Raw genomic sequence first — 144,179 nt, forward strand, 5'->3', positions numbered from 1 at the left:
CCACCACTTTTTACTATAAAAATGAAAGCGTTTGGTGTTTCTCCCCCCTTCCTTTAGCACGAATCCACTGTACAGGGGGAAATTACCTTTCTGTGCTCCCTAGAAAAATCTCCACCTAATGCAAACAGAGATGCCAGTTAAAACATGGGGGCTCCGTCTGGACGCGGGGGGAACAGGTCTGCAATCCATTAGCCGTGTCAGAGAGCTGAGAGACGACGGGTGGAAAGAGGGAAGGGTGAACCTGTATCCGAAAACAACTGCGCTGAGTCCAACAGCTCAGATTAGCCCAGAGCTAACCCAAGGTTTTTCAGCTGGGTCCAAGCCACACAGTTGCCTGCCACTGGGTCTGCAGTCTGTGCTGGCAGCAAAGGCAGCGATGCCATGCTGCGTTAGGTGTCACATAGCCTCACGTAGCCAGGCATGGGCAGGTGAGCTTTCTCCTAGAAAGCTCATTCCCAAAGAAATATAGAGCTGAACCCAAAGAAAATCTGCCCCAAGTGCTGCAGTGGGGGATTTAGGTGTGATGGAGCATGAAAAGCATCACAAAATTCACCAGCAGGCTGGGCTGAGTGCCTGGTTCACACTCACTTGAGCTTGGAAGAAACCTTTTAGGGGTTCTTCTGAACTCCCTGAAAACCAGGCAAGAAAATCTGCATGCGCAGGATTGCAACAGGTCTGTGAGAATGATCCGGGGCCTGTCCCTACGCTTGGAATAGAAGCTGTATTAATAAAATGGATAAAATGAAATACAACTCCCCCATAAGAAAACCCTTCCCTCCTTTGCTCCAGACTAGCCAGAATCAGTATTTTTTCTTTTTCCTTGCTGAAAACCCATTTTTTCAGCAAAACCTTGTTGAAAGGCTTTGTTCCAGGGAACAGTTAATTCCTAGGCCCGTCCCTGGGAGGAGTGGAAGATTTGGGGTGCAGGGCACCTATTTCTGCCACAAAACTGCAGAATTCCTCCGAGTCTGTGTCAGGAAGCTGGTTGGAAGCACTCGGCTTGGCTGCTCTCCATTAGCCCTTCCCTAATACATGACTTCACCCTCTTGTTTTCTCCTCTTCTTTCCTGTCCTGCTTCTCATCTCCTGCTTTTTGGATTTGGTGATCGGTCAGCTTTGGGGCCAGCTCTGCTGCATGGCTCCAGCACGGCACGGCACGGCATGGGGCAGCATGGCTGGGTGGGAGTGCACCAAGCCCTCGAATTCGGTACAGCCCGGATGGCAGGACGCCAGCCAGATGTTGCTACCGGGACGCAGGAACCCGTGTGACTTGGCGGGCCCTAAATGAATCATGCAGCACGTACGTTATCCATATAAAAGAATAGCTGAATGCCAATGCCATGCACTGACATAAAACAGACAGCCCCTGTGTATTAATTGGAATTCAAGCTCATAAACATATTGCCTCTGCATGGCACAGCTAACCCAATTCCCTTTGTATCCCTACTCCTGCAAATAACTAAAGTTGACTTAAAAAAGAGCTGTCAGGCCCACAATGAGCAGCACACAGGCTGTGGAGACCACTGCTGCCTGCTCCACGCAGCAGCTCCGTGCCGAGCCAGCATGTTCCCCCCTTGGCCCATCCAGCCCCAATGTTTCTGCACTGCAGTGGGTTGGGAGGGGAGCAGCGGGTTCATGTGTGGGCTGAGCAGGGCTGAAGTCTGCCCCGTGCAGCCTTCTCATCTAGGATGGTGACTGCAACTGCCAAAACTTGGTCACAAAGCATCCATCTGGATGGGGCTTGGGAACCTTGAGCTATGCTCCTCAAGCATGGTGTAGGACGTAGCAGGGTAGGTCCTACTCGATGGGTCCATGAACAAGGGCTTAATTCCTATTAATGTCTGGCCCACAGTGGTTCAAGGCAGCTTTGCCATGGCAAGGGGTGAAGAGGGAACAAGGCTGGACTTGTGGTAAGCTCCTTGGTCTTTTGAATACGCTCATGCTGCCCCCAAGGCCAAGCATGTCTGCCAAGGGAATGTCTCAGTTTGCTCCAGAGCAAAGACAAAGTCCCCACTTCGAGCCAGGAGTGAGCCCAACCAGGACTGCACCTTTCAGGGCCATGCCCACCCTGCAAAGCCCCTCGAGAAAGCATGAGGGAGGCAGGTGGACACATCAATGAACCTGGCTTCTTCTTAGCCATTGGAGGAGATATGGCCAAGTTTTGTTTCTTCCCTGAGTCCTTCTGCTCTCCCCATTTTAGCCATCCTCCCCCTCCATCCTGTGCCTGCAGAGCACTGCTGCCAATTCTGTTTTACTGTCCCCAGAGACTGCTCTGCACCAATTCTGCAGCCATCACGGACGGAGACGCTAATTAAATTGTTCGAAAATCCAATAAAAATGCTTTATGAGAGTCTGTCATTGGCAAAGGTTTAGGGAAGAAAATTAGGCTCCTCCAAAAGCAAAAAAAAAGTCCTTCCTCATTAGACCCTTGATGTCTTTCATTGTAAATGGTTTATGGGTGCTCCAAATTGCAACTGGTCCAGTGGGACCAGTTTGCCAGTGTGGGGCTGATGGAGAGGGCAGGGGACTTTTCTGGCGAGTGCTCGAGTGCTTTCCCCTCTCCCTGCTCTGAATGACAACACTGTCTCAGGCACAAGCTGGGATGAACAAACCAGACCAGTTTATAGATTTTCTCATTCCCCAGCCAGCGCCAGAGAGTATCAGTAATGCAACCAATTAAGTGGATTAAAAGATTTTTTTTTTTTTTTTTTTTTTTTTTATGACAGCAACACTGCCAGGTCCTGTGGCTGTGATCAAGGTCCCATGCTGTCCTTGTCCCAGACAACCCAGGGATTGATTCATAAAGGGGATTATTGCTCCGCACCACTCCCCCAGCTCTCAGCAATGTATGTGGCACAGCAAGAGGCCAAGGTCTCCCGTAGGTGTTCACAACCACAGAGCTGCTATGTTCTACCTCATTTTCTACCTTCTGTGCCCCAAAGGACGCGCAACTATTTACACAAAGTGGAAGAGTGCTTCTGACGACGTCCATCACCATTGCATGCTCAGGCTCTGGACCTTGGCATTTGCTAAAAATGCTTACAAATGAAATTACCTATTGCTTGGCTGGCTTGGGAGGGGGGATTTCTGGGCCACGCTGGGAAGATTTAAGAAAAACAAATATCACGAGGCTTATGATGTAAATACTACAAGCAGGCCAAATGCTCTGTAATTTCTCTTAATTATGCAAATAGGAAAGAGAAGAAACTGTCAGGGAGCACATTTTCCACCCAGAAAAGGGACCACTTGTGCAGAAGCATCTGCGAGCACGAAACCCGTTTGCAGTGTGGAGGCAAAAAGCATCAATCCATAACTATGAGGCACCGCTACACCCGGTGGAGGTTTCCGCCCCATGGTTCGCCACTCATGCCGACGAAATGATGTCCAGCTCACATGGGGCCGGCAGCAGAGCACCAAGCAGGGGTCTCCCCACGCTGCCCCAGCCCTGGCCACTCACCCAGGGCATCAGTCACCCCATCCAGATAGAAGATGGGAGCCTGACTGCGGGGAGAGAAAGAGACTCTCTGGGAAGACGCACTTCACCTAAAAGGGGTTTCAGCTTGCTCTCTGTGGGAATTTGGACGTGGGGTCACCCCTTTGAATCTTCTGGGAAAAGCTGCTGAAATCAGGCTGACTGCTGAAGCCCTTTTGTTCAGCGAATCTCCTGCTAGGAAGGACTCATTTTATTTCAAAGACTCAGCAATTTGGATTGGTTTAACCTTTTCTAGGTTTCCTTTGCACAATAGCACAGATGAGCTCTAAAGCCTCTTCAAGAGCACAGGTTGAAGCAGGAGATTGGGGGGGAGGGAGAAGAAACCACATAAAGTCAAAGGAGATGATGCTGTCATTTCCAGACGTGATTTGCTTGCCAAACCCCTCTGATACCTTCTGCTCAGGCAGAGAAGAAATGGCTTTTCTGTGAGAAGCAGATCCTGAACAGAGGCAACTGCAATGGGCTCTGCCAGCACTCATGGGGCCATGGTAGCTCAATGGGGCCACCCAAAGCCACGCCATATGAGAGCTGTGGACTGAGCAACGCTGGAGATGGGAGAACAGGGAACAGGAGACCACCAAACCCCACTTGGGTGTAAGAAGGAAAAAAACCCAAACCCCAGCCCTCCATCAGATGGGGTGGCACGGCATCCCCTGTGGTGTTCCACCACCCCATTGACATCTCCACGTCCCCTGTTACAGATGCAATTCTCAGCCTGTGGCGGGGCTGAGGCCCGTCTTTGTCTCAGGGCCATGCGGGTGCACCTGCCACCGGGTTCAGTGCCTTCCCCCGAGGAGCTGAACCGCACTCCAGCCCCCCTGGGGGTGTGTGTGATGCTTTTCATGCTCCATCACACCTAAATCCCCCACTGCAGTACTTGGGGCAGATTTTCTTTGGGTTCAGCTCTATATTTCTTTGGGAATGAGCTTTCTAGGAGAAAGCTCACACACCCAGGGGGAAATACCCCAAATAGCAGGGGAGCAGCTATTTCTTAGCAGAGCATGGCAGCGTTTCTTTGATGTTAAAACAACAAAGGTGGGTGCACAGAAAGAAATGTAATCTAAATGCCGGCGAACAGCAGGCTGCATTTCAAAAGCAACATCAATAGCTTTGAAAATCAATTTCTCCCAAGGAAGCAAACTGCTCCTCCTGGGCTCCTCCAGCGCCCCGAGTCCTGCTCCCCCACTTTCAAAGTTTCTGGAGCCAGGCCTCTCCTAAAGGCAATCTTTGGGAAGCTGTTTCTCCCCAGGCTGGATGCAGCCCCCTCTCCCTGGCTCCCTGCAGTGGGGCTGGGAGCAGGGTGAGCAGTGCGAGAGGCTTGGGCTGCTCCTGCCTGTGAGCTGGTCTGATGCCTGCTTAGCAAAGGCAGGAGAAAGTGCAAGAATTATTCTCAGATCACATCACCCTCGTGGCCCCAAGGTGCATGGGGAAACCTGTTAAAAGCAATTATTTACAGAGCAGTTGGCGAGTGTGCTCCTAATGTGGATGTAAGCAGGATTCTTTGCAGAGGAAAAGAAGGGGACCAAGGCCTGGGGAGGGAGGAGGGAGGAGACCCCCGGCACCCCCCAGGACTGGGGAGGGGGCGTGGGTCGGCACACGACCACTGCCTCCACTGCATGGTGTTAAAGCCCAGCTCTCCCGAGCATCGCAGCAGGATTATTTCATTTTCTGGATTCCCATAATCAGGAAAGCCACAGCTTTTGTCTTTGCATGTTTTTTAACAAAAGCTACAATTCTGCATTCTCAGGACTCCCGGAGCTGGGGCTTAGGAACAAGCAGTGAATGCTTTTACTACCTAAACATTTGTTAGCGCTTGCTCACATCACATCCTTCAGATTCATGTTAACAGAATTGTTTATTTTGGAACAGTTCCTTGAAAGAAGAAAAAAAAAAAAAAGAGTTGTTTTTGTGTCAATGTTTTCTAAGCAAAATATTTTGAGTATTTTGATTTGTTTTATTTGCAATACTCATTTGTGCGATCTTTTAAAATCAGACACAATTAAAAAAAGTAGCCAGATCTCGCAGTTGTTTCTTCCAATCATGAAATGCTTCAGTTTTACTTCTTCATCTGCTAAACATAAAACACGAAAATAATCTGCCCCTACCTCCATTGCATGTTTTCTTTTAAAAATTGCCAGCAAGCTTAAAAAAGCTGGCTGGAGCTGCCCAGCTCGGCCCCAGGGACCTCCCCTTGCACAGCTCCCCCCACCCAGCACCCACACCTTTGTGGCAACACTTAGCCAGGTTTATGATCACCCAATTGCATTATGTTTTAGTGGTTTATTATTTTGATTTTCATGCAGAGCAGCCTGTTCCAGCTCCTCATAACAAAGACAATTATGCTAACTTTATTGGATTTGCATTCAGGGCTGATTTGTCAGAATTGTATATCGGTTCTGGGATATGGAAGGGGAGGAAGAAATGGTGCATTTGTTTTTCATGAGTATAGAAAAAAAAAAAAGGTATAAAATTCATCTCTGTTTCACAGTCTCTTCCAGTCAAGTCCCTTCTCAGTGCACAGACCCCCTGACACTGCTTGTAACCCTCAAACCCCGCTGCAGTGCAAACACTCGTGCCTAGCTGTGGCAGCCAGTGACTACACACAATGAAAATGGAATATGAAAGGCTGCAAATAATTGTCAGTGTTTTTGTCCTGCCAGCTCTTGAGAAGTAGTCAAGCTGCACAGCTGAATACTCGCAGCCCTTCTGACGCTGTGCAGCACGTTAGACAAGAGGAGCTGGCCTTCACATCAAAGCTGAGTGCTGCGGCGGTGTTGTGCTGTTGTCACAGCTCGGTGTAGACACTGAAAAGGAGAGGTTATGCCATGCAGGGATACTGCCAAGATCAAACCCTGACAAAGTTGATTTCTATTTATTGTTTCCAATGCAATCATGGGTAGCAGCCCCCATCAGGATCACAGCACCTTTGGGCAAGGGGCTGTACAGAAACAGGACCACGGCTGTTTCGAACAACTTGACACTTGAGTCAAGAAAACAGCTCAGGCTGTTTCCTTCCTTCTACAAAGAAGATGCAACATATAAAAGATTCAAGACTTTGTGCACATTACATGGTAAAGAGCGGGTGTGAACATGGCAAAGCCACCTCTAAGTACTCACTCACAAATAAGTAACGTGGGCAGTGAGGAAGGCTGGTCCAGGATTTCATACCCACCTATACTCTACCTGGGCTCCCACTGCTGCACTGAAATTCTGTGCCAGAGCTGCTAAACCTCAGCCAGGCACTGCAAACCCATAACCACCCTTCCTCCCGGAGCAGACAGGCTGGTAGCTCACAGTCCTGGAGAGCACACCGGGACTGCTCTTGTCCTCTTGAAAAGGGCTTGAGGGTGCTTTTGCATTGTCTGCCAGAAAGGCTCATCCTTAGAGGTGAGTGATGCTGAAGCCATAAAAAATGCCAATTGGCAGGGAGATGGGAAAGACTTATCCAAAGAGAAAGGCGGGGGGAAAGGGAAGGAATGATGGGAGAGAACAGTGAACAGCTCCAGTAAGTTTTTAAAAAAAACCCACCAGCCAATCTCCAGCTGAGTTGGCCTTCTACAACCCAACCACGGTCCACCATCTGCACAAAGCACTTCTTGAAACACAATTAATATAATGCGTCATCTTGCAATATCCCACCTCCATCTACCAAGGAAGACCACAGTTCTTTGACGAATGCAGGTATTTCCTAATCAATTTTCTGACTTTCACACAAATCCCATTTTGCTTTATTTTAATTTTTACACTCCCAAGGCCCCTATATTCTGTTTGCACATAACCTTGCTGTGCATTTGCCGATGTCATCCCGACAGTCTCCATAGCAACCCAGCCCATCAGAAGGCACGACGCTCCCGAGGTCACGTCAGCAAAGTGGGAACGGTCGCCTGCTAAAGAGGGATGCAGCCGGATCCATCCCCTTTATTAAAATGCTGCAAATGGCCATGTATGTTTATGACCATGCTTCTCCTCTGGTTTCTCACGTTCATGAAGCTGAGATTAAAATGTTTAGCTCTACCTCGGCAGCAAAGCAGCATGCACATTTTGGTTTTCACACCTCTCTGAAGACACCCGAAGGGAAGTGAGGGTGGATGCATATGGCTCCCACACTTGTGCAAACAGTGCTGCCAGACTGCAGTGCTGGTGCTGGGGGGATGGCACATGGGGGACAGCAATGCAGGTCCTTTCTCAGGCTCCCTGCCGCATGATCTGCAAAAAGTCTTTGCAGGCTTTTCAAAGGCACATGCATGCTCAGTTTTTGCAGAAACTTGGTGGGAACTGGGTGTTTGCCTCCTTCTCTTCCAGCATACTGTACATATCAAAGAAATAAGCAGTTTTAAAAGAAATATGCCACTGGGTTTTCTTTTTTTTTTTCCTCCTCCTTTACAAGACAGATCTCTTCCACCTGCACTTCGTCCAGATGTTGTGTGCATGACTAAGAAGGAATGTTTTAATTGTCTCCTTGTTATGGGCTCCGTATTTAAAATCACCGTGTTAATTTATTCTGCCTTTTGGAGCTTCTTGATGTCTACTAGTAATTGCAAAACATCAATATTTTTTCAGACTGTCCCATGTTTCTTACTCCAATTTCAAGCAAGTGTTGTTGGAGGGTATCTTTTTTCATGACTGTTAGGGGGAAAAGCTCACGCCTATAAAAAATGCTGAAGCCTGCAGCAAGAGAAACAATCCACAAAGCCAAATAATGCATGCCAGAACCTGGAAAACTTTCTCCTTGAGCTTCCCTATGTGTTCCTGACATCATGAATCATTGCAGAGGGCCCAGTTTGCCAGCACAGCACCCCTGCAGCATGGGACGGATGTCACACACTCAGCCAAGGCGCATTACCTGTGCCCCGATGCCCTGCCACGCTGTTCTGCGAGCCCCGTGCTGCTTCTCCCCATGCCACATGCGGGAGCCGGGCTGAGTCACGACTGTTGTCAAACCCAGACATCCTTCCTAGTGCAACAAATCCTGCAGAGCAATCAGGATTTGCCGCTTGTGCTTTGTAAGTGTGACCTACCGCGCGTGTGCCGAGACAGCCGACAACGCAGCCGGCTGCTTCACCAGAACCTGCAAGAGCAAAGGACGGCTGGGAAGAGAGAAGTGTGCGAGCTCTCACAATAAGCCCTCATACTGTGCATCATAATCAGTCATAAAAACCAGCTATAACCCTTCCCGGTTAGACAGTCGTAACTAATCTGGGCTCTTCCTCTTCCCTCTGCAGGAGCTATTCTTCATGGGGCCTTTTTCAGCTCAGTCCCGAAATAAGGCATGTTCTAGCTGCTTCCAGATGAGGATAATTTTTTCCACCATTTGAACTGTCACAGCAAAGCTGAACATAGATGAATTGATCCCTTCAGAGATCACTGGGCCTCTTTTAAGAAGCTTATGTATGCCCTGTGTACTTTCTGCACTTGGTGAAACACCCAGATTGACTCATTTTGCAGTACTTGGACCACAGGTAACATGAAGACACCACTGAAACCCAGAGGAACTCTAATACTGAGAGATTTCCCACAGAAGATTTACATCCTGCTGGCATCTGAATTTTTAGATATTTCCATTATTGCCGAAGCCAGGCAGTGAAATACCACAATTCAGGTGCCAAGCACATATAAGATAAGCTTAAAAAATGTGATTTTTTAAAAAAATACCAGACTGGGTTCCTCTTGTTTGCTTTCTGGTGCCAGAGCATCCAGACTGCCCGTGGACAAGACCTTCTCCAGAACCACAGGCAGCCAAAGCGTTCCTGTGCTTAGCTCAGTACATGAAACCTCGAGCTTCATGGCTGGGCGTGCAATGAAGCATGCTTACCCGAGCACAGCTTATGAAACCCCCTGAACAAAGCCAGACAAGGAGGAGGAGCTGCAGAGACTACAGCGCTAATATGCTTTGCCAGAGCAAGTCAACAGAGCAACTCTAGGATATGAAGCCAGTGTCCATACATTTGTTCCCATCCCACAGCCAAAACACTTAGCGGAGTGCATGACTCTTCCTAGTTCATGCTCTTGAACTAGTTCCCTTTCCAGCTGGAACACTAATGGAAAGGAGGCCTAGCAAATATGATTAAATAACAGATTGAAAATTATTTAAATGCATGCTTTAAGAATGGGTTAAGTGATACAAGTGAGTGATATGAATCATTAAAGGCAGTGGGTGGATCCTATAGTGGGAATAAGAATCGAGGCTCTGCAGCCCACAGGCGTGGGGGCTGAATGCCGTATATGTGCCCTCCTTCCCCAGAGACCCAGCCCCGTGGCACTGAGGCAAGCCTACGCCACACTCCCCTGCTGTGAATGTCGCTCTGAAAACAGACTTTGCACTCGGTGAGAGCCCCCCCCGTGCTGCAAAGGCAGTGGCTGAGCTGATAACCCATGATTATTTTATTTTGGTTCAATCAACTATCAATACCTGCAAACCAAGATGCTTTTCAGCAGGCCCAAGTGGAGCAGTCTGATTTTTGGGAAAGGACATGGTCTGCAAGGTAATCAGGTTGCTCTAAGAGGCACAGGAAAGCTTCAGTGGTAAAAAGTATCTCCCTTCTCTTTCAGTAAATATATATTTCTACGGACATGTGTTTAGTGCTGATTTGGGTGTTCTAGTTTATCCCTACATCCCCTGGTGAAAGCCAAGATGCTGCACCACACAATCCCTGCTCCAACAGCTGCTTCTTGAAGCAGGTGACACAAAACATGAGATTACACCCAAATCAAAGGACCTGTCTGAAGGAGTCTGCTGTACAGGAGACCGACAGGGTTGTGGAAAGCTCTAGGGAGGATGGATATTCCAGTGACACCTTGAAATGGGCTGGGCTCATCTTTAAAATCTCTGCAGATGCAGGAGGTTGAAGCAAGGGGGGGTGAAAACAAGTTTTCCTAGATCTCTGCAAGATTGTACACGCACTTTTATCTTTTTTGGCCTGGGGCACTGTTCCTCTTCGGTTGGTTCAATACAGTCCCTGTTTCCAGAGGCAATAGATTCAGCAGCTGAGCAAAGCAGCTGCTGGGGAATTTCTGGGTGCTCTGACTCTGGCATCTTGCTGTGAGTTTCTTCTGTAGAGCTATTTCCAGCTGCTTGCCGGCATTAATGCGAAGGAGCCAACAGTTTGGCTCCACAGTTTATTAAACTTTGCATCTTTGTGACAAGGTGTGAACCTGTGCTCTACATTAATTTTCCAAAGCTTTTACATGCCAGGGAAATTACCAGCCACTGAGCACTGAACAGTGGGGGAAAGAGCAGGCTTCGCATAAGGGATGATCATGTGGTGTTGACCAGACAGATGAGCAAGCAATGTGTGAGGAACCTCTGCGTTACAGACCCTAATGAGATCTGGGCAGGGGACTGTCACCTTGATCATCATACGAGGAGTAATTCAATACCTGCTTACCCGTTGGCTGAGCCAGGTGGGGTGCCAGAGGCTTGTCCTAGCGAGGATGTGGCCCAAGGCGTTGCTTCAACAGCTGCTCAGCGGCTCATTTATTCATCTTCCCTCCTGCTCTTCCTTCATGAGTCAGCTTGCCTTGCTGATGACAGAAGACTGATGATTGTCATGACCCGCAGGTTTGGCTCTCTCCACACAGCTTGGCATTTTGCAAGTGGGTGTTTTAGGTGTGGGACTCCCTGCTCCAGAAGCATAGCTGATTTGCAAGTGGGTGCCAGCCAGATCAAAGTCACTCTGCTATCTCACGCCGGGATGTATGGATCTGTGGGCTGTTCAGCCATCACTCAGAGCCAAACAGCCTGCCTCATCCCGCCCATCACATCCTGTGAATCAACGGCTGGCCCAGGACCCAGCCCCACCACCCCTCACCAGCACCTCTGAAAGGTTATCATCTGTGCCAGAGCCATGCCCGAGGAGAGCAGAGCAAGCCTCTGATAAAGGATGAGCAGGGGGAATATTGGAGGCTCACCAGGCAGAGGCATGAGCCGTAGGGAGGCAAGGAGAAACACGGCTTTTCAGAGCAAGCAAGGAGGTATACACAGTGCACACGCGAATAAAAGCTGCATCGGAGATGGAAAATGACGTGTGCCATTCAGGGCTGATAACAGCAATGACACACCTGCAACCTCCTCCTCTGGAGCCCAAGAGCTCACATGGCTTGGGGAGAGGGCTCTGTGTTGGATGCAGCTGGTCGGAGGTTGGTAGAGGACACGCTGCCTCCCTTGGTGTTCAAAAAGAAGGATGGCAGAGGTGGCTGGAGCTGGCCTATGTCACCCCTGGGCCGTGGGACATGCATAGTGCCAAGAGGACCAGCGGGAACAGCTGAGCGGAGCACAGATGCTCACCTTCATATTTCCAAGCTGTGGTAAATGGAAGGATTATTCTGATTTCCCGGGACTCAGAGCTGAGTTCTCTGTTGGGAAATCCAAGTCCCAGGATCAGTTCATCACTTGCATGCCCAATTTGTTGCTCTCCTCATCTCTCTGGTACAGGCCAAGTAACAGCATGGACATGCCACCGTTTTATCAGCAAAACCCAGAGCAGAGATAGCAAGACATGTCCTTTGGTGAAGGGATAACTCAGCTGTGGCTTGGAGGAGGAGGACCTCCTTAGGGTCTGTAACATGCTCTCAAGATGTAAAAACCAGGCATCATATAAACATCACGTGTTTGTGGGGTATTTTCTATTACATGGTGAGAGCTACGCGGGCTGGCTCAGCACAATCCCAAGGAATGTATCAGCCTTGAGTGACCAGGGCAGGCTGGGGAGCATGGTCTCAAGGTCCTTTCAGTCATGAAGCAGAGACCTTCCCAGCTTCATCTTGCTGCTGGCTCAGCCAAAAGAATCATGCAAGATCCCTGCCGTGCCATGGAGAGCTTTCTTCCTGACTTTTCACACACTGGATTAATTTAATTTCATTTTGGCAGTAGCAATAATAGAGCAAAAATCATTCTGACATATGTTCCACATCGAGCTGTGAGGATTTCAGTTATAATACTTACCGTAAGCCTAATTCACTGCTCAGACATTAGTAGGTGCTCAAGCCAAATCATGCATCCTAGTGACCAAGAAGGGACAAGGAAGAGGGAATGGGAAGCAGTCCATGCTGTACAGTCCTTGTGGCAACAATCTTACCTAGTCCAGTTGTCGGAGAGAGAGCTGTAGCCTCCTTCAACAGTTATTGGAGGGAGATTGGCCTCAGGACTCCTCTGTGGAGGGGCAGGACCATCTTTTGGAGCTGCCTATCTCTGATTATAGGAGCCCAGAAAACCAGGTTTGCCTGGAAGTCTAACTCTGAAGAGCCCAAACGTAGGTGAGATGGATCCATCTTCTATGTAAAGGTCAACAAGATCCTGCAGTGATTTCTCTGGGGACCTGGCATAGGACGTGCTTTATACTGACACTACACTGACTCCCTTAGTAGCATTTGTGGTGTGAGTCATGGGATATTTAGAATTATAATTTACACAGTGAGATCCAACAATACCCCTTTCCAACAAAATACCAGCACAGAGAGAGAGGAAGGGATGAGACAGGCGGCTTACTGCATCCATTCTGTTGTGCTAGTCTTCATTTACACAGTGCTTCATCTACCTCCCCTGGGTCTGAATTAATGCCCAAGTGTTGTGGTTTAACCCCAGCCAGCAACTAAGCACCACACAGCCACTCGCTCATTCCTGCCCGGTGGGATGGGGGAGAGAATCAGAAGGGTAAAACTGAGAAAACTTGTGGGTTGAGATAAAGACAGTTAATAAGTAAAGCAAAAGCCGCGCACACAAGCAAAGCAAAACAGGGAATTCATTCACTACTTCCCATGGGCAGGCAGGTGTTCTGCCATCTCCAGGAAAGCAGGGCTCCATCACGCGTAACGGTTACTTGGGAAGACAAACGCCATCACTCTGAACGTCCCCCCCTTCCTTCTTCTTCCCCCAGCTTTATATGCTGAGCATGATGTCATATGGTGTGGAATATCCCTGTGGTCAGCTGGGGTCAGCTGTCCCAGCTGTGTCCCCTCCTGACTTCTTGCGCACCCCCAGCCTACTCGCTGGTGGGGTGGTGTGAGAAGCAGAAAAGGCCTTGACTCTGTGTCAGCACTGCTCAGCAGTAACTAAAACATCCCTGTATTATCAACATTATTTTCAGCACAAATTCAAAACATGGCTCCATACCAGCTACTATGATGAAAATTAACTCTACCCCAGCCAAAACCAGCACATTCTAACAATTAAAACATCAGTGTGTTATCAGCATTATTCTCATCCTAAATCCAAAACACAGCACTATACCAGCTACTAGGAAGAAAATTAACTCTACCCCAGCCAAAACCAGCACACTGAGTCTGCAGGCCCTGGTTATGTTCTGTTTCTTTAGAGAAGTGCCTACAACTGAGCGAAAATGAAAACCACTGCTTTGGATGAAATCCTGGAAACAGGATTCCCTGATGCACCACAAAGCTGCTACGTGCCCAACAAATGACATTCCTCTGCTGTGGGCCACCACAACCTGTAAGTATCATTAAAATTCTGCAACTCATATACCATGTTGGGGACCACACTGACTCTACGACTTGTGCAAGGATTACTGCAAGCACAAGAGGACTTGGACCAGAGGAGATTAGGTTCAATGATGGCATCCATTTGGTCACACTGCTTCCGGACATTTTTTTGTGACCCAAAGGCTCTTTCGAAAGTCCACTTCTCAGGGCACCATATACCTTTCCTTGAGTCTTTGACCTCACGTTACCACATAGAGCTCATTCAGTCTGGTCTTGAGGAAACTATTTGGACTGTAACAGTTTTGCTGATGTTCTGGAATTAAAATTAATGAAATGTCAGCAGGTAACTGCTGGGGCTTCTGCCTATTTCTCTGTAACAAGGCACTTCTGCTTATCAGATGAGGGCATTTTGGAAACCTTTACAAAGAAACACTGTTCACTCTATCCTCTTCTGTTTCATTTTGCCCAGTCTCTGCTTATAGTAAGTGCTTTGGCAGCTTTCATTTCTTTGTCAGCTTAATCAGATCCACTGGGAACTAAAAAGGATTAAAGTGAGGTGAGGTGCTGAGGGTTCAGCTTCTCAGGCGGCTCCTCACAGGACCTGTGGAGAAGTCTTCTACAGCCTGATCTTCTAGACACGGGATGAATATAAATCTCAGGAGCTGCTGTTCTTTCAGTGTAACCTCTGAAACATCCTTTCTCTACAAACCGAGCTCTGAGCAGTGGAAAGGAGAGTGGAGGTTGTAGAGGAAGAAGCTAATCTGAATGTGAACGACGGGTTGGCTGTGCTTGTGGAGGATGCGGTGGATTGAGGAATACAATAGAGGAAGATAAAAAGGGCTGAAAGAGTAATTCTGGCTGTAATGAGAACCTACTTGCTAACTGTGTTCTGTACTACTACAGCAGAAGGTGACTCTGGGGTCCAGCCCCTGGAAGATTCAGTGGGAAGAGCTCTGCTGTCTTGGATAAATATTATGAAGGGGCCATGTTGGCATTGCTGTTTGTACAAAAACCTGGATGGCTCAGGAGCAGTGAGATCTTGTTTGTGGACAGCTATCCCAGCTGGCTGCTTTCAGTAAACACCTCTTGGGACATAGCAGGAAGATGGGATCATGTGAAGGATGGCCAGGTTTCAGAGAGGTCCTGCTTCCCGTAATACCAAAGGCTCAGAGATAAACCTGGGAACAATTACTTTACAAACTCTAGAGGTTTGGTCTCTCACAGGCCTCTTGGTTTTATCAGCAAAGATCTCTCTCCTCCAACTCTGGCCACTTGCTCCTGGCTAATGGTGCACAGCGTGTATAGGAACAGATGTGCTAGAAGGAGACAGAGGCTAAAAATAAAGATAATGAAAGCAGTATGTCGCATCCATACTACTGGCTGATAATGAAAGAGTGTGCAGTACTGCTCTCTTGCCTGCAAGGTGGCATGGATCCAGCGGATGTGAGAAATGCTTGGAGGCCTTCCTGGTGGGATACACCCAAACCGCGACAGGAACCTGCGCTTCCCCCACAACAGTCACACAAAGACCCGTTCTCTCCAGACCTGCTCCATCACCAAAAGCAGCTTGAAGGCAAACTGGTCAAATAAGATGGATTCAAGCACCAGCTGTCTGCAAGAGGCTTCCTGCTTCACCACACGACTGCTGTCAACATGGGCCAGCGCTTGGCCAAGAGCAACATCTGGATGAGGTTGATTCAAGCAAAAGTTTCTTGGCAGAGAGAAATGCTTGAAAGAGCCTACAGTCACATTTGAGCTCTTCAACCACAGCCTTTCAGGAACATGAGGTGCCATGACCAGCCTCTTGGTTTTTGCACCAACTCCCTACAGAAAAGCAAATTAGACAAGGTCTTGCCCCTTATTTTGAAGGTAATCCATAGATAGACTTGGGCTATCTAGGACACATACAGCCCACCATGAGGGCTGTGTGGACAGCCTTGCTTGTGGCACCATGGGGGGCTCTGCAGGTAGATGAAAGCCTGCCTGTGCCACAAAACAGAATCCAGGAAAAGAGCCTCTCCAGGAAGGCCAGTTCCAAGTGTGAAGAACGTTTCCTCAGCATGTTTTTTCTAACATGAACACAAACCTGTGCAGACACTAGCTATGAATAAATAAATAGAAAACAAGCCAGCAATCCCCCCCCCCCCCCCCCCCCCGCAACTCCCCTGCATTCACTTCTCCTGGGGAACTGGATGAAAAAACAAACCACACAAAGCAGACACTAGTTGAATTGCTCAAGGCATTACCAGAAGGTGTTCAGATAGCAAGGTGTTGGGAACACACAGAGACAATTGGATAATGAAACGTACTAGCAAAATAATGAATTCTACCAGCATTCAAAATCCACTGGGTAAATCACTTGCTGGAAACAGCCTGCCTTGCCCAAAGCTCTTGGGGAAATGAAATATGAGCTCACAGTTGGTTGTTATGTGCCCAGCTCCAGCTAGAAGGTCAACATGCAGCTGCATGGTCTCTCCCTCCTTCAGTCCCGCAGGAAGTTTTGAGCAAGAGCAAAAGCTTAGGGGCGGAAGAGTAGGAGGACAACAACGGAAAGAAAAGGACAGTGCGACAAAGATGACCTCTTCCTTTCTTTCCTTGCAGATCACCATCCCTCCATGTTTCCATCCATGAAGGTGGGAAGTGCATTTTGCCAGCCACCTCCAAAGAAATGCCTTGGAGCACAGGCTCATTGGGCATGTGCTCTGAGGCTGCCCAAAGGAGCGAGCGCTGTGGGAGGGATCCCTGTGCCCATCGCTTCCTCCTCAGCTCCCTTCCACCACCTCTGCTGCCAGAGGGGTGATTCAACCCCGTGGCACAATGCTCTTGGCCGAAAGCAAGCTGCCAGTTACTACAGAAGACTCTCTGCTATTAAGGTCACATAACACTCCTCCGTTTGTCCACAGCCTGCCAAACTGTAATGACTCATGAAAAAATTGTCCATGCCTACTGCCTGCTTTGGGCTCAAATTTGTTGCTGATAACATTAACAAAAGTGGTGACACCGCATTTTCAAGGGATGCCAGGAAAACGTTGCCTGTTTTGGAAGAACATGAGGCTTTTGTGCTCTATACTTGAAAATCAACAGAAATTTAGTTCTCTGTGATGAAATTTGCTGTTATCACACAATCCAATCCAGATTGGATTAAAATACATGTATTTTTTTATTGCTGCTTTCACACAGTGGTGTTTGTGAGAGATGCCTCCATTTTTGGTCCTTCCACAAGCAATGAGTGTGTGCATGAACCGTGGTAGACCTCTGCAGCCCTAGAGGCCACGGTATCCCCATGAGACACAGACACAGGGGAAGCAACCCAGTTAACTCCTGTTAAAGGGAAAAGTACTGGGAGCCAGCCAGCAGATCCTGAGCTTAGCTGTCACAGTGCACCTCAGTCAGAAAAGCTCAAATCCTTGCCACAGGAGGGTAGGAAGTAGCAGTCCCCAAAATGTATATGAAAAGTAAGTGAAAGGCTAAATTTCATTCCTAGAGATGGGTAGAACAGACTACAACTGCCCCTTGTGACACAGCAAAGTCAGTCCCTTGGCCACACCACCACCTAAAACCCACAGTACTGGGTGCTAGAAATGGACTATTCAACTATATCCAACCGTGTTCCTTCAGCACTTCAAGCTGCTGGTGTAGAGGGTACTGGACTCTCCATGTTGGAGTTTTAGCAGGAGAGTTCTGCTGTTGCTGTGTTTTCAGCAATGGGTTCAAACTTACTGACATGAAAATAGTTGCACAGAATAGGATATGATTTCTCTTCCTCTCCTCCCTTCTTCACCTTTCCCATACTACTTGTCTTTCCCAGGTACATGGACTGGAGGAGATCAGCCTGGTTCTCAAGAAAGGCCCTGCCTGCCCACAACATGGCAAGTGACTGTGCAAGACTTTAAGTTCCATGAGACCACAGACCATCTACCAAGAAGCACTTGTTGAGACCCTACAGCAAACCTGACCCCCAGAATGACAAAGCCACCATCCTAACCATGCAGGGAGGGAGCAGGGAAGGTCACAGGTACTGCAGACATCTTGAGGTCCTCTCAATCTAGGAAATACATTCAAAAAAGAAAGCAAACTTCTCAAAGTGGTGATTGACAAGAAAGCTTTAATCATCTCTCCTGTGCTTACCAAAGACGCTGTGCAATGCATTAAATGACCGTGCTTCTTCTTCCAGCCTGCTTTTCCCAACAAAAACAAAATCTAATGTCAAAGACCATGAAAAAAGATCAAAACCTCCCTATTCAAGTCCTTGAACAGCCACTCTTGACCGGCACCTCCTCCACCACCCCTGAGAAGGAAAGGTGTTGAGTCCTAGTCAGAGCCAACAGCATCGGTGGATCTGTTACAGCTACATTCTCTGTATGCTTAATATACCAATATTAATAAGGTCCCTTCTCCAGCTCCCAGAAGCCTTCTTCATGCCTCGCTGACTTGTATCAGAGAGTGAGAGCTTCACCAAGAACAGCTGCACTAAGTTTGACAGAGCTGGTTTGGCAAATGCCCTTTTCCTTTGCCTGCTAACAACATGTCCCCCCTGGTGAATGCAGCATGCTCCATTTCAGTCCTTTTCCATCCCCATCACTAATGAAGCTGATGGAAAGCAAGGAGTAATTGTGTTTGCAGGTGACAGGGTTGGAAGTGCATTGCTGGGAAACACGTACTTGGCAAGAAGTCCAGGTTCGGAGGTGAGGGAGGGCAGCCAATTGCGAAATCCCTGGCAAAAATGTCTGTGTCAAAGCAATGTTGCTCTGCTCAGCCCAGCTGCTGCAGAAAATACAGGAGTGTGCTTACAGGAGAGCAGCGTAGTCAGAAAGGGCTGCACAGTGCTAGAGAACCTGCCTCTGGGGCATGGCAAAACCTCTTGTGATGGCTTTGTTTTCATCATGTTCCCAGGTTTGTCCATGGCTGCTGGAGCTGCACTGCAAAAGATGCTTGCCTTGTGCTTGTGTAAAATGGGGGCGACCACAGCCTGTCTAGAGATTTGGGGGATGGTCTTAAGAAGTCTGTTCTCTGCCAGGAAGATGGATGGGTGGTGGTGCCTGAGACAGACTATTGCTGAGAGAAACACGTGGATTCCAGCTCTGAACTCCAACCCGTAAAACGGAGATGTATGTTGGTGTTCAACCAAGTCTGGTGTAATGATAAATAAGAGCTCCCAAATTCTGCTCTGGGGTACTGCAATGCTGCAAATGTACCACCTTTATCATGTGATTGAGCCGGGAGTTTCGTCCCCAGTTTTTATTTCTGGAATATGCTCTTTTCACACAAATACATTACTGGAAGGATACAAACATGTGCCTTGGGAGATGCGCAGACAGCCATCAGGGCTCTTTCCTAACTGGCACTGGGGAGTAGAGGTAGAAGGTGCTCAGAAATGTTGAAGTGCATGGAGGAAAACACATTCACATGCAAAACACCTCTAGATGAAATTCCTCCAGGGCCCAGACCACATCAGAGAGAACATAGCAGTCACTACAGGCTGGGCTCCACTTCCATGTGGGCTTCTGTCTTGGTTTTACCAACTTTTAACAGTGCATGAATGTGATGGCATTGCCTGGAGTCAGTGTGCCATTTGGGGCAGAGATTCTCATATGGGACATACAAAGATCAGCCTCTTGGCACGCAGCATGGTTGGAGGGGCACATACCATTCCTTCATTCGCTATCTCACCAAGCTTCGCTCTAAAAGTCTTTCCTGGTCATGAAGATATTGTGTGGCTGTGGATTCCCCAGTGCTATGCAGCTTTATTTTCTTAGTTGTTTCTCCCTGCTACTTCCCTCTTTGCATTTGAGTTAATGCCTGGTATTTCATCCTTGAACAGGCAGTGGGGACCGAGGCTATGTTATTTCTGCTGGCAACTCTTTCTTCCTTCCCTGCATGCCAGTTATTTATCTATCATGTCACAAGTTTGGCTGGAGTAAGGGCAGGGACGTTGCAAGCTCTTCAAGGCAGGGATATTGTCCTGTGCTTGCTGTAAAGTGCCATGCACATTTATGCTACTGTAGAAATAATAAATAATAATAGTAAGTCATCAAAGAAGTGCACCTCAGGGAGGAGTCAAATCATATACTGCAGCGAGAAGCTTTCACTTTGGGCATAACTATTACACATGAGCTGGTTATCGCAGAACAATTTCCTTCAAGGGTGTATAGCCTGAACTCTATTAAAATGGATGTTCTGATGGTGACTTATGAATTTAGAAACCAGGAGCTGCACTCTGCTTCCAGCTAAACAGGATGGAAATCTGGGGTCACTCCACTGGCCTCATTCACACAAGACGATAGCGATTCAAACAGCCAGAGCTGTGACAATCCATACTGCCAGAAGCACAAAGGACTCTTCATCTAGTTGACAGACACCATTTTGCCCTGAATCCTGCCCAAATCAGCAGAGATTTGCAAGAATATGAAGGATGGGTAGGCATCGAGTGAAAGAATAAATTTGATTAGTGAGGCAGAGGGTAAAATGCAGTGGTACAAGGTCCACTTGCCTCACACCAGATCCACACATGAGAAAAAGGGAAACAGCCACTTTCTGTCCTATTTAGTTTTTACATATGTTGCATGAGCGTACATTAATGATATTCCAGCAAGCAGACATCCTGAGGAAAAGGCACTCATTTGATCACGAGGCCTGGCTGCTAAACCTGACCTTAGAAAAATGAGGAATATTTTATTAATTGAGGTCTTCGAAATTTAAAAAAGCCTAACTTTCCAGCAAAGGGGACCTTTGAGCCTTCCATCTGCTTTTGTGAGCCTGCTGGGTGAGGTGCAGCAATTAAAAGCACTCTGAGAAGATGAGCAGTGTTTTAAACAGCTGCGGGGAGCTTGGGAAGGTGGAGTGAGAAGGTCTGTGATAAAAAAAATGGGGGAGAAAAGTGAGCGGCTCTGTTCATTAGCAGCCGGCTGCTTTCACCCACGAGACTAACACGCACACCTCGGGAAAGCAATGCTAAGAAGCAATGCACCTTGCTGGAGAAGGCAGTCTCCTCTTCTGAGCATTTGGATCCTCCTGAGGTAGCCATTTTTAGCAGTACTGAAAATTAGGTGTTGCAAGTAATGAGCCAGCAAGACACTGTTGTAGGACAGGGAAAGCCCAGCACAGTGTCCAGAGGCCGTTAAGTGCTAATTGTAATTGTTCTGATTAACTGCTTCCACAAGCAAAGTCTCTGTTGTTAACATGGCTATTCCTCCCTCTCCACGGCACCTTGCTCCCCCCTGGTTAGCAGAGCTGGCACCTCTAAAGGGGCTTGGACCCCTACAGCCCGTCATTTCAGAGGAGTTGTGGGGAGATCATAGGAGCTATGTGTCCAAAGCCCACTAGAAATCCAACTCAGAGAGTCCAGCTCCGTTAAGCTCTGCTTTATAGATCTCTTGTGGGAGACCTGAGCAAGGCTTGATCTCCAGCCAGGTGGTGCTGGAGTCTTCTAAACCTCAAGGCACCTTGCAGGACTAAAGGCACTGCTTGGTGTATTAAGAAGACTACACCTAAGCATCCTAAAGGTCTCTTTACAGTAATGAAGTTATGTTCAATGTTTGTAAGAGACAAGAGCAAGGAGGAGCACAACACATACTCCCACTATACATACTGCTGGCGATGGACTGCGTGAGCCTGGTCCGTAGGCTACAAGCCCTAAAAGCATCCTCTGGAGCACATCTCTCCCTCTTCTAGCTGTATAGATGTGTGCTGATGGGTCAGTGCTCCAGGTGCTGGTGGCTTCTGGTGAAGGGCAATGCTTGAGGCAGTCAGTTTGTCCAGGACACATAGACTGTCTCTGACTGCACCAGCTGGGGAGTCATCTCTGCCTGACCCAGTCCCCAGGCACATGGCTTCATCCTCTCCCCATGTGACCAGCCTCAGATCCACGCCAGGGAAAACAACAGTCCTGTGGAGTCCACCCTCTCCTCAGCTAGTGGAAGGATGTAGCCCTGGCTAAGTTTGCAACACACCTCTGGAAATCCCACGTAAATTCCTCCCTTGATGCTCAAGACTGGCTATTTTCAGGACTGACCACTGCCTCTAGCTACAACTGCTCTCAAAAGAGAATCGGTGCAAATGACCTGTTTGTCAGGTGGAAGGTAAGTGGTAGTGGGGTCTACATGACCTTCAGGACCTGCTTCCCCTCAAGCTTCAGGGCTCATTTCTCTTGGCAGCTCTGGGGAGGAAGGCAACGCCATGGCAAGGCAGAATGCTGGTTAGAAAAGCAAGCACGTGGTCGGGGCTGCGGGAACACTGGGCATGTTACCGGGGAGGAGGCTGGTATGAGGAGAGAACGAGGCAGGAGGCAAAATTCAGCTTTCAGTAAAGGCAAATTAACAAAGAAGCTTTTCAAGATCAATAATAAAATGAGAGGGGACAACAAGTCAGCAAAGGCCTGTTCTGGAGCCCAAGGAAGGCAGTGTAAAACCTCCCACTGACTGCAGCAGGCTTTCAGAGCCAGTCCTCACAAATTGCATCTGGAGACTTAAATGTTACCAACAAACCCATTGTAAGAAAACACAGGCATGTTGCAGCGATGTTTATTGGCACAGATAATCCATACCCCTTTCAGAAAAAAATTATAATCCTCTCTCCTCCTTTTCTTATTAGCAGTGTGCAGCCTGCCATTTTATAATCCCAAAGCTATAATGGTGCTAGCAGGGCCCCACACACGCGGCGCCTGCTGCGGCTCAGTGCCGGAGTCTTGTGCAGCCAGCGATAAGTGGATTCCCCCTCATCGCTTCTCAGACGTGTTAAAAGAAGGGGAAAAAAAAAGAAAAAAAAAAAAAAAGAAAAAAGGAGGTGAAGGGGAAAGGAAAAACACAGTGCAACAACTGAATGAAAAACATTTCATTCTTCTCAGCAGCTGGAAGCAAGGCAGATAAGTGAGCGCTGGCTCCCCTCCAGTGTCGGATTTTCCCCAAACGAGGAGTGTGTGGGATTGGAAGCAGTTTTCCAGCCTAACCTTATGCCACAGCAAAAACTGCGAGGTGGAACGATCCATTTTGAAGATGATTAATGGCAGTGCGCTCCTGGGGGGAATTCAGCTGTGTCACGGGCTGTCAGGGGCAATGGAGGGAACGGTATTTACCTTCCAACAAATCTAAGATGATTTACCTACCTTTTCTCTGTTGTTGTTGTTCATAAATGGGTGTCTGGACAGTGACAGGAATCCCAGCCAAATGCACGAAAGAAAAGCTCAGAAAACTTTACATGTCTCTGTGGGCTGGGGGGCAGGTGGGGAAGAGTGGGGAGAGTGGTGCCTCTGCAGCCCAGGGTCTGGGGTTTGCTTAAAAGCAGAGGATTCCTGCCCCCCAAAAAGTTAAGATTTGCATCAAGAGGAGAGGAGGCCGGTGTTGAAGCTGGGACTTTCTGAAGCTCAGCACTGGGAGGTACTGGTCTCACCAGGACTGGCTGAGACTGCAGAAGGCATGAGTGGCTTGGACGGAAAAGAGGCCACATAAATGGAGCCAACTCTTTCTCTCATCACACCCTGTAAAGTTCAAAATAGTTGAAGTTCTTGGTCAGGGCTGTCTCAGCCCTACCTTGTTGAGGAGATATTAAACAAAGATGAAAACAAAGAAAAAAATCCTGTTTTTTCTTTTTTTTTTTTTTTAATACTGAAGCATATGATGTCTTAGGTAGAAGAGCTCCCCAAATCTGCATTTCCCTTTCCTCTTTCCAACTATTTCCCTTCTTTGCCTCCTCTCCTAACACTTAATATAACCCTTTCCAAAGGACTGCTCCCACAGGAGTCATACCAAGGTTCGTACACCCAGCATCGAGGGTCAGTATGACCCACACACATCACCCCTTCCACCTGGGTACATCCCTGAGACGGGCATCTGCCTGTCTAAGCACTTCGGTGCCAAGGGCAGGGTCTTCTGCCCTTGAAAGGTTGAAAAGTTTCTTGCCCTGCATCCATGACACAAAACTCCCACAGAGTCCAAGAAGCCTGCCTGAGCGAAGACATTGGATGTAGTCCAGGCAGAAGCATAGATGTGAACGTCCAAAGCTCATGCAAACCTCATGGCAAAACAACCTATTAAACTCCAGCCAAAAGGAATTGCACAGTAATACCCCTGTACTACCATGACAAAGACCCTGAGGTTAGGGTTTAGCCTTGCTTTGCTCTGGGCACTGAGGGCAAGACCTGGAGGCAAATGCAAGGAGGGAATCTGAAACACTGCTGAAGAAGGGGGGCTGTGAAAAAGCAAGGAACCATTATCCACAAAACTGATAAAGCCCGGCCACTAGCTCGGTTTCTCCCCCACCTCATGCCTTGTTTTTCCATGGGCTCCTCTCCACCCAGCAATGAACTGCTCCTGCAGCAACCTTGCTGTCCACTGTGATTATTTCTGGCCCTTTCACAGTGGTTTGTAGTATTTCTCGTATCACTTTGTTGGGATTGCAATTAGAAACAATCTAGCCCTGTAATGGCCACTATCATCCCCGGGAGGGGTGTGCAAACAGCTTTTTCAGTCTCCCTCAGCTCCATGTTGCTCTGTGGCAGCTTCTACAACCAACTCTGGAGACACGCAGGCACAGATGCTTTCCCCTTTCTCAGTCTGCTGAAGGTCAGGCAACAGCGTGGAGTAGCCCAGAGGCTGGAGGTAAAATCAAAGGAGAATGATTGCTGCTCGTGGGAAAGGTGAAAGGCTGGGTCATTTTGCCAATATGTGTGGGAAGGGCAGGGGATTGATTTAAAGAGGGAAAAAGATGGAGGGAGACAAGGAAGGTCTTTTTATTCCTTTCACTAAGCTCTGTGGCTGTTTGACAAAGCCAGGCTCCAAAAATGCCGAGGATATCAACCCACAGCAGTTGGTTTTCTCTCTCAGACCTTCCTTAATGTGTATTACATGCTGCCCAATCACGCAAGAAAACTTCAGATCTTCCCCTTCACTTACTGCTCTTTCTGGGAAAAGGAAATACAGAAACACCGCTATTAGGGACAGCCTTTAAAGAGCCTTTGGACGGAGAGGATGAAGCGATGCGCTGCCTGCCCCAGGAGCTCTCTGCAGCCTGGATGCTCTGCCATGAGCCAATGTAGAGACTGGTTCCTACTGAAACTATATTTAAGGAAGGAAAATGCTGGTGCTGGAGGAAGACCAACAAGGGTCTCCAGGGCTGGCCGGCCACATGGTACCCAGGGGAAGAGACTGGGTAAGTGCTGCAGGAACGACACTGTGGGGATAACTACGGGAGAACATTTGTTGGAAGGAAAGCAGTTGCTTGGGCTTATCTGTACTGGGGTGTTTCTGTAAATGTCTACGCAAGCAAATGTTCTTGGCAAACATGAGGATATCCACAAACAGAGATAGTCTCCTGAGTCTGCAGCCTCATAAAGTTGTAGCTAACTTTAAGCATATGCTTAAACCCCAGCCGGCTTCAGCAAGAGTGCAGCACATGATTTAAATTAACCATGTGGTTAAGCACCAAGCTGAAGGAAAATCCATCCCAATCCCCTGCGTTGGGGAATAAGAGCCCCAAGGTCCATCTGAGACCCTCCACTTGGCCCTGAAAGCCTTGGATACAGCAGGAGGAGGCTTCATGCTGGTGTGCAGGACAGCTGTGGAAGACATCACTGAAGACCCCTTCTCAGAGCAGTAAGCGGTTTCTCGGGGCCACTTCAGGGTGACGGGGGGTGTTGTGGATACCTCGGGCCAGGCAGGGCCCATAGGCAGGGATTTTTTTAACTTTCTGGCTTTGGCCTGAAAATGTAGATTTGACACAGAAACTCTTGATTTCGATGTGAAGGTTTCCCAAAGCCCGGATGACAAAGATGAGGGAGAGGCAGACCAAGGAATGCTGGAGGGATAATGTGAAAACCAGACTCCAACCTGTGCTGAACCACTGCCTGAAGCATGGGAAGATGCAGTCACTTCTCTCAGCCTCGTCTACTGGGGCTCTTCTGTCTTCTCTACATGATTAAATGTGGGGGGGGACAGGGGGAGGACGATGAAGAAAGCTCCTGACCCTAGAGATGTGATGTAAGGCACTGATGTGGCCTCCTTCACATATAAGCCCTGGTTCCAAGTTAAACACATCAACTGGAGCCTCCCCATGACTTCTCTAGGCAGGGGGTTTCCCAGAGATGCTTTTCCACCTCTTGTTTTATGTAAAAGCTTTTGCAAGACCTGATAATCCAATGCGGAGGAAATGCCAAAGCCTTGTGATATTTTGCAACCCCCAAATCCTATTCCTCACCCAGTCCCCACCATGGTAACCCAGACAGATGCTCAGGAGTAGCTGAGCTGTGCCATGGGCTGCACTTATCCATGGACCACTTCTGCACCACTGTTAGGCTCCAAGCAGCTCTGTGCCCCGGAGCATCCACCCCAGGATCTTGCACAAAGTCTCTCTACTCTGATCCAAAATTAATTCAGTAGTGCACAGGATGAAACGAAACCTCTCGGTCCAGTTTGGGCCCTGAGACAGCCCAGCTTGCCATGCCCCCTGGCTTTTCGTTCTCATCACTTCCCCATCTCCTATTCGCACATTTTCCTCTCCTCTGAACCAAAGGAAGAGGTGCAGCTCGGGAAGGAAAGCTGCTACCCAGGGGACGGAGGGGTGTCACTCATTTATAATTCCAGGGGAGGTGACTTTTCAGAGGGAGGAAGAAGTGCAGAGGAGAATGAGAAATCGATGGTGGCAGCTCGATCCTTCTGCTCGTTGGCATGGCGACGCTGCAGAGGTGGGTACCCAGCCCAGAAGCAAGCACACCTTTCCAGGCTGCCTTCCAAAATCAGGGTGCAGGGGGGCTGCCCCTTGGAAACGGAGCCCTTTCATTCCCTGAGCTCTTTAACATTCCCCACGGCTGCCTCTGGAGCAGGTTATTGTCTAACGTGTCAGGTAGAAATCCCTTCCTTCCCCCCCTCTCTTTCCGCCAGTGGTTCAGCAATCTGTAGATAAAGTTAATATAATGCAGAAGCAGCCGCAGGGAGGGAGGCTGTCGTAAGCCATTACCATTGACTTTGCCAACATGATAATATTGTCCTTCATCAGCAAGAGGATTAGAAGCACGACGGACCACGTGGTGCTGTGGATTAATGCCTTCACTTTTCAAGGTCAAACACGGAGTTTAGTGGGCTGGGGCTGAGAGTTCATCGGGCTCCTTATCTGGGCACACAAAGACGGAGCACCCACTCCGGCAGCAAGCAGGGGACAGCATTTGGATAGATCTTTGATCTCTTCATCTGTGCAAGTCACAAAACTTCCGTGCTCCCCCTCTTGCAGCTCCTCCCGACTTTTAGAGCGGGTGGGAGCACTGGGTGGCACGAGGGGACAGACACAAGGGGCTGGGAAATGGGAAGCATATTTCTGAAGAGGAAAGGAAAATATCCAGACAAACAAAAGTTCCTCTTATGGTTTCAGTTAGCTTGCTGAAACTGAGCAAAACTCTTTAGGGGTTATTTGTGATTATATTTTCCAGTTTGTCTAAAAAAATAGCTTTGTTTTCAAAACACAAAGGTGAAGTGGCAGGAAGTTTTTGCTTTCTAATTGTTTGTTTAACAGCAAAACTACTGCTGCAGTGAAAATATTTACTCCAACTACTTCTGTTTGGTTGAAAAAGACAAAGTGCTTTTAAAAGGGAGAAGAAAACGAGGAAGGGTAAAAACAAGGCATGCAAGCAAGTAAATGAAGCTTTCCTGCTGAAGCTACAAAACAGCTCTTGGCACCAAGTTACTGTTGCAGGAACTTCCCATTGCTCATAGCCACATCGCATAATCCTATTCCGTCCTGTGTTCTGAAAACTTACTCGTACACAGAGAGAAAGTCTGATCCATTGGAGTAGGGACTTAAGCAGTGGGCACTGGCATCCAACAGAAAAGCATGAACGAGCTATTAAGAAAAGTTTTGTGACATTTATGAAGTTAACATAGACTTTGATGACTGCGCGCAGACTGTTCACACAGCGGTTTCCACGTCAGGTTGACAGTGGGCACGGTGCTTCTCCTAAAGCGTTAAAGGAAAATAATTTAACCTGATATATTAACCGGTAATTCTATTTTACCATCACTGCACTGAAGGATAAATGGAGCCTTGTTCCCATGCCTGGAGGACAGAATTTAGACAGACACAAATAAACACATCTCTCCCTTACCCTCTATAATGTTATTATGGGATAGAAGTAAAGATGAAGTAAAGGACAAATGAACACTTAAAAATGGAACCTGTCAACATTGTGCCTGTTGCTAATGAAGCCGTGTCTCCCATCCTCTGCCATTCCCCTTGAAGAGCTGACCAAAATGGGGTGCTGAAGCTGTGAGGATGCTAACCTTAAAATATGATTACATCTAGAAACTTTGACGTCTGTTTAAAGTTGTCTAAAGGATATTTTGCAGAATATAAGGCTGCATTTTTTCCCAAATCTGCCCCAAATTTCACCCTAAACCTTTTCCAGACTTTTTTTTTTTCCCACCATAAAGACTGTTGTATTTTGTTAGACTGACTCCAGGACTTTTTCCTGACTGAGTGGGGAAAGAAAGAACATAAGCTAGATTTATTGGCTGTCGGGTGGGATTTATATTCAAATTGCTCTTGCTACCTGTGGTAGCCACTCAATTCCCATTGCAGGCGTGCCTAAATACTGCACAGTCTTTGACGCGTTTCTGGTACAACACCCATGTGTGATGGGTGAGCGCTACAAACGCTTTCCCTGCAACATGAGACCTGAAGCACTCTGTGTGGTTTTCTTCCAAATCACCCCAGCAACTTCTGGAGCCAAAGGGCCATTTTCACACGCAGTTCTGAGGCTCACAATTCAGTTAAACTGACCTTGACTCATTAAGGACTCTTTCTTCTTTCTCCTTCTACCCACAGGCATGCAAACACCCTCAGAGGAACTCGAGTGGAGTTTAGGGACCAGGAGCACTCCAGGCATATCCAAAAGAACCTCAGGGCTGGCCAACTCCATGGTCACCTCCTGCCTATGCCTGCCTGCATCCCTCCATCTCCCTCGAAGCAATTCTCTATGCAAATGGTAGTGAAGAGGAAGAGCACCCACAATTCATGTCTCTCTCTTCTTCATGGGTAGATGCAGATTTAGTGCCTTCCTCAGACTGAGCTATGTCTTCTGCTTCCACTGAGGATGCCCAAACACCTATGTTTTTTGGAGGAAGCTGCTGGAGAAGAGAGGGACCGTAGCTCAGTCTTCTGGCTCAAGCTAGGCGAGCATAGCTACATCAGGAGAGTGTGGATCCCTAGCTTAGTTGTTGGAGTGCTCACAAGAAAAAGTTCAGACTTTGTTTCTAAACTGGATAACAAGTTTTTTACAAAACAGCCATGGCATAAAACAAAGCAACAATCCCTAGAGTAGGAATTACAGCCCAGGACCTCTCCTCTCCCAGCACCAATTCGCAGACCATCCTTCACCTCATTACCTACAGGCAGTTGCGCTCCCGTCCACAAAGGACAAAGAGTGCTCTGCAGCTGGGTCTGTCTGCACGCTAAGGCACTCACTAGCACAGAAAGCCTTTCCAGGCTCCGTATGCTTACAAGAACAAAAGTTCCTCTCTGTACATTTGTGCAAATAGAAAATATTTGCACGGACATGGTTGGATTGAATCCCGAGTTGGAATTGGCAACCGTTTGCAAATACTTTATTTACACTGCTCAGCTGAGTGTAACCATGACTCACTGAGCACTGCAACACATCTTAGCAACACCAGCAAACATTGAGAATTTACATCTTCTTTGACTCTTGACTTACACTTGGAAAGAGTGTTATTTTTACAGATTGACTTATATATGGCTGATGTATCTAACAGCAGTAGTAATAATAATGATGATGATGTCTTCATTTTATATAACTCTATCCATCCAAATATTCCCATGCACTTAACAGATCTTTTTCTATCTAGGAATCACTTCCACTACTGTATAGATAACTATTAGAGATATGAAAGATAAGTGTACAGATAAAGGAAAGGCACAATTTTCAGGTAGAAACATAGTATTTTTCAATAATGACACCTTGTTAGGCCATTTTTCCTGGGGTGGGGGGAAAAACAGCTAAAACAGCTTTTTGTAGATCTCCACTTTCCCTCTCCTCCAGGGGGACAACCCTTTTACTCTCAGTTTTACAGAAATAGAAATGACTACACTATGTTCCTTACTAATGTCCATCAGAAGCTCTTCTGAACATAATTTTGAACATCATATTGCCTGGGGAGCATTGCCTTTTTAATCTCCAATATCTTTGAGAATAACTGTCATTCCAGAGAGATATTAGGCCTTTGTAGAAATGGGTGATCCTTCCTCAGCTCTGCTTGCTGAGAAACTTTAAAAAAAAAAAAAAATCAAGCTCCTTCGTAAATCAAGATTTCTCTAAATGCTGATTACTCCAAAAACCCTCGGAAGGCAGCCTGCTGGAAGGAGAGACGATGATGTGAAGCTCAGTGACTGTAGGAGATCCCCGCTTTCTGGTGTCTACCTCCCCACCTTCTGACTCTACGAGCAGCTACAATGATCTGCTGAAACAAAACTGGATTTTGAAGCATTGTGCAAAGTTTGATCTTAAAAGTAGGGATTTGCTACTGTGGTAGTATCAGTCACATTCTCTTCAGGGAGAGAAAGCAGCTCCAGACCCGAAGAGGACACATGCAAGAAAGACTGGGTGAATCTGGTTCATGTTTTCTGTGTTATTGTTCTTTGAAGGCCCTTGAAGGCTCAAGACTCCAAAAGATACTTCTCATCTTAGGATGGTCTGTACCACACCACTGATGAAAACTGCCCAGGAGTTTCCCTGTTCTTGCTGCTAGCACAAGCAAAACGTGCAAACTCATGCTGAATCCCTGAGCATCTCAGCAGGATTTCTGTTGGCCACATCCAGGAGACAGCACAGCTCCCAGAAGAAAGAAATCACGATGCTAATAGAAGACTGGCAATGTCTTTATTTAACAGGGTTGAGCCATGGCATCAGATCAAATATGTGGGATCCAGAGACTCCACATGACTTGAGGGAGATGCATTTGGGTTTGGAGAAGAAAAGATCTGCATTGCATCTGCTAGAAGATGTCTGTCCAACCCTCAGCGGAAGCTGCAGTGGGATATCTTGTTCCAGATAACCAGCCCTGACATCTTCTCCCACTTACCCTCCCTTCGCATGGTACCTGCACTACCTGGAGCATTAGCATCTGCTCCCCAGCCAGAGAAGGGCAGCAGTAGCAGGACTGTGAGAGCAACAACAGCCTCAAAAAAATAATGAACCCATTTCTCTTTGTGGAAATTTGGAGAATGACTAAGAATAATAGCAGCTATCAGCTGGTAAGTGCAAGCAGGTGGACTAATGACTAATTCCAACACTTTTTTATTTATGGACCAAATGCAGCACTGGTATTTGCTCCCACTCAAGGGTCAGATCTGCTTTCTCGTGTCCAGCATTCAAACCAACACCCCAAGCTGTGTTTTCAAGTAAACTGAAGAGTGACCTCAGTTACTGCTGTGTGGCAGGAACATATTTCTGGTTTCTGCAGCTGCCTGGTGTGGTTTCTTGCCTAACATATTCATTAGAGATTAACTGCTACTTATAACACTGCTTGGGACCAGCCTGGCTTCTCCATTGCATCATTAGAAAGGCATGAATAAGGTTTGTCTCTTAGTTTGGTAAGGCAGAGTGCTGATGTTCAGATTTCTGCTACTACCTCCACTGTAGGGGAGCAACTTTGTTAGTGCTTTCTTCCAGGAGCAGCGATTAAGACACAGGGAGAGAAACACTTGTGGAATACATACTTTACATGGATGTATGCTCCCTTGCTGAATCTCTTCCAAGCTATATCAAGGGGAGGAGGTATTAGTCTTGCTCCCTGGGGGTCTGCCAGCTGTCAGCCCCCTTGGCAGAGTGGGAAGCAGAGCCCTGTGGTCACAGTATCTCTAGCAGAGAGGTGCTGCATGCAGTGCAGCACTTGTGGACTGTCCCTCTCAGTCTCAGCCCTGTCGGGCTGCAAGCAAATATCCCCCCATCCAGATTGCAAATGCTACATCCAGCTGCTACTGCCAAACTCCAGCAGGTCATTTAGGAATGATGCCCACCATATCCCATCAATGCTGCCTGAGCCTGCCTGCTCTTTTTACTTTTTTTTTTTTTACAGAGTGTGTGAAAATATGTATTATATGGCAAGATGTAATATACATGGGAAGACACTGGCGCATAATGCAAAGAAATGTTCCTGTATTGATTTGAATTCTCTGAGTCACACAGTGGCTCCTATAAATTCATGTGACCAAGAGAATCTGTATTTCAAAACACATATTAGAAAAAATATAATTGAAGTGGAGAGACCAAGATAAATTTGTGTTATCAGGTATAGTTACCAAAGCAGTAAATCATTGTCACAGCATAAGCTCTTATCCATATTTCCATATTAACACCAAACTTGTACTCTGTACTGGTGCTCCTGCACATAAAAGGTATCAGCACATCCTAATGCTGTCTGTTGTAGCTGGCGTCTGCCATCAGGTATCAAGAGGAGACAGCACTGTGTACCTCATCCCACTGGCACCGACAGCAGGAGTCACCCCTGCACCAGTGCTGCTCTGCGGTGCTGGGGGGCTGAAACCCCAAGCTGTTCTCGTCCCGAGGGACCCTTACAGCTCATGCATGGGAAAAATCTCCCACCCAAAGTGGAGCGAAACATCTTTGTAATGCACAGGGAAACTCATGGCCTTGGCGTGGCTGTCTCAGCCTCCCCAGGGAACAAGCAAAATAGCAGTACGTCTTTTGTTCTCTGCCCAAGTCGCCAAGCAACCCCAAAGGCTAGGCACGTAACATAAAAGCTAAGACTGCGTGATGGCTGGACTCCAGGGGGAAAAGCTGAAAGTGCTCACCTGACATCCTTAACAGCCTACCTGCCCCTGGAAATGTGCTTCTGGTGCCTCTGAGTCTTCAAGTCTCCATCTTCAGAAATACTAACACACACACACCCACCCCCAGTAATCTCTGTCACTTCATGGCTTCTCCGCGGTACCTTCCAGAGGATCCTAGCTGTTAGCAAACCCCCTGCCACTTGGCATGCCCCATCTTAAAGCACTTCTGCATTGCTCAGGTAGGCTTGCAGGACAATCCAGGCTCCTGATGTAACCAGGGCATGCCACGACTGCCCCTACCCAAATGAAGATCAAATTAAGGTCTCTGGTACTGAGAACGCTCTGGCTTGGTCTGACTATGTGGGCATATGTTAGAAATAAAAATAAACGGAGTCAATATTTGGTTCTACTTGAGATAATGGTTTGGCCATGAGTGTGCATCTTTACAGGCAAGAAATAAAACCTTGTAGAAGACTCGCTGATAAACACTCTCATTTTAGAAGACTTAAAAGACTCGCAAGAAAAGCTGGTTTAGTTACCACCTTGACTGATGCTCATTAGTACAGTGAAGCTGAGCTAAGTCTTCCCTAAAATAAGTTACCAATGAGAAATGTACTGAAGGATTTTGGTCAGTGCCTCTCATTTTTGCCTCTCATTTGCTTGTTTTTTTTGGAACAAGACAAGAACAGAGAGGATCTCAACAAAGTGAACACTGTAAAAGGAAGAAGTAATTTTGGGCAAACTGTCAACTTTTCATTCAAAACCTCAAATCTTTTTGCTGAAACCTAATGCTTTTCCGGTAAAACTCGTTGGTTTGTGACAGTGATGTTTTTTGTGCTACTGGGTCAGCACTTTTCTTGCATAATGTACAAGCAAATTACTGCTCTTTGACTGCATTCAGGTTGCCTTTGGAGGAAAAGGCTGCGGTTACAGAGACCATGCTTCCCATGCACGGCCTGTCCCTTCTGAACAGTGGAGAGGAATAGTGCAGAAGCCAGCATAAAAATCATCATAAAAAATGACAACGGCTTTTCCTACCTCTGTGTGTTGAAAATGCGACTACCTAGCCATCACTCCATTGCTAACTGTGTATCCTGGTAAATCTGAAGTGCTAATCTATTCCTAAAGCAGCCACGGCCTGAGCTGAGGCAACCCCTGTGATTAGTTTTATTCTGCCTAAACCCAAAAGAAATTGCAGTGGGGTGATCCCGCTAGATGAGTTCTTTCCATTACCTTCAGTCACCTCCATAAATTACATGTCTGCTCCAAGCTCATCATTCAGGCTCTCCCTGAAGAAGCGGCCAGAGAAAAGCACCCCAGATGACAATCTCCCATCTGCTTGGGCACGTGAGCTGGAGCCGGTCTCCAGCCAGGCACTATGCAGGCACCAGTTCATCAGCATCGCAGAATGGTACGTGAGGTCTTTAATCAATGATAAGAGTAGGAGAGTTTGAGCCTGGCATGATTTGAACGTGATTTTTAGTATTGAAAGTGGACTATTCATCTGGGGTGGTGGGGCGAGTCCTCTGGAGAAACCACAACTCCCTTTTAAGCAAAACTGCTGTGGCAGGGGACAGGATACATTGAGAACGTCTCTTTTATTTTCTGGCGGACAACAGAAACCCATCGTGACTTGCTGAAACTTCTCACATCAGAACAAACACATGCTAGGGGCTTATTTATTTTTGATGAGTTGGATGTAGTCCAGAAGCTCCATCTGTTTACCTACACCTCTCCATGCTGGATCCAACCTACCCGTTGCCCCCTTCCCTTCCCTTGGACTCTCTTAAAATTTATTCTCCTATTTCCTGCCTGAGTAGAAAAAGCAAAAAAGAAACTTGCTGATTGATTTCAGTCTCGGAAAGTCCCTGTCATCTTGTTTGATGACTTCATTGCAAAAATGAAATAGGCAAGGGAGAAGCAATGTTTTGAAAACAATTTGGAGCAAGAGGAGGAAGGTAGTAGGAGGGGAGCCATGGGAAGTTGATGGCCTTTATTCTTCAATTCCCATGTTGTGTCTGGCTTGCTGCAGGCTATAGAGAGAAAGCAAAATTGTTATGATTCTTATTAGCTTTTATTTTATAAAGCCTGAACTACACTCTGTAGGGGTTTCAAACTGGAGCTGCAAATCATACACATGCCTGCCTGCCTGCCTGGCCACCTTATCTTTACATTAATGTACTACCTGTCTGCAGGGAAGAAAATGTCTGTCTTTTTGCCAGTTGCAAGCAAGGTGGCTAGTTAGGCGACAGAATCTGTCTCAGTGCAACACAGTCCTTTATTTCTACGTTACAGAAATACATCTGACACGCATCAGGAATGACTGTTGTACGTCACTCACCAACCTCCGAGAACAAAGAGAGCAGTCCCAGCTCGGTTCCCTGCAATAACAACCAAGCTCGGATAAAATACAGTGCAAGAATGACAGCTGTAAAGGAGCCCACGCGCAACTGCTGCTCTCGCTGCTGCTCCCGCATCCTGTGGCCAAGGCACGTTGACTGGTCCTCCACAGCCCTTTCCCATACTAACGGTGAGCTCCCCGAGGTGCCAACAGCACCCCCCAAATCCTCCCAGCTCTGCTGGGTGTTTATGTACAGCAGCTTTTCTTTCTCCCAGATGAGGCTTAAGAAAAATAGGGTGTAAACAAAAGGGTCACCTACAGCACCTGGAAGATTTCATTGTTTGCACTGGCAATGTCTGTGCTGAGCCTTTTACTAAGCATTTGACTTCATAGCTGCTCCATGCACCCAGCACCTGAGCTTCAATTCTCCGAATGCTCTCTTGCAACTAAGTTATTTGGTGGATGAATAATAAAACTAACAAAATACATTATTTATTACTTGTGTTACAGCATGCTGGGAGGCAGCAAATAACATGGAGCACCATGGTGTAAGGAGCTGCATACTCCTAAGAGAACCACTGGCTCAAATGAATTTCCAGCCTAACTAGACAAGACAGACATGGGGTAGGAGAGGGAACAAAGGCCAAAGAAGAGACGTCTTTTGTTCAGCACTAATCTCCAAGCTGGCAGCAATGGTTTTCTCAAGGCAAATGAATCAGACAAAGGAATACAGGCTAGATTTGCAGTGAATGGAGATGCCTAGTTGAGGCTTAGGCAATAGCTTCTTCCCTCTCTGAAGAGCTGTCCCCAGGAGTATGACTTTTGTAATGCAACGGGCACTACACCAAGTAAAGAACACAGCCTTAGAAAAGCACTTGGACTGGTGTTTTACCTCTCTGCCATTGGCGGGATCCCGCTTAAGCCAATGATTACAGCTTCTGAAAATCTCTTCTTCCTTCCAGGTCATGCCAGAGAACTGGCACAGAGCCCAAATTCCTGCACTGCACTTGCACACAACACACAAATAGGAAAATAGTCCTTATCCTAGCCAAAACAGTGAGGAGCTCAACAGGATCCATAAATATTACAATGCTCCGCTTCCTTTTTAGAAAAGAAAAAAAGGCTCAAGAAGTCACATTTCTTAATAATCATTACCGCGCAAAAGATTTAAGGAAGATTATGCTAACTGTTTGCACAAGCATAATGCTCATTGCTCCTACTGTGTTTGTCCCAGCAAATTTCAATATGCTCCCAGACACATTCCTGGCTACCGTCTGTACCTGCTCTTGTGTTTATTTGGGAAGGATGCTGGCAAAGGAGGTAAATTATTTTTTAGAGCAGAATTCTTGGATTTTGTTGATAAACAAGGTACCAAGAAAACAGCATGGCTTAGACACCTTGTATGAATGATAAAAGAGCAGAATTTCTTTCAGTGAAGGAAATGCAGCAAGATTTCTCATAACCATGCCCATTCTGTTGGCTCATGAGAACGGCTCACAGGAGCATGACAAAAAGGAGATGTTTTGGGGGTTGTAAGAGAAGGTAAAGCACAGAGAATCAATAGCACCACATTTCTATGCAACAGCACTATAAAAGGCATCGATCTGCACGCTGGTGTTTATCAACGGTACAGAAGGCCACCTCTACACAGTGGACTGTGCCCAGCTGGGTGAGAGGAGAGGGAATACGCGCTGTGCCTCCATGGATGACCGCACCTTCATGGAAGGTAAGAGGGAGATGAGTCTTTTTGCAAAGGGGTATGATTTGCACAGGAGTACTGAAATGACATGCCCAGATGAGGCTTGGTCAGAGGGAAGCCTGTGGGATTCACGGGTTAGGAAGGCAGTCCCAAAACAGGGTCAGGATCAGGAAGCGATCAGGAGAAATGATATGTCCTTACCCAGGGGAGGCAAAGGCTGCTCAGTCTCTGAATCCCAGGTCCCAGAGCTGCTGGTTTAGATGGGAGAGCACATTTTGGGCAGTTTCTGGTTTTCTTTGGAGTCACAGTGCTGAGCATCCCGGCTGTTACCCCGAAGTGCCAGGCGCATAATTTCCTGTACCAGGAACATCGGTCCCGACATCATTACTGAGATTCACACCCAACACCAGGCAGTGAACTCGGGGTGCGGTGAGCCAGAGCATCACGAGTGCACAGGCCTGAGTCCTTTTGCCAGCCTGGCTGCTTGACAAAAGCTAACCAGTTTAAAACAGCAGCTTTACAGAGGCAGCATTAGTGAGATGAGAGGTCTGGTTACAATGTACTCATGTCAGATGCCCAGATACAGGGAAACGCATCATTAACCAAGTATGAAATACCAATACCAGACTCTGCTCTTTCAGAGTATTATCCGCCGCTGTCGCAATGGGACTAGTACTCGTATCTCTCTGTAGAATTTGCCTGGCTTATTGCTGATCTGTCTATCAAGCATCAACAAAACAACAACAATCACTCCATTGTAATCCCTCAACTCTATTTTTGCTCATACATGTAGGGAGCACAAAATCAGACTTCAGTAGATTGATGCTAATGCTTCAGTTTCAACAGCTTTGAGAGGTTCAAAGCTGCTTCGTATTTAGCTCAGACAATTTCTCTTTCTGCTCAGGATTCCCAGCTCGGAATGTCCAGTCCCAGCTGACAACACTGAGTCTCCTCTTCTTTATTAATTAAATAATTAATAAACCTCCAGACTCCCTCAAGAAATCACCCATGTGACTAGCAGGAGGCTGTTGTGTTGGCTCCATCTTGGATAGAAACTTTGGGAATAATGCACACACATACCTAGTACAGACAGCTGCAGAGGGGATTTTGCAAACCATTTCTTTCCAGAGTGAGAGATCCGTTTCCTTTTTCATTAACTGGCCCTGTGTACAGATGTTCAGCTCTGCATCTGCATGCAGGCACCCATTCCTGTTTCTAGCACTAGTACCTTTGTGCCCAAGCTTTGCTGTTTGGAAAAGGCCACAGGCGGGTGTTTACAAGTACAATACTACACACTCATAACAGGAGAACAGATTGAGAGTCCTTGGAGGATTGCACAGGATAAAAACGTACAGAATAGAAACTGGTCCAGAAAATGGGTAGACAAAAAGGATGGGTGAACTCCCAATGCCATTGCAGTCAGTGAGAATGCTGCCATCTCAGAACGTGTGGTCCAGCGGTGAGGGCCCAGAAGGCCGCCTTCGCTTCGCTTTAATGTCCAGCCACATTATTGTAATGACCTTGTGGCCTTACCAGGTATGGCTCTAGGAATGTGCTGGAGTTTTTTTAATCCACAGAATTGGATTTAAGCAGGTATACACACCAAGGTAAAGTAAGATCTAGCAAACCTTCATATGAAAGAAAAAAAAGTCCCCAGGGAAAGGCCAATTTACTTTTATTCCAAAAATCTTATGGGTAATAATGGAGGTCAGATGGGTAGTTACTTATTTGGACAATATCTTTGTACAGCACACTGGAACAACGTGGACACCTGAAACTGTGTTGAAGCGACATATTTATTTGCCATAATTTAATATCAGCTTCAAAGAGATCAGATTTTTCATGGCACTTCATATTCTGGCAGGAGAGCGGGACCGATGAGGTCTTATGCAAAGGCAATGAAAACTGTGAGAGATCTCCATAAAGCGAAGCAGTCAGCTTTAAGGTTCAGCTGGATGAACTCCTGCCGAGGATTTATGTTGTGGAATACAGAGCTACAGCCGCTTCTGAAATCATTACTGAAGTCACACAGAAAAGGAGAATGGACTTCAGCTTGCATGAGGGCAGGGTAAGAATCAAACAGGTTCATCTTTCACGGCTCGCTCTGGCCTGCTTGGTCTGGATACATCCATATTCAAAAGACACTTAGGAGAGTAAGTGTTGTTGCCTTTCAATGAGACTTTACTTTCCTATTATTCATATGCTTTAGAGAAATCCCTCTTGTGGCCTCCAGACCCCAAAAGCTACAGAATACAAGTCAGGGAAAAAAGAGCTTTCTTTAGGCCAAAAGTCAGCAGGTGAGGTCCTGTCCTTAAAACACCCATATATACCTTGCAGGTATAAAAAAGCTACAACCATGCAAAGGGAACGGCCCACATGCTGTTTGTGGAGGAAACGCTGCCACCCTTCCTCTCACTTACCTCTGTAGGGCTCCTTGTGACACCTGACCCTGCTCACTATGGGGAGGGACATGTCTCGGGACCAGCTTCTCATACAATACGTTTGGCATTTCATCACTTTCAAACCAGTGACTTGGGGGAAAGGAAAGAAAAAAAACAAACTGTTCTTATCAGAAAAATACAAATTCACAGCATTACCTAATCCACACCATTTTGTGGAACTGCATTTTATTGGTAGGCTGCAAAACACCGCTGTGTGAGGAAAGCTAAAGCTAATGAGCTCACCCTTCCCATTTTCAACCCAACAGATATATGCACACATTGGAATGAGGTGATAAATTGGGAAAAAACAGTTTGGGGTTAATAAATAAGTTTTATCAGAATAACACATTTTATTGAGCTGCAGATCTGTAAATAATGATGGAAAGGTATCCTGAAAGCCCTTATTACATAGCCACAAATCTATATGAATGTCCCAGAATGCTTAGGTTCAGCAATCAAAAAAAGGTAGCATGTCCTTGCTTGGGAAGTCAGTTACTAAACTTTACCTGTAACCAGGTCCACACTGAGCTTCCAACAAACAAAACGCCGCGCACAGAGACACAAAGGAAGCACAAAGTTCTTTTTTTGGTGAAACAAGGGAAAACATCCCTAGCTAGCATCCTGCCTCAGCAGCTCCTTGTCTGGGGCTCACGCGTGGCATAGGGGACAAACCTATGTCAAGGAGGCAATAACCCCCTCCTCCAACTTCAGGGGTGTGGAGAGATGTCGCTTTGGTTTGCTGGGTTTAGGTTTGCACTCTGATCCTGAGCAGGGTGCTTCTCCCGCACCTGTGCAGGAGCAGCATGGGGGGGTTCTGCTTCTGGTTGCACCAGATGCAAGAAGGGGCACGGAGGGGCTCTGGGGCCTGACCACGGCCACAACAGGGAAGGTGCTGGTGTACCAGACAGCCCAGAGACACTTCTAGTTAAGGCCAAAAACTACCCAGCTAGATGCTTTTTCGGCAGAGATTGCCATTTCACCAAAATTTAAATCTTCCAGCCAGACAATATTGATATGCAATGAGATTTCACAAGGGGCTGGGTGAGATGGGAATTTGCCAGAAATAGGCAGCTCTTACTTCTGCTTAAAACTTTCTTTTAATCTCACATTCAATTATCAACCATGTAACATATTTTTAGAAGCTCGCATTAGAAGAGCACTGTCACTTTTGTTCCAGCCTGACTTTAAAGTTGTTTTTATGGGAAGACTTGGAAGAGTTTGTGCCTGTTCCTGTCCCAAAACTGCGGAACAGCAGCAAGCAGAGGCCTGACTGGTATCTATAGGAAAAAAAAAAAAAAGAAATCCAGGCTGAGCCTGGTTCAAGGGATTTGAATCTGATGCAGAGAGGCTTGCACAGATGACGGAGAGGGAGAAAATGAGGCAGTAGAGGAAGATGATGTTGACAGCAACATTTTTAACAGGGTATCAGTGTTCAGGATTCAGAGATCTTCCTGCCCCTGTTGCAGTGGCAGGAAGACATAGCGGTTTGGTAGAAGTCTGCCAGAAAGACGCGGCACTAATCTTGCTTTTGGAGGGCCACGTCCTCCCAATACCCGTTGCCTCTTCTCTCCAGCCCTCCCTTCCACACAGGGGTCTCACCCAGGGGGTTTTGCGTTGCAAGAGCTGGATGGCACAAGCCCTTCGGGGGAAGCAGAGGAAGTTATTAAAGTCTCTTGTCTCCATCTCCCCTTCACAACGCACCTTTTATTACACTGGAAATATAAGCCACTCTGGTTAATGCTCAGGATTAGATTGTAAAGAAAGAAAACAAAAGGGAAGCAGTTGCCTGGGTTAGGAGAGTTTTGAGCTGCAGTTGTAATGCATCCCTGCTTCTTGCCAGGTGTTTTTTTTTGAGTTCAAGTAAAACATCAAAGTCCATTATCTTCCACACTTTCTCTTTTCTTCTCCTCCTTGCCCTCCAGCTCCTCTATTCACCGCACAGTACAAAATTAATTTGGTTTATTCCAGTACACGCAATAGCCGCCTATCTTCCTGACTCCCTGTCTGTAAGGAAACAAATTTCCTCCTTAAGCACTTTCCACTTGACCTGCTCTTTTCTCCACTGAGAAAATTGAGGTCAGGGAGCTGCTGTTGCGCAGTGGCAGCCATTTTCTGAGTGCCCTGGGTGCAACTGCGAGTGCTGCAGCCGACACGGGCTCGGGGTCCCTGCACCACTGCCGGCAGCAGCTCTGGATCTTCTGGCTGGGGCTCATGCCTGCTCCCTGCTCCCATGAGACATGGGTAGATTTAGGAAGGCAATGGCTGCATTTCCCACTTGGTCCAATTATTTTTCAAGTCTCTCCTATGCTGTTGGAGAGGTTGTATCTGGTGAACTCGATAAATAAAAATAGAAAGCTGTGGTAGGGGGTAGAGCTGCTAGAAGGTGTCAGGGCATCAGGAGCAGAGTTATTGACTCCGGCCATCCCATTAACATGCAGATGTTAGTGGACTACACTGAGCTAGAAATGCAAGAAGAGAGGGAGTTGTCTCTGCATTTCTTTCCTCCTTTTGTATTTCTGCATAGAAAAATTAGCACAGACCCGCAAGCCCACACACACCCTACCTGCCTTGTGCTGGGCATGCCTGGAGCCACATGGAGGGGATGGGGTAGCCACTTCCGGCCCCATAGGCATGGCACGGGATGAGTCCTCAGCTTCCCTACCTGCTGGATCAGTGCTGCCAGGAATTTGGTATTGACCCACATCCCAGGGTTGTTCTTCAGATATTGGCCGTGTGCTGGGTGGGGTACGAGAAGCAGAGCAGAACCTCTGAGTGTATCCCCAGCCCAGTGTCACCACAGGGGCTCTGACACGGGGACATGTGCTATGGTCAAGCTGCCTTCGGATGCCTGGATCCCCTCCACACTGCCACAAGGGCCTCAAGACTCCCAGCACAACTGATACCAACCATCACCCTCCCGAGATGCTCGAAGGAGGGAGCGCGGGGCTGCCGGGATGGCATCCTCACCTGACCCCTGCCTCCCTCCATCCCAGTGCTGCCCAACGGGGCGAGGAAGGGAGGGGAAAGGAGATCTGTGGTGTCTCCAAAGACACAGCTCTGACAGGTGGCTCTCTGTAGCTCGCCGCACAGCCAACTGACAGCAACTCCCTCAGCTCCAGCCTCAAACAGTTTGCTCCATCGGGGAACAGCCGTGTGCAGCAAAATGTCCCCTTGAGCTCCTGCAGGTTCCCTCTCTGAGGACTGATTTTGGAGGACAGGGCAGGGATTTCTCCCTGCCAGAGCAGTCCTCCTCTTCCTTCGCTCACTGCTTCCAGGTCAGGGTGAAGGCCGGGGGGGGGGCGAAGCTGGAGGTCCAGGCCACGTCTAAGGGCTGAGTGGGCAGGGGACTGCAGCTCTGGGCCATGAGAAGGAAGGTCACCCACCAATGGGTGGGAGGGACCCACACTGTGTGTGAAACCTGCCCTGCTTGCAGCTATTTCATTCCTGCAACAGGTGGGGATGAAGAGAATCCCAATTTAAATGCACAGACACAGAGGGACTCTTTGAGTCTTCAGTCTCAAGGGGAAGAGTTTGGCCTTGACAAGAAAAGCGTCCCAGTCTTTCATTTTCTTTACCCACCTCCACCAGATTCACCAGGTTTGTTCAATATCCCACAGGCACTGGCCCCTGGAGAGGCAAGCTGGTCCTGGGCAACTGTGGGAGTCCACAGTCCACCAGGATGGGCCTGACAGGCAGAACCAAGAGCTTATCTAGCAATTGTTGCTTCAGGAGCTTGTTAATCTGGATATGCAAATTCCTCCAGCACCAGCAGAGATGATGTATTAGTGCCAGCTGTGTACCTCTAATGACTGCTGGTCTATTAGCTGCATCTTCGTTCAGCACTCCTATTACTCCTTGATTATGATTTATTTATTTCATGGCAGTGCTTGGAGAACCAAAACAAGACCAAAGCCCTGTTGGGAGGCACTATGCAAACTCACTGCAGGGCAGGTCCACTCCAAGAGAGCTCCCTTTGGAAATGGGCAAGACACAGCCGTGGCTCAGGAATGGCCAATATGTCATGGCAACAGCGCAAGGCCAAATGCATGCAGCATGCTGACACACCAAAAATGTGTGTCAGCATTCCTGTGGCACTGCAGTGTTGGAACAACAGTGCTGCATACACACCTGGGAAGGGCTGTGCTGAACGAGGGAGTCCCAGCACCAGCAGCCTCTGTCCTGGTGGGAAATCCCTCTGGGACATGTCTTGCATTTGGTTGCGATGGGCTGTGCTGATCAGGGAGCAGTACTGCAAGAGACAGAGCAGCTTTAACTCTTGAATGTATTGCAGCATTTAATTTATTTAATCCCTTAACCTCACACTTTGTACCCCACAGCCAGTCCTGCCCAGGCACCACCACGGATACGCAGAGGGGAAAAACTGGAGCACAGTAATTTCAGCATAAGAGAAAAATATGTATAACCAAGGACACATCAGTTAGAAACAACCTGAAGGCAACAGACTTTTTGTCTAGTCCTCAGATGATACTGTTTCATTTTACTTTACTCATAGTCAAATAAACAGTTGTATTTCTGAGGTACCAGGCAAGTGTATTTTTCCCCAATTCCCATATTTGGTTATTGATTTCCGTGGAAAACTTCCTGCCTTGCTAGTACCTGGAGTAAGATGGAGTGAATAATTTACAAGAAATGATTTACGTGACAAATTCAGTCTTTCTCTCTGCTCCTGGAATGTGCATGAACTAATTGTGGTTTCTTTCTGTTGAAAATTATTCAACACACTGGCTGGTGATTTTAAGCATTTCTTTTTCACTGTGTGAGCTGATTTTGAGAAGATATCTGATGTCAATACTGGGTATTTACAACCAGATGATTGTGACTTGTTAGTATGGCCTTCTTTTCTCTCCTTTCACAGAAAAACAAATCCATCTAGAAGCTGCAACTAGACAAGCATCTGAAAATGTATGCCAAATAGTTCCTGTCTTAACTATAAAGAATTTGCTCAGGCCACCATATTAAAAGCCTCCCAAATCACACAAAAAGGCCATCATGCCAAAGGCTAATAAAGATCGCTAAGTAGCAATTATATTATAATTACCTATCATCTCATTTTCAAAAGCACAAGCAGTTGAAAGCCAGCAAATGAAACGATACCAGGCTTCTTACACTTCCCATATAATGAACAAACACATCGTCCATGGCAAGCTCAGAGGAACGTATCTTTCTTTATGATAAAAGAGTCTTAACCTTGACCAACACATTGCTGTTCAGTTGGTTTTCTTGTCTTCATGTCAGTTGTTCAAAAACTCAAATATTTTGTTTTCAAGCTCTTTGATTAACACAAAATATTACAAAATAAAATATTTCTTATTCAATAGATGCACACAAGGGTTTTTTTGTATTTTTTCAGATCTCTTTCTTACACAATTTAGAACAGAAAATGTCTGGCATAAATTCATGATTGCATTATTAATGTAGAAAGGCGAACATCTGAAGTTAATATATTCTGCTAATGGGTGCTATATAATACATTAAGTCAGGTTAAGCGTGCTATATAATAAAGATCTGTGGTGTGAGATATTTTGAGATTACTGATTTAAACATAATGGTTATTTTGGTCAATGGTTATAGACTTTTAATAGAATACCTATCTGAGAGCTGTCTGAAGGTGTAGAAAATCTTGATATTTTGAAGCTGTGTTCTGTACCAAAATGAAACAAGCTGTTGTAACATTAACACCTTTTTCAAAACAATTCCCCTGGCTATTTCTAAAATCTTTGCATTAAAAAAATCAAAATGTAATATGCTAGCATCTGGTTAAGCGACAAGAATTTCTTGGTCTTCATATGATGCAAGTCAAATGGTAGTTCTGAAGGTGAGTGGTCTATGGGCTGATCTTGAATATGCAAGAAAAGCATCAACTGTGCTTTAAGACTTTTTTTCTCTTTTCTCTCTACATCAACAAAATTGAACATATTTTACAATGGAGAAAGAGCTACCTCCTAGTTTCAAAACGGATGAATAAGCAGATATATTGCAAGGACTTGATAGGCAGCAGTATTGCCCTGAACACTTTGCGTTGCAGCTTCCATTTTACTTGTCACAAAAGAAGAAGATATTAGCTTAGCTCAAACTAAATGAAAAAATTAATGGGATGCTTAGAGAAACCTATTCTTCAATGCTATATTCTTTGGTGATTTACCAGAAAAAAAAATCACCCCTAAAAAAAAAATCATTCTAAGGCAGGGATGAAACCCCTGTGGGCTTTCTGAACAATTTCAGTGTTCTCCTGAACACTGTGTTTTATTCTGTGCCAAATTTCCCAGGGTGAGTTTTGAAGCCCGATAGCCCACAGCACTATTGCAGAGCCAAGCAATTAACAGAGGGAGGATGGATGTGCACAAAAAAGGATCCTCAGGTTCAGCTTTCACAGTTATTACTGACAAATGCAAGGCTCCCCTTCCTCTCCCATGCAGTAATATTGTTAGTGATGAGTGAGAGGAGCTTAGGTTTAAGCACTGCCGTCTCCATCCTCCGCTGGCATAAACTGACATAGCCCCACTGAGGTTAACAGAGTGACACAATCGCAACTGTCTGCAAAGAGAATCTCTGAAAAAAGGTATCAAAGCATTGGGCTAAGTTTAGGAGCTGTTGTTAACAAAGTGAAGCTGTGACTGTGGATTGCCCCACTGCCACAGGAACCTTCCTCTGAGTGCTGCAGGATGTGAAGTACACCATGGGGTTCATTAGCAGGATGGAGCACTAGAGAACATGTGAAAAGGGAAGAGTAATCCGGACTCTTGGCCATGTCAGATGACTGACATTGGCCCTTTCCAAATAGCAGAGATTCATTCTGCAGTAAATCTGGTTTTGAAGTGTCTTTTTTTTTTTTTTTTTTCTATATGCCATGGTCTTGCTGAGATACACAGAAGACAATACAACACATGAGACTGAACAGTAATCCATTTTTCTGGACACCTCTCAGTAGCATGAATAAACAGAGATAGAGCTATCATAAGTAGTTAAGGACCTGTATCCATGAGAAAAATACATATGAGGTGCACTTACACAGCTCCCTGAATCGGGGATTTGGCTGTAAGGCTGGATCTATCTCATCTAACTCAGGATGGGATCAGATGCATGTGGAAGTGCAGGTCTCCCATCACTGATGATAGAAGTAACTCACACAATTAGGTTAAGACAGATGCCTAACTTCTAATGAGATGAGCTGTGTTCAGCAAAATGAATGCTGCCCTTAGTGTCTAACAAATTTCTGATTATTTGAATACATTTTATGACTTACTTCACAAGCTTTACAGATGGTTGAGTAACAATTGGTAATTCATATACAAGAGACTTCTTTATATTATTTCTGATTAAATTATCCTCAAACAAACAAATGTATTGTGGCAAGGTCTTGCTGCACATCTACCAAACACCCCATCCTGCCCTGTATGTGGCTGTAATGACAATGAACCATTGCTCCAAGAGTGTCCTGCAGGCCCACGTTATGATGCTATCACCTCTTCTGGAGGAAAGCTCTTTCCAGCCTGGCGGAGACCTACGGTCCTGAGACAACTTCAGAGCCACTGGCTGGTGGGCCCAATCTGTGGGCGAGTCGAGCTAGCTGACAAATCTTGGTGCTGGCTACTTAGCCATGAGGTGCACCAACCAAAAGCTTGGCTGACTTCCCAGCAGTGTTTGCAGAGGATCATTGGCAGTCCTTGCACAGAGCTTCTGTACTTATTCAAATCACATGTCCCTTCCAGGAGATGGCAGAATATGGAGTCAGGAGCCTGGATGCTGAACATTGAACCTGACTGCTGACCCTGGGTGTGAGTCCAACATGATGTTCTCTCCAGCTAGTGCAAGTTTAGTACATTCAAAAGCCCTCCTGATTTCTGACTATGTGATTGCTGTGATCCCTGGACATGAGAAGTACTAAACTTCTCACTGTAAAGGGCAAGATCTGCGCATTTCTCAAAGATGTTTGCAACAGCTGTGACTGCCCTCCAATCTAGGTTGGGTCTTGTAAGGCAGGGGTTGCAGCTGCTGGGAAATGCCTCTGAGTCTGCTCACAGACTTTCAATGTGGTATTCACTATGATAATCACTGGCAGAATTTGTAAGCATCTGGCTCAGTGGAGAAGAGCTCTCCCAATCGCAGGATGATCATGTGGCTAGTAGCTGCTCAAGTGGCTAGTATATGTTCAAGTAATATCAGTTACTAGAGAAGGCTTGAGCTGGATCAGCTTCAGTTTTCATTTTGGCTTTGCAATCTGCAAAGTAAACTGGACCTAGTTTGGTGTTGGATTTAGAGCTGATGGAGAAAATCTTCCCTAGCTGCTAGAAAGGACTCTCAAAAACAGTAAGAGCAAAAGGAAAAAAAACTTAAGATCAAAAGCATAAACTCAAAGGAAGAAAGAAAAACTGCAATCCACAGCCAGCTCTTTGGACCATGCTGTTCAAGAGCTCAGAAAGAGCTCAGGCTAACCCCACTGACCTCAGAAGCTCAAGAAGTGACCCTGGAGAATTTGGGTCTCTTTCTCTGAGATGCCCTTTGAAGGATGTGCTGTCTTGGAGCTAGTCCCGACAGTCCATGATTGCAGACAGAGCACTCCTTCACAGACGAGCTAATCTGTCACAGTGGGGACATGTTTACGAGCAGCTGACAGCCCGCTCTGGGAGGTGATTGATACTGATTTGAATTGTTATGCAAATATACTTCTGCTAGTCTCTTTGCTACAAATTCTCTCAGGTTGCGATAGTGGCCATTTTCTCCAGGAATTTTTCTTTTTTTTAATAAGGAACAGGTGAGCTGGACTCTGTGGCCTCAAACATTCTCAAATAGAGCAAATAATGTGACAAACCCTGAGGATGGATGTTTATCAGCACCAAGCAACAGAAATGTCTCTTTTACTTTCTCTTTTCTTGCCTTGCACATTTCTTTGCAAGTATTTGTCACCCTCTGTTGATAGATACAATTTTCAAAGGTATCAGAGCAACTTAAAGGACCTAAGTCCCAACTTCAAAGTCAAATCTGGGTTTCTTACAAACATGGGTTTGTTGCAAACCACAAAAAAGCATTGATCAAAGTCAATATGAATCCCTAGAGACTCATCCTGGGGCAGAGCTGGGAGAAGGGCAATTTAAAGAAAAAGAGAAACTGGGAACAGTTAATGCCTAGAGATCAGCGAGCAGGCTGTAGGGGCTCAGATTGTCCTTGTAACTCATGGAGGAATACTTGAACAATACCAAAATGTTATGTTCTGGTGTCCTCGACAGCCACCTGACTGCACAAAGAAATGAAAAATTATTTTTGAAATTTGGGAGATATACCTGCATCCCTTTGTCACTTTTGCCTGCCCAGCATTGCTTTGGAGTAGAGAAAACCACTTTGATCCGGAATGAAGAGCATTGTTCATATCCAGGAGGAACTTTTTAATTTAAACCTAACTTTTGAGTTAGAATGGAAAACAAAATATTCAGATACCAATTAACAGACTAGGTTCGGTTTAGACCTACTTCCTAAATATTTAGCTCACTGGAAATTTTTTTTCTGTTTTTTTTTTTTTTTTCACTTCATACCCTTTATGCAAACACTTATGCTTAAGCTATCAAGCTTCCTGGTGCCCTGCAGAGATATGCCTGTGGTAAGGCGGCACGGTACAGAAGAACCAAGCGAAACCCCAAACCTAGCACTAGCTTGACCTGCTAATTTTATTAAACCAAAAGTGATCCTGAGCTACAATTCTGAAGTTTTGCTGAACATGAGGAAGAACAGTCAGTATCCTTTTAGCTACGGCCAAGAAGAAACTGACGCAAACAATGGAGCAGTTTGACTCCTGAGAGCAGCTATGACTGGCGACACCCAGAAGACTTTTCGAAGGACCCCAGAGTACTTTCTGATGACTGGAATATGCTGCTCAGAAGATGACTGTTCTTAAACCTCATTATTCTTTGGTGACCCAACACTCTGCATCCTTAGCCAAAGGTCTTCCAAAAACATGACCTCATCTCACTCTCTTTTGCCCCCATTTGCAAAAACCCCTCTCTTATTGCTAGTAATCTTCTCTGGTCTTGACCAAACAAAAACAATAGTGTCAGCAGCAGATCTCACAGCTTGTGTTGCTGGGCTCAAAGAGAGCTTGGTCAACCACCTCTTGCAATCAATTACCAGGTCTCCTTGTGGTCTTTAGATTAGGCTGAGGGCTAACAGATTAAAGAATCAGATCAGTGGGATTTCAGAAATGTGGCCTAGAGCTGTGCTTTGTCACCAAGAAAACGCCTCTGAAAAGCAAGGTAGACCTTGGACCATGATACATGGAAGCAACTAACTCTCCATAACTCTCCCTACTCGAGCTGAAGTCCCACAGTGTCAATCTGCTGCTCCCTGGGGCTCGTGCATTCATTGGCTCATCAGCCACATCTCTCCCACTGGGCCTGCTAGTTTTCAGTCGCTCTTCTCTTCAGCCTCCCGGTGACCCTTACTGTGCTGTGCAAACACATCCATGTCTTGAACTGTCTGGAAACGCAACAGCAGGCCTTTATATTTAAGGTGCATGAGCAGGGCGTTAATGAGAACCACCAGGACCCACTGTATCAGTCCTCTGCCTACAATTCCCATCGATCTGTTGCTACCTCCGCTCTTTAATCAGACACCTTGTAAGGGTGGAGAGGTACATTTACAGCCACACTCTTTCTCCTCCCAGATAATCAATGGTTATTAAGTGCATCTTTCAGGTGGGTAGACAAGGAGAGAGATAGAGATTCACATTGCTCATCAACCCAAAGAAACTTCATTTTCTATTAGGTCTGATAAACAAGCTGAAAAAAAATCATCTACCTGCTTATACCTGACAGGCATAACCAAGGAGCTCCATCTGCATATGATATGTAGTGGTAGGTTCAGAAGTGCTTATACATACATTGCTTCTGCTAGGGAGAGGCACTGCTTCATTGCTGCTGTGCATCTCTTTCCCTGCTACCCTTCCACCCAGAGATACCTATGTGCTATACTATTGCTTGCATGGGGGCACAGAGAGCATTGCCTTGAACAGAAATACCGGGCATGCAGGAGTGCTGACAGCTGCCTAAAGGGCTTTTCATTTTCCCCTTTGTGGTAAAAATGCCTGGGAGGCTGATCTGCTATTGAAGGCTCTGGAAAAGGCATTCCAGGTTGAACCCTGTGAAAAGCCAGGGCTGAGCCAAAAAAGCCCTGCAGGGAGTGAAGTCTCCCAGTATGAATCAGCTGGCAACACTGGATGTTCAGAGCTTCTCATCCTGCCCAGGAGACAAGGGAGCTGATCAAGGGCTGGATGTTAGGTGGCTTCTCTCAGAGCCCAGGGCCTGATCCTGGGAGTGGGCACCTAACAGAGAAGGCTCCCACTACTTCAGGAAACATCTGGGGCTGCTACCTGACCATCAAGTGGTTAAAACCCCTGGCCAGTCAAGGAAGGCAACACAGCCAGCTCCTTCCTCACCCCAGAGGGGGTGAGAAGGGATTTAAATCCAGGCAGTGTGCCCCAATGCTAGGCTGAGTCCAACCAGAAATAAAGTTAGTAGGCAAGCACAATAACAAGATCAGAGACTATCATTTTAACGCTGTCACAAGATAAATCAAGGTGCTGAGTTTGTAAGAAAACATTTTCCTTTCACGTCCCTATCAGGGCTCCCATAGAACAAGTACAGTTAGACAACTTGGTTCCTGATTCACTACACCCATCCAGAGGAGCATGAAACAAATATGAGCATCTTCTTAATAGGAAATTGCAAACGCTCCATTACACGCCCATATATTTCTACTGCCTTTTGACTCATAGGCAAGCCTTCAGCTCTGAAAGAAAATTTTCAGAAATATCAACAATGTCCCATAATCACTGCAGTAATAAATCATACCTTATAGCATGGGAAGTTCAGTCTGACCAAAAAATGAGATTTTATAAAATCCAGTGAATCATTCATGCTTTCTGTTTCTGTGATATAGAGGAGAGTAGCATTAGGATAATGGAAATTACAAAGAATTTCCAGGATTTGGTGGAGTAAAAGGAGATGCTCCAAATCACTGTTGTCAAAATAAAAAATGCAACAGTAAACGCACCTTGGTCATATTGCCTGAATGCAGATCCTCTGGCGGGAAACATGTCTCTCCACCTCAAAACTCTGCCATAACAAGGCAGGAGAAATAGATAGCTGACTCCAGGAGTGCTAAGTGGGGCAAAATAAAGGAGTTAGCAGCAAGGATAACTACAAAATCCAGTCATTGGCCTGTCCACATACATGGAGCAACCTGTGACCTGCAAATTCCATCCTTTGCCTCTCCCAACACTGTATATATGGGTTAATTCCCAAGTGCTGGTTTTGCAATCCAGTTATCAGTACAGAAAAAAAGACACTAAACATTGTTAGAAAATTCATCATTTATACTAGTTTCAGTTAGCTGTAATGAAGATGCAAGACCTTCCAGTTCAATTCAATCAGACACATTCACAAGCCACCTTATGATCCATTAGTTCAATCCCTCCAAATGTGATCGCAGTGTGTTTTGATTCAAATCAATTGTTTTCAGCTCTTCTCCATTGATTTCCATGGACTCACATTATTCTACCGAGACTTCAGTTAAACTCGGAGATTTGAACCAAGGCAGCGTGTCACTGTGAGCACCACACAGGAGGTGTCTGCGGGCTGAACCAGGTCTCCCCCGGACAGGGCAAGAGAGGCATGTACGTCACGGGTCTCAGCAGACCAAGGAAAGATGACAACTTCAGCTTCAAGGTTCCTTTCAAACCATCTTCACTACCCCATATCTCTATGGTCATGGCTTCAGGGGTAGCTCAGAGAGCAGAACTGCACGCAGGGACAGAGGAAGCCTTGTTCCTAAAAAATTTGTGACCTAACCAGCTGTGACAAAGAGGGAAAGGGGGAAGAGAGACACACAGAGGAGTCTTCATTTATTTATTTAAAGTCAAAATCTGTGGGAGGAATAACCAGAACTAAAGCAGAACTCTCCTCAGTCCCAGTCTACTGATATGTCTGGAAATTAGCTGATTATTGGTCTAAAGGCTATAAAGAAAATAAGGAACATCTCTAAGAAGAGGTCTGAACTGGGGACAGCCACTGCTGGGGAGGCAGAAGAAAACTGAAGGAAGCTCTAGAAGATGGGCAGTTTGTTTCCTGGTATACGAGGCTGTGCTCCCAGATGTGACAAATCTGAATGGACAAGCAGCACATGGACAGCTAGCTTATACAGGAGAAGGACCTCATCTCCCCAAAGGAGATCTCTCAAAGGAGTCTGGTTCGCTCCTCTCCTGCTGACACTTTCTACAATCTAATTGACAGGGCATATTTCCTTCTGAAAACCTCTCAAGTTGGCCTAACTCATGCAGAACTGACATCTATCCTAGCAGGATGAGGCAGCATGAGAATCTTTCCAATTCGGTGGAAGGGTTGCTGTCAAAAACCCAGCACTGCATTTTTACCAGGAAGCAAGTCTGAAATGTAAGCATGGGTCTGTAGAAAGTTTGATGCAAACCCCAGGTTGAGGCAAAAGCAAATTAGCTTACCACCTTCCTCTGCAAAGATGAAATGTTGACAACAAAGACATTTGGAATGTCAACGTCTTTTCTTAAGCTGAAGCCTGCAGTGTAGATGAAGATCCCTGAGCCAACAAGTGATACGGAGGCCAGGGTATGTCATTGTACCCTGCAGTTCAAGGAAGGGTACGTCCAGTTTACAGTCCAGTTACCACGTTGGGATTCCCAATCAATCCACCAGAATGTGTTGCTCTGGAAGCCTCAGGTTTTACAACCATCTCAGAAACCAGGCTGCAAGCACTGCAGAATATGATCTGTTCTGCTCACGGGTACCCGGGCTTCTGAGAGATGACTCACTATATATGACTGGGTGAAAAAGAACTAGCAGAGATGAGGAGAACCTGACTAGTGTGTTGCTTAATGGAGTGAGAATGAATTGGACAGCACTCCTGCTAACGTGTCAGGATTATGCTTAGCAGTGTGAATAACCTTGTTGAAGCTAAAAAATGAATAAATTCACAGCAACGCATGCAAGACCGTCTTGGATGCTCAACGCAAATCCTTAGTGCTACTATTCTGCTGCTGCCTCCAATGATGTGGGTGCAATTCTACCCTGCTCCCATTCGATTTGCAGCCCCAAAGCCGCAGAGGAATGGAGGCCTTTGTGGAGGGTATTGAGAACATTTGGGCAACTGCTTTTCCTTTCTCAATGGAGAGCATGCTGCATTCTAACTCTGCCCTCGTAAGAAAACATCAAACATAACAGTATGGAGTTACGGGATTGCATGTGCACTAAATTAAGCCTGGGAGCATGTGGCAATGGGTCTGACTCCTAAATAGCTTATCTGCTTCAACTTCAGGTTTGCCCATCAATCTCACAGCTGTTTATCAAAAACTGCAGTGAAGCAGCTACGTACGGAGTTACCTGGGGGGGGGGGGGAATCAATGTGGTTCCTTGGAACTCCACATGTGCAAACAGGTCATGGCCCGTGCAGTCCCATGACTGCACAGACACAAAGTTAAACTTAGTTATTTATTTAGTATGCAATTACAATATGTAATTACCCCCATGTATTTAGATTTTTCATGTTGGCTTTTTAAAAAATGTCTCTTTTAATAAGAAGAAAAGACAAATACATAAAACTGTTGAAATTTAAGATTTACTCTTGGTCTTTGAGCACAAATTTTTGCTCAACTCTGCATATTTTTAAATTCTTTCAGCCAGAGTCAGAAACTGTACTGTACCCTATTTGTGCTAGCATTAGAAAATATAAGCATGGAAGAAAGCTTACAAAGAATGGGAAAAGGGGAGGATCAGCATATAAATCACCATCACAGCAGACAGTAAAAGGGAAAGTGAATTACCAAAAATCAAGCTGAGTTAGTGCATGCTGGCTTGCTCAGATTCAAACCCTCCTGACCTGTGCCCACCTACACTCCCAGCTGTTAAAAACCTTCCTGTCTCCATGCTGAAAATCTTTCAGACACACAGGTGCAAGATGGTGCCCATGTGAGTTGGTGAGGCTGCACAGAGCGCAACTATAACACATCACTTGTACTGCCCTTGATGCAAGAAGCAGAGACCTACAAGCACCCGTATTACCATTACCAGCAAGTGTTCATGCAACTTCTGTGTCCTGGGGCAGAAAAGCACCTTTATGTATAAATCAGTAACAGGGCTTAAGGCACAGGAGGGCAATAAAATTAGAAAGGGTGCAGGAGGATTGAGGGTTTTTTTCTCCTTCCCCTTCCCTCCCCTGGTCTCACGTTAATGATGGAAATTTCTCACCACGCTGCTCTATCTCAGAGGGAGGGAAGGGCACCCTGCTGCAGTTTAGCATAAAATCCTCTTATCAGGAACAGGAGGCTGCTGCCTCTCTGTCCCTTGCCCAGAGGAGCTCACGCTTCCTCTGCTGTAGTGCATCCAAATGCCGAGACTTTTCAGGGAACGGTACAGCTTAAACAGGATTGATTTATGCCCCCTATACACTGTTCTCCAGTGCGTCTGTACGGTCTGAATGCATTTATATACATACTCCCTAACAAGTGCTCCGATGGACTACTTAGACCAGTGTTATTTAAAAATGACTTTTCAATGACCTATAACATGCCTGCCTTTGCTTTTGTACAACATGCAGCCGATAACAGATTTGTCAGCGAAATTGCCTTGCTATCAAAATAATAAAACCCAACTTGCAAGGTGACATTTAGGTGGAATTCAATTCAATTCTTTGTGTTTTTCTTCTTTTTGTTTTATGTATGATATCTTTTTCCCTTTGATTCTCATTCTAAGGTCAGCAGAGCGGAGGAAGTAAGTTGTTATTAAAAGGAAAAGCTTTATTTGATTTAGAGTAGACTCTGAGCTGTTAAGGAAGATTTCTGACAGGGTGACATAGGATCATTCATTTCTTAAGGTGTAGTGGCAACGTATATCTCTTAAAGGCACATGGTCAACACATTTCACTCCAGATATTCCTCCTGCTCAAAAAGGAGTCAGATTGTGGCACATAATCTCTGAATTCCCAGAAGCTTTTTGTTGAGACTCACCACTTCTTTGCTCACAACAACATAAAGCAACAGTTAGCAATTAATTATAGATGCACTCAATTCCAGACATGAGCTCACACTGTTGGCTTGGCAAACAAAGTTAATTAATAAATAATGATGATGATGATGATGAATAAAGATGGGAATAAACAAAGGGGTCTCTATAGTTGGCATGAAGTATTGATGCTTCAGGCTCTCAGACTACTTCTGCTGACACCCCCCCGCACTTCACAGGACTTCATCACTTTCTAACCACCCCACAAGCTACTGGTAGTTACAGGATTATATACAGGTGTCAGACAGAACCCAGACTGAAATTTCTCAGCTACAACATGAGAAAAGACTTTGACTCAGGATCCTTGGATCAAAGGTCTGTAAAAACTGGGCAACTGGGTCAATACCTGCCATGGTGATGACTGAGAAGTGTACCAAAACAAAGTGAAGACAGACATTTGAACCACTAGCTACCACATTCAACCAGACACTTTGATGCAATGTGGCCAGCTCCTACCTCTAAGGAAACATCTTTAGGAGAAATGCCAGAGGATTTTGATATATCTTCATACCAAGGATTTTGATGTATCTTCATTCTGGCCACCACATACAGGCTGCATCCTCCACCCCATACCTCCACTCCGTTGATGAATCAACAAGCATCTGGGACAGGACATTTCAAATACTGTCAAGTTCCAGTTTTAGAGAAAGCCCTATTTGAAATGCTCGTGACTCACTCTGAGGACATTTCAACCCACCTGTCCTCTTGCACCCTGCTCACCCTCATGTTGTGCCATCCCCAGTGATCTCTGCTTGGGGAATGGGTGCTATTCCACCTCATCGCTGCCACGTTCGCAGGACAGATGCAAGTCTTGCACTGTGAAAGACAAGGAGCAGGGAATGGGCAAAAGGTATGCCAACCAGAAGACACTGAAAAGAGGTCCTGAGACTCCCACAGTGATTTATTTTAGACCATACCACATTAACCACCAGTAAAGAAGAATCAGAGGCTGATACTGTTTATTCCTTTCTACCCTGCCTCTGGCCCTCTGCCTCCAAATCCTTGTTATATTTGTCCTAACGGAAGTATCGATCTGAACAGAAATGATTGATGAGTGAAAACACCAAGCTTAACTGAGTCCTTCTTTCCTTCAAAACAGGGCTTTCAGCAAGAACCCTGATTAAGGGGTGTTTCTTAGAAGGACAAAACCTACGTTAATGCTCATTTCATTTTCCCCATTTGTAAAGATAATCATAGAGGGGAAAAGATGTTTCCCCTTTAAAGATTAGACAACATTCAATGCATCTCCCGTGGAGACTATTGGTTTTACATTCAGCTGGAAATTTGATACTTGGGGATGCAAGCCTCAGCTTGCAAAACCAATGGCTTATGAAAGACCAGGCTTTATGCTGAAAATCATAGGGTTCAGGCAGTGGAAAACCCACCAGGAGAGAAGCTTGCAGCCGTCTGAAATGACTGCAGTTTCCTCATTTTTAATGTTTTTCACCATCACTACTGTTGTCAGTCATTGTTAAGTATTAAATTGCATAAAATACAAACTCTTGGAAACAAACATCAGTGCTTATCAGCCTATGTCAAAAGTCAATTTTTTCTTTACAGCAATTTCGCCTGGAAATTACTTCTGGTGAGATGCACTCTGCAGCTCAGCCCCACGCTCCAGAGCACAGCTCTGCAGCACCAGAGCCCTGCCAAAGGCAAAGAGACAAGATCAGTGCTTTGCTTCCCTTGTCCCACGTGCTGCCTGATCCCCAAAGCTTGCAGGCTGGCTTCGTCCTCTCTTGGGCCTATGTCCCAGTGGACAAGGAGTTTATCTGCACATACAGCGCAGCTGTATCCACTGTGGTTTTTTTTTCTTCTCTACCTGCAACTCCCAACTTGTAAGAAAGAAGAAAGCAAAGCCCGAGGAAGAGACAGCAGGCTGACTCTGATGAACATTACCTAGCCGGGAGAGAGGTCACCTTCCTGGGAGCTGAGTGGATTAATCTGGAGCAGAGGCAGCAAAAGATTGACCTGATGACATCTGCAGCCACACCGAAAGATGGGGAGACCTTTTTGGCTGCCTAGAGGCAAGGCTTTGGGGGCCAAGGCTGCTGGGCTCTGAGCAAAGGCACAAAAGACCCATGTCCTGTGGCCTTTCGAAAGAGCAATACACAGAAATATCCCATATGCAGAGCTGTCCTGAGAACTCTAGGGAAAGTGCTATAATGCTTAAACAGAAAAATATCCCGCCATGCACAGAGACCCGGTTTGAACTTTACTTTAAAAGTCTGAGGACAGGTCATATGGGAAATGTAAACGATTGAATTAGCATCTACACTAATAGGCATAGTAAAATAAGAAATCTTAGGGAATTTATACTGTTAATAAAATCTTCTGAGTGTATTCCTGACAAATAGTTTGTGAATTAACATAATAAACAACTACTGTTTGTTGATAGATTGCATCTGTGTCCAAACAGAAAGCAAAATAGTAGAGATGGGTTGAGTTGCCTACTGTCTACATAATTAAAATGAATATTACTTTATGATATCAACATCCAGCGGCTCAGACACATTAATTGTGGATGACTTGCAAAATGTTGGGTTTCAACTATCACTACTGTCTGTGTGATTCAGGACAGTTTTCATTACATGTCACAGAGCTCAGGACATTGCCTCTCTGAGCTCACCTTTCCCACACGTCTTTCTACTCTACAGTGAATACACTTGGAAAGTCTGGACCAAACTTTTCCTGTCAGCTTTGACAAAGATGGAGGTGAAGTTTTTCCAAAGTGGAAGAGAAGGTGTTAACTTTGAAATATGGCATCATCATGTGTAGCTGACCTTTATTTAAGCTCCAGAAAATGCAGTCTTAAATGCAGTGAGGTTTGAAACTCCCAATCACTTTAGTAACACTGCACACATTTGTGCTGACTGCACCTAAACTGACTACTGAAAATTCCCTGAAATACTAAGTAGCTAAAGACACAGGCACAGTCATTGTTCGGATGTCATTTTAGGAGGTGTTGAGGAAACCTCCTGCTTTCCCCGTATCCTAGAGTAAACAGCAAGGACTATCACAGACTTCAGAGGAACTCAAGATCTCTGTCCCTCTGTATCTCCATGACTTCCCACCTCTTCTTTGATTTCTACATCCATACGATCCCTCCTGAGGTCACACCTTGTTCCTCAACTTCAATGATAAAGACACAGAGACGCAAAGAGGTTAAATGTCTTGCTCAGGGTCACAGCGACCATGATGGGTTCAGCTTATTGGCCTTGCAGCCCACAAAATAAAAATGGCCCAGGTAAGTAGGTTCATGTTCTTCCGGCTATGCTGAGAGCTGCATCCAGCTATTTAAAACACTGAAGGGGTGTGTTGAAAAAGGTCCTGCTCCTGGTTTGCCTCCAGTCTGCTCATGGTGTGGCAAAGCACCTTGCTTCACTGCCTGTCAAACAGCACAGCTCTTGTAACTGAGGGCAAAAGATACCTGGCCAGCTTCAGATTACAATTCCAGACAGAAAGACATTGTATAAGGACACACATTATTAGCCCCATTTCATACCTGAGAAAACCGAGGTCACTCAGCCACTGTCGCAAAGGTTAACCTTAAATCCCGTGACCACTGACCCAAGCTGCAAACCCTACATGTGATATTTTGTAAGTACCCAAACTCCTATTTCCTGATTATGTGGATATGCAACAGCAGACTCTCCAAAAACTAAACACTTCTGATTAATATAAGATGAATACTTGTTTTCTTGGCTACTGCTGCCTTCTTCAAAGTCAAGCCACCATATAGCTGTACGTCCTTCCCACAGAAGCTGAAGTAATCCCATGTACTGGTCAACAATCTCATCCCAACAACTGTCTGCTTTCAGGGTCTTGGCTGAGTTTTTGGCAGTATAACCCAGCCATGACATTTTCAAGCTGAAGAATTTGGGGGAGTAAGCCAGGCAGTAGGTGGGGAGTAAGCCTTTTATGGTTGCTGAATACCCCCAAAACATCCACAACAACAAAAAAACCCTCACAGCAGAATTTTTTGCCCTAAGGGTTTAGGATGATAAATGGGTATATTGACCTGGCTTTGGCTCCTTGATCTGACATTGTCTTTCCATGTGACCTTGGGCAATTTACTGCCTGATATTTAAAGATCCTTAAACTCATAAAAGTGTTACTAGATGTCCAAGGTGGGGTGGAGGGGGAAGAGTCTCCAGAAGCACCTAATACACATTGATTTTAAAATCAATGCTGAGTGATGTTTTCAAAAAATTAAATGCCTTGGATCATCTGACACCCCCACCACATCTCTGGGATCCCAGCTTTCCATTTGTAAAAAACCGGGAAGCTTACCTGCTTGAACAGAAGCCAAGGCGGCAATCAGGAGCCAAGATGAACTTTCAGAATTACCTGACATTAATAAAATTGTCCCTGAATTGCAAGAGAACTGCATTGCTCCCGCAGTGCCCCACACCAGTAGACAGGAAGGGTTTGCACAGGACCAAGGTAATATTTGCAGAAACATGTTTGCACTTTCTCACCCACCATAGGAAAAGATAGTATAGCGCGCATGCTTTGCCAGCAGAGGTTGTGCCGTCTGTTATGCCAAGTCATAACTCACTGCCAATAACCTTAATTAAAAATATTAATGCTGGAAAAGTGTGTCTGAAAAGTCTGCTATTCCATTCTCCTTTCCATACAATTGCTCTGTAATTGCAATAATTTCTGTATCTTGGGGAGGATCACTCCCCAGGGCCTGCCTTCCCGTGCCTCCAAGTGCAAAACCCTTTATTATTTTACAGGCTCACTCTGCCACCAAGGTGTTACCACTTAATTAGAAAGAAGGAGAATATATATTAGGCAGAGTCCATTATGGACTGGGAATGAGACCGTGCATACGAGCTGCTCCTGAACTGCTCAACGAGAAGCTTTCTGCATGCTGTGGCTGACTGGGAGGGGAGGAGAGGATATACATCCACCTTACTGGCAAAGCTTTGACTTGGCAGGGAGGAGATGAAGCAGGACATTTCCCAGCAGCAGACTCTCTCCTCCTCCTCCAAGATACGCTGGAGCAGCAAGGAACATGAGAAGAAGCAAAGAGTAGAAAATCGTGCTCCAAAATACAGAGGCTTGGCGAAATCATGAGGAAGGATGCTCCCTCCTGCCCTGCAGGGATAGTGACCTGAACTATTCTGCATGGGAATAACTCCAATGGAGGAACACTAATGTAAACTGAGAGGAAGAAAGAAGAGTCTGACAGGCATCAGAGGTTTAACTTTCCATATGTATAAGAAACATAGAGCCATTAGCAGAGTCCTCCTTACTGCCCATTTGAGGTCAGAATCTCAACTGGGATAAACTGGGATGTTTCATGACCTTTACTTAAGTCTCTCTGAAAGTCATCTCAAAAAGCAACAACTATAGCCCAAACCTACTCCTGTTTCACATATGCGTCTTCCCCACATATGCGATGTGGGGATGTACACCCACTGATGCAACACTGTGGTAGAGAGAGATTTTTATATGCAGAAAGATTTGGGAATTTTAAACTATGGAAACACATGAAGAAGAAAAAGCAAATTAATAAGGAACTCGTTTATTTGAGGCTTTGGGATACAGCAAGAGAAGAGGTTGGACTGTGAGCTTCAGTGAGGGTCAACACTGCATGGAGGAGCAGTGAACAGAGAAAACTGAAGGAGGGCTCTATCAGGAAGCCCCATGAGCATGCAGCTGCCTCCAGCCTATGCCATCCTGCACCAGCAGTACACAGAGCCAGCGCAGTGCCGAGTCCGCAGCACAGTGCACCCAGTGCTGCCAGGGCACATGCAGGGGCTGGCATGGGACACCAGCAAAGCACATGGCCATCCAGTGCCTCCCACTGGTTACCTAGGTTGCTGCCTGGGCCTTTGCACAAATCACTTCCCTTAACGCAGCTTTTAAATTTCCTCTGACTGTGTCCCCCACCTCTGATCCATCTTTTCTCAGTGTCTCTTGCTTTCAGTATACATCAGGCAGAACAGAACACACTGCATCTTCTCCCTTGGCCATTTCACCAGCAACCACATGGCAGAGTCAAAGGGACCCAACCCAACCACACTGCTGCACTCCCTGCAGGGATCTCCCTCTTTCAATGGCAGCTCTCCATTTTGGATGCTGTCGCTCCAGCCAGCCCAGTTGTACAGGAGCCAGTGAAGCAGCCAGTATTAAAGTGCAGGTCTACAAAGCTCAATTTCCCAACAGTGGTGTGGCACTTGCAGGAGGGTGCTCCGATTCACAATAAATAAATAAGTGACTGATATCCCAAATTAATCCCCATTATTACATACCACATGCAAGCAAAACCGTTAGTGCTTGCTGGTGATGCAAGTTAATTACCACATTGTCACCAGATGTCATATGAGTCCTGTCAAGATGTGACAGGCCCCAGTATCACAGCTCCTCATTTCTGCTGGGAAGGACAGCAGAGCATTTCCACGTGGCATTACTGTCACGTCGTCCCATGATGAGCCTGTGATGAGCACCCTAGGAGCAGTTCTGATAAAGTTACTCTATTCAAAGTAACTTTTGTCTGCTTTATTACATTACCTATTCCTAAGAGAGGCTGGTAAACCTGGAATGATTAGTCTTCAATTTGCAAACATATATTCCTGTGTGCAAAGTGATTGCGGTGTATGCAGAGCATATGCCTCTATAGCTTTAGGTAAACCTTGTTTCAACTCCAAAAAGCGACATGTAGTAGGAGTGTTAAGTATGGAACATCTCATTCCTTATCTATCGTGATGTGGTGGTATAAGAGTTGTGGTGAAAACGTTTTTCCCAGTATATTTTTGATTAAATGTTTTCACCTGGGAGAAATTTTTATTCCAAAAGTTCTGATTTTTTCACAGAAATGTGAAAATGTTTGGGGGCTTTGGTGGCAGCAATCGCACAGCAAAATGTTGCCTTACATTACAACAACACCCCACCAAACCCTCAACAGAAATTAATTCCTGCACACTGGCGATGCCTTCCCTCAGGTAAATCTCCTTCCTTAAGGTGAAGACCTAATGCAGCACTGCTCCGTGACAAAAGCAACTGACTCATTGACTGATCCTGAGGCAAAACATCTAATCTGTGCCATTTGTATTAACTCATTACATTTAACATGAATGGCTTTCTCCCTGAGTACCTTAAGGAAAAGCATCCCTGGTTTGCAGAATCAGCTTTGCAATACATTTCCATGAGCTGTTTTCTCTACAAACTGTAGCTGGAAAAACGTGCAGTGCTCACCACTGGGAACGCCAGGCTGGCAGTGGGCAATCACCCCACACTCCCTCCATCTCCCTGCCGTGTGGCACCAAATGAGGAGAGAGGCTCATGAAGCCCTGTACGCACAAAGGGAACAAACAGCATAGGAAAGCTTGGACTACACGATGAGCTCTGGGAAGTGAGAACAGGTTTTGCAGCTGTTCTCAGCTTTGCAAGGCAGTTCCAGCAGCTCCTGCAGCTCTCCCCATGGGCTGACTTTCTCATCACAACAGAGGCATCACAGCCATGCCACATCCGCGCAGCTATTTCTTTGATCTTCAGGACCATTTGGAGCAGGCCTGTGAATACCAAGCCTGGGATTTGCATTTTTGAGGAGCAGAGGTACAATAGCTCCAGATGCTTCTTAACCTCTTCATATTACAGCTGTAAAAATGCAGAAGAGCTCCTCAAGAGAGCCCTAAAGAAAGGGACACTGCCTGTCATCATCTTCAGACAGCCTGTAAGCCCCAAAGATCAATGTCCCCAGGTCTGGGATCTTCTTCTCCCTTGATGTTGGCTATGTAACACGGTTATATTTTTGTTTATATTCAATGCACAAGCAAAATTGACCACATATTCCTAAAATACCCCACTTTAAGCAGGTTGCAATATGGTCTAAGGCAATAGGAAAGAGTGGGATACCAGCTTCCCTTTGATTATTCTTCTAATGGAACAGGAAATCATTATTTCCATTTGTTTCAGTTTTGTCTTATGTTAATGTGGGGGCCTTTGCAGCCCGCTGTGAGCAAGACACTGCAGATATCTTGGTCTCCAGGACCTTGCTCTCCTCTCAACAACTGGCCCCTGTCTCTGAGTTTAAGCACATACCCAAAACCTACCTAGCACACCAGAGATGACAGAGGGACCTCCAGAGCACCAGACTTCAGGAGCACAAAACAAGGACAATACAACAGCTCTCTTCTATGGAAGAAATTATTTAAAACATCCCTGCTACGGCTTTGGGGGTTCAGATGACCCTTTGACCATGGCTGTTGGACCACAGGAGCAGCTCCCACTCATCCCCGAGGCAGCTGCCAGCAGTCCACAAGATGCATTTGCAAATCACCCATCACCAGCAGTTTCAATGATCTAATTAGACCCAAATTATTTTACGTCTTCGAAAACATCACAGATATTGTTGGAAAAGACACCGCGCATGTGTACAGTCTTGCCTGCAAGGAACTGTTTTATCCTGCCACAAGTGTATGAGCACAGCATTTCTGGTCCCGGGTGCCCTGCCACAGGGTGTTTTGCTCATGGGCAAAGCCAGCTGAAGCAGATCTCCGTGCCTGCCTGGAACGAAGCCTGCACGGGGAGGGCAGGCAGTAAAAGGGAGGTACTGCCTTCATCCTCCTCTGGCCAAACCCCCTCCCCAGCAAGCATCCTGCAGCCTTTGTGCTTGTTACTGCAGCCTTGCCACGAGGCTTCAGCTCCTAGCCGGGAGCAGGAGAGGAGCAAAAGCAGGAAACTTGCTCAATCCCTCAGCCAGAAACACAACAAAGCAGTTGATGGCCCCCTGATTTGTTACAGATCAGGCTGTCTGGCCAGGCCCCCACAGAGCTGCTCAGCCCCCGCACCAGATAACACAAATCTATAAAACCTAACACATCGCAGGCACTCCTCCTGCCTCTGGCAGCATCGGGGTCATGCATCCAAAGTGGGTGGCCTCCTCCAAGCAGCATCTGAGCAGCATCTCCCCCATCTCGGTGAGCAGTCGGTCCAGCCAGAGGAGTTTAAGCGAGCACACAGGGGAGGCCTAGGAAGCAGCCCCGACTCAGAGAACAGCCGAAACGCTGCTGACAGCTGCGGGTCTGGGGAGAACAGTCTGATGAGAGACTTCTGCTGTTAGGTAAGACTGAAACAATTAACAGAAATCTGAGCCCAATGGGAACAAGGCTAATAGCCTGATTATTCCCTTGCGAGTCATGCCAGAGAGACAGGCATTTATCCGAAACCCGCATTGGGACAGTGCAGGCAGGGGAAGGGGTGCAGGCAGCTACCGTGCCCAAAGCAACCCTGCAAGGCAGCTCCATTGGGGCAAGGTCACGGTGGTTTACAGGAGTCACATGTACCTGTATACACTAACAGACATGTCAGTCACAGGCAGGGCTGTGCTCCTCGCTGCCTGTATGAGACTTTTTGAAGTCATACTGCCATAGAAAACGCAATGGGTAAAAGCACCATCCAGCTTTACACACCAGGTCCCTTCAGGAAAAATGAAAAATAATTAAGCACTGTGAAAGGTGTCTATGAGGTGGAATAGGAAAATAAACTGGGAGGTGAACGCGCCATCCTTTGCCTAGGAAGTGAATCCCCCAGTCTTCCCAACTGCTAAGACTATGGTATACGTAGCCCTGGATAAAATACAGAGAAAACAGGGGAGGCCCTCATGAGAAAGGGTGGATTTGAATATGTATTACAACTTCTAATATACTATTTGATTTACCCAACAGGAAAAAGAAATACAAAGGACAGGCTAAGAAGACACAGGTGTGGAGACCCAGAGTTGGGCTCTAGAGCCACCAACCACAGCCCTAGAAGCAGAGCAGATGCAGAGCAGCAGCTCATGACCCTAACTGGATCAATACAGCACACGCAGAGCTGAGCTATCACAGTCACAGGCACACACCACGACAGCCGCGAGATGCTGCACTGCATCAGGCAGGCTTATGGCTCAGCACAGCGCAGCTGCTGGATTCCCATTTCACAGGAGAGGAATGCCCAAAACAAACATCATCTTGCAGCTCCCATCCTGCAAGGCACTTATCACCTGCAGCCCCACAACTTGCCACGTTATCTTCCTACATTTGAAACACAGGGGCCTAAAGAGAAATTCAACCAAATTCCCTTAGCACCTGTATTCAAGAGCTGCCTTTTAGAAAGGCAACTCTGTTTGGGAGAATCCACTGCAGCCTGTAACTACGCTATGCAAATAGCTGAGTACATTTTATTTTCTCCAAAATGCATATTAAATCTAGCTTCAAATACTCCTGCTTCTGTTTCCAGCTGTGTTTGGGAGCAGAGGAGCCTCCTGCTACTTGAGTTCTGCACCTTGGAGAGACCTTGCATGACCGAGTCATTTGCTGACACCAGCCATGGGGAAAGGCCACATTGGCAGCAAAACATCTGCAGCACTGATGTCACTGGCTGAAAACCCTCTGACCCTCCATAGTCCTGGGTCCCGCTGCACTCATTTTTTTTTCTCCTCCATTTTTTAATCAGTGTGCCTCATGTGATCGATCAGAGGACTTAAAAGCAAAGCGAAGGTGCTCCAGCCCTTGGCATGAACACTGAATGAGACAGCCAGTACCGCCTATGCAGGTAGCCCAGAGGGGATGCAGATATTAATTTAAAAATCACATTGTAAGGTTTGAATACTGTCATTTGTTTCAGCCTTTAATTCTCAGGTCTTCCATTTTCTTGTTCAATCGCAAGGAAAGAGCCTCGTGGCCAAGAACTCCCACACCGGTCCAGATCGGAAGGTTATGGATGTTCGGCGGTTTCATCCATCACTGCCTGTTGCAGATCCCCAGTGCTTAGTAATAGCCACTGTGCAATTAATTCTGTTGCAATAATAGGGCAGCACCAATTACTGAGCAGACACTTGTAGCAATAAAAAAAACCAAACAAACAAAGTCTTACTGTCTAAGTCACAGCACAATAAGTGTCTCTCTTTTGAAGGACTTCCATCTTTATATTCCTACCTCTCAGTTCCTCATTATTATTATTTTTTTAACCTAATACAAGTCTCATTTGCAGAGCATTCATCCTGGAGCTATATATTCACCATCTGAGATGTGTCAGAACCAACAGTCCCTTAATCTGACTTGTATAACACAGAACATTGAGTTTTATCCATCCGGCTGTATACTGAGCTCAGCTCATGCCCAGATAAAGCAGGTTGCCCAGCAGGGTGGTCATGTTCTTCCAAAAGACATTGGGAGGCGAGAAAAAAGTACAGCCCTAATGAAAACCAGGACCACGGGGATCCAGAACGGTTTTAACGAAGAAAACTATGGGAAAGACGCACCTCTGGAGTGCCCCTACTTAGAAACCTCTGCCACTGCAAGTTGGGTGGCACTTAATGACAGTAGGGGATTTGAGAGGACAGAGTCCAAGGAAGAGAGAGTGACTATTACAGGGGATGACTCAGCAGGATTTCTAGCCAAACTAAGGGTTTTCCAGCAGTAACACCGCACGCTCTAATCTGCAGGCAATACCTGCAGGGGTAATTCCCCTCCACCATCCCCTCTTTTGAGGCCCACTGAAGAGACAGTTCAGTTTGCTGAGCTGCTGCAAACTACAGCCTAGTTTTAAGGCAGACCAAAACCAAGTTTTATTCTGGATTTTAAAACACTGTGGTTTGGCAAAAGCTTCATGCTTGGCTGAGCGAGCCCAGGCTCCCAAAGTATGCCATCCTGCCCGCAATCCTCCCATCAGCAGGCACTGTGCTCTGGAGTGGTGCAGCCCCTAATTACAAGCCATATCACACTTTTCTCTCTGCATGCGACTCCATTTTGGCAGGGCCACCTACTGAGAGGCCATATGCACGCGTGCGTGTGTGTATTTGCTTTTGTGTTGACTGATCTCCACAGCCTGCATAATCTTCACCTACAGCCTGACCCTGTGGAGTAGGTTTTGGACAAGACCCACACCTCCGTACATAGTCCAGATTTAGTCCTTGTTTGCCAGTTCCCTTTAAACTCGCATCCCTGTGGTTCAGCTTGCTCCTGCCTTCCCTCTCTTCATGGTCTCTGCCGTTCTGTGCCTCCCACCCCTTGGCATGTCAGCAGTGAGATGATATTCTTCTCTCCAGTACACAGCTACTGTTGAATTCAGCACAGCCTGCAGAGCCCTATGGAGGGAAAGGATTTGCCCATAAGGGATTTTCCAAGTCACACCAGAAGGCACAAAGTCCTTGAAAGCTGAGCACAGATACTCAGTTGGATTTCTGAGCCCAGGAGAAGCAAAACACAACAGGAAAATGAATGAGGGCAAAAGAAATGGATGATCCCCCTGCAGCCAAGCAGGGAAGCATCCCGTGATGCAGCAGCATCCTGTGAACACCAAGCCTCTACTCACCAGCACATCTGTGCATAGAGCATTGACCAGAGTCTTTGCTTTAGGCAAAAAATTGGACTTTTAAAAGCTAAAACAAACACACTCTCCAAGTAAACTCCATCAAAGTGAAATTCTGATGAGGGCTTCACCACCCTTCTGCCTGCAGACACCCTCTCCATTCAATTCAATAGTCTGTCATGCTTGTTACTGGGAAATGAATTCCCTTCACGCTGACATTTCATATACTTACTGATACAGCATATAATGAACACTCTGCCAACCCTGTCAGCCTCTTGCAAAACTTTTTATTGCATGTTTTTTCATTATTATAATTTTCTTTTTTTCATTATTATATTCAGATTTTCTTTCTGTTTTGTTTTGTTGTTGTTTTTTCTTTTTAGAAGAGTAGCCCAGGATAACAGATCTCACCATCAGGCTCCTCCTTCAGGCCAGGGTGTTGCACTGTGCAGTGCACAAATATCCACCACCACAGGCAGCCCTCAGGGCTCCCCAGGACAAGGCACCAAACTTCGCAGAAGATCTAGCACCAGCACTGCCAGGGAGCTGCAGAGATTTGAACAGGGGTAAATTATTAGGCCCTGACTTCGCAGTGCACTGAAGCACCTTCTCAGCATTAAGCACTCAGCAGTCCTCTGCTGTACGATCATACACCTTATTGACCTGGGGCTAACCACATCTATCCCATCAGCAGGATACTTACACCTAATATCTCTGACATTATGATGACTTATTCCACAGTTAGACTTATTTGCTTTCACTCCCCTACAGTGTCTAACATAAGAGAGTGGCAGAGCACAATAGCAGCTCCCAGGCATTAAAGCAGAAATACTCCTAATGAAAATCTGTAGAAGCTGTAGAATAATCCCTATAGCACTTCAGCTACAGGCTTGAGCACTAAGCTGGCTTTCAGCTCCTGCTAGCTTTATTTTGGGCTAGATGCATCTCTGATAATTAGCTTCTGGGCTGGGAATGGGTCTTAGGAGATGCACTCACCAGCAGCAAGTGGGACTTTTTTACCTCCTCTGGGATCATGGCCATCCAATGTAAATGATCACCTCCTCAGTTGACCTTTTCCTTTGGTCTAGAACATCAAATAAACAGAACAAACCACTCTGAAACTCCATGACAGGAGCCTGAGACACCTGAAATAACAGACAGAAGTGACAAGTACTCCCAAGAGTGGCTTTCCTTCTTTTCCTGCTTGACACTTCACTGTTCTCTTCTCTGCAGAAAGGTCTGATGCCTTTACACATTGTCTAATCTCACTTAAGAAAACCAGAAACCTCATGGACAGGGGAACCTGTTTTCTTAAGCTTTTAAAGGGCCATGAACTCCTAGATAAAAAAAAGGTGAGAGCACAAAGTGGTATCTGGAGCTTGTGCAATTTTTATGTTAACCACCAGATACCACAGTATGAAATGGAAACCCAACAACATGAAAATAACATTTTTGTCTCAATTTTTTCCCCCTCCATTTACAGAAGAATGGCTATATCGTATCAGATGAGAGGCCTATCAACCTGAGCATCCAGCCTGAAGATACCCTGTAAAGGGTAATCTGCCAATACTTCTTGAATACCTGCTCCAAGCCTCCAGCAATTGGGGCACCAGAAGAGGTTTGTGAGTACTCCTTGATGGATTTCCCCCCATGAATTTATACAAATGCTATTTGAACTTGCAGCACTCAAGGTAGCTACAGGCAGCCTAACGATGTGTTTCATGAAGAATATTCAAATATTCATTTGAATATTCCATCTGCTAGTTTTGTTTGAAGGCCCCCAATTCTTGTGCTGGAAGAGACAGCAAACAACATCTCCTTGTTCCAACTCTCCTCCCACTCATATTAGTACGACTAGTGACCTACAGTCACCTGTTGTGTAGGTTCCTTTCTGGTCTATTTAATCATTTAATCATTCCTCACATTCAAATGCTTCCCATGTTGCTAATGCTTGCTGCTCCTCTCTGTGCCTTTCCCAGCTCAAAGAAAGCCATTTTTGAGATGGGGGTACAGAATTGCATTCAGCAGACGAGACAGAGCCGTAAGTATAGTCTCTATTTTGTTCTCTGCTCCTTTCCCACCAACCCTCTTGCTTTTTGACAGTTGCTGGGCTCTGCGATGCCATTTCCATAGAATAATTTACAGTAACCCCCAAGCCTCATTGAGGAAGGAGATCCCAGCTCAGAACTCATCGTTTTGTATGCAAAGCAACAACCGTCTTTCCCCATGTGCATCACTTCATTTATCTGCATTGAATTTTACCCGCTGTTTATTGCTTAGTCACTCCATCTCACAAGTTGGCTTTCCTTTTTACTACCCTTACTGTCATCATCAGTCTTTACACTCAGTCTTGACTCTTCTTCCAGATCATTTATGAACACACGGAACAGGGCTGATGCCGGCACAGATCCCTGCAGAACACCACTGCTGGCCTCCCTCCCTTGCAGAGGTGAGTGGCTCTTCCTGCCTTTTGGTTCCTGTCTTTTAAGCAGTTGTCCATCAGATGACCTTTCCTCTTAGTCCATAGTGGCTTAGTTTCCTTAAGCTCCTTCATTGAGGAAACTGATCAAAAGCCTTCCAGAAATCTAAGTGGATTTTGTCAACTGGATTTACCTTGTCTACATGCTCTCTGATGCCTTCAAAGATTTCTAAAGAGATCTGTGAAGCTTGATGCCTGCCCTTTCCAAAGGACATACTGCCCTACTTATCCAGGTGCCTGTTGATCCTGTTCTTTCTTTCCTCCAGTTATCCCAGTTCAAGTATCTAATTCTCTGGACCGCCACAGAGCCCTTTTGAGAACCAACATCCCATAAGCTGCTTTTCATAAAACCATTTCTGATGCCAAGGCAGTTCGAACTGAAAGGCTGCCCATTGCAGTCAGTTCAGCTTTTCCATCCTTGAGTTAGGACTCATAGCCCACTAATAAAGATCTGGAACAGACTCCTAGTCATTTCTGCACTTGCAATATGGTTTGCACATCCTTTCTTTGAAGACATGTTAAGAAGGCAGTAGACACATTAGCATGAGGTGTCTCATCTTTGAAATGTCATGAATTGATCTGGAGTCTTCAAGAGCTGAAAAGTGCACCTCCCCAGCAAGGGATGCAATGCAGCCTGACCTTCTGAGCCCTCAGCTGTGTCCCCTGCCTCCTCCCCCAAAGAGCTTACAGCACCAGAAGGAAACGGTGGGCACAGCAGACTCAAAGTAGACATGATGCACATTTGAAGTCGCAGCACAAGAACTCTTTCAATACTTCCTCACTGAAAAGAGACATAGAACCCACGGCTAAAAAATTCTTACCCAGAACTATTTTTTAGCAGCCCACATGATGCTGTTTTATCCCTAACTCTTCCATTCCTGATGCACAGCACTTTTGAGAAGCTGGAGGTGCTGAGATCCAGTGAGAGCAAGTGCAGGGAGAAGCCCAGCGGCAGCCAGTGCACACACACCGCTCCTCCAGCACAGGCACCCACACCACCATCCCATCCTCCCCTCCTGCCACAAGGACATCTGCAACACACGTCCATCCTTTCCACGGGCACTGCCAAGACACAGCGCTGTCTTCCCGCAGACATCCTCTTTGAACACCACTCAAACAGGACAGCCACCTAAGGGAACTGCATCTCTAAACTAGCCCGGTGAACAATTCCCCAAGCTCTTCGAGCAACGTTCAGTGTTTCTGCAGTGCAGGGAGCAGCTCATTATACTCAGGGCTCAGCGGAGCACGTTCCCATGGAAACAGGCAGCCTTTTTATGTCTGTTGACAGCTTTGGATAGTTTTTCTCTAAAATGCTTGGACACAGAACAGGTGTCTCCAAGCCAGGCAGTTACCAGATAGTGCAAAGCTAGCACAGCTAGATAATGAGACAAGTGTTTATTTGAGATGAAACATTTTCACCCAGCGAGGGAGCCAGTCTGTAGCTGCATGGTCCCTGCTGCAGGGGCATGTAAAAGCATCTGCCATCAGCAGCCACGGGAGGATGGCACAGGCTGCCCACACCCCACACGCTGCACGCTGGGACCAGGGACGTGGCTTATGCTGCCTTCCCTCCACTCCACAAATACTGCAGCAGGGATGGGTAATTGGCTCAACCGTACCAGGGGTGCAAGCAAAGCCTCATCACCACTGTGCGTGCTGTCAGGACTCTCCTGCTAAGCCTGTCTGACCAGCCAGGAGGAGTGATCTCATTGCAAAGCAGCAAATAATCCCCCCATGCCTGTTCCTTTTCTTGTGGGGATGGACTTTCAGTGAAACAGCTCTGAATTGAAGGAAAAGGGTGGATTAACAAATGTGCAATAGCCACTTCTCCCCTTGCTCAAGCCAGCCATTCAGCATTTCCCCTCTTAACACCAAATAACCATCTTTTCTGTTTTGTTTCTTCTATAGCTCGGATTGTTACAGTGCCTGAGCTTCACCCAGAAAGCACCAAGTAATTTTGCACACGAATATTTGTAATCGGTAATGTGGTGTTACATCAAAAGTGATGTCGAGAAGTTATTCAGGTTTCCAAGTCAGGTGCTCAGAGAGTAGGCCATGCCAGATTTAAAATTGCCTGTGCAAATTTTATTAGGCCCACTTGTGCTCACACGTTATGGTACAGTCTAATTACCCAATTGCCTCCTATTTTTCCCTCAGAACACCTGCCTTGTTCACTGAATGGATAATTGCTCACTACAGACTTTTATGACCCTAATTATTATTTAGTACACAACATCCAAATCCTGTCTCAAACAAACAGAAAACTGCTCATTTCCTCTTGAACCTGGCTCAAGTTTTTTAACCAATGTGGCTGAAAACTTCAGAAATTTTTCATTTCTCATCACGATGTATCATATATAAATGATTTCATATATAATTCATTTCTCAGCAATGTCTGACATAAAAGTGAGAAACTAAGGCACATGGAGATTAAAGCTAAAGCTACTGAATGTAACAACTAGTTTTGTGATACTCCAGGCATCATCAGTCTGATGAACTCCAGAGCATTTAGTATCTTACTGACTTGAATACAACAAGTTAAACCTCCTATAAAGTTTCAACTGAAGTTATCTGCATTTCTACATATCAGCTCTACGATCTGCATCCAGAAGATGGATGCAGTTGCTGATATTTTCAGCTTCTTGCTCGGCATCACAGAAGACGCATGGCTAGAGATTCCCATCTTCCAACCTGGCCTGTGACTTTATGCCATGAGGCTGTTCTTTCCTGACCTCGCAGCCCTCACCACCCCGCAGCCCCCACCACCCATGCACTGCTTCTGCAGGAACACCTCTCTTACACACAGCGTGGGGCATCATCCGTCTCCATCCAAAACGCAGAGCCGTTCTGAGGACAGAGTTTCTGAAGGATGAAAAAAATCACCATTTCATCTTTTTAGTCCAAACGGAATGAAAAAGGCACAATGCTAAAGTTGTTTTCTGAATGAGTTCAGGGTGAAAAAAAACTGTTCAGGGTCAAATGAAAGGTCTCATTTTTAGATCAACCCTCTTTGTTTCAAACTCTTTAACGTAAAATTCATTCCAATTCAAAGGAAAAATCAACCCTACAGCAGCCAGGGAGCAAATGCAAAATGTTGATGTTAAAAAGCATGCACTTCCAGCATTAAAAGTATTTTGGACATCAATACAATTTCACAAGAAAAAAAAATATCACTTTAATCCAAGCCATATTTTACGATGGCAATTAGTGCGACAAATATTTCTAACCAGCTCTCATTGCAAGCACTGAGCAAGGTAGCAGGCAGAATAAGTAACGTGTGACCATGTTATTAAAGGTTGTGCAAGAGAACTCAGCATGAAACAAAGAGCTGTCCCTAAACTTATGCATTTTAAGTGCTTGATAGGGCAACCTTATCACACTCTTTATCACAGGGGCTGCTTTTCTTTGGGGTTCACTGGAACCTTTCTGCATGCCAGCCTGAAAAACTGGGAAATCGCTAACAGGGAGCATACCGCAGGGATCTCCACCTCACAGCAGATGCACCCACGGAGCAGAGTTTGGGCATTTCAGTGCAGTAACCAGCCCCACCCAATGCCGCACTTTCCTCTCCTGGTTCCCAGAGGGAAGATGTTTCATACCTATTTTATTTGTAGCAGAGGGTCAGAAGGATGCTTCATCCTGTTGTGTTGCTGCCGTCACAATGACAAAGAGGTAGAATGAAGTAAGCGTATACAAAACATTTGGAAGAAAGGGCTAAAATTGAGGAAAACAAAACCATCGCTGAAAAAAGAAAGATAAATGGTATTATCAGCAAGAAGATGAAAAAAGAAAAGAAGAAACACCTAGAGACAGAACATGGGAAGTGCTTTCTTCTTGTAAGACTGGCTTTTCACTAGAGCCTGAAATGTTTAAGGTAAGAGGGGATTTGTGTGTATTCCACTGACTATGCGGAAACCATTCCCCAGCTTTTACCCAAGGACTGACAGCTTTTGTCCCTCAGCCTCCAGCCCCCCTGCACTCTAGAAGCCTCTTTCACCTGTGCTATAGCCAGACAAACAAGACACAGCCTTCTCACAGCAGCCAAGCATCCCTCCTCTGCTCCGCAGGCCCTCTCCCTCCATTTGGGATCTGCAACACCATTCCTCCACAAAACCTCCAAGGGGTCCTCAGCCCCCGCTAGCCTTGCTCATGTGCATCACGAATGCACCTCTGAGCAGCCTCTACTTTTAATTTCCACCTGGTAGTTAACATCTGGGTGCATGCAGCTGTCCAGTTTAATCATGCCTCTCAGCTCCCTCTGCTGTCACAGGGTCTCTCCCGTGGACAGTTTTACTACAGCTTCACATGATTTGCGCTGGGGAGGAGGGCTGGAAAGCAGCTTGGTCTTCAGCACCTTTCAAAATCCCACTCAAACCCAACACTGCCCATTGATATGAGCTGGTGCAGCTCCATGCTGTGCAGTACAGAAGAAACATGTGCTGCCTGGAGGTGAATGGACTTGCTTTCTCATCTTGCTTCAACTTGAGGATGTTGTGTCCCGTCCCTGACACTCTTCCCAGCTCTCACACGGTGACCAAAACTGTATGATAAACCATGGTCCCACTCTTTTGGAATGAGAGGCAGAGCTATTGAACCCTTTCCAAAGGAGACTTAAAAATATTCATGGTTCATGAGACAAATTCGCTTCTTATTATTCAGCTCAGCTATAGTTAAACCAATTTAAGCTACACAACATAAGAGTTATTAAAAAAGATCTGTGCCTGTCAACTTTTCATTACATTACTGCTCAACATTCACCTTGGAAAAGAAAAAAGAGTATACTAAAATTAAACTATGTTAAAGTGTAAACCAGGCACGGAAGAGGAAGAAATTTAAACACTATCACTGGAACACAGCTTGCACAAGCTGCCCTCTCTCCCCTCCCAACCCCAGCCAGCCTGTTAGAGCCCAAGGGCATCAAACAGCAATTCAAAGGAACACCACCACTGCACTCAATTTTGTTATTTATGTTTTCCTTTGAAACAGATATCATTGCTGAGGCTGTTTCTGTCCTCCTGGTCACTTTCTCAGGTAGAGGCTGGACTGGGCACCCGTTTGCTGCCAACAAGTGCCGTTCACCACCACCACCTGCAGGGGCCGCAAATCGGAACCGCAGCTTTTCACCTTCCCCAGGAGGATCTTTCCCTCCTCCTCATCCCAGGCAGCAGAGGAGGAAGAAAGTGCTGCCCTTCTGTGCCCCAAAGGGGTCTTTTTCCTTCAGAAACCAGTGAGCACAACAGCCAAATTACTGTTCTTTATGTATCTCATGATGTTTATTGTCTCACAGAGCATCACACTAAAACTGTCCCTCTCCAGCTGCTGGGCAGTGCGGTTCCCACTCCGCTTTACTGGCGAAACTGGTCATCCACCTGCATGGAGCAGAAAAATCAACCAGGCGAGGACAACGCAGGGCTGGGGGACAGGGGGAGCGGGAGATTCACACTGAGGTGCTCCTCGTGCACACAAACTTAAGAAAAGAAAGACTTTGAGTGCATTCACATCTTTTTCTAAGTCTGCTCAAGCTAACCTCTGAGCTCTTTAGGGAGCTCATCCTTGCAGTGAGTAGCAGAAATGTTAACAATCTCATCTTTACGCTCAGAAGGCGAAGCAGAAGACAGTAAGTGATTCTCCAAGAGAGAAGGACAAAATCAGCCCAGCACAGAGCCCTAACCACTCCACCACCCTTTCCTTCCCTCTGACCAGAAGCCACTCTACTGTGCAAGCAAAGCCTTACACTGTTACATGCCATGCTGCAGGGCAGATACAGACACAGCCCTCATGGCAGTGGTCAAACATGGTGTGCCACCTTCTTCAACCTGGCACTGAAACCATCCCTTTTGCACAGTGCCAGGCTCATATCTTTGTCCCCAGCCTTCAGTACACACCAGGCGGGCACAGTGAGGGCTGTCCCATTACCGCTGCTATCAGCTCCCCTCCCTCCCAACACTCACCCTCCCCAGCAGCTGCCGGAATAATGCCAAATTCAAAGGGCCAAAGAGGATTATTTATCTGCATTTGATGTCGTATGAAATCCTCATCTAGCTCCGCTCCCAAAGCCCTATGTCCTAGTTAACCATTTTGCAGGAGAAAGGCATGCAGTTTGCTCCCTGCCACCCAAGAAGCCAAATGAAGGCAGCGAGAGCTGCATATTTCTGTTATTACTTGTTCCACTTGAGTGAAACTCCACAATTAGGCAATAGCAGGAGGCACTTGCTCTGAGCAAACACATAGCTGTGAACACACCGAAACTATAATCCCCTTGCAGGGAATTATGCGATCTGCAGGGCAGAGGGAAAATCCAAAGCTCCTGGTGATGAGAAAGGAGACAGAGCAGGGAAATAAAGATCGAGAACTCTAAGCTTTACATCAAATCAGATCACTCAACTGGGCAGAACGATTCAAAGCCAGCCCAGCAACAGACTGCTTCACGGTAATTGTTTCACCGAAAGGCAAGAACAGGGGTTGCTTAAAACAACTATAAAAGGTTTTCAGATATTTGACAGTGAAACTGCTTTCCTGCTGGAACCTTTTCCCACCACCCTACACAGCGAACTGTGGTCAGGCAGCATGTACTTGTTAGCTTGCTCACGAGTGCTGTCTTACGGGTGCTCACGTCTTTAAGGAGATATAAAACAAAAATAAAGCATTTGTTTTCAACAAAATTGGCTAGAGATCTGATCCTATGACCCTTCTGCCTACAAGAAGCCTTTACTCACTTGGCAATTCTGTTGACTGCTTGTCCAAGAATCACTTTGCACGTGGAAGGGCATCAGACTGTGAAACAGAATTGCACATGATTTCTCCAGCAAGAGATGGAGTACAGGTTTCAGCCAGTGCCAGCCTGAAGTCAGCAAAGAAATCCCAGAGGCTGTATCTAGAAGGCACTATGTGCTAAATGTGAATCCAGGACTGCAACCCAAGCATGCAGCTAGGATTCATTACGAAGTGGCACCTGCTTATCCTTTGTAGGAATCCTGGGCCCTCATTTGCAGGAGTAAGTGTACATCGCATCACCGAAGAGGACAGAAACACTATGCACTCACTGGAGGGAGCTGACAGGCACTCAGACCAGTGTGCTAGTGGGAATTAGGCAAAGATGAGCTGGACTCCACAAAGATACAAGCAGGTCCATGGTATCCCACGTGTGAAATACAACCCCTGTGAGACATTCACAGTACACTCATCCTGGGCTTGGTGGCTCTTGTGTGTCTGAGCCTCAAAGGGAAGGAGAGTCAGCATGAGTTTGTATGTGTCACAGGATGCTAAGACCGCTGTAACTTTTCTCTAGTGGGTTTTTGAGCTGCTTCCTGTGACCAAGGCTTGGGTCCTGGGGTATTTTGCCTGTCCCTGGCCATTACAGGCAGTGACTAGTTGGGAAAGAGGAATCCCTGCTGCTTTCTTACTCATCAGTTGTGGAAGGATGAGAAAAGGTTTGTATTTCTCCTCTAGAACCGTGAATTGACGCTGTGGGGGTTAGGCACTCCCCTCTTCACCCCCAAGGAGAGGAGCAGATCCACAGAGCAGGCTCTACTCTGTAAGCACTCCCTGCTGCCAGCACCTAAGTGACCGATAAAACCTGGGACTGCAGTATTGCTTCCCATACTGATACTTTACTACTAAGGGGCATAATGAATGGGCCTATCCTTAAACCACAGGGTTTCTCCACAATTTCTGTGGAGAATTAGCACGGTGTTACAACAGAAACAGCAATTCTTCAAGTACGGAAAGCACCTAAAGACTTAAATGCTGCAAGCAATTGCTAAGAAACACATTTAAATGGAATAATACTCCCACTAAGTAGATAACAGGATAAACTTTAGAAAACAGGATAATGCATGAAGATTTACAGCCAATATTTTGGTTTGGTATTTTGTTCCATTTCTACATATTCTGTGCTTACAAATGTTAATTTGCATGTATTCTGTGTGCTCACAAATGTTGATTCTCTTTGTAAAGCAGATCCCAGAGTCTTTCACAGCACCCAAGGCATAAGGGTAACACATGATTAGCAGAGAATAGGCAGTTAGTGGCTGTGATTACACTTGTGAGAGCTGGACAGCTGTCCCAGTCCCAGATAAGAAACTGTTAGATAAGAAACTGTTAGATAAGAAACTGTTAGATAAGAACTGACTAATGTGAACCCATCAGGGAAAGGAGAAACTAAGATACTTATGGCCTAGAGCGTTCCTGCCTAAAGAACCTAGCCAAATCTAAGACATCTGAAAGGTCCAAGTCGACCAGGTTTTCCTCCAAAAGATAACAGCAGAACTGGACTTTGCGAGGATGTAACCAGCCAGAGGTAGGTACAAATTCTGTCAGGTTCATAAGACTATCTTTTAAAACAAAATTGAAAATCTGTATTTTATAGCACTTACAGCAAACACAACGTGATCTCTGCTTTAAGATGACCACTTCTGGAACACTGCTGTAACCTACAGCACTTTTTCAGGAATTGTTTCACTTACATCCCCACTTGGGGTTTTGAATTCCAAGTAACCCAAAATTCAAAAGGCAAAATAAAGAGTATCTGAGGTTTCCACAGTGAAACAATGAGGATCCCTACGAAAGAAAGGAGAAACATACACATCTGCAACTCTTCACTCATATACAGGGTTTTTTATATGTATATAATACATATATTTTCTAGCTTCAGCTGCTTAACTTCAGCTTCGCATATTAGACCCTCTCAAACGGGATTAACCATGCCCTGATTGCTGCACTCTCCACCGATTACAGTTTAGGTTCAGTCAGCTCACAGTACACGCCTCAGCTTTAGACAAACACCTAAAGTTAAGGAAGACGAATCCTATCCATGATGCACTTCTGTCCACCACAACATGTTTGGAGGCTGAGCTCTGTCGAAGCTCCTGGTGGTTGCACAGATTGCCTTATGTCCCAAACTTTGGCCTGAGCTTTTGCTCTTCAGCAAAAATTAACAGAGCAAGGGAAGTTGCACTTCTTTAATTACTCACTTATACAGGTACAGGTCTCACTATCTGTTAATATACTGTCCCAATGCCCCTCTGAGAGTAGGGTATGGCTAACATTCCCCATTCACAGGCGGGAAATAAAGGATAAAACCGCTGCCTTGTGAAGATTCTGGAGCTCACCATGTACAAGACTACTGTTTCAATTCATAATTTATCTTAACTTTCCATGAAACTGCTGCTCTTCTAGTGCTATAAAGCCACTGCAGCTGACTGTACATATCAAGTTAAGCACCGGAAAAACTCAAGCTATTTCCTGCTCCAGGGCTAGCATAGGATGGATCGCTCTTTAGCCCCACATAAGCCCAAAAGGTTAGTGCTCAGGCTGAAAGGCGTTTCAAAGGGCTGGCCTGATTTCCCAGTTTTGTATTGGGAATCTCCCAGTAAGAAGTGTTAATTCAGTAGAGGGACTTAATTCCATACAAGCACGCATATATTGCTAAGGAAATGGCATTCAGCACCAAAAGCAACAAGTGCAGAAAAGAAACTGGGAAATGGCTGTTGCCACATGGGAAATGCTCAAGAGTTAAGCTCTGGGTGGGAAGCAGATTTCCTGGTCCTTTTCTTCAAGGTCAACATCTGCGCATACGATTTGTAGCCACCTTAATCACTAGTTTGGTCTTCCACGGCTCTTGGAAAGTTTTCTGGCTTAAGTAGTAACAAATCTCTTGAAGTTACCAGGTATGTGCGTGTACTGAGGCTGAACAGCCAGCAGGAGTCTGCCTTGATGCAAGCTACCTTCTACAATAGTAAAACCTTTCCTTATCTACCCTTCCTTGCTCAGAATCCAGCTGGATTCTTATTTCCCTCCATACTTCCCAGTTCTTGTGATTCAAAGTACATGGAGAACACTCCAGAGGCACTAGCTATATTTTATCTCCAGTGACTAATAATAACCCAGGTCAAAATTAAACAGCTGACCCAGATCCAACCTCTCTTGTATCTCTCTGCCTCATTGACTCCCCATTTCTTTCTACATCTCATCTGAAAATATACCTTTTCCTCCCTTGGCCACAGCTGTTAATTTCTATGTGTGTGTGTATGTGTGTTGTTATTTATTATTTAGCACTGCAAATCACCTATGATGCAGTTTTCATGAAAGGCACTACATAAAAGGAAGCTGCTTTTGAATATTTTAGGAACCTGGCATTCTGCTATTGATATTCTAATTCCATTTATTTGAAAATCAAGTCAGGCCCCAACAGGTTATTCAACAAATTAATAAATGTTGCAGCTTTTGTCTTCCAGAGGGTTTTTAGCCCCTGGGATTTGCACTTTCATGTTTTTCTCTGGTAAAGTCTGCTGCATTTGTTTGTTTAGGAGAGGAGACCTGATGTTCTTGTGTGATCCCCTGACTCCAACAGCTGGGGCTTGAAAAGTAAACAAACATTGCAAGTTGGGGGGGGGGGGGGGGGGGGGAGGAGAAAAGAAAAAAAAAATCAGAGATCAGCCACTCTACAACTCCTTCCAGTCAAATAGCTTTTTACATTATTTTTTCTTCCCCCCTTCTTCTAAGGTCCCTGGGAATCTGGCAGACTTGGAGTCTTGCAAAAATTTCAAGCCCCTTGACATCTTAGGAGGAGTGTTATAGCTGGAGCCATCCACACCCAGAGCGGCCACATGGGAACCAGGAGTCTCCTGCAAGGTGGACAATGTCTCTGGGATGGCCAGCACCTGCTGTCCTTGGGCACAGGTTACCCTGGAGGAAGATAACCAGGATTAGGCTTTAGATTTGAACCTCAGCTATGCCTGCCTCAACTTTCCCCAGACTGTCCTCCCAGGCATTCCAAGCTCCCCAGCTCCCAGGTTTCCCCCTTGGTGGGAGCTGATGCTCCAAGAGTTTTCCAACCAAAACAGCTCCACCTTGCCATCTGAAATGTCGTATCCCATTCCAGCTGTTATGACATACCCTAAGCACTGACCTCAGCTTAATGCAATTTTAGGGAAGCATGCTATTAGCTATCTTCACGTAAATAAGCTGCTGAAAACGAAGAGGAAGAGGTGTGAGTACTACATAACGAAATCTCTCTGAAAACCATCAAGATATGCTCTGCTGAGCTCTACAGCGTTCCAGGACCAAATGTAGGTATTTTTTGCTACAAAGGACGTGAGATACTGTTTTCAATTAACATGAGCTCACTGGCCTCTTTCTGACCTAAAATTTCCTCTAAATGAAAGTACAAGAACCTATTTAACGTATACATTTAAGCCTCCTCAGAAGAGAAATAAATGCAGTTTCCTTCCTACTCAGACTTTCATCTTGTACACAAAAAGAAGGGGGAGGGAAAAGGGGAAGTCTTCAGAGAATTAAAAAACCCCACATACTAGGTAAAAAAAAGTAATATATATCTTGAACATCAGAGCGCCAGCTATGCAAAAAGTCATGCCTTTTCTTTTTTTTTTTTCCCCCCTTAGGAGATAGTTCATAGGTACCCAACCCATAACTGGACCAGCCCACAGCATCCATCCAAATAGGAATGCTGACTTAACCTAGAGAAGCGCAGGAATTTGATGCAGTGAATACACATTTCTCAACAAAGAAAGTCATTTCAGTCACAAATTGGCAGAAAAGCCACATAGATGGTTGCAGTACATATCTGCCCATTACATTTGAGAATCCAAATAGCACTAGTGCATCGGTGGTAACTCTGTTAGCACAGTAGATAATGTAAGGAATAATGTCTCCTCAGCTGTACATAATGAAGTTGCAGTTCCACAGAGAGACTCAAGGGCCACCATAAACCACAAGTGTTAAACTGGAGCCTTCAGCTCCTAGAATTATTGTCTTAATTTATGTGCATTAAAGTGCAGGAAGCAACATATACTATACTTAGATTTTAAAAGGATTTTTCCCAGTTTGCCTCTTGTCCTCTCCCTTAACCTTTCGGTAAATTTCCATTGGTTGTTGTTTCCACGCAAGCCTGAAATTTTAATTTAATTCCACATCTTAATAGCTCGGTTTCTCTATGGGTCCAGCTATTTGGAAATTAGTAAGAAATGAGAAAATGAAATTTGAAAAATTTAACCTTGAGGGTTTTTATCTCTCCACCTATCACAGGAGTAATGGAGCAGACGACAGAAAGATTTTAATGCTATTTTAACATCTATATATTTATGCTCATACAGATATATATTTATATTTATCGCTGAGCTTCTGAGAGGTACACAGGAGCACTCTTCACATGAGCCAGGAAATGAAGCTGATTAATAGAGCTCCTTCCTCCAAATGCAGAAAGTAAATTCAGCCTAAATGATAATCAGTAAGTTTGATTTTATTCATCCCTTCAGTATCAAGTCTGAGAGACTGTTTTGAACAGAGGAATACTGATGGAGACATCCTTCCACACTCTGTGCAGTTTACTTTACATTGCAATTACTTTACATTGCAAAGGCTAGAGGGCTGATGTTAGTGTTGGTCAGCGGGTTAAGTATTTATAACATTATAAAAATATATGCTAATTTTAAAATAGTAAACTAAGCTTAGGACATGGCTTGGGGCAAATTTAAACAAAGTCATCAAATCAAGAGCTATGTTTTATAATAAAGCCATAGGCAGAGCACAACAGGTATAACTCTGAATTTGCTTGCTATTAAGGATAAGCACTAAACTCACAGTACCGTTTGCATACCAATGGCTGCTTGGAGCATATAATGAATATGCCACCTGAGCCTGTGCTACAGTCATTTCTAACAGGGTAGCAATACTGACGTGCTAAATCATTCATCACACTGACCAGGGACTGGGAAAGCAATAAACTTTTGCACAGCCTCCGTGGCACACTAGTTACGTGAAACTTTGTCAATGATGCTTTGGGTAGAGAAAGGAGTGAAGGAAGATGCGTATTAATCTCTTCTGGGAAAAGGATCTGCTGGATACAAAAAAACCCTGAGACCTTGTTTGTGCTGAAAGAACCTGGAGACCCAGAGAAGCTGAGCCTTGCTCATACCCTGTAACAGGAAAGGCTGTCTGAACAGGTCGGGGCAGCAATGGAAGAAGCACCAAGGGATCAAACACCTCCCCCAGCCACAGAGGAAAGCCCTAACCACAAGCATGTTAACTGCAAGCCTACCCCAGGATCTTGAGCTTGGGACTTTGAGCTAATAAGCACATAGCCTCCAACAAAGCTCCAGGAGCTTTTGGCCATATGTACATTTTGGAGCACTGCATGCAGTGCCAGGAAGATTTGTACATCACATTATCCAGGAAACCCACACCCCACAAACGGCTGCAGTCCCAGACTCTCAGCGCTCAATGGCATGCCTCTGTTCGAGGCTGGCTGGGGGAAGGAATATCCTGAATAGATTGGTATTTGGTCACGCTCAGAGTGAATTGCTCTCCAAGGCTCTCGGATGCCTTTTCGCTCTCTGCTTACACAGAGCCTGGCACAACAGAAAGCTGTCGGGCAGTTGTCGGTGTCCTGACGCATTACCATAATACAAATGATAATATAAAATCTCCCTTGTACAGCCCAATGTTTTGTTTGCTTTACTGACTGCTTCTGTTCATTTAACAGATGTTTTCATTGAGCTGTTCACAATAACCTCTAGGTCTTTTCCCTGAGTGGTTACAGTTAATTTAAAATGCAGCAATGTGTACGAGTAGGTCATATTATGCCTTCCAATGCACATTAACTTGCATTTGTCAACATTTAATTTCATCTGTCATTGCCTTGCCTGTTCACCTGCCTGGATAGAGCTATTCCCAGCTTTTCAGAGCCTGTGCTAGCTTTCACTAAATAACTGTAGGAGACTATCAGTTTCTCCACCTTTTCCTCCCCTCTAATTCTGGATTATATTTTTAAAAGCCTGGTCCAAGCTAGGTCTTCCAGATACCCTCCTCTTCACCTACCACCACACTGAAAATTGATCATTCTTTTTTGCTCTTTGCTGTTTAACTCACAGCTGCTTCCTAACCTGTGCCAGTAATTCATTTATTTAAGGGTGTCATCTTGTTTCACTACCTTCTTCCCTACCAGTATCTTATCTTTATTATCCATGGGAAGAGACTTCAGAGGATATCTCCTGCATAGCGTTTTCAGTAAAATATGTGAAGAGACAGTTAGCAGTGGACTCTGCTTCCTGTATATTCCCAGATTAAGTTCTCTCCTCACTAGTTTCTGCTTCTAGTCCCTTATACGATCACTTGGTAGGAGCTCTTTTTTCCCCTCTATTTGGGGGAAAAGAAAAGGACTTTGAGTGCAAAAGCAACACCATACACAGCACTTCCCTTGCCCTCTGCCCTGAGGTTTCTAGAAAACCTGTGAAGGGAACCAGTGTTATTTGCCCCACAGTCGAGGTAGAAAAAAAGTGAAGCACAAAGTAGTGAAAAGGCTCTCTCAAAGCCACCTGGATTCCCCAAGGGCTATTCAAGTACTCTGCCTACTACAGACTAGGTTACTGCATTTAAATACATGCTTACATTTAGGAATAACGTTTGACATTGGGATTATCGCAAAGAAAAGGCAGCCCCCCATGCTTTTATCCCCTTCCCAGCTGCTCTGACCAGTTTGCCTGGAGATTGCTGATAGCTCTAAGGCTGCAGCTAAAGAGGAGCAAGCAGCGGGTTTGCTCTCCACTTTCCTTTCCATACACAGGTGATTTCAAGTCCAGCATTGCCACCTGTTAATATACACAGCACAGCAGCCAGAGATACAAAGATCACAACTGAAAATTCACATGCAATTTACCCCCCAAAGGGAAAGAAGGGGAGACAGAGAGAAGCCTTTATGAGAAAGGAGGATGAGTCAGCTCGCAGAGCTCCACAGAGGGTCAGGCACAGCAGTGGTATGGCTAGAGACAAAGAAGAAAGGGGATGCTTTCCTGCCTGATCTCTGCCATCCTCCACTCCCACCAGCTCACCCCTACACCAGATTGTTCAAAGACACAAACCTTTGAGGATTTACTGTACGTTTCTACCCAAATTACATTTCCATATTTAAGTTCTAGGAGAAAAAAAAGAAAAAGAAAACCCAAATCCAGTGCTTCATATAATCCACCGGGGAAACCTGACATAATGGCTTTGACCCCTAGGCACCTCCTGGGCACAACTATGACATATGAGCAGCCATCTTCTCCTTTTATTTCTCCTTAACAATCAAATGCAAGAAGCAACAATGTCCACTGAAAACTGCATGCCTTGTCAGAAAGTATTTATAGCAGACTAGAGAGTTGCACTTTGTCCAGAAGAAAATGCTGCTCCAGCCTAACTCCTTCCAAAACCTAAAGCAGTCTGTAAAATCATTAACATGGAAATAGTTAAGAAACTTGATACTTTTTGTAGTAAAGCTGCCTTCCTGAATCTACAGGAAGACATTTCCCCCATGGATTCCTGTGTTGTCAAAAAAGTAACAACACTGTTTTGACCAGTTTTGCTTTGTCTCTGCAGAAGCTTATGAATCTGAATCCTCCTCTCCAAAAGCATGAGCACCAATAAATTCACATTCGAGTCTGGATAGTCAAGGCCACTTCCATTCCCCTCCTCTTTCTATTCCTTTTGCAATAGCCAAGCAAATTGGGGAGGAGGAGCACAGCAAAAATTTACTGTTGATTATTACTAGTATTGCGAGCATAATGACCCTGGAGATTATGACCTACATACATTTAACACCTGCATCCAAACAGCTTGCATTCTGACTGCAGCAAACAAGAGCAGAGACAAACACATGACCAGGAGGATTTGGAGGAGGAAGGAGGAAGAAAGTCATCATCCTTCTGCATTTTACACTTAAAGACACCAGCAAGACAGAAGTTGTTAGAAAACAACCTAAGCAGAAATGCACGAAAATACCTCAGTGGGAACCTCAGCACTCTCCAGTTTCCCAGCTTTTAGAGGTCTGGCAAGGTCTTTGGCCAGAACTGTCCCAGAACTTTTATCAGACCTTCCTGTCCTCATCCAAGCCTTATAAAGTTACGCCAGATGAGAACTGCGCTTTTACAACCAGCTTTTGCTGATGCTGACCATGGAAGAGACAAGGCAAAGGAAAAACAGTGGGATAGAGTCTGTGAGGCCCTGGCTGTCTGCCTGAAGGATCACAGGCTTATCCAGCTTTCTCAATGTCCCCAAGAGTTTCTGAAGGCTTGTTCCTGTATTTAAGCCAAGACACTAATGTGTGTGATGCTGCCTTTGCCCACAGAGGTAGATACACTAGATATCCCTGTGTTTACCTATAGGTGCATGAAAGGAACCTTGCACTTGAGTTAGTCCATAATGGGGAAAAGACAAGTTGTCTTTTCTGTTCCCTCTTCCTGTCAGGACAGGAACCCTCACCATGGATCAGTTGTCTCCTAAAACACAGCAACAAAGAAAAAACTCCCAAACCCTGCTTAAATGCCTGCAAATGAGCACACTCCAAGCAGAAGTGACTGCTGCCCTCACTAGGAAGGACAAAGTGTTATCAGCATTGGAGGGAGGAAATAAAAAAAAGCAGCTTTGTGAAATCACGATGGTGTTTCCAGGATAGGATGTAGGCTCATTTCAATGCTAACCAGATTACTTAGCTAGCTAATGGCTATCTCTGAAGGGATAGTTGGAATTAGTTGATAGTGATTTAATTTGTGTTGCAGATTGCTAATTAAGCCTGTGAAGAGGACCAAAAAAAATAATCCATTTAGTTAAGGAGATACAATGATAGATGTGGCATATTTGAGTCATTCACATCCAGGAATAAATTAAAAGATTTTGCTCCATCTCGACTTTGAGCATGGAGGCTGTGCGTGGGGGGGCTGGCTACGAGGCCACATGTGGCCTTGACCACCCCCAAACAGCACCAGTTTCTCTAGATCACAGGATATGGGGTTCTCCTTGCATGAAGGCTATGGCTAACTCTGCAGTCTTTATGTAGAATGTGTTCAGAGAAAATTCACAGTCGGTCAGATCTGGAGTGGTGCCGAGTACCTGCTCAGTTTTTACACTGCTGTGGGGACTTAAGGAAAGTGTCGGATGCTCTGCAGCTGTATGGCACCAGCAAAGAAGGTCTCCTGCCTCCATGGTACCCACTGTCACTACAGCCTTTGGTGATGGAGAGACATAAAGCACTAAGACAGAAGCAATGTCACTGAAGCCAGCCTTCCCCTGCCACGGGTGCCACGCTCGGCGTACACAGGCAGCCACACTGCGCACAGTGGATCAATGCAAGGCTTTGTCTGTAAGCATCAATAACCGAGGCTTGACCCAAGAGGGGAATCTCTACAGGGGAGGAGAGGTAATTAATAGGTACCTAGGGATCTCCTCTGAGAATGCTCCCAGAGATCAGAGATTGCATAGCAAGGAGTGCCCACTGCAGTAATCCTGTCTAATCCACCTCCCCTCCACCGGAGAGGAGAATGCTGCCCAGAGATTCCTGCACCATTTCCCGTCTTGATTTTCAAACGCCAAGCAATAGAAAAGCCAGCTCACACCTCAGTGAGTTGCTCCAACATTTAATTAACCTGTTAACCCCTAAATCACTCCAGGCAGTGGAAGTCATTTTAGAAAAATACCCAGACATCTTCAAAGAGGAAATTTAAAAACCCTAAAATTATTTTGGGAAGCAGAATTCAATTTACCCATTAAAAAACCCACAAAAACATTTTGAGTGTTTTTAAAGCTGTTTACAAAATATTTAAGGAACTATTAAGTCAGAAAATCATCTTGATTTTTTTTAAATCTAAACTTTTCATTGAGAATGCTCCATTTTTTCCCCCCAATGTATACCAGCTTTCAAGGGAAGCTGCTTAACAGCTGATTGAATCTTTATCACAGTTTGTAGAAGCAACCATGAAATCTTAAGAAATTTGATGTCTAGATGACTGCAGAGTGGGGAAGAGCTGTTTAAGGGTAACCCACTTGCTGGCAGCAAGCAACTCCTGCGGTCTGAGGTAGCCCTTGTCCCTTCTCCTCCTATTCTGCCTGGATTTTATTCTTTCGTCCATTTTGATTTGAGCTGACATCCTGCTAAAGGCAAACCCAATCCAACAAGCTCCTACACTTGCTAGGATCCAGCTGCCAGATTTGAGCCAGGGTGCAATCACACCTTGCTTTGCATCGCACACATCACTGGATTACAGTTTGCATACAGCTCACAGCAGTGAATCGAAACCAGATCCTGCTCTCATCAGTGCACTAGGGAGACATGGTGGGAAAGTCCATCCTCAACTAATCCTGAGGCAAAGGGCTGGACTGTTACCAGATACTCAGTTTCAAGGAGACCAACTCAGCTACCACCCCACCCCCACCCCCCCACCCCCCACCCCCCCCCTGTTCACACACATCACTAACAATAGACTTCTCTTTCTTGAGAAGCTGCACATTTCTGGGCAGTGGAAACAACCACTCCCAGCTACCACCCAGCTTAGGACAAAGAAGATCAAGCTTATCTTCTCATTCTTAGTATCAAAGCACCAGGTATACACGTGCAAGCCCCTTGGGGTTGCCTGCACGCCACTCATCACACAAGCCTAGCAAACCCCAATGAACAAGCAAAACACAAGAACAGGGTCTGTTATTGCCAGTGAAAACAGGACAGCTGAAACGCCTGTCAGTAAAGAATAATTAAATTACATCCCACTCTCCAGAGTGAAAAAGAAGCAGAAGACTTTACTATAATAAGTGTTAATAGGCCTAAAACAGTGTGGCTATTTGTCTACCTCTGGCAGTGATTTTGTGAGCACAAATACATCTGTGTCTACAGCTGAGCCATTCTACATTGCTTCTCCCTTCCAAAAAAGACCATCACCATCTCCTGTTTTTAGCTCTGCAACTGCAGAAGTCTCATTGCAACACACAGGTCACCCAGGGATATCAATACAGTATTGAAAGCACCAAAGAATCACTTGCAAAGCCCAGTGACTACCTACTACTCCAAGACCTAAGATTGCTAAAAAAAAACCCCTAACACTTTCCCTCCCTTGTTTTTTTTAAGTCAAAGTGGCAGAGCCTGTTTTCTTGTTGTAGGCTTGATAGCAACGAAAGCTGAACTTGAATTGATGTGGGGAATGACAGACACCTTAGGATATTTGTTTGAAGATGAGCTCTTCAAATAGCATCATCTTTGCCAAAGGAAAGAAAATATTTCTGGCTGGGCAAACAGGTCTATCCTTCCCCAAGATGTGCACACGTACAGCACGATGAAGGCTGAAATAGCAAACAGGCATCCAAGCAAGCACAAGCTGAACGTAGCTGACACCACTGGCCATTATGTCTTACACACCACAGACCTGCTGTCAGAGAAGTCGTTCCTAGAGTCACCGTACTGAGGAATTGTTCACTTGTAAGTGTCCTGCCTAGACCCCATATCACTTTATCCCCAGCAGTTAATACAACTGAACTTGAAGCAGCTCCACTAAAGATCTTCACACTGGGATGGTTCAGGCCTCCAACAGAAGAGAACTTTGTGTTTCCACATCTATTTGAAAGATTAGCCAGGGAAGTTCAAGTACCTTTGAAGCTGTTCTGACTCCAACAACATGCCGGACTGTTTCTGAGTGAGAGTATGGCAGTATCGCTCCACCAAGAGTAACTGTAGACTTTAAAGCTCTGAAGGAGTTAAAACCCAGCACATGCTTGTGGGAATCCTTAACCACACTAAGGCCTGAGAGGTACAAGGGGATTGTCTGGATAAAAGTCGATTAGTCCACATTATAGGGATTAGCATTCCTTTTGAACTTTTAACAACTTCGTTGTTTTTTACTTGCCTTTTTATGTAAAAAAATAAATAAAAAGATGGAATCTTTTTAAAGCTGATTTTTTTTTTTTTTTAAGGAAATTATTAATTCTCCCTCTTACCAACAGATAAAGCCCTGGCCACACTTGAAAGAGGGAGTCAGTAACACACAGAGTTGGAAGCACCACAAATCCTATTGGACATGCTCTGATTGGCTTTAGGTGTTTGTCTTTGTAGCAGGAGCATGGCTGGATTCCACCGTGGCTCAGCAGCCCACGCTGCAGAGACAACGAACTGCAGGGCAGCACGGGAGGGGGCTGAGCTGAAAGGGGCTAGCTAGGGGAAGAAAAGAGACAACAGAGGACAATCCCATTTTGATAGCTCCAGGAAAGCCAAAGAAACAACAGTTAGAAGAACTGGTACAAGCAAGGTCAGGGAAGAGCTGCTCCCCGTGGAGGACCTGTCTAGACTACAGCAAGAAAGTGGCTGGACTCAGGTCACGGGCTAATGAGGAGTAAGATTCAGACACAGGGATTCGCTACGATCAAGGTAAGAACTGCAGGTTTGGTATCCAGCAGGTAAGCCTGAACGAGGCGAGATGAAGGCAGAGATAGGGGCAGCATGAACATTACCCTTGTCCCACAATGGCCAAGAAAGCTATCCTAGATGGACCTCTGGTGGGAGAGAATCCCAGTTCCTCCCTTGCTTCTCAGCTCACTCCAGCATGGGATTTACCAAACCCTGGCTGGCTGCTGACCTGAGAGATGGAGACAGTTCACACTTCAATGGTAGGTTGAAACAGCTACTCCTCCCAGGGACAGTCCTCTAAATAAACAGCTGTTTCGCACATATGTCTGAGGGAGGTGCTCAGCTCCAGGCAGAGACTATTTCCCCATCCACTTACATCTGAAATGAAGTAGCAGTCACCCCACGTCCAGCCCCCGTGTCCAAGATTTGCTGAAAGTGCAAATGCCTTGAGAAGAGTTATGAGAAGAGATGAGGATTGCTGGGGGAGGGGGGGGGGAGAAAAGCAGGAACCAGAATTGTGCATCAAACACAGAGCAATCTCCCACTGCTCCTCTGAGATTCATTAACAGGTTAGTTACTTCCTCTAGGAAACGTTTTGTTTCCGTCATTTAGATGTGGCTTGTATGGAAACAGGACACTCACTCTGACCCCAAGACTGCTGTCAAAAGACTTTCACCTCTTTTGGGCTGAAGTGCTTCATTTATCTAAACAGCTTTAACAATGTGAAATTTGAATCACATTCCACTGAGTTGAAAATACACTTTTATCCTGCTATGAGACAATGTTCATCAGGAACTGGGCTGAAATCACAAAACTCATTCCACCTGGGGCCTTGAGCTCTGTGGGAACATGAGCTGACAGCCCTGAAAATCAACACGCAGCACCATATAGCCCCAACATGAAATACTGCTTATTATCCAAGACCACACTTGCCTTATAACAGCATCAACAGAGCTCGGAATGACCCAAACCTGTACATTTATGTGCAAAAGCATCTTCCTGCTTCTGCAGATTTAATGATATCTAGTAGACAGGTTCTGACACAGCATCTTCTGGGTAATGTTTTAACCAGCCCAGGAAACGTAGGCAACTTCATTAATCAACTGCTCTACGACACACAGTTCAATTGACTGATGACTCTAACACTGTGCCATTTTAGCTTCAGATAAAATGGAAGAACCTTGTTTTCTAACTTTAAAAACACTACCATCACAAAAAAAATCCATACAATTTCAAATGCCAAGCCTCTTTCAAATCTGCAGCCAATATTAGTTATGAGGAAATGTGAATATCCGGCAGAAAAAGACTACGCTGTCTTGAATTGAGGAAGATTAATAATACATGCAGCAAGCCCCTCAAACCACCTCTTTTTCTCCCCTCCCACTGCAGACAGCAAAAATGAACTGAATTGGAAATTCTGTCAGGAAAAGTACATCCTCCAAAATTAAAAGACAAAGGCACAGCGAGAAAATGAGCTGTGTCAGGCTCACTTATAACATCAGCAGTACAAGGCGCAGATAATTCCTTTCACAAAGCAAGCCAGCCACGTGTTCCTTGGGCTCTGCAAGAACCTTAGCAGGCATTCAGGCTGAGCAGGTAGCACCCCTGAGCTCATGAAGCATCTCCTGAAAGAATCTGGGAGAAAATACAATACTCTTGGTGTTCAGTTCAACAGGCAAGGTAAGGAAAAGCTCCCTCTCCCCTCCAATTCTTGCCATGCCAAACAGCCCTTTGTCTCTGTATGGAGAGGGAGATAGCTCAATCACAGCTAATTAGGGAGAGCACTGACTGGCTTTTCTGCCAATGCTTCTGAAAACACAGGGCTCCCAGGACCATGCCCAACTTGCACAGCATCCACACCCCTCAAATCAACAAAGCCTGCCTACAACCAGGCCACAGCATGACAACTTAGTGCCGCCTCCCACCTCAGCAATGCTACTATCACCCACACGCATCCTCCTTGGGCCCTAGCTGGGATGGGTTTTTACAGGACTCTGCAGAGTCCTAAGTGGGCTTTAAGGAACCCTTGGAGAAAAAAAAGAAAAAAAAAGAAAAAAATTTACAGTGCCTTCCCAGTTGCTATAGCCAGTGTTGATCCAGTCAGGCATGGACTGTTTAAACAGGGCAAGCAGCCCATTTGCACTCCTAATGCAAACATTGTCTCAGGAACCTGACAGGGATTGCATGTGTCTTAGAGAAGCACATATGCATAGAAGTTTAAAATTATTAATCGGATTCTTATTAAATACTCTTTCTGCTGTAATACAGGATGTAGCTGCTGAGATCAAAGACTCATCATTCTGCATGCACATCCATAATAAGAGAAAATTCCTGCCCAAGAGCACATACAAGAGAATGGATATGACAAAAGCTGAAAAAGAAAAGAGAGATGAAGTGACTTGTTTCAGGTCAGCCAGAGCTTTGCCTGGTGCTCTGCACACAGGATGCGTAGCATTTTAGGGACCGGTTTTGTTTCCTGTGATGATATGGGAATGCCACAGCTCTTTGTTCGGGATCAGCACTCTGCAGTCTCAGGAGTGGAAGAGCATCCCTTCACGACTAGCAGACTCCACCACACAGATGCAAAATTGCTCAGGATCCTGACTTAATTAGGCTGTGTTCCTATCCCACAAAGTGAACATAAAATGACACGAAATGTAAGAGATTGCTGTGGAATAGCAGGAACTGCTGAAGAATGGCACTCTACTTACTACTTCTGTAATTCTGGCATCTACTGGATAGCCCCAAGGCTGGCGTTGCTATCAAGTGAAAGGTGGACCTGTCACCTGGCTTGTATTTCAGAGTCCTGCCTGGCACAAACTGTTGCAAATCCCAGTGCTTTGTTTAGGTGTACAGTCTCTGGGGGACAGCAAGCACAAGCTGATTGTGTCCTGCACCAGTGCTTCATGCTTTTAGACATTATGATGATAAACGACATTTTGTTTTTGCAAATATTCTGCATGCCTACAGAATAATTCCCCTGGTTCCTTATAAATACCTATTTCTTTTCAGAAGCAACATCAGTGCAGCCAGGTTGCCGAGTTTTGGGATGCCAAAGCAGCAACTTTTCAGGTAAGGAGAGAAAATAGCACTGCTCATTTTCTCCCAGCTTCATGAGCAGAAATCTAATTCAGTGGAATCTAAAGTTGATGGAGGAGATTGAATGTTCAGGAACATATGCCTCTTCCCCTCATCTCTGCTTCTGGAGGAAACAGGATCAAGGGTGGATGGTCCTCAGTGTCCCTTTGCAACTGGAAGTCCTACAGACCAGTTGTGTGCATCCCTCTGACTTCTCTGCAGGATGGGCAAATAAGATGATCATTACCAGTACTGAAAAATTCCTTTTTAATACAACTCCAGTCTTCCACTCCATCTGTTCCTGGGCTGCAATCTCCAGCTCAGTGCAGTTGTGACTCGAGTCAATCACAGACTGTTTGTACGTAAGCCATAGCCCAAAGGCATGGGACAAATATTTGCAATAATGAAAAAACTGCACCCCTTACACCTCTACAATACTAACTGCTGAGCTGAACTTTGTTTGGTAGCCAAAAGTCTATAAGCAGTTTCAAAACAAACCCAAAGAACTGAATTAAACAAATTTCTCGGGGAAAAACACTCCCTCGGGGCTACCAACTGCAGCTATGTTGAGGCATTGTGTGGTCCACGAGATGTAACCAAACATCAACTCACTTGACATGACCTTTTTGTCCCCGCAGCACTAGGCAACATTTTGGCCTGAGACTGCCTGGGTGCTCCCAGGGACCAGTTAGACCAAACAAGGAAGGGATTGGGGAGAGCAGAAAAAAAAGCCCAGGAGGGGAATTTGAGCTTTGCTAGGAGAATGTAAGCTATAAGGGAAAAGAAAAGCCTATCAACCACAGCCTGTAAGATTAGATGAGGTAAAATATGCTGTGGGCCTTTTGTTGTTTTAAAATCCCTTTCCCTCTGATGTATTGTTTCACCTAATGAACAAACATGCTTTCATTTCAAGCAGGCTGTTACTTCCTACCGCATATCAGAGCTCCCATGCGGCAGTAATGCTGCAGCCCAGATCCCAGGGACACAGAGAAATCTGTGCACCATGCTCTGGTCCCTGAGAAAGGTATGGCCAGAGGCCCTGTGCTTGAGTCCAGAAACAGCGGTGGGGTAAAGGAGCCACTAGTTTTGTACTGGGCAACAACCAGATATTAAGGAGAACCAATAAAGAGACTAGCTTTGCAGGACCGGTGCAAAACAGCCTTCACCAGGTCTCAGAACATGCTCAGGCAGCATGGCTGATGCATTATCCCAACACCTATATTCTGCCTCTGGAAAAGCCTAATTTATTCTTACTTCTCCCTGGACACCTGTCCATTGCAAATACAGTTGCTAAATCCTGCATCCTTCAATGCATACCTGTACACTAGTCATCATGCCTTGCACCAGGTCTCCTTAACACCCCCACACCCAGCTCCTCTTTGGGCAGCAGGATCTCGAGATGAACCCACCCAGCCACTGGATCCAGCCCTGCTGGGCTCTCAGTCTGTTTCTAGGGGAATGCAGCTTCATTATTTCGTCTTTCCAAGACAGAGAAGACTCAGAGCAATGCAGAGGGCCACTTCTCAACTACCTGCTCCTCGTAGAGCTTACGTACATATGGCACAGCTCTTCAGACACAGCCTGTCCACTGGGACCGATTCCTTTACTACAAGATGAATATTTTAACTTATGACAACAGATGCGACAATCAGTTGTATTTAGAAAGGTAGGGGGCAGAAAGGATGGGCACTTATTGCCATACAAGTAACTACACTGGAGTGCAGGATGTTGGTTCTGGGATAGGATACTTCTGTAAGGATGAGGGATGGTGGGCATCTGCAAAGAAGTATGGACAGACAGGTAAGAGCCAGGACTGCCAACAGTCCCCACTCTGCCCAAACCATGTTTATGCATCCTCTGTTACCTTTACTTGCAGAAAGGATGGCTTTGACTGCCTTGCAGGGCAGGAATCAGAAATGTCATACAACATGCTCAGAAAAATGGAACAGCACAAGTGAGATTCGAACTTACAGTTGCCAGGCTGTCCCTGAGGCCTTTTGGCCTCCAGCGTGGCTTGTGAGATGTCTTGCGTTCCCAAAACCAATGTGGTAGGAGAACACGTAGCCTTCTTCAGGTAAGCAAAATACACTGGATTACCCTTGGCACGGCAAAGTTTGATCTACCTTCCCATTTTCCCTCCAGTAGTGGGGGTAGCAAGCAGCACTGCCACCACCTGACATACTGCCTAGGTACATGCCAAAAGCTGGAGAAGTACATGCTTCACCCTGAACTGATGCACCAAGAACAAACCCGGCATATATAGACATCCAAACGTGCTGCTACCACTTGAGCTAAAGAGCAAAGCCTCTTGCTGGGGGATGCAACAATTCATACCCACAGGGGACCGCATGACAAATCCCTTTCTGTGCCAAACTCATAGGCACAATCACACTCTTCCGCCAAGCAGCAACCATCTTTCAAAAAAAGGAGCACAGTCCAGCTCCATGAAATCAAATAGATTATATACGCTTCCTTGAAGAATTCTCAGTTTACTCACCAGTGGCCACACGCTCATGCATAATGCACTTACAGTCACTCATTAAAATAATGTATCAGTCACATCTGAGCCATTTGAGCAGAACGTGGGTCACAAGAGATCAGAGATGGAATTTCTTTATTGTTCCACTGCTGCTGTTTGGTTATGTTTCTCATTCAAGGTTAAATCATTTCTGTTTGGAACAATCATTGCATTCTGCATTACATGCTGGCAAAACTAATGGGCCCCCCGGGCTGGCAAACGCTGCGCGCCTCTCTCGAGGATTCCTCCATACCTCTGTTCCTTCTCCGGCTGACTTCTCCTGCACCCTGAGCTTCTCACTAATTTGTGAACTGCCTGAGAATCAAATCAGATGTTAACTCCCATTAACTACTGGGTAGAAAAGTCCGATAACAGTGCAAATTGATTTCTCTCTCTGGTAGCACTTCCCATCAGAAGGAACAGATTCCTTTACTGGGAGGGGCGACAGGCTATTGCTTTCTTACCATACAGAGTTCTAGCAAGCCATCAGAAGGGAGGCAATTGCCGTCTCTTGTCAGGATACTATTTCTGAGCAAGTGATTAGCTACTGATGGAGGGATATGATATGCCCTTGGCTCAGCGAGATAAATCCTAGCCTAATGTTTGGAGACTGGTTGTTCTGTTCGTTATTTACTTTCAGGAAGTGTGCACCTCTCCCCCACTGCCTTTGATCCAAGAAGAGGCTTTTATCTTTGCACTGAGACTTCAGCAACTCCCTCTCTCCCCATAGCTTGATTTACTCCAAGCCTGGTCACCACCATGACACAGTACATCAGCTGGATATTGTTCTCCCTCAAGGTTTGCTTCACTGGGTACAAATTCCAGACATCCAGCTATGCAGAGCTCAAGGTCAAACAACCAGGACCAAGACAGGACATGGGTCTGCATCAGTTCCAGCTGAGGGGCACACAAGCGTAACAAGCATTTGGTGGAGCATCCACCTGCCTCTGGTGCTCCAGCCTCAATGAGCAGATGTCCATCTAAAGCTAGGTGTACTATTCAGCTTAAATCAGTTTGAGCAGGGCTCAAAGTCACCCTCCAGCTCAGATGCAGAAATGCCTTCCCTACCACCTGACTACATCTCTTCACAGGGAAAAACTGCAAATATTTCTCTCCTCGTGGAAGACAAAGGCCAGCATATTAAAGTATGGCCTAGCCTGACTTCGGAGTTCCTGAAATAACAGGGCAACCATGTCTCTCAAGCACACTGAAACCTTTGGCCCTGAGAGGGAGAAAGGAGGCTGCACCAGCATCAACAAAATGTGCAAAGTCACAGAAAGTGTGTTTCTGTGTAGTGGTATCATACCCACCTCAATGCCCCCAGCTGTTTCACTTCACTGGTGGTTGAAATGATTTCTGTATGTTCAAAGAATGAAGCTCTGCTCTTGTGTAGTCATCTCCCTGCTTGGTTTATCTGCAGGGACTAGGCCAAGGATCTCTTGACCTGAAAACATAAGTCTCTCCTACTTGAACTCAGAAGCCAGCATTGTTAGCTTGGCAGGAGCAGCAGCCTCCAAAGCTCTGCACGTGCTCAGCCACTGGAGACAGCAGGGAAGAACTGCAGCAGCTCAGCCCTGGGAAAATTCCCTCTGGACAAAGCAGGTCAGGAACGCACTCTCGGTTCTGTGGATTTCTATTACAGGTGAGAAAACTTGGGAACAGTCCAGATGATGTTTCATTTGATTTTTTTTTTTTTTAAAAACCAAACTGAGATTTTATTTAGAAAAATCCTTTTGAGGATTAGTTTTGAAACTTATTTGAAAGCATCTCCCTTTCCACAGTGATCCTAAGCCATTTTTCCCCAGATTATTTAAAATTTCAATGGCAAAAATATTATTTGGATTGATCTGAAACTATTCCCTGAATTTTTCAATGGGACAAATAACCAAAGCCTCAGTTATTTGTACAGCTCTTGTATGCATGAGCTACACGTGAAGAAGTCTCCCTATCCCCACTTAAGATTTTGAAAAGCATTATAAAATGGTTATCAGCAAAGTTGCTGCATCCAGAACAGCCCAAAAAGCTGTGCTCCAGCTCCTCCACCTGAAGTCTCTTCATGTGGGTCTTCATTTTGTAAGCCAGCTGACCTTTTGGGTGTCAGTCAGCTCCACAGAGCTGCAATGCAGTAAGCAGTGAGGCCACCCCAAACCCTGAGTGGGCACGGGAACACAGACGTAACCCAGCTATGTCAAGGAAGGCCTGCAGGGAGGCTGTGCTGCCAGCTCTGCTTCGGACCCAGGACCACCACTCCCAAAGCTCCCGCGGTCATGGAAGAGCCTGCAGGGATCAAACCGCCCCATCTGCCTGCAGAGCCCATCCATTGGAATGCAGCATGAAAACATTAGAGACAGGGAGCTCCACCTCCTCTCTGAGCATGAAGCAAACCAAAACCAAGTGCAGAAGATATGAGAAATAAATCACCATGACTTTTCCCTCTAACTCATCAACCCCCTCTTCCTCTGATTCATACCCATTAGTTCCAACTCCTACGATGTCTAGGAAATTAAGACCTTCATTAGCTCAAAAATGCCAAGGCACGGACAGACAAGGTCTAGTCAGACATCAGCAGAGGGTGAGGATAAACTTTAGTACTTAGAGCATGTCCCTGCAAATTTCCAAGGTACCAGACTGGAATGGGAAAGGAAAGACAGAACACCCTGCCTGCAATCAGAGCAAAAAGAGGAGCAAACCTTTCCTAGTGCAAAACCAAGACAAAAATAAATACCGTGTCAAAAAATAAAAAGAAGCAGTACCATAATAAAACCCAGCAATAACTCTCACTAGCACTGCTCACTGACACCAGCTAGCCAAGCCTCCGCTGGGATAAGTGACATAGAACTTCCTATGATAAACTAATAAAAGAGATTTCTATGAGTAATCATTGATTTGACAGGAAGTCAAACAAATCTATCCATCACCGCTGACATGTGTCTACAACCTTCCAAACAAAGCAGCGTCTACAGAGAAAAATTGAGCAAACTGCCCACACTGTCTCAAATGCCACATAAAGACAACCAGCGTCAGACGCCTCAATCGAACGCTCCCTGCCATTCACTCTGGGCTCCATCTTTGATCCCTTCTGGATCCACTTCGGAAGCCTACAAACATCAGACAAACCCTGGGCTTCTCCTCCCACATCCTGCCCCTGTACCCCTCACACCCTGCATAACAGTCTCCATCTCCATCATAGATAAGGAGAACAAACAGCAAAGTGGTTCCATCCCACTCCTTTTCTGTCCGTCGATGGACGATGATCTTCTCCAGACTTTGTTACTGGAGGCTCTATCTGGCCCACAACTGAGCCAAACGACGCTGGTCACTGTAAGCATTTGAGGCGCCGTGCAAACCAAGCTCTGGCCATCACAGCTCTGAGCACTGATCTTTGGGGACAAGCCGAATCCCACCCCTCAGCCCAGGAGGGCAGGGGCTTGGCCATCCCTAATTCTGGAAATGTATTAGCAGTCAGCAAACAAAACAAGTTAGGAGTTTATAGTGCTTCTACCAGGTAAACGGTGATTTGACTGGGCTCTCTGGGAGCCTGAGCTGGGGGCAGACCCAGGAGGTGAGCAACATGAAGCTCAGCAAGGCTGGCCTCAGTCCCAACACAGCCAGATGTCACCACTGCTCCATTATACAGGCTCTCTGCCACTGGGGCCTGACAGCAGCTCAAGCCACCATAAAAACAATCATTGTGCTCACACCAGTAAGGCTGGTCTTTAAGAACTCTACATCTACTGTCTTTAGAGGAATGACAGCTGCTGAGCCCTTCCAGAAGTGCCTATTCTACCAGGCATGCAACACACCTTACCAGTAAATCAGACCAGGTGGACTGCATTTTGGGGTATCCACTGCTTTTTCCATTTCCTTCCTATGACCACTTCCCCTCTGCCCCTCAGAGGTTTAAAGCAGAAGCAGTCTTACTGCTCAAGTAAGTGACTTGGTGCAACCAGAGTCTCCCTTGTTACTTCTCTTCTCTTGGAAGATCACAGCAGCCCTGTGAGATCATAGAATAGTTTGGGTTGGAAGGGACCTCTAAAGGTCATCTAGTCCAAGCCCCCTGCCGTGGGCAGGGACATCTTCAACTAGACCAGGTTACTCAGAGCCACATCCAAACTGACCTTGAATGTTTTCCAGGGATGGGGCGTCCACCACCTCTCGGGGCAACCTGTTCCAGTGCTTCACCACCCTCAGCGTAAAAAATGTCTTCCTTAGATCTAGTCTAAATCTACCCCCCTTTAGTTTAAAGCCATTCCCCCTTGACCTGTCGCAACAGGCCCTGCTAAAGAGTTTGCCGCCATCTTTTTTATAAGCCCCCTTTAAGTACTGATAGGCTGCAAGAAGGTCTCCCCAAAGCCTTCTCTTCTCTAGGCTGAACAACCCCAACTCTCTCAACCTTTCTTCATAGGAGAGGTGTTCCATCCCCCTGATCATTTTTGTGGCCTTCCTCTGGACCCGCTCCAACAGGTCTGTGTCTTTCTTATGCTGAGGGCTCCAGAGCTGGACGCAGTACTCCAGGTGGGGTCTCACCAGAGCAGAGCAGAGGGGCAGAATCACCTCCCTCAACCTCCTGGCCACACTTCTTTTGATGCAGCCCAGGGTACGATTGGCCTTCTGGGCTGCGAGCGCACATTGCTGGCTCATGTCCAGCTTTTCATCCACCAGTACCCCCAAGCCCTTCTTGGCAGGGCTGCTCTCAATCCCTTCATCCCCCAGCCTGTATTGATACTGGGGGTTGCCCCAATCCAGGTGCAGGACCTTGTACTTGGCCTTGTTAAACCACACAGGCCCACTTCTCGAGCTTGTCCAGGTCCCTCTGGATGGCATCCCATCCCTCTGGCGTGTTGACCACACCACTCAGCTTGGTGTCATCCGCAAACTTGCTGAGGGTGCATTCGATCCCACTGTCCATGTCATTGATGAAGATATTAAACAGTACCGGTCCCAATACGGACCCTGTGGGACACCATTCATCACCAATCTCCACCTGGACATTGAGCCGTTGACCACTACCCTCTGGATGCGACCATCTAACCAATTCCTCACCCACCGGACAGTCCACCTATCAAATCCATACCTCTCCAGTTTAGAGAGAAGGATGTTGTGGGGGACTGTGTCAAAGGCCTTACAGAGGTCCAGATAGATGACATCTATAGCCCTTCCCGTGTCCGCTAATGTAGTCACTCCATCATAGAAGGCCACTAGGTTAGTCAGGCAGGACTTGCCCTTGGTGAAGCCATGCTGGCTGTCTCAAATCTCCTCCCTGTCCCCCGTGTGCCTTAGCATAGCTTCCAGGAGGATCTGTTCCACGATCTTCCCAGGCACAGACGTGAGACTGACTGGCTTGTAGTTCCCCGGGTCTTCCTTTTTTCCCTTTTTAAAAATGGGGGTTATGTTTCCCCTTTTCCAGTCCGTGGGAACTCCACCGGACTGGCCATGACTTCTCAAATACGATGGATAGTGGCTTAGCAACTTCATCTGCCAGTTCCTTCAGGACCCACAGATGGATCTCATCAGGTCCCATGGACTTGTGCACCCTCAGGTGCCTTAGATGGTCTACGAACCTGATGTTCTCCCACAGTGGGCGGCTCTTCATTCTCCCAGTCCCCACCTTTGCCTTCTGTGGCTTGGGTGGTAAGGCTCGAGCACTTGCCGGTGAAGACCGAGGCAAAAAAGTCATTGAGTACCTCAGCCTTCTCCTTGTCCCGGGTAACCAGGTCTCCTGTTTCATCCAGAGAGGGCCCACATTTTTCCTTGCCTTCCTTTATCCCCGATGTACCTATAGAATCTTTTCTTGTTGCCCTTGATGTCCCTAGCCAGATTCAATTCTATCAGGGCTTTAGCTTTCCTAACCTGACCCCTGGCTGCTTGCACAATTTCTTTGTATTCCTCCCAGGCTACCTGTCCTTGCTTCCACCCTCTGTAGGCTTCCTTTTTGTGTTGGAGTTTGTCCAGGAGCTCCTTGTTCGTCCATGCAGGCCTCCTGGTGTTTTTGCCTGACTTCCTCTTTGTTGTGATGCATCGCTCCTGAGCTTGAAGGAGGTGATCCTTGAATATTGCCCAGCTTTCTTGGGCCCCTCTTCCCTCCAGGGCTTTGTCCCATGGCACTCTACCAAGGAGATCCCTGAAGAGGCCGAAGTCTGCTCTCCTGAAGTCCAGGATAGCGAGCTTGCTGTGCACCCTCCTCAGTGCTCTAAGGACCTTGAACTCCACCATTTCATGGTCACTGCAGCCTAGGCTGCCCTTGAGCTTCACATTCCCCACCAGCCCCTCCTTGTTGGTGAGAACAAGATCCAGCATAGCACCTCTCCTCGTTGGCTCCTCTGCCACTTGGAGAAGGAAGTTATTATCGATGCATTCCAGGAACCTCCTGGATTGCTTTATGCCCTGCCATGTTGTCCCTCCAACAGATGTTGGGGTGGTTGAAGTCCCCCATGAGGACCAGGGCTTGTAAGCATGAGGCTGCTCCTATCTGCCTATAGAGGGCCTCTATATATAGAGATCCCCTATAGATCCGCTCGGTCTTCCTGGCCAGGTGGCCTGTAGCAGACCCCCACCGTAATGTCACCTGTCCCTGCCTTCCCTTTAATCCTGACCCATAAGCTCTCGGTTGGCTCCTCATCCATCCCCAGGCAGAGCTCCGTGCTCTCCAGCTGGTCATTAACATAGAGGGCATCATAACCTCCTCATCTCCCCTGCCTGTCCTTCCTAAAGAGCCTGTATCCCTCCATCCCAACACTCCAATCATAGGAGCCATCCCACCACGTCTCTGTGATGCCAGTAAGGTCGTAGCCCTGCAGGCGTGTGCACGTCTCTAACTCCTCTTGTTTATTCCCCATGCTACGTGTGTTTGCATGGAGGCATTTAAGTTGGGCCCCCCATGAAGGTGTCTCACTGGCTGGAGTTCCTTTGTGCTGCTCTTCAGGCACTCTCCTGCTGACCTGTGTTCCTTCTCCAGGCTCTGAGCATCTATTGCTGGCCCTGGCATCAAACTGGTAGAAGTGGGAGATGCCACAATGTGTTGCCACTCTGCCAGAGAGCAGAGTCTTGGAGAAGTCAAAGCCAGGTTTTACCAGCAGGGCATAGAAGCCAGTGCTCAGCTCCCATCTGTGAACTGAGAGCAGTCAGAAGTGACAGGAATACTGCAATGACAGCATGACCTGCTTGGTTTGTAGCAATGACTTCTGTCTGCTTCTCCCCCTATCCCAGGTCAGGCCTCCACCAGCTGAACTGATGAACAGTGAGTCCTTCTACATTTTTTCATGAAGAGCTAAGTACTCCCTAAAAGAGAGAAAGAGTCATTGCCCCAGTTTCCAGGAGAAGTGCAGAGACTTGAGCCCGAGTCCTGTGTACACACAAATCAGCTGGACCCACAGCATCCCAGAGGCCAAGACTCTGATGCTGATGCTGTCAGCAGCTCAAGTGAAAGCATCCCTAGAAATTCCAAGCGAAAGCAAAAAAAGCAAGGAGCTGTGCACAGTCACACAGCAAGGCAAGGCTTGGGGCAAGGTTTCCTGAGCTCCAGTCCACCTCCCCAAGCTATGGGTTACCTGGTTGTTACAGCAAATGCCAGAATCCCCAGCTCCATAGTATGCTGACTTTTCCAGGGCAGCTTCTGCAAACACAGCAACTCCCAGAAAGCAATCACTAAAGGGGTCTGAAGGCAATCAAAGGCACTTCAATTAGAAATGCAGATGATCCCTCACTGCTGATTCAGGACAGCATGGGCTTAGTACTAACCTGGGCAAACATAAACACAACCAAATTCTTTAATCATCACAAAATCAAACCCCTCCACGCTGCGCTAGCTGGGCTGTCCTGTGCATGTGTGCTGCCACAAGAGACAGCTCCCAGCTGACACCACAGTACTGATCAGCAGGACTTTTACGCTGACTTTAATCATCACATAAAAAATGGAGGGATAAAATCCTGCTTCGAGTTCTTCCCAAGCAGCTATGTTGATGCATACAGAACTAGTAGGCAGACATTAACAGGGAAGGCTTTAATTGTAGGTTTTATTTCTGATTTCAAAAGCAGTGTTTGATCCTGAAGTCCTCAGGGCTTAGATATTTATAATAGACTCAAATGCAACCCAAACAGAGCAAGGTTTTTTTTTTTTCCTTTCTTCTTTCTTCAAAAATGCCCTGCTGCTAGACTCATCCCCTTTTAAATAAAGCAGACGGGATTCATTTGGAAAATTTATACACTGTTTCTCAATAACAGGAGACAATCTGAAACAAAATATTAGAGTTTGCACAAAATTTGCAAGCTAAAAAAGAAGTCAAGCAAGTGAAACCCCCAAAGCAGCACAATTTTTGACAGTGTTGCTCTGCTAAAACCCTTTTTATTTCTGTTTTTCTTAAAAAAAAAAAACAAAAAAACCCAGACAAAACACCTCATAATCAGTCTTTTTTTTTTTTGGTAGGGAGAGAAAAGAAACCCAAACCTTTCTGCGAAGCTCTACTGCTAAAGATAAAACACATTATAAGGATTCCCACTGATCCCTGCTGCATTGCTAACATGCAAGGGGCAGGGAGATGTGCCATCTCCATGCTGTGAACTATCCCGTTCTCTGCAAAGTAGCCTTTTCTTACTGGAAACAGGTTCTGCTTGCCCTGGACTTTGGGAATGGAATTCACCTAGGCACGTCACACTGGGATTTCCGTTTCTTGTAGCTAAGAGACATGGACTGAAATGGGGGAAATGAAGAATGGTTCAGGCTTGAGCTCTGGGAGGAATAAAGAAAGGGTTGAGGACATCATTGAAAAACTCATTCCTCGTGGAAGTGGAGTCAGAAGAGGTTGTTCTATGCATAAGAGCTTCTTGTTTTCTTGGCTACCCTATGTCATTTCTCTTCTTCCTTTCCACCTCTCATACAAGCTAAACCTAACAGCAAGAACTAGACATTGCTCCATGCCTCCCCTCTTCATTAATCTGGAATACCTCAGCCTTGGAAAGCAACTTTTATGTCCTCCTTCATCCTTCGGTCCGCTGAGCGGCTTCCCTGGTTTCTCTGGCAGTTTCTCTGCTCTCAGCTCCATGCTGTAAGCACCCTTCAGAAAGTTATAACTGACTGCACGACTCCCCAAAGGAGCCTGAAGCAGTGGCCAGGGTGTCCTCCACCATAGCTCTTCAGCTCGCCTTGGGGCAGGTAGCACTCAGGACCAGGAGCAGCTGGAAAGTTTTAAGCTTAGTCCCAGCTTGCTCAGGGCTCAGACCACAAACAGTTCTGGATGCAGGAGCTCCAAAATGCAAGAGCGTAAGTTAGTGCAGTCCCTGCATCCTGCATGCATCAGTCCAAGGCACCCAGAAGAAATCAGTGCTCCATGGAAAAGGACTGTTCATTTTCCCTGTAATGCAACACAATGTGGTGGGGAACAAACGGTTTTGTGCCAAGAGAAATGCGTGACCTTAAGACTCCTATACTCAGCACAGCCACCAGACAATAAAGGAGAACTTCCCAGGGATGTTGCACCCCTGCCAAAGAGCAGTGATTGAAATCACCAGCAACAAATAGAGGAGCTGGAAACTCCAGATGCTTTTAAAACAACAGCTTCTCATTTAACTGCAGTTAAGATTTCCCAACACCTTGCAATGTTTTTGGATCAATCCCTCTGACAAAAGTGGGCTGCCAAGACACAAAGCGCAGAGGCAGCAGGTGATGGCAGGATATGGAGAAAGGAAATGCAAATATTTGGGAGACTAGCCCAGAACAGAGAGGCAAAGGGTGTTTGAGACTTGGAACCTCCAGGCTACAGGAGGCAGCTCACAGAAATGCAGATTAGCAGGGGACTTTCAGCAACTACCTGTGAGGCAATGGGGAGGTGGGGGTGGCAGGGTGTGATACTTTATCTAAACACATAGGTGGGTTCTTGAGCTGCGTGGGAAATGTTCCCATGCCTGGCTGTACAGAGAATTAATGTTTTACTCAGATGCTCTAATCACCCTAGGTCAGAAAGGGTCACCTATTTGCAAGAGTGTAAACAAAAAAGCTAGAAGGTCAAGTACATGACTGCCTCCCAGACCTCTTCAAAGGTAAGGGGCAAGAGATAGCTGCGCTAAAGGCAGTGGAAGAGAGAATCTCTTGAAACTAGAAGCTAATTCACTAAAACAGCCAGTCTGCACATACCTTGCATACAGGAAACCTCCCAGGGATGGTTTTGTTCCTCTTAACCACTGGAAGAAAACTGCTCATGAAGGAGGGTGCTGCTTGGCCGAAGTTAGTAAGTGGCTGTTCCATGTGACGGAGCGTAGCAGACTGTGGTCCTAATTGGCATGGAGGGAAGGAGGTGGCGGGATGAAGTTCTTAGTTCCTCCCCCACTGTTCTGAAAATCGGGAAATGCCAAGTGTTGATATCCTCCATAAATATCTATTTAAAAACACTGCTTCCCCCATCCTTCCTACTGCCTACCCTCCTACGCTAGCCAATTTATGAGCACAAACACGGCAGCAGCTCCTGGCTCAGTACTGGCTCATGGCAGTAAAAACCAACCTAGTTCAGAAACTGACCTTCAGCTTTGCTGTTTTTATCTCATCTGCTTTTGTATGCTTCCTCCCTATGGAAGTGAGTACCCTGAGAAAGTCTTCTGATGAGCCATCTGGAGGAAAGGGCAGCCAACCTCCCACTCCCAAAAACCTGACACCCAGAATGTGGATTCAGAACAAAAAAACTGGTGTTGGAGAGGTCTCTACACACACCAAGAAACAGAAAACTCACCTCAAACCCCAGACATTACTACCAATGTTACTTTTGTCAATGTTAAAATCTAAAAGCCTCAGATTTCCTTTCCACAAAACTTCCTTACCTTCAAGATCCCTTACAGATCAGTCTTCATAATATTGTCCACAACGTGGCACAGTCACCCAAGGGGGACCACAGCTTATTCAGTAGGACCAACATGAGACAACCTAGTGCCTTATTCTCCAGGCTGAGCCTACCTCTGTGCCACAGACCTTCTGAAGCAAGCAAGATCACCCTGCCCAGCAAGAACAAGGACTGCAAACTGGTCTCCCACAAGCATCTCTTAAACATCAGGCATGAGTCCAAGGCATGTGCTGCCGACTCTATGTAAGCCTCAATTATCAGGTGCACCTGATGTGTAGACCTGGCTCTGTAATGAAAGGAGGGAAAGGAAACCTCATTAGAAAGTCCTGCTAGTGATTTGATCCAGAACATCCCTGCAGCCTTAGGACAAGGGCAGATCCGTGTCTGGCCTGCAGCAGAAGGCAGGATATCAGCCGAAGAAGGATTTTGAGCATCTTCATATTGAACTTACTACCCAGAAAACCACTTGTATATCTCTCTGCTGACTAAGGCCCTTATGTCTCCACACCTTAAGGAAGGTATCAGTACCTCCAACCATGCCAAGGGTTGGAAAAGGCCTAATGAAAACTCAGTAGTTCTCTGCTAACGAGCTAAAAGGAAGCCACTGGGGATGGGGGAGACTGTCAGACTCTTCTTTCCAGCTGAATAGGAAACAGAAGAAAGGTCTCCAAGAGGACCACAGGCTGAAGGTATGAGTCCATACATCCAGAAGAGTGATCCCCAGAAGGGAGCAGACTGTATCCCACCAGGGGACAGAAGAAAGTGTCTATTGGGGAGCGGGATCAAGGTGGAAAACCAGCAGAGGTTAAAACTGGGAATACCCCCCCAGGAAAGCTGGAATGAAGGAAAGGTCTCAGGCTGCGAGTGGTTAGGGACTGCCCTGAGGGTCCCAGCTGGAGTCCTAATCCTGCTCATGCAGCAAGCGTCCATCCATACTAAACAGCTGAGCATGGGACAATGTCACCTGCATCCCTTGAAGACTCCCAGGAACAGGTCCCAGCCTACAGCAAGATCAGATTCACAGGGAGAAAACTCCAGCACTCCACAATCTTCTTACAGCCCCCAAAACCTTACTGACCTCTTTCCTCCTCCACGTGCAGCCATCCCCTCAGACAAGCATGCTGTACTGCCAATGCAACACGTGTGCTATTGAGAGGACATGAGCTGTTCTGCAAGACAGGTCTTCACAGGGGAGAAAGCCTCACAATTCCCTGTGTCTCACATGCAGGTGAGCTGCCAGTCTGCTCTAAGGAAGAGGAACCATGACAGACAACGACAACAGGTAAGAGACAGCCTGCAACATATCCATAGATTAAACTTTTCAACAGCCTCCACGCCTGCAGCCTCTGAAGCAATACAAGGTGGAGGGTGTCAGGACCAGGTCCTCACCAACCCTACATCAGAGGACCTCAAAGGCATTAATGCTGTTCCTTGGCAGTTTCTGCATAAGTATTTCACTCCTAGAATCACAGAACTAAGCAATCCAAAGCAAGAAGGATCTTGTTGCACTTCAACTCCATCCCAATTCTCTTCTTTAGCAGGAAGGGGATGTCTGTTAATGAAACAAAGTGACTCCAAACCTGTCTCCAAATGCAATCTGCACCAAGGTAAAAGCTGCAGTAGGCAGAGAGAGGGAATGAATGTGGTGTTTCCCAAAGGAACTTTGTACAATGAATATTAGCCAAGGAAATGGCTTTCACTGTCTGAATAAAGTAAATGGGGAGTTTGTTAGGACATTGCCCTTCAACAGAAAATTTGGCCTACGACAAAGTTATATTTTGCAAGCCAAGGTATCTTTCTGGTTTTGGTTTCACTTTTTTTTTTTGGGGGGGGGGGGGTGGTGGGGGGGGTGGGGGGGTGGAGGGGTGGGGTGGTGTGTGGATTAGCTCTTCAAAATACCTGAGCTCTGAAATCTTTTGATTAATGTCTCTTACAAAGGCACATCCCACCAGAAGTAGGTTGGTTGCTTTGCTTAACCTTTTCTGCCTCAAATATTGAGCTTTGCAGAAGACCATCACCTTCCAGGATGGCCCATGAGCTGACACAGGAATCTGGAGCACTGTCGGAGATGCAGTCTCAGGAGCAAGAAGAGGTGATTTTTCAAACTGGTCCATCTGAACTGGGACCTGTAGTGCCTGACAGGACTTCCAGCTGGAAGCCTCATGCTCTCAAAGTAATTTTGGACATCTGGTTACTTGTCACCACTGTCAGAAGTGTTCCCATCCTCAGAATGCCTTCCTCCAAAGGTTTTTGTTACGGTTTCATTTATCTTTGTTCAATAAAGCCACAAATTTAAGACAAGTAATTTAGATGTTGATTTTGGTAACATTTCGTTCAGATATTTTGCAGATGGAGTATTTTGGCTTTTCATCTCGAAATGACTTCCTAGAAAGAAATGCTTTACTTGAATAAAAAACTTCAAGCAGTCAAAAAGAAACATTCTCCAAACCACCACAATGCCGTGCCTCAGTCTATCCCATACCAAAATATGTTCAGATCTTTGTGTGACACTATGATTTCCAGCAAAATGGACTGTTCAGTTCCACCCTCTTGCCGTGACGAGTGTGAGCAGAATCATACATTTCCCAATTCAGGGAATCTCTTTACAAGCTCATCTCAAGAGCATCTCATCTCCCATCACTTCAGCTCCACTTGTAGATGGCGCTTCACCAAGCACAAGGTAGGATGCTGCTACAGGATGTACCAATTGCATGTATCATCAAGATATGTTGTTGCCCTTTTCCCAAAGCCTTTTCACTCACCTGAAACCTCATCTCCTTGAAATCCCAGAGTCTCCCCTCTTCAAGTGGTGCACAAAAATCTCCTCAGTTCTCATACCTTTCACCCTGGGAGTCTGTCTTTTCCTAACAAGCTGTTAGGCAGGAGCATCATTTTTGGAGCTATGTGTTGTTCTGTAAGATAGCAAGAGGGAAGCTATTTTCTGATGTAAAGATAGTCTATCTCCCTTGACAGATTTCAAGGCAGTTTTAAAACTCCTAACAATATGCTGGGTTTTCCCCATTATAGCTCTGATGGCAAAGGACAGATAAGACATGTCAGTGTTATTAACCTGAAAATGTTGCAGAATTCTTGAGATGTAACCCAAAGCCTATTAAAATTCTCCTTGTAACCAAGGGGTCACTAAAATAAAGTGCAACGTCTTAATGATGCCATGTGCCTTCACCATAGGCACTGGGTGTACAGACACTCTCCCTTCTGGCTGTGCTGACTGTGTGCCTACAACCACCAGCACACCTTCACCCAACACATATGGCAAGCTCTTGGCCACAGCTGAGATGCACAAAGTCTTGATGCCTGTGTTAAGACAAACGATGCCAGACTCTCACCATCTCGAGCCGACTCTTCCCTATACCTGACCCTTGGCAGTTCGCCAGTACTCTGGCAGAGGCTTTCACACAAATCATACCTAAATGGTTCTTTTAATGTACTGGAAGTGAAGGCCATCCTTTCTCTAAAGCAGTGTTGCATATATTTGAAGGGAGATATTTTTTTCCTACATCAAGAATTTGGCCTTCCTGGGAACACGGGCCGTCTTCTGAAGTAATTCTAGATTTACTCGACCCTTGTTTAACACAGCATTGCCTTTAAACAAGGCAGAGCAGATACCTATCCGCTAGTCAGAGACAGCTGGTTTAGCAGGACAGTGCTCAGGAAGGCAGCCCTTAATATAAAGGACAGTATCTCTTCAGGATACATCACCTCCCACACTCTTTTGCTTCAGGCTCTTTTGCTAAGGCCCAGGGCTAAATACACTATTCAATAGCCCAGAAGTTAGGCTTGTGCAGTTCTAGAGTTCTTTTCCTGTTCATAGAATCATGTCAAGAAGCTTCCGATTATTGTACATTTCCAAGCAGACAATTTTTCATAAAACACTACTTTAGTGTAATGATAGTTTGAGTTTCATGTTCAGTCTGTACATAATTTCATTAGCTGATTTTACTGAAACTAATGACAGGCTCACCAGAACAAGAAATAACTTCTCTTGCCCATCAAAGGGCAAATAACAGCAAGAGCTGCAGGTTTACCAAACCACAGTACGATGACATATCGGTGTCTGTCACGTCTGCTCTTGCTGTTCTGCATTTGCAAAGCTCTTTGGCAAGGGTTTGTTCAAAGAACTCAGCGGTAAGGGTACATGGGGAGCACACCCAGCTTTAAGAGCAGGGACAGCCCAGAACAGGAGTGATGCCTCTCCCAACTTTTTGCTTCAAAGTGAAAACACACTGGGGCTGGATTCCTTGCACTGGGAAAGAAGGACATGCCTAAAGAGCTTCTGGCTTGACTCCCAGGAAAGTGAGGATTTGAGTCTTTGCTCCCCAATGAACTTCTGTGATATTTAGCATTTGATCTATCCTGCATCTTTAGCTGTCCATGTAGAAAGCAAGACACTGGGTGGAAGGAGGGAAAGAGAGGCAAACTGAAATACCTTTCTGACTACAAGGCGCTCATGGTGTCTGATTGTAAAAGCCAAGCACGTCCTTTCTAACTAGAACAGAAGCAAAATGAAAGACCAGGTAAAACTGTTAAATACTTGCAAGGTCTGATACCACGATGAACATGATCACAGCTGGGGGGAGAGGCGGAAACAATAACCAATTTGGAGACAGAAGGATCAATGATCTAACAAAATCAGTTACTGCTGCCTTGATTAGCATAAGTAGGACAGAAAGCTCTGAAGGTTAATAATACTATTGAGCTGCAAAAAAAAAAAATTAAGTTTCAAAAGAATTGGAAAATAATTTTCAGAAAGATGTAGCAGGTACATTAGGGGTTTGCAGCATGTCACCTGGCTATCTGCACACATGTAAAACTTGATGAAGGTTTATTTTAATACTATGGAGTATTATTTTGACTCTGACACGAGCTTAAGCAATGGCTCAGGTTATCCTGAATTTCTAACCTTGAGGTTAATTGACAATTGTCACTGAGAATGTCTCTACTAATTGGTAAGCTTGATGAGACTTAAAATTGTTGGCACTAAGCCTCCATATTTGGACAAAAAGTCTTCCCAGAATCATAACATACAATCAAGTTAAGTTAAATGACCTTTTTGCACCATTTTGATTGCTATGCATTATAAGCTGAATTTGATAATTCATTTCTCATATCCTTTGATGTGCCCAAGGTAAAAGAATGTCGTATATTTAGTTCTTTATTACCCAGCCAACCACCATCTTTGCATTGTATTTAGTTAATAACATTAATTAGAAAAGAAATATCAAGTCTGTTCCCAACTCTTAAGCAGTCTGTGCAGATTTGCATAGACAAGGCTAGTAAAGAGGAGAATGCCCTGGCCAGGGATTTCCAGACACAGTTCTGCCACGGTCAGGGGTTGGTAGACATTTCACTGTTTGTTTTCACTTGCTCTCATGTTTGCTCTTTCTGGCAGGTATCAGATCTTCTACATGTTTGCATAACTCCAAGCACAAGCTGGCACTGATCTCAACTGAAGCTTTTGAGTTCCGGTATCATCAAAATGCTAACAAATCCAGAGTATGTTGAAAATCACCTAGCTATCTTGTTTTGCATTAATATAGATCCAGTTAATGAAAAAATGGAAAGCAAGCATAGATCTTAGGATATTTCCTCTATACATTATTCAGACTGGCAATGCCATACTGTCTTGGCTGGGCTAAACATTTAATTACAGATTCATTTACTTTTGGTTTCCCTGATGACATTTAATCCTTTCAGCTGTTATAAATGACTCTGGAGCTAGGTGCTCTTTAACCAAAGCACAAGCTTTTTCATAACTTCTTTTTTATTGGAACATTTGGGGATCCTGATTTTTTTTTTAATCAGAGCTGTGGGTCAAATTCACTCGCTGGCATAAGCGGACCTGACTGCATTGACAGCTGTGGAGTTATGTTCATTGAATATGCTGCCTTCATTTTTCACCTCTGAGAAATCAAAAGAATGGCTCTTTTCTTGCCAAGCCCCTTTATGCCCTTTTCTACCAGAAAGCAGATTAGATTTTCCCCACTTCTCTTCCCCTGCAACCCTTGCCCACCAGGACTAGCTTTTATTTTCCCACGCTCTGTCATCTCCACTTGTGAAAAGTACCAAAAGTAAATATTTCACTCCTTTACTCCTTTTTCAGAGAACAGTTGAAATCCAGCCAGACTGTACAACTGGATTATCCTCATCCAAGGATACAGACATCTATCATTTACTGACTCTTAAAGTCAAACAAGTTATGCAGAGCTCTGTGTAGCACTCCTTTATTCAGTCAGGCCGGTGAATGGGAAATGACAACAGCAGCACAATAAATTTTAGGCCCTTTCAAGATGCTGACTTTGAATGTATATTCACAGGCACAATGCAGGCTCCTGTCTCTTTAACGCTTCTTCCTCAGCATTTTGGTTTGGGTCACATTCAGATGCACAATAACACAGGCACAGTATTGAGTGTCCAAATCCTAACTGTACCAAAATGAGTTGGGTCATGCTCAGCAGACCTGATCTAATGGTTATAGAGCCAACAGAAAGACTCCTAGTGATTTCAGTTAGCTTTGGATCAGGGTTCATGTGAGAAATGGTATCAGAATCCATCCCAAGGCATTTACCTGTGCTGGACCACCAGGCACAGAGCCTGCACAACACAGCTGCAAACAAGCTCACTCCAGCCTACCCATTTCTCCCACATCCTGTTAAATGCTAGAGGTTGATTTTGGCACTAACGGCACAGAGACAGACCTCAGGTGTTGCACTCCCTGCTGTGCCAAGCACAAGATCTGCCCTCAAACGCCTGCCCATACAACAGAAACCCATGTAGGCCAGGTTGCGAGACAAGTGTAAGCTGCTGTCAGAGGGCAAGGGGACATGGAGCAAGCCACAGCCAAACCCCATGTCCTGGAGTGCATCACAAATCTGATTTGACTTACTTGCATCTGCCCTGTGGGTCATGAGGCAGTGCAAAGGCTGCAACACTGCTGATGGAAGAGTTGAACATCAACACTTAGGCTGAGAAACTGATGCGAGGGGTTGCAGATTGCAAAGGCACAGTGCAGGGAAAAGTCCTGCTCTGACTTCTGATCACATCCCAGTAAGAGCAACATTTGATAGAGACAAAGGCATAAGCAGTAGGTCATTAACCCATTTGCTCACATCTGAGCCCTCAGTGGCTTTATTTGATCTCCTGCTTAGAGCTTATCTGAACCCTATGGGAAGGGCATGCCCTGCCCAAAAGTATGCAATACCGGCGGGACAGTCTCTCTGGGAAACTGAGGGAGGGCTCCCTCAATACCAAACAACAGCTCAGAATATCCCAAACATCTCATATTTCCTCTCAAGGATGTCTGCTGTCCTCATGCCCTGTTCACACTACTCAGTTCTCTGCTCTGTTTCTGTTTATACCTTGGCTATTCCTGTCTAAAGCACAGAAGTCAGCAGCATGACTGTATCTGGCTTTCCATACAGGTTAGAGGGACAAAGGACACCATCTAGGCTTTCAAGGAATGGAATTTATTCTGCAGAAATTCCTTTCACACTGTATGTACAACTGCTTGTCCACCTGACCATCAGATTCCTACTTCTAGGAACTTAAGTTTCCCCTAGACTGACAGAAGGCTCAGAGATAATTAAAATACTGAGAAATCCTGGGGAAAAAAAATATGCTGGGAATGGGAAGAGACAGAGCCAAATTAGTGCCTCAGCTGTCATGTGAACTGAGAAAATGCCTGCTCTGCATGGCAAGCAAGCCTCTCAGCATCAGCTCATACGAACCGCTGACCAACCCGCCGCAGCAAGTACTGACTTGTGACTGCCAAGTAGTTAAAGGGCATGGAGGAAGGGGAGAGGAACACAGTGGCTGCGTGGGAAGAGCTAATATTATGAAGGGAGAGGCAGAGGTCATGAAAGTAGGATACAAATCCAGTGGCTCATTAGTTCTGCTGCTTATGGAACAATTGCCTGGTACCACCTTCATTGCTGGTTGCAGAAACAGCAAAGTTTAGCTCAAAATGTCACAGACATCTTTCTAATACCCTACCAAAGAAAAACACCTTTTTAGCAAGCAACAAGGCAGAAAAACAGACCAAAAAAGCAGGAACAACCTCCCTTCCCAACAGCCATGAAAATAAGCAAGGTCAGAGAATGAAAGCACGATGTTTAGGGCTATGCCTAATTCCACTGACATTGTTGGGAAAATGTTTAATACCCTCCAGCTGCGACCTCTAGCCACCACTGCTCACAGCCTCAAGTTCAGAGCTGACAGCAGAACAAGGCCACTTCTGCCCCAGCTGCTGGGTGCCTTGAGTCTGTTACTGCAAATAATCCTTGCACATAACTTTGGGTGGTGTCTCCTTCAGTCTCACCCCTTCCACTGGAGCTTTCCCTGTGATCCAGGCAGGCACAGAGCCACAGGGTCCACTTGATGTGTGCCTCATCCACACCAGAACCAGTAAAGCATCTGGGAACCAGGCACAAAACTCCTTTCATGCTCCCCAGCCTCCAAGAGGTCTCACCATATCCCAGATCACAGCACAGCTCCCCAGTATCCGTGTTGGCCACCTTCCTGTATTGACCTGTCTCGGAAGTACAGTTACAAGATGGGTTCTGTGGTGCTCCCAAAGGTTATTAACACACACACACTTGCAAAATTTACTCAGGCTACAAAGTCAGAGATGCCTAACAAGGAGCATGAGCTCTGAGGGACCAAAATTAAGCGATATAACAATATGATCAGGCAGCACAGCCTTTGTGAAGAGGTGACGTGATTAGAAAGGAGCCAGCACAGCAATACTCCAGGTCCCATCTCTCCATTTTCTGCAAATGCCTGGCACACTCCCAATATGTCCTTCAAGGACAGCTTTTCTCCTTATTCCTCTGCCAATCCTCCTCTTTTGTCATCTCTCTTTTCTCCCCTGGTACCAGCCACCCATTTTGACCCTCACCCACTGTCTTCTCCTCTAGGTGTCCCTGGGAGCTTTTTGGGCAACAAACATTTCTGGCTTCCCCTTTGGGAGAGGATGAGAAACTTGTGTGCTGACTTGGACTTCATGCCCCTTGTCTTTCAATGCTGACAAGCAACTGTGAAAGCAACTGGGACATCAAGCACAGAAGGTGGATATGCTTTGGAGAGGATTGCTCATAGCAGGCAGGATAAATGAAGCCATGGGGTCTGCTCTGGAACAAAGCCTTTGAGCATAGGTAGCTTTGACAGGAGCAGGCAGGGCAACAGCCCCCTGAGGACTTATGGAAACTCCCATTTCTGCAGCAGCTCCAAGCTTGAATTTCACGTGTGCCACTTGCTAGGGTCTGGCACCTGGGAGTCCATGGCAGCAGCAGCAGGATTTGTCTGCCCCCTCTTCAGTGTGGAGAGCCAAGGGGTGCAGAGACTGCTCTTCCAAGGTCTAGGGAAGGCAGCAACTCATGCATAATCTCAGTGCATGCCCACAAAGCCACCATGCTCCAGGTTCCAGAGATGAGGAACAAAATCTTGTGCAAAAGTCAAACTGGAGGAGAGAAGAGAGAATGGAAGTGCAATATCCTCCAAATCACAGTGAGGCAGAGATTTTTCAACTATTGCCAAGTTGTTTGGAGTCAGCCTTCTCCTGGGTTTCTACTGCCCTTCTCCTGCCCCAATACCCATCCTTAATGTTACAAAGCAAGAGAAGCAAACTTTACACAGAATTTGGCACAGCACAGGCAGGTGCTATGCCAATGTCTCACACTGGCTCCATCAGTACACGTTCATACAAGGGGGAACCAAATCCTGCTGTTCCCCACTCTGGCACTCCTTCTAGCTCTGCTGGTGCAAGCCAGTTCTGTTATTTTTTGCTAATCCTGGGCCTGTCTTGAGCAGGGCCTGCTAAACACAGCAGACTGCACACCACAGTCCGGTCTGGCATATGGGTGTACTGGTCGGGGAGCCCATGAGATCCGTTCGACTCGGAACCCACCCACCACCCTGGTGGAAAAGAGAAAGCAGTGAATCAACCAGCCCCCACGTGTTTGTCAGGTCTTCCCTGTCACTTCCCTCTTGACATTTCCATAATCCTGCTGTGCCTGCAATTAAGAATTTAAACAAAACGCCTGCTGCTTTCCTCCTCCTTCATAACACAGAGTAACAGAACTCCACAGGCACCAACTCCTGCTGAAATGAAATGATAAAAATGAGCATCCGAGGTCAGAGGCTTTTTCACAGCTGCCAAGGGATGCGAGAGATAAAAGGACAGGAGTGTCAGAATTTCCTCCTCAGGATGCGAAAGTGTAGCACGCAGCCCGATTACATATTTATTTATGGGGAGATACACTGATAGCATCTGTCAAACCTCATTGCAGAGCTAGAAATTGTGCTAGTCAAACCATGCTCAGCCCTGTGAATTGCCTTACTGGCTCCAGCAGTAATCACCATTGAGGCAGTGGTAGGTGGGTTTAAAGGTCAGATGAACCCCTCCTGGTGGAAGCCAAGGCACAGGAGAAGCCTCTCCTGCCTGCAGGGCCATTACACCTTCAGTTCAGAGACAGCCTGCGGACACAGATGGCCCAACTTCCAGCAGTCTTTAATACCAATTATTTTCTACTGGGAAAGATAGATACAAAGATGGGAGGGGATGGAGAGCAGTCTCCAGATTTTCACCCCAAAGTAAATTCTTTCCATGGCTTCTACAAGAAAAGGTGTCCTCCACCCAGTGTATCCCACAGTCTGGGGGTCATATGCACTTGGTACACTTTAGGGGGGCGGGGGGGTCTCCATTCTAGCTACAGCAGCTTGTGAAGGGCTTATGGAGTAAACAAGACTCTCAACATCTGCCAGAAGCTGGCAGGCATCAGCGACACTAATATGTACCAAACCCAGCCACAGTCCTAATGTTTTACACCACTCTTGAATATTACATGCAAGACAACTTGGCCTGCACATGAACCAGACCTCATTGTTCCCCACCCAAAAATACATCACTCACTGTTCTAAGTGACCTAGACCTTGCTAAAACATTTCAATAGCCCTGACTGCTCCTCCTGATGCATGGTTTCTTGCAACAGTGAATATTACTGGTGCTGCCCATTTGCCATCCTCTAATGGGTGCCTCTAAAATTCCTCATCACCTCCCCTAGTTTTGACTGACCAATATAATTGTGCCATATGCACATCTTGCCAACTTAATTCCATATTGATAAATGTCTTAACTTCAAATAATGAATAGGGAGAGCCAGGGACAATAATTGCTCGTTATTTTCCCATTATTTTTGCTTTGGTGATATGTAAATTAACCGAGGATCTTTGCAGTTCTCTATTTTGACAATTCAATGGCATTAGCCATTTCAGCAGTTGCTTTAACAAGTCTAATTTGCTAGGTTTATTTCCAAGAAATTATGCCACTAGCAATTTGTCTATTTACTCACAATCCCTTTGGCACTTGGTCTGCAAGTGTCTGCCTGTAGGCCCCACAAGAGAGGCTCATGACTTTCCCAGTTCCTGTCCTGTGATCTGTACTCTACAGAATACAAAAGAATAATAATTAAAAAAAATCCCAAATCCCAACCCTAAACTAAAAAGACCAAGCAAAAATCTTTAATCCTTAGCAAAAGAACCTATTCAAAGAAAAAGGAATCCCATGTCTTTACTCAATTATTTCTTACCCATTTAATTGACTGCAATATCCATTTGGAGAATCTGGCAGAGTGGGATGAATGCATCTATTATTCATGTATTTATCTGTTTTCTAGAGTTAGCTGATGCCCATTCTGCATTACTGAAGCTCTGTGTACCTGCCATTCAGCTGAGCTCAACAATAGACAGCTACAGTGAAGGATCAGGCCGATTCTACTATGCCACAGCAGAAGTCCATCACACTGCTAATAACAGCTATGGTATAGCCATTGAGGTCACTCATCACACAACTGTAAGGTGAAGATGGTAAAGAAATGGGCCATCCTTAGGAGTTGGTGAAAGACACAGCAAAAAGGCTTTGCTGGAGAAGCATTAAGACCGACAGTCCAGTTTAACTGACCGCTCTCCAGTGCGGGAACCTTGCAAACCAAAAGATTTCGTACCTTGAAAAGCCAGAGAATTCTAGAAGTCCGTGTTGATATTGCTTTATATTTTACATTGGGAGCATTCAGTGCTGCTGCAAAGGGTGACAGAAGAAGCAGAAGTGCCTCAGGATGCATAAACAGTAATTAACGTGTTGTGCTATCAGACTGCTCAAACAAGACGGCATACCTTAACGCATCACAAACCACTGTTTCTGGAGCTATCGTGTATTGATCATTCTGCTCCAGCAGTTTCACCTGCACTATGACCACTAACCCATTTCTGCTGGAATTAGTGATGTTAAACATCTCTCAGTGCAGAGACAGACAGACAGATCTTTCTGAACCTATTCACAGCCAAACCAGAGACAAGTTCAGGATCTTGCCATTCCCCTCAGTGGGGGAGGGGGTGGGGAAAAAAAAAAGAGTGTTGTCAACCAGGCATTTTGAACCAAGAGGTCACAAATCCAATCACTTTGCCCTACCCAAGAGCTGCTAGATGAGAAGTCCAGGCAAACAATACATTTTTCTTTGATTGATTTGCACATTGTGAAAGTTGGGGGTGAGAAGAAGAGAGCAAAGGGAAACCTATTCTGGCTTGACTACAATATCTGCTTCAACAAAATTGAAAAAGTCTTTTTGGAACGCTTCTGAACCTCTCAAAAATAAAGTTAAAGAAAGGTCTGAAATGAAAAGTCAGCTCAACAGAAAAGAAACAAAAAGAGAGAGTTTGGAAAATGTCAGCAGAAAGTACTTGTATTTTTCTCCCCAGGGGTTTTTGTTCTAAAACAATCTGGTCAAATCACTCAAGAGTCATGATTAGCATCGGTGTTAGCAAAGCTTCATTTTGTGCAAAAACAAATAAAATGCAATAAAATGTCTCCAAGGGCAGTTCACATGTGAAGAGGAGGGCCCAGCTCTGAACTGGTAGGAAATCAGTTTCATTTAAGCATTTCAAATGCAGGTGCTATAGCTTTGTAGAGATCTACCCCTCCCTTGGCTGGCCCAAGGCAGACCATGGGGGAAGGAGGAACAGGACTTATGGAGATTCACAGGTTTCTCTCTCCCTCTTTTCCTCCCGTAGGGCATTCTTTAGTGCTACACTGACCCACGTGGCACAGTAGCAGTTACAGGGCAGCACTGCCCTTCATTCACAAGGGGACTGCATCAGCCCCTCATGATCCTTACATGCTGGACTTTCAAACACAGCTTAAGGTGATTGCAGGTGTTTCTGCAGATTTCTGGATGTAGAAGTGTGACTTGAGCTGCCTTGCCCAAACATCTCACTTGGAAATAAGCAAGTGTCATACACCTGTGTGCTTTGCAATCATTTGTCTCAGGAAGCCCTGCATAATTTTATGCATTGGCACACTAGAATGGCTATGCACCTTCCGGACCACTGTCAACTTGCAGGATACAAGAATTTGAATTTCCTCTATGCTCACTTCATCACTAAGTATATAGAGGCTTTGTTGGCCTTCTCCCCCTAACCACCATATAAATCTTTACATTCACCATATTCTTCATATCGGGAGGGTGTCAATCTAGTCCATGCATTTTCTGTAACTCTTGAGCACCTGATTTGCTCATACCACTGGTCTTTACACATGGTGTGAACTATTGCCACAACTTGTTGCATCACAAACAGAATTTCTACAGCTTGTGCTAAAGGGCTAATTCTGTAACTGGTTGCACATGAGCAAGCAACAGAATCTTATCTTGGATGCATCCCATCTGAGATACAATCAACATTAATTAGTTCATTAGCCCCAACATCAACCTGAGCACTTCAGATTTGCACCAGTTTTGGACTTCAAGGGGTTGTCTGACAAGGTGACACAGATCCATAGGAGGTATAATCCAGATACCAGTGTCCTTGCAGCTGGTATCTCATTACCATTTATCTGTCCAGGCATTTTAGTGCAGGAGCTGGGTCCCAGTTGAGGGCCTCTTGCAGAAGGCAGCAGCTCCCCTAATCCATCTTCCTTTCTCATCTGGTGGTGGCAACCTTCTGCCAAAGGGATGGGTCAGATGACATCATTCCCCAGACTGGATGTCACCAGCTGGAATACACATGGTGGTTATGTGCCCATCCCATCCTGAGACAAACCAAAAAATTCATGCAACACGCTACTCTAATGAAGCTCCCTCAGGTCTTCAACAGAGACAGAAACAGCACACCTGCTAGTACGAGCCCAGCTACTGGACAATGCCTGCAACATTTAGCTCCAACCAGCTTCCAAAACCCAATACATCTATAGATAGGGCCCCCCACCTGGAGTGCAACTCCTCCAAGAAGTGTGGAGGCAGTTCTCTGAGTGACAGCACTGAACAATTCGAGAGCTGCAGCAAGCAACACACAAAGACTGCACAGAAATGATCAAAGTGGCACTTGCAGGTGAACTACTGGGGCCACACCACATAGCATACAGGTGTATGGGTGTAGGACAGGTACAACAGCCAACACCAGGAGTTGTGGAAAGCGATACCTCTCTCAGCCAGAAAGTTCACGTATTAAGCACTCAAATCCCCAGAGCTCTGAGGTCTGTGTCTCTGCCTGGAATAATAATGCACTGAAATGACTTTCTGCCTTTGGTTACTGGTATCGTGAAATAACAGCTCCCTGCTATCATAGTAAAGCACAGAAGGAACAGGAGGAGAAAATACACACCCAAAAGCACAAAAAGCCTGAAGCTGCTCAATAGAGGACTCAGACAAACCCAGCCAGACTAACCAATCGCTGCACATAAATATGATTTCTTGAGTATGTCGAGTACTGTGCAATGCAGAAAGACTCCCCACCCCCCACCCCCCCCCTTCCTCCAAATTCCTCTTAAGGAGAAGAAAAGGGAGGGGAAAATGAAGAGTGTCCCCACATCTCAGTTGTTAGACGACAGTCTTTGCACTCTCTGCTTAGTTTTCTGTTTTACCACTGAGCTGGTTTTGTAAGGAGCTAAATTATGCACAGGAATCAATGAAGGCTGCTGCAGCATTTCCAGCTGCTGCAGGGAAAGATTGTTGCTGCCACCTGCAGTCTAACCTCTGGAGACAGCAGTCTTCTTAAAACACCTGGGTCAAGCGGGTGGGATGTACGGGGCTAACGAGGTGTCATCTCTGCAAAAGAGGGGCTTGTAAAGGTTTCCAGGTAGCCAGGATCCTGCTGGTCCCATGGCATATGCCATCTTTTGATGCTAAATGATGTAAAATGCTTTGCCAGCTCTACATGACCCTCCAAGCTCACAGAAATTCAAGCAAATATGTTATTTATACACAGGCAACAAAAGTCATTGAAGAGAACAACGAGATGCAGAGATCACAGGTCTGGAAGGGATATTGGCTTTATTCTGATACCACACAAAAATAAAACCCAAAGCCTCAGTAATGCAAATCTAACAGATCCAACAGCATATGAGCAAGGGTATTTTTTCAGTAGGGAACATCAGGATAACATCTAGGTTTGTGCAAACTGGGAGATTTGAATCTGAGAAGAGATATGCAATTAATACTGGAGCACAGATTGGATATATGGCAATCCTCCCAAAGCTGGAGGTAACGTTAAGCATCTACTTCTCTATAAAAAGAGAACTTAATCTCAAAGGACTCTAGATGTTCACATTCTATGAAGGCACAATGCCAGAATATGGAAAATAGTTACTTTCTTTGTGAAACCTTGCCTAATCCCATTTTACTACTAAAATCAGCAGTCCCCTCAATAGGAAATTGAGCCCAGACATAAAGAAACAGTTCTGCCGTAAAAAAACCAAACCCAGAAACATCCCCAACAAAACACACACCCCCCACCACTCTATTAAGAGCCTGCAGACCACAGACACACACACAGACGTAAACCTCAGATCTCCACAAGCTGAAAACAAAATACCAGGAAAACTGGAACAGGAAAGAAAAAGCCATCTACAGGTAAACTGTTCCTCAAACCCTGTCCTAACCTGAGGAAATAAAACTGCAAGAGACCTCCCTGGCCCTGAAATGAGGGCTACTGTGCCAAAAAGAAATAGATGTGGTAACAAAGGCTATTTGCTAATTAACGTGACTAACAGCAAGTTTAAATGTCTGTAAAATCCCCCCAGGATTCTCTATGTAAATCAATCTCTAGTTTAAGAGGGAATGAAACTTATACCAAATTATTACTCCAAAAATATTTATGAATCAGAAAGCCCCTACAAGAGTTAATAAGGGGGATCAGAACCCCTGGCTCTACACACAAAATAAAAGGAGTCCTAAAGCATTGGATTCATATTTCAGCATTACTCTGGTGCTAAATGTCTACCGATTTTGATAGAAATCCATCACCCAAATAAAATTTGAGGGTCTGAACCTGAGAGTCTAAGCACAAAAATACACTGCAAAGGAATATTTAAAATCCATGTCTAAAATTAGTTGTTTGACAAAGAGAGGTATAATACTGCTGTAATCCCTCTTTCCTGCACTATTTGATTTTGTACTCTAACCTCACATATGGCTAAAAAAATATTTTTTCTCTAAGTTATATTATTGCTTAAAAGGAAGGATTCTCCTCCGTGTTCTGCCATATGATGACAGGTTTCCACCATTTAACATAAGTCTATTGTTGCCTGCTCAGACAGAAGTGAAAGTACTCACGTTTGTTGACCAGTTCCCACAGACTTAATATACATACGAGTTGTTCAACCCAGCTCTAAATTTGAAAAAATGCATGTAACAATTTCAATAATTTATTTCTGCATACAAAAGCCCAGTGATATCCATCTCTTTTTAAAAGGTGTCTTATCCTCTTCCTAATACAGAGGAAAGATGCAAAGATCTCCTAATCTTTGAAAGAAGGTATCTTCAAACCTCCCACACTACTCGTGCATGAAAATAAATCCATATGAAAGAGGAGCTCATGCTTTGAATGTTAACATATTGTAGTATCAATTATGATATTTATCACACAGCAAATTAGAAGTTAGCAACCATTTATAGTACAATTCCAGTAAACATTATTGCCTTTCCCAGCATATATACACACCCACACAATTAATCAGAGAAAAAGATCTCTTGCTAAATAAATGTGTCTTCATAGAGGCAGGTTTGTTTTACCAATCTCCACGCAGTGTGTTTTATAAAGAATGATCCCCCCACCCGAGAAGGGCTGATGCTCAGAGAAACCAGTGGGAAGACCTTCCCCTACTCTCTTACCGCTACATGGGAGCTGCTTGTTCTAGGGAGAAACAGCAATGCTCCTCCTGCATTTTGAGGTCTGCAGGGGCTGCTTTGGCTGGCGGCACCAGGACGTGCCCCAAGGCTACCGCAAGCAGCCCTGCACAGAAGTGGTCAAGGAAAAGAGTGCCTGCACAGGCCCCCTCTGCTCCCCGAGGGCCAGCATGGTTCTCTGGTCACCACATAAAGAGGAGTCCAGGTGGCTGTAACTGCCCATGGGGAACAAGCAGGTTTAGAGAGACCCCAACACCAGTGATACAAACGGAGCACCAAAGCACAAAAACAAAGTTTTCCTTTAAAAATACAAACCAAAGTCACACTAAACAATATGAAACAACGCAACTGATTTGGCAGTGTCTGTCAGAGGCTGCCCTTTACCCCACCAGCAGCATGCCCTGCACCAGCAGTAAAACCAGCTCCTTCACTAGTAACACAGTAGAACCACAACCCACATCAAAGCAAGAGGCCAAGATCAGTTTGACAGCTGGTTTTACCTACAGAGCAGGAAAGAAACACTAGCAAAGGTGTGAACTGCCTCATTCACCTCAACGGAGCATCAATGCAAAGGCCCACTCAGGAAACTATAAATAGACCCATGCAGCCTCCCCACAAACACCCAGAGCAGGGCCTTCCCACACCACCTCCCCAACAAACCCCATGCGCAGCGAGAACAAGCCACCCTGAAGCAGCTGGCAGTGAGCACTACCACAGCAGAGGCACCCACCAGCAGAGCCCTTCAGACCAGGACACACAGAGAAACCCACCACACACCATACCTTGGCACGCCCAAAGAAGCCCCGAGCCCAGCTTCCCCACACAGGCACAGTCCAAGGAGTCTCTCACGACTTCCCTTGCCATCACCTGGCTCACCACCCCTCACCCACCCCAGCCATTACCTGGCGGCCATTACCTGGCGGCCTTTACCTGCGCGGCACCGCCCCCACGCCCCGCCCTGCCCCGCGCGCCGCCACTGCCGCCGCCAGGGGGCGCCCCCCCGCCCCGCCCCGCTGCCGGCTGTGAGGGGCGGCCCCGTCGGTGGCCCCCGCGGCCGGGCCCCCCCCACCCCGGGCCGCGGCCCTGCTCCACTCCTCCCCCCCCACTCCCCCGCCGCCTCCTAAACGCAGGAGCCTGCCGCGGGGAATGGGTGGAGGTGGCCGGGAGCTAGGCTACAGTCAGCCCACCTGTCAGACGGTTCTGCGGGTGCTGGAGAGCCTTCCACACATGCGAGGTGCGGTACAGAAGAGGGCATGGAGCCCCTTGTCAGAAAAACCTTAGAAAAGAGGCTTGTCTCAGGCTAACAGGGCCATTTGATTTATAATTAAGAGATGGTAGGTCAAGGGGAGATGCATAAAGAAAAAGCGGAAGGCTTCACTCTGAAAGGAGAACCAGGGGAGATAGATGGGCACAGAGGCAGAGTCAAAGCAAGACAAAATGGACTCCACACTTGCTGTGAGAAACAGAGCCCAGTGCACCGGCAGGCATGTTGCCCCGTACAAGGGGATCAGTGCTGTGCAGGCAATGACGTAGATATTGTTGGGGACTGGGAAAAGCCACAATCCTGCCTTGTGGAAGTGTGAGCAGACACCCTCCTGGTGCTCGCCTTTCGCTTCCCAACACACGTAGGAAAAAGAATTTCCAGGAAAGTTTTTTTGCCCATTCACATATCCTCTGTGTTGTTATTGTTTGGGTTAAGGGTTGTCATGAGAACGTGCAGCCAACATTAATTTAATGGAATTATCACATGTGGATGAGGACCATAGCCAGATACTGGCTCACTAATTCATTCCTTCACAATCAAGCCCTGAGCAGATATTTCCATGGGGGTGCTGGCTGGCTAGTTGTGGCTTCCACGCTTAGCTCAGGCAGGCACAACTCTTCCTGGAATTAATAAACTGGGATATTCCTTTCTAAACTGCTTTTCTGATGAAAAAAAGCATTAGCATCGCCCTGAAAGACTGCCTGGAGCACAGAGCCATCTCATTGCTCCCTACACGCTTGTGCCCGGGCTTGAATGACTCCTCAACACCGGGCAGCTCAGGAGATTCTGAGCAAATTTAGGGCTTTCCTTTGTTTCTGGATGAAATCCCTATGAAACCCATTTCAGCTGTTCTCTCCTCAGCGGTCACAGAGCAAGGTGTGAGAATCAGGCAACCCGTGCAAGCCTTTTGTGACTTGGTTTCCATGTCAGCTTTTTCCTTATTTACTGGATAGCTCAGGGTGTTCTTAGTCTGGGAGACTAAAGCAAGAATCCAGGGGAAAAAGATAGATTTTTATATCTAACCTTGGGTCCTCTGGTGACAAATATGAACTCTGTGGTTACACATAAGTGCACGGAGTCCAGGAGAGAGGAAAGTGATTATCTGTTGCTGCCAGTCCTGGTCATAGCCCCTGTGACATCCTTTGGTGGGATACTGTGGTTCTCTGCGGGCAGGAAGGTTTTCTGCCACTTCAGAGGCAAAGCTTGCCATGTCTCCTACTTCCCAGGGAAGGGAAGCCAATACAACAAGGTTAGGTGGTGTCAGAAACTGGGCAGGAGAAAGAAAAGAAACCAGATATAGTAGCCCAGGGTCTCTTAGGCTTAAGCCACTGAGTGTTAGTTATAGATAAGGCTCTTCAAAGACTTTATTTCTTTGAAAACAAGCTGGCTGGAGCCAGCGCTATGAATTCATGGAGGAAAGCTCTTTCCCAAGGCTGATATTGCCTGTCCAGATGATCCCATAATTCCGCTGAGGTCCAACATGTCATTTGGCCTCCCCAGCAGACCTGACCTTGCAGGAATATTTTCTTGGCATGAACTGCAGAGAAACTATGAAGAGAAGGTATTAAACGCTTTCAAAGGAGATGAGAGCAGAAGGGTTTTCTGTTTCTCGCTCTCTACTAGGTGATAAAGAGACGACAAACTGCCAGAATTTCATAAAACCATGTTTGTTAATGATCTAGAAATGCAAAGCCTGGCTACAGATAGATGCTGTTCTTTTGAAGGAGGTTCTGGTGGCTTCTGCAAAAGAAAATATAGAAACCTAATGCTAATAATATGCTAAATAATTAAAAGAGATGTTTTCTCATTCCTCCATATTACAGATGAGGGTGGAAGACAACAAGGAGATTAACGAATGAAGGAAGATAAAGTGGAGAAAAAACTCTTATATTTCCAGTAAAAGTGATGAGTTTACTACAAGGAGATTAAAAAAAAAGAAAAAAAAGAAAGATCAGCGATTGGCCCTGGCAGTTATTCCTAAATTGGGAGGCAGAAGACACAAACTAAAGCTATCTGTGATGGAAAGTTTGCACATCAGGGTCACAGAAAAGCAATAGCCCTCCTCCTGTGGGGACGGGTTGGCCCACACTTCAGGTGGAGACTGTTCACACGTCTTCCATCTCAGGGCCTGAAGGTATGCGAAATGTGCTCTGAACACAGGGCAACAGCCCATCAGCATGGCATAGTTCAAGAAAGCTTCTTGGACTGATGTGTCTTTCTCTTTCCCTCAATTTCCTCAGTCCCTTTCTTGGTCCCAAAGGTACATATGTTTCCCCCAAAATTTTTAAGACAGGAGTATGAATCATCTTAGCAGCTGGTACCTTTTCGGGAGCTTGACATCTCTGAAAAGCAAGTGCTGAGGAAATCCAGGAGCTAAGGTGTATGTCTGCCCTGAGAGATGAGCACAAAATGCAATTATGTTATCCCAAGACAAATGATTAGTAGACATTTTCCACCTCTCCTTGATTTAATTCAGGCTGTTTTCCTTGAAAGTGATAACAGAAGTGGGATCTGAGTCCACCTCCAGGTTTTAAAGCCTTTTGATATACCAACACTTAAAGCAGAAACTTTGCTCTCTGAAGGAGTCCCTACAGAGCACACCTAGTGCGCACAACACACCTGCTTTGAAAGATGCTGATGACAGGGTCCCAGGAATCAACCCCAGCCAGATCTGCTGCTCACATTGGTCCCTTTAGGCCACCCACATACTCTGAAATCAGCCTACAAATGCTTTGGTCTGCTGACAAACCTCAGGCTTTGCATAAGTATGTGTGCACACACAGGTACAAACGAAATTTGGGGCTCAATGTCTCAGTCGATGCACATGAAAGATCCAGCCTCAGTCCAAATAACTTACGCAGTGGTCACCAGACCCAGTGAAAACCCACCCAGAGGAGGTGGAGAACCACCATTAGGGCCTCATGCGTGTCAGCAAACAGTATTTCCTGTTGGTTTACTGAGATTCCTAAGATGCTGCATATGCAGGGAATTTTTAGTTCAAATAACTTCAAATTAGGACTACCGAATCTACCCTGGGGGATGGTTCTTTATTGGGAGGCTTTTGGAGCATGTACAAGTTGTCTCTTGTTAGGGGAATGATTACACTTATATTTGACTGGCTGAAAGTCAGTCATTTAGTCCAAGCTATTCATTCAGGCTCTTTGACAGAGTGCTACCAACAGGCAACTTGTTCACTTGTCTTAGGACAGGTTGCTCTCCAGAAGTACCTGTGCTACAGCAGGAGCTGAGACATCCCTGACCAGACACCAGCTGCTAGATGGGCTAACATTAGGCAAGATGAATGTCACTCTAATCTTCCTTCCATTAAGTATAACAAAGCTTCGAGCCTATTTACAGGATGGTCCTTCTGGTGTCTTCTCAGCCATCCACCTCCCATTTGGAAGTTGTGACTGCGGACTGCAATCCCAGCTGTGCTGAAGTCCAAGAGCAGACTCTTCTGGTTTACTGCCATAGCCAGTTTACATCCCTTGCCCGTGGGTAGGAAATGTGATTAAAATGTGTCCAAATTTGGAATTACTTTATTCCTGTAAATATAGATTTCAAAATCGGTGTCACCCAAATCGGGATTTCAAAGGCAAGTCTTCATTTTTCTTCACCAAGAAAAATATTCCAACAATATTTTCCTTTGACCTTCTGAAGTGTTTTAGTAAGACTGAAACAATCCATATTAACTGAGATTGAAATGTTTCATTTCCACACTACTGCTCCAATTCCTGCATGATACGATGTGAATAGAGCACAGCAATTTTACAAATGGTTTCAATAATGTCCCACTAAAGTGTGCCAAAAATCAATTTCTGAACAGAGGACTCTTTTCTTAAGAAAACATCCCTGCTGCTGTAATGCCAGGTTGTCTCAAGAGGGTGAGTTCAGAGGACACCCTACAAACCCCAGTGCTTCAGCAGCATTCAGGTTATGTGCTTGGAGGGTGTGGCTGTGGGAATGGGCCCCTGAATAATGCTTTGTTTTTGCAGTGTATGCACAACAGAGTCCTGATCCTTCACAGCAACTCCTGATGCTACTACAGGAGTAACAACAGTAATATTAACAACGGGTTTTGGTCCCTCTAAATTCAAAGCACCAATGCATGCCTTGGCAGGGCAGGATTTTCATGCACCTGCCCACCTTTGGATATCTGGGAGATAAAAGATGTGCAGTCTCCTTTGTGAGATCCGTGGATGGAGCTGGGAAGAGCAAAGACATTTTGGGCACCCAGCTCTCCTGCTCAGAAATCCTCCAACAATTTTGTGCACAGTACCCCTGTGAACGGGGTAATAGCCTCAGAACAGGTTCCCTTTCCACTTAAACACTAGCTTTTCATCAGTAATATTTCCAACATAACTGGACATTGCCAGTAAGCAGTATGTGGCCAGTAACTGCCCAGATATGGTAGAATATTTAAGGCTTTTGTGCGTGGCTGTTATTGATAACACTTAACTAAATGTGTGCAGCTAGGAAGATCCCCTTTCTTAGCCCTGTTGTCTTGCCTGCTCATTGCCAAATGGGGATCATGCTATTTTATATCGCCTCTTTCAGAAATTGTGGTATTCGGTCTAAATATGTCTCCCAGAGGCCAACATGTGCAGAGAGCTGCACCACCCTCAGCGTGGGAAGAGTAAGAGGGTTTTCAGATTGCTGCTTGCCAGGTGTATTCTTTCCTCCTTTAAATCTTTGTCTCTGTCTACCTTTCTCTCTTCTCCTCCTCTGCAAAAATCTTCCTGCCACCTCCTGGAAGAATCTGCAATTGCTGCAGTGCCTCTGCAAAAGGGAAATACTCAGCCTTGAGAGCCTGCTGAAAAGCTCTCCAGGTTTGGGAGTAGGTGGGAGCTCACACAAATCCTGTCCTGGATATGGGTGGATTTCCAGCCCCTACACTCTGCACGTCAGACATTGGGGCTGTGTCTTTTCACTGCTTCTGTTATTTTCTCTCTCCATGTGTGCCTGTCTTGCTTTATAGAGAAACAGAACATGATGTTAACAGTGCCACAGAAAGTGCTAAATTCGGTGCTTTCCCCTAGTCATCGTTTTCTCTTCAAGGAAAAGACAGTAAGAATTCAACTAAAGCACAGGAAATTAGTGAGACTGAGTAAGACACACGTAGCTGGCTGTGTGTGTGTTAGTCAACAATACGAAGTTTAGATGCCTATTATTTGTGTTATAAAACTAATGCCCAGCAATCTAACTGAAGTCTGTATCAGGTGTTATGCAAACATAATAAATTACCTCTGTCTCCTAAAAGGTAAAAATAAAAATAGAAATAAATGGTACTAATTCGTTGAAGCGCCAATAAATTTTGAAGCTAAAAAGTAACAAACTAGTTTTGGCAATCGGATAAATAGTGGACTGCAATTTCAGCAGGTCAACTTCTTTCATTTGAGATAAATACATTTAACATCAACTTTGTTTCAGCTGAAATTTTACCTGGGATAATTCCCTCAGTCTTGGATGCTTACTTTGTCCATGAGCAACATTTTAGCTCACCAAGACTCCCATATCTCTCCAGTCAGTTTTATTTACCGGCTTCAGATAGCAAAATCCTAAGGCATGCTCTCTAAATACAATACTGCCTCATAGGTTGTAGACATAGGAAGTGCTGAGGTCAGGGAGTTATGCTAGATAACAACACAATTCATCTGGATTTTTATTATAATTATTATGTCAAAGCTCTGTAGAATCTCATGTATTTATCACAAGTCAATTCTCCATGGACGTAAGGGTATACAAATCTTACAGCAAATCTGAGGAATCTGGTCCTTTGAGGTTTTCAATATTCAGTATACAGGGGCTGATTTAACCACCAAAATAGTATGTGTGTACATACATATATAGCTGTACGCATTTATATTGCTTAAACTGGGAGTTTGGGATGTTCCTGCACCAATGTCCTTTGGCTCACAAAGCAGAAATATGAGGTGCTGCTTTTCATTTCAGCTCCTCATATTACTCTTCTTCCCTAGCATGGGAAGGATCCCACAAACTGAGCTGGCAGCCTTTCTCTGCAAGGCCTCCTGCCTCGTCTCGCCCTGGAGAGGGGTAAGCTCCACAGTCCCAGGCTGCATCGCAGCCCTTGGTTCAGTTTCCTTCATGCATCCCTGTCCTCGTTTCAGCTGGAATAGAGTTAATTTCCTTCCTAGTAGCTAGTACAGTGCTGTGTTTTGGATTTACCATGAGAATAATGTTGATAACACACCAATGTTTTAGTTGTTGCTAAGTAGTGCTTACACTAGTCAAGGACTTTTCAGCTTCTCATGCCCTGCCAGCGAGAAGCTGGGAGGGGGCACAGCCAGGACAGCTGACCCAAACTGGCCAAAGGGGTATTCCATACCATGTGATGTCATGCTCAGTACATAAACTGGGGGGAGTTAGCTGGGGGGCAGTGACCACTGCTCGGGAACTGGCTGGGCATCGGTTGGCAGGTGGTGAGCAATTGCATTGTGCATCACTTATTTTGTATATTTTTTTATCATTATTATTTTCTTCTTTCTTCTCTGTCCTATTAAACTGTCTTTATCTCAACCCATGATTTTTACTTTTTTTTTTTCTGATTCTCTCCCCCATCCCACTGAGGGGGGGGAGTCAGTGAACGGCCGTGTGGTGTTTAGCTGCCTGCCAGGTTAAACCACAACAATCCTAGATCATTTTCTTCCAAGGGCTCATACCCACCATGTAGTAAACCACAGTTTTGCTAACTGTCTGTTTGTGCACTCTGAGCCTGGGGAAACGGGAGGCAGTTCAGCTCAGTTTAGCACCACTGAGGTTTGCCATGGGCTGCAAGCAAGCAGAGGGGAGTGAGGGCACAGCTCAGGGCATCCCAAGGAGATTGTCCGTGGGGGTTCAGCAAGCTGTGCCATTCACCAAACGATGCTGTTTCATCCATCCTGAGCCTGGGTGTTTGGCTGGCAGAGCTGCTGCCGTGTCTCCACTGAGCACTGGTCAAACAGCACACTGCATCCAGCTCACTCCTCTGCAGCTTCCATCCATACCCAAAAAATGGTGTTCGTGGGTAACAAATGTCTTCAATTTCTTTTGTAGTCAGAGGGTTTTTACGTTTCATTGATTTCAAGGATGGCATTTCTCTATTAAATCCTTTTGCCGGTTAGAACTCCCCTGTCTTTAAGCAGTTCCTTTGAATACTTTACAGGTTTTTTCCTGCCTAGATAGTAATTGGTTTTTTTTCAAAATCAGCTTCCCAGCCCATGCCATATGGCTTGAATTGCTCCTAGAGAGTACTGGCCATCTAGAAAAGGAAACGGGGAACTAATGAAAACTCATTTTCTATGGGTCTGGGTCCTTACTTGGTAGACCTTTCAGTCCAGCTGTACCTCTGCTCCACCACTGATTCCCCAGCATTTCCCTCTGTTTCTCACATCTCACTGGAGATTTTATGCCCAGTGCAAAAACAGGCGAATGCTTGAAGAGCCATTAATATTTTCTCCAGGGCTGCTTATTCTTGCCAGGCTTGTAGGAGCTGCATTGTGCCCCCTTCACATTTGGATGAATTCAGCCTTTCAGAGTTACTGTGGGGAGGAAAACAGACGCAGGCACAGCATGGTCACAACACCTTATGTCCACTGGAGACCAACTTGAAAGCAAATTCCTTCAATTCTCCACACATGGGCATTTCTATATGGTCTCATGTTGAAGTGAGTTTTTATATAAATTCTGAGAAGGCTTGTACTGAAAATGATCATTCAGTGGCCCTTTTTGGGAGCACAGTGTTACCAGGGATGTCTCTGGGGACATAGCGGGAGATGGTAGAAGGGCTCCTGCGCTGCAGGTGCAACTCACACTGGTGCAGTTGCCTGGATGTTCCTGGGCAAATAAACCCCGTGGTGAGCACTGCAGCTTCAGCTGCTTTGGGCTGATGTCTTCAAACACCAGGGGACACTGCAAGACTGAGCACTGACCAGGCTAGACATGGCCTCAACAGCATCTGCCACTCTGCATCCCTCCAGAAAAACCTACAATGGCCAGCAAACCCCCTGCACTTCGCTCCTCTTGGGCTTGGCAGTGTGTGTTCAAAGTGTCCCCGTGCAAGGAGACAGGGTGGGGGACCAGAAAAGCAGGATGAAAGGGAACATTTTCCCATCTCAAATGGTGACATCCTGCAGAGTGGGCCCTGTGAAGAAGAAACAGGAGTGATAGTTGGTCTATGCATCTGAGGAGGACCATGCCATGCCTCAGAGTAAAGTCTCAGCCCTTGCCTTGTGCATCCCATCCAGGGAGTGCAGCTCAGTGCTTCCCAAGGTGGGAGGGCACAGAAGCTGCCAAAACAAGCACTGGTGTGGTGGGGAGAGAAGGAAGTGGGAAGGCACTCGGGGGGCCTTGCAGGTGAAGCCAGAGGGGTCTGCTGTGTGTTAGCAGCGTGAGCTTGGCTTGACCTCTCTGTTTATGCCAAAAGCTTCTCATTGTTGCATCATTCATGAATATGGCCATGTGTTTTATCTCCAAACACCTTGTAAGGATCAAGTGTGGGCTAGAAGTGACTGAAATGCTTGGCTGCTTGGAGCAGAGCTAGTGCTTTCCCTGTGAGACGTATCAGATGGCTTTTTAGTGCCTTAGCCCTTCCAAGGATCCCCCTGTGAAGGGTATCAAAATAACTCCCATCTCTCCACTTTGCATGGGCTTTAAGTTCTGGTCTTTAATTCACAAGCCTCATTTGCCTTATGGGAACCCTGCTCAGAGTTCGGCACCACAAGAAACATTTCATCTCATGGTGCCATACTCGTAGCGGACTGGAAAACAGTTATCGTTACCCACCCAAGCCAGCCCAGAAAGGACATGACAGCACTCACCAGCAGATTACACAGCTATTTGTAAAACAGCATGGGAATGTGGGGAGATGACAATGAAACTGAAGTCAACAGCGCTCAGCTTATGCTGAAAGAAAAGCATGTGCTTAGTTGCTGTGCTGAATCGGGGCCCAAGAGCAGTTATCTCTCCCTGCACAGTTCATCACAACCACAAGCCCCTCTCAGGGAACAGCCGGGTGTCATTTGATGGGACGACAGTGCATCAGCTGAGCTGGCAAGCATGGTGATGCCGGGCGGGGTGAAGGCATCTCCAGGGGGTGGGGAGGCCAAGAGCTTGCAAGGATGCCAGAGGAGAAACTGGCAAAGCAATGCATGGCAATGCATCCAGCGTGCTGGGGTCTCCAATTGCCCCCTCCCATACAGTAAATTCACCCACAATTAAAAACATATCTGTTTGCTTTCATAAGATTGGTCGCACATTTCATCAGTCACCATTCTTATATACAGTATCACTGAAAGGGAGAGAATAAAGAAATCATTCATTTAAAGGAGTAACTGCATTGCAGATCAATTTCTTCAAAACCTTCATGTGCACAGAAATCCTATGGGATGAATATTTCATAAGGGGAATAACACTGTTAAATTAATAAAAACCCTGCATGCCTAGTTATGAACTACAATGATTGCTGAAGTTGCTATAAAAAAAAAATCATCCTGTTCATACTTTCTACATCAATTTATGACAGTCATAGCTGGACCCTGAGGGAAATGGAGGAGAAAAAGGGACCCTTTTGATGTGAGGCATTTTCAGTAAGTAATAAAAGTTGCATGGACACGACTGCCTACTGAGGACAGGCAGCCTTACTGGTAAGGTGAAACTGGTTTCTCAAGTGGGAGGATGGACATGCTAAAATTAATTATGCTGAGTATTTCTTTCTGCCTGTCTCAGGCTGTAGGTGAGTGACCTGAAGAGCTGGAGTGACCTGAAGTGATGGATAAGTGATGTCTCCCTTACCCATGTCCAAATACTCCTGGGTATCTCTAGTCCCAGGGCCACATCTTCAATACCAGTCCCTCAGCTGGCAGGGCTGTGAAAGCCTTCATCCCACAATGTCGTGGGGACCCAGGATTGGGGCATTCATCTAGATCGGGGTGACCTGAATCTGTGCAACAAGGACTTCAGTCTGTCTCCCTCATCACCCCTGTGCTCTTGGCCATGCCAGAGCAGGGTTTTCCTCCTGTCTCCCCCAGAAATCCCATCCTGGTTGTAACTGCTCCCTTCATTTCCATGCTAAGTCCCCACCTTATACTTTCCAGGGGAAAGTAAACTTCCACTGGAAAATTTCCAGCCCACTCCGCTTGTACATCCATCCTTTCCATCTTTACAAAAGTTCATTCTTCTCGCTGTCAGCACTTCTGCTAGCCCCAGCGACTTCCTCACAGGCTTGATGGCAAGTTAGCAGAGGCTTCTCTCCTGCAGGCTGCTAAGAAACTTAAGAGGAACTCATCAGCTTTTACCAGGGAAAGACAGAGAAGGCTTGAAACCACCATATTGATCTTGCCCTTTGAAATTTTTCTAAGTAGCGCCAAATAAAAATAGAACAAAAATATGTAACAACGTTTTCTACTTGTAGCTGATTTGTCTACTTGGCATTATTTTCTTCAGCAGGGAAGAGGGTGAGGCACACAAAGGGGACAGAGGCATGGGATAAATAAGTAAGAATGTAAAATTTGGTGTTTTGATTTTTTTTTAATGTTAACTAGATAATGTATTCATAATCTTCCCTGCTTACGACAAAAAAATGAGTGCTTGCCTTTTGAAGCCCTCATCTGGCAGAGAGAGATAGCAGATTTCTAAGAGCATTTTTTATGCTCCTTTGATGACTGTGAGGAAAAAAAAAATATTCAGAGAGACGAAATGACATTTTTCTATAAATTTCACACAGCTCTGCAGGCATGGAGGCATGGAGGCATTCATTAAGATTAGTTGGAATTACTTAAGCACCGTGAATTTTCTCCATCAAGTTGGTAACTGGAACACTGCGGATTAGTTATTGATCAGCTGCCATTAATACTTGGGGCTCTTTCCATGCCTGTTGTTGGGCTTTTTGTTGATTCTTCCCCCCTCTCTTGTGCGAGCCGAATCTGTGAAATTCGCAAATTAAACAGGCGCTCTTCAGTCTCTCCTTTGTTTTGGGGAACAAAAAATCAGAACAGAAAAAATACTAACTCCTTTGTTACTGCAAATCTTTATCTGCTTTGCCTCACTGCTTTCCCCCTGTGCTCCCTATAGCAGAGTGCTGCATCCCAAATTTTGGGCGGCTTTCAGAGCTGGTGCTGCAGCCCTTTCCATCAGTGCCTCCAGGAGCGTGCCAGGGTCTCACAGAGGGGTTTGAGCACACTGGTCCTGCAGAAAGATTCGGAGAGGCAACAAGGTGGGAGCTCCTGGGTTATGTGCTGGAAGGAGGTCTGGTGAATGGCATGCTGACCCTCCTGAGAGGCTGCTGGAGATAGCAGGGACCCCCCTCCCAGCATCTCTTTCTTACACAGTGGGATGTGGCAGGCCACAAAGCTGTTTCCCAGAGCCATCCCTTGCTGACCCAACTCCATCCATAGCCAGGGACTTGGGACTGAGGCCAGTAGCTCCTGGTCCAGTCTAGGCTCATTGCTGGTTGCATGTTTTAGCCAAGATTGGGAACATCATTTGAACTGCTTGGGACCTTCACAGATCTCAGTCCCCCCATCCACCTTGCCAGGCCTTTTACTTTTCTCTTTATCTCTGTTTCCTATTGAAAACCTCATGGTTTTTAATGATGCTCGTTGCTACCAAGGAGCAATGAGCATCATTGCTCTAGCTAGTGAAGAGCACAGCCACGGAGTCGGGTCCTTCCAAGCCAAACTTCAGCCCACCCAGGTTGAAGATGCAAAAGTGCTTTTGTACATTTAAGCAACAGGGTTGTCCCCGCTTGTGAATTTCAGTGGGACTTACTCATCTGCTCCAGATGACTAACCGAGTTCCTCAGCCCTACCATGGGTGTTTGGTCCTCCTCCCACACACTGCTCATACTTTCTTGCAAGGTACTGCCCTTTCTCACAGGAGCAATCCTGTCTCCTCTCCTTTCAAAGAAAGTTTTTCTGAGCCCTTAGGAGTCTCTTTGGGAAGCCAGTGTTACTCAGTAGATCCTGGACACCAAACCCTGGTCTTCACTGGACTGTTCACAGCCTGTTTGACCTGCCATAGCTGTACAGCGGAGCACGAGGTAATGCCACCTGAGCGAGAAGGAGGCAGTCCCACACAGGCAGGCAGCAGAAAAATTATTAAGTTCACTGCAGGATATGCCCCAAAGGAGTTGCAGGTGGCTGAACCTAATCTCCAACCACAACCCCTGAGCAAAGCTCCAGCTCCACTAGCAACCATGCATTGGGCTTGTTATGGCTATTCTTTGTACAAAAACACCAGGAACTGCACAGCTCCTGTCACCTTAACCTTTTCCTCCTTCTGGTTGCCAAAAATCCCCTGCACAGAGCCAAAAGGGGCCCCACGGAGGATTTGCCACATTTCTTTTCAGAGCATCTGCTCTTCAGCACGTTTCTAAATAAATGACCAAGGATGACTTTGCAAATGAACAGCATACAGAAGAGCACAAGGCAGCTGTTGCTGCAGGAAGAAAATAAGGCTTCCCTTCCCTGCATGCAGCTCCTAAAATGGTTTATGTTCTTCTACAAAGGTTGGTCAAGTTGCCACAAGCAGGAGTGGAGTCAGTGCAGGCACCTTGCCTGGAGTGTCCTGGCTCGAGCTGTCCCAGGCTGAGGGAAGCTCTAAGGTGGAGGTTTCCGTCATCTTTAGGGCAGGGGAGTGACACTCTCTGTTAGCCGAACAGAGGCTAAAGCAGCTCGATTTAGACATTCCCATTTTTAAAATGCAATTTAAAGAAGGGGAAAATAACAAATAGAAGAGCCATGTGTTAGAGACAGGGGAGAGTAGGAGTTTCTTCCTCACAGGGCACACAGCTCAGAGGTGATCGGTCCATTCTTACTAGGATAATTTACCTCCGCTCTAATGGGAAGTCAATAGCATTGTTTTTCTCAGGCCCGAGCCATTTGGGGGTGGGAAGGAAGAGGTGCCAGTTCAAGCACCACATCGGCACTTGGAAGAGCCAGATTTGGGCCCAGCCTGACTTTCTACTTGTGCTTACTTAGACCCACTTTTAACCTTCTAGGCACCAATTTCTGGCTGGTAAGATGCAATTTATGAAACATCCCTCGTGTGTTCCTCTGTTTAGCCCCTTGAAACTGAAGTATCTCATTACTCTGGTCCTTGCTGCTGTGTAGCACTCAGACAGGCTCCAGGGGCTCCTGTAACATTAACCTCCTCTTCAGCTATACCTGTGGTGCCTAAATACCCTTCCCCACGGTAGAAGCAGGAGCAGAGCCTTTATAAACAGACTGGCAGCTTTTCACCAGGATCCTGGGGCTGACAGAGAGCCACAAGAATTTTACAGGCCCTGATCCTTTGTGCCTTATCAACTCTAATGAACCCATGGTCCTAATTTTAAGCTGGCTGGTTGCTGGAATTGGACACCAGAGACTGCCATCAAGGAGGAAACGTGGTGTCTGACGTGGAAGCCGTCCTTCGGTTTTGCTGTCTGGCAGCGCACCAGTTCACAAGGCTGGTAGGAAAGCTCTTAATTATCTCTCCTTAGGGATGTATAAAGTCCTGTGGAATGTCTTGCATGGGATGTCTGCTCCTTTCCTTCACAATCACTGTTTCATGCGATATTTGTCCCAGGGGATGCCTAGACATGGCTGGACTGACTTTATGCACTGCTCCGGTTCCAGTTCTACAGGGGCATTTCACCTGATGTATGTTCTCAAGTCCTACTGGGGTGCACACAAAAGCCAGGAAAAATAATTTATTTTCTGCTTGGTTTTCAGATTTTCTGTTTTCCATATGCTCTCTTTCTTAGGGAATCCCAAAGCCCTTCTCTGCTTTTGCAAAGATGCAGCACAAGCCTAAGGCACAGGCATTACTCTAATAGGAGGTGATGCAGACTGAGCAGCACAGAGTACCGAGAATGACCTTGCATTTGCATTCCTAGCTAGGTCAGTTTTTAAACAAAGAAATGTTATTTCTGAAAGGCTGAGCAATGTAAACACGGAAATGAAACGGCAAGGTGTTTTCTAAGGGAACCATGTCACAGGAAGAAAATCCTGAAACAATACTTTTCACACATTCAAAATCCATCCCTGCCTCTCCCCTCTCTTCTTTTTTTTTTTTTTTTTTTTGGCAAGAAAGCAGTTCATCAAGTTCAGTCCAGGTCTCTCTAAAACGCTTTTATGTTGGGGAGGATGGGATAAGGGGAAAATAATATTTCAATGAAAACATCTCTGCTAGCATTACGTTCAGTACTTCTACAAAGTTAAACGAGATATCACTGAGAAACAGTCTCCCTTGGTTGAGCACAAGGAGGAGAGCCAGGAAAGAAAGGAGTCCTCATGGGGCGGGGAAAGGCAGAGGAGGACTGGAAACGTCCTGGTCTGTAAGAAGAAAAGATAGACAAAGCAAAGATTTTCCAAAAACTCACTTGTGTGTGGAATATCTACTGCTGAGACAGGCTGAGGGCAGTCATTCACGTGTGGAAGGGATGGGTAGGGGTGAGCTTCCCATCCCACCCATGAACTATATAGCTGTGAAATAGCACACAGACACATTTCTCAAGGTCCACAGGGAACCAAGTCACAAACCCACTCCCCATACCAAGTTTCTTGCTCCTAAATCTTTGGTCTAGGCTAAGGAAAAATCTCAATATAGCTGCCTCGTGAGTGTCCCAGGCCACTTCCCACCAAAGCAAAACACATCTGCTTTGGGGCTAAGAGCAAGCAAAGGGAAATAGACTGGGCCCGGCAAAGGTCCTCAAACTGCTTGGAGGATACCACAGGATCTCGTCTGGTCACCCCTCGGCATCTCTGGATACTCCTCAAATTGACAAAAAGCAGTTCAGGCTCGCAGCCAAAACTAATCTCATGTTTAAATGAAGGGCTTGTTCTGGAGAAGGCAGTGAAATCGTCAGCTTCAGAGACACCTGAATTAAAAATCTAAAACTTGAATTACTCAGCTAGAAATAGTGAGAGCTGCAGCAGAGGCAGAAGTGTTTTCTCCTCCCTCCTCCCAAGCCCAGCTCCTGCACCCCATGGCTCATGGAGCCACCACGGCAGACCCCAGGAGCTCTGCAGGATAACACATGGCCGTGTCCCTAACACAGCTATTTGAGGGAGTACACAAAGACAAACAAACATGAAAGGTGGTGTGTGTGTTTTTACAGGCTGCATTGCTTCATCTCCCAATTTTCCTCATGAAAAATGACTTACTGAAAAGCAGTAACAGCTTTTCACACTTGGAAAGTCAAGCTTTCTGAAAGCTTCCAATTTTTAATCAGAATGAATGGCCACATGTTTTTTAACATCAGAAGGCGAACTCCCACCCCGCACAGCATTTTCAGGTGTTCATTGGCCACATGAGGTTCCTATCAAAGGGTTGAACAGTTGAGTAACAAGCAGTTTAACAAAAACCAAAGTCTTCTGCAAACAACCACCCAACAGAAAATAAGTCCAGACTTGCCAGATATATAAGTTTCTGTATTCACTTAACTTTCTGAAATAATTGGTATTAAATGTTCCTTTTTTTTGTTGAAAGGGGACTGCAGATAATTTTCAGAGTTTGATAGTCATTACTTTCAATTCCTCTTTTCCTCCTAGGGCCATATGCTTGGTTTGAAATTGTGGGAATATCTTAAACAGTGCCAATAAAATATTTAGGATTATCTAAATAGATTCAGAATAAATTTTCTCTAAAATATGACCCCAAACAAAATAGCAGATGGGTTTCGGTGCCGTGTGCGGGAGACCCTTGTCTCCGCTAGCCCGTACTTCCTAGGGACATGCACGAAACACAGCAGCAGCTCCTCCTCACATGGTTTTTCACTCCTGACTCCAAACCCAAAGCCTGGAGACCTTGAGCTCTGTTTCCAAGCGAGTTTCTCCCCAGCAGCCTGAGGACACATTGTTTTCCCAAAGTACCCATGAAAAACATTGACCAGTTTCCATGAGTACTGCAGCACCCAGGTGCAGGAGGAGTCTGCCTCCTGATTTAGCAATGGTTATATCCAGGCTGGAATGAACTAGGTTATTCGCAGGAGACACACTGGAAGAGCATCTTCATCTCTACCTGACCACTGTTATTTCACAGCTCTTCTAGAAAGTGAATTGTCTTTGAGTTACGTAGCCCTTGGTCATTTCTAGTGGGACATGACCAGAAGATGCACAAGTTATTAGATGGAGGAAGAACTGAAAGGCTGGCACATGGACATGGACTTGCAAACCAGTGGTGGGACCACATTTCTTCAGGAAGCTGAACCAAAAATCCCCTTGCTGAGATAAGTCTGTGGACTATATAGCCTGCTGCGGCGCTCCTAAAGCCATGTCGCTAGGTGTGCTTACCATCCACATAAATGTCTGATTCATTTTTTGCCGCCTGCCAAGTTTTCAGCCTCAGCAAAATCTCCTGGCAATGATTTCCAGCAGCTAATTGTGTGAAAAAAGTATTTCCTTTCATCAATTTTCAATGCACTGCCCTCGTTCTCAGATTACGAGAACAGAAGTTCCCAATCTGCTTGCTTTATTTCACAGTATATTTTGCATACCAGTGTTGCCACGTATGGCATTACCATCCTGTGGAGGCTGTTACGCATTGTCAGTAGGAAAATCTGCAGCAGGCTGAAAACTGAAAATGATAGGAGAATATAAAATAAATGTAAAAGCAAAATAAATAACATTGGGGCAGCAATGCTGATCGGCTTTTCCCTCTGCTGAATTCATTTAATGCCTCTATTTCTCATGAACCTGCCATAGGCTTTGCTGCCTGCCACAGCAGCCTGCACTGCTATCCAGGGACTTTGCTGGAAAACTGAAGACCACATAGCTGTGAAGTAAGATGGGCCTTGTGTCTGGCATATTGTCCTCTCTGTCTTCAGGTGACCTCTGCAGAGGGGACTTCTCATTAGGCTGTTTCTCTCACCTCCAACCTCTCTGGGTATATCTGTCAAGTACGGCGAGCAGGATGAACCCCCCGTAATCCAGGAGGAAGCAGTCAATGACCTGCTATGCCACCTGGACACTCACAAGTCTATGGGGCCGGATGGGATCCACCCGAGAGTGCTGAGGGAGCTGGCGGAGGTGCTCGCCAAGCCACTCTCCATCATTTATCAGCAGTCCTGGTTAACGGGGGAGGTCCCGGACGACTGGAGGCTTGCCAATGTGACGCCCATCCACAAGAAGGGCCGGAAGGAGGATCCGGGGAACTACAGGCCTGTCAGCCTGACCTCGGTGCCGGGGAAGATTATGGAGCGGCTCATCTTGAGGGCGCTCACAAGGCATGAGCGGGACAACCAGGGGATCCGGCCTAGCCAGCACGGGTTCATGAGAGGCAGGTCCTGCTTGACCAACCTGATCTCCTTCTATGACCAGGTGACCCGCCTAGTGGATGAGGGAAAGGCTGTGGATGTGGTCTACCTGGACTTCAGCAAGGCCTTTGACACTGTCTCCCACAGCATTCTCCTAGAAAAGCTGGCGGCTCACGGCTTAGACAGGTGGACTCTGCGCTGGGTCAAAAACTGGCTGGACGGCCGGGCCCAGAGAGTTGTGGTGAATGGAGTTCAATCCAGTTGGCGGCCGGTCACGAGCGGTGTTCCCCAGGGCTCAGTACTGGGGCCGGTCTTGTTTAATATCTTTATTGATGATCTGGATGAGGGGATTGAGTGCACCCTCAGTAAGTTTGCAGACGACACCAAGTTGGGTGGGAGTGTTGATCTGCTCGAGGGTAGGAAGGCTCTGCAGAGGGACCTGGACAGGCTGGATGGATGGGCCCAGGCCAACTGTATGAGGTTCAACAAGGCCAAGTGCCGGGTCCTGCACTTCAGCCACAACAACCCCATGCAGCGCTACAGGCTTGGGGAAGAGTGGCTGGAAAGCTGCCTGGCGGAAAAGGACCTGGGGGTGTTGGTCGACAGCCGGCTGAACATGAGCCGGCAGTGTGCCCAGGCGGCCAAGAAGGCCAATGGCATCCTGGCCTGTATCAGAAATAGTGTGGCCAGTAGGAGTAGGGAAGTGATTGTGCCCCTGTACTCGGCCCTGGTGAGGCCGCACCTCGAATACTGTGTTCAGTTTTGGGCCCCTCACTACAAGAAGGACGTTGAGGTGCTGGAGCGTGTCCAGAGAAGGGCAACGAGGCTGGTGAGGGGTCTGGAGCACAAGTCTTATGAGGAGCGGCTGAGGGAACTGGGACTGTTCAGCCTGGAGAAAAGGAGGCTGAGGGGAGACCTCATCGCTCTCTACAACTACCTGAAAGGAGGTTGTAGCGAGGTGGGTGTTGGTCTTTTCTCCGAAGTAACAAGCGATAGGACGAGAGGAAATGGCCTCAAGTTGCGGCAGGGGAGGTTTAGATTGGATGTAAGGAAAAATTTCTTTACTGAAAGAGTGGTGAAACATTGGAACAGGCTGCCCAGGGAAGTGGTGGAGTCCCCATCCCTGGAGGTATTTAAAAGACGTGTAGATGAGGCGCTTAGGGACATGGTTTAGTGGGCCTGGTGGTGTTGGGTTGACGGTTGGACTCGATGATCTTAGAGGTCTTTTCCAACCTCAATGATTCTATGATTCTATGATTCTAAGTGTGTTTTACACATGCACCGGTGCAATCTCTTTCTCCATTTGTACTCCATCTGCCTCCAACAAATTCTGAAAACCTTGCCTGGGCTGCCTCATTTCTATGCGCTTAACCTGGCTTTATCCTGTTTTATGGAGCATCTTCTTTAAATTGATTCAGGCAAAAGCATAGCAGGGGCTTTGCATAGATTTCACATGCATGACATTTCTGCACAGTTGGTCCCATTATACACCATCCTGAGCACATTCTGCCCATAAAACCACTATATTAAACAAGAAAAAATGTATCAAAATAAAGAGAGACGTGGGAGGATGAGGATGAGGATGAACAGATCTGACCACTGTCCACTTCTCCAGTGTAATTATGGGTAGCAATTTTCTGGTCTTCATTCCTTGAGTATCCCAGTTCATGTGGCATCAGCTTTATGTCCTCCTCTGTCCAGAGCCATGTCTTACTCTGCTGAACTCCATGGAGCTGGATCAGAGCCTGCCTGAGTCCCAGACTCCCCTCGTCCCTCTTGTGAGTCTGATACTCTCACAAGGGGTACTTCGCAGCTGGCCACAGACCTGGGGGACTCAGGGCAGGGTA

This window comes from Aptenodytes patagonicus, chromosome 6 (genome assembly GCF_965638725.1).
Source record: "Aptenodytes patagonicus chromosome 6, bAptPat1.pri.cur, whole genome shotgun sequence".
In the NCBI taxonomy this organism is placed as follows: domain Eukaryota; kingdom Metazoa; phylum Chordata; class Aves; order Sphenisciformes; family Spheniscidae; genus Aptenodytes; species Aptenodytes patagonicus.